We start from the raw sequence: 121,896 nt of genomic DNA on the forward strand, positions 1-121,896 counted from the left end.
AGCTTGTGATCGGTTCAATCCCCGCTCTGGCAGTGGATGTGGAAAGTAAACCAAGCTTGCCCTCACTCATTTACCACCACTGATGTGCCCTTGAGAAAGGCCCATAACCCCAACAGCTGCAGTGGAGCTGCTTAGTGTGAATGTGATCAGTGAGAGACTTCCTCTCAGTGAAGCTCCATGAATAAATAAAGGTAAAAAAAAATGTTTGTACTTTAAGTGTAGTATTTTCCTATGTGGAACAAACGATAGAGAACATACCAATAGTACACTTTACATTTAGACTATTTTATGCTATATTGTAAGTTATTATTTGCCAAAAAAAAAACCAAAACTCTGCCATGGAATTAAGATTATGTTTCCAATACACAACTTATTTTCTAGAATCATGTCTGATAATAAATAAAGATGAATAAATGCTTAATAAAGATGAATAAAAGCTTGATAAAGATATTGGTTTTGTTCTGTCTGGTTTAAATTAGAACAACAATTTACAAGGGGAAATGCTCTGGTAGCAATGGGGAATCACAATTATAACCCAAACCACCCCTCAACTTTTAATTTCTATTCTGCACAGCTACTTGTTCCTGATTCAGCAGTGTTTTATCACTCTCTGTTTGACTCTGTGATATTCCCACCATGTTTCACTGTGTGGCAGTACTGGTGGTCCTCTATCACAGTTTCCAACTCTTTCACACACCTTATTATTTTTATGAACTTTTAGTCCTTGAAGGTTATGTCCATTGTTTACCTGACCCACGGACGCATCAAGGTCAGACTAAGTCAGTCAGTCTTATGCAAAACTTAAGCAGCTCAGTAGCTCAGTTGAGTATAGGCAGTTGAAAAAGGCAGCTAGTGCCAACAAAACAATGCAACCAAGATTGTTATTATCAAAAATAATTGTACTGTTGTGTCATGTTTTTGCCCAGAATACAATCCTCATTCACACTGTTTGACAAAACTGGTCTGACCAGCAGAAACCAAGAGAGCAAACATGTTTTCCAAAAATGAAAAATGAACTTTTTAATAGTTGGGCTTGTAGTTTTGATTTGCTTTCAGGCTTTGTATGTTTTCAGTAGTTTACAGTGAGAAAAAAAAAATGGCGGTTCACTCTATACATTAGAAAATTATTCCTGCTTCTCTGTATTTTTTGTATTTCTTTCTACTTCATATTTATTATTACTTGTAATGTTTACTGTTACTAATATTTAAATTGTATTTGTGATTTTGTATTGTATCTTTACTGTATGTTGTGTTTTCTGGGTATGGTTATTCGCCATTATAGGCTTCTACCACACCCTCACATGTTTTTTTGTTTTCTTTTAAGATTTCCTTAATTGTTTTGGTATCTATGTGTGTGAAATTTTAATAAATAAATAAATAATGAATCAGTTGTAATGCCCTGGAAGTACCAGATGGATGCTGTAATTCAGATAGTGTCAAACTATTTGTCAAACAACATTTCACTTCTTTTCTTTCTTTCTTTCTTTCTTTCTTTCTTTCTTTCTTTCAAAACTGTTTCTTGAATACTCAAAAAGTACTTCAATACTCCATTTTAAGAATATGCCCATGGTTAATTCCTGTCAGTGTCATGTCCATATTCATTCAAACAACCAGTCAAACTGGATTCAATTAATTTACATTGACGTTTATGACAGAGGAACCAGGAAGCAGATGAAATATATGAGAAAGTGGGTGTCAGTTTCGTTTTACAGTGAGTAAGCAGCTTTGCTCAACAGATGACAGTTGACCGAAGAGACGTGACAATGATTAGATATGTAAGTAAATTATTTGCATGCTAAAAATAGTTGAAATGTAAAATGCTAAAATGCAAAACCTGATGATGAGCTTGTTGTTTAGAAAATAAGTAGTAACTACAGCAAACAGATTATCGCAGTGTAATAAAAAGATAGATATTTACCTCTGGGTATACTGACCTAGAAGTATAAAGAAATGTTGTATTCACACATAAGGAACAAGTTTATATATATTTTATCTTATCTGTCTTATTTTTGGCTTATCAATATCTCTACTGGATATAGCTCCAGGAAGTTGCTTTATAGAAATGCAGAACTCTTACAGCCCTCTGATTACGCAACCTCCTGTTTGCACAAACATGTTTCCAAAACCATAAGTGAAATTGTAATGCTACATATCATAATCCCTGATGGTGATGACAATAGTGCCAAATCTCCATTTAAAAAGTTAAGTTCCATATCGTGCCAATCATTTGTTGTGGCCGTCCTGGTCACCAGCTCTCGACCCAATTTAATGCTTTTGTGATTTTTGAGCGATGTAGAAGAAAGCTGTTCATCACTCCAGGAAAGTTCAGAGGCTTGTACAATCTATGCCAAGAAGCTTTGAAGCTCTCCTGTGGGCTTGTGGTTGCCCAAGACCTTACTGACACTTTACATCTCAAATTGTTAAGTGTAGACACAGTAACAAAGTAGACCCAAATGCAGACACTGTATGCAGAGCATTCATACACTTAACAGCAATTGAATATTTGGGCAGTCGAAAGAATAAATCAATCCAACAAAAAGGTACAAACAAATCCCCAGGGAGCACGAAAATCCAAAGGTAAATCCAATCCCGATAGAATAATCCACAAACAGGTAGAGACCCTCGACAAACATAAGTAAGCAACTCCGAAGAGAACAGGTAATAATCCAAAATCCAGATCCAGAAATACGGGTAACAGATAATCCAAACACAGAGGAAGGGCTGGGACGCTTGACAAACCCACAAAGACAATCTGACACAGACAGAGGAGACACAAAGACTGTACCACAGAAAGGGCAGGATGATTGGACACATGGGTGATACACATTCGGACAGGTGCAAACAATCCACCACAAAGACAGGAATTAAAATTCACAAGACATGCCAGGAGTGATCACTTTAAAATAAAACAAGAAATTATAAGCCTTAAAACACAAAACCATAAAACTTACATGGTTAGTGCCGTGTTACAGCTGTGTAATTTGTGAATAATAATAATAATAATCCTTATTTGTAGAGCACTTTTCAAAAACAAGTTACAAAGTGCTTTAACAAGTGTAAAGAATAATACAAAAAAACAAGATAAGAGCATGAAAACATTGAAAAGACTAAAATACCGATTAATATGAAATTAGTAAAATACAATAAAATAAAAGGGATAAAATAAAGTCAAATAAGATCGGGAAAGGCTCTCCTATAAAAGTATGTTTTAAGAAGGGACTTAAAAGAGTTCACTGACTCAGCCGACCTGATTTCCTCGGGCAGGCTGTTCCAGAGCCTCGGGGCCCTGACAGCAAACGCTCTGTCCCCTTTAGTTTTCAGTCGAGACTCTGGAACAGACAACAGACCTCTGCCCGAGGATCTCAAGGTACGTGCTGGTGTGTATGGGACTAAAAGGTCAGAAATATAACAAGGTGAGAGGTCATAAAGAGCTTTAAAAGTGATCAATAGAATTTTAAAGTCAAGTCTAAAACATACTGGGAGCCAGTGTAATGAAGCTAAAATAGGAGTAATGTGGTCATATTTCTTTGTTCTGGTTAAAAGCCTGGCAGCTGAGTTCTGGACAGTCTGGAGTCGATCAATAGATTTTTGGGTTAAACAGGTGAAAAGGCTGTTGCAATAATCCAGGCGTGATGAGATGAAGGCGTGTAAAATGGTCTCGGTGTCCTTAAAAGTTAACATAGATCGAATTGTTGCTATATTTCTAAGTTGATAAAAACATGATTGAACAAGCTTTGTGGTGTGCTGCTCGAAATTTAAATTACTATCAAACCAAACACCAAGGTTCTTTGCCACAGGCTTAATGTGATTTACTAGGGAACCAGCAGATGGCAGTATTTGATGCCATCTGCTGAGACCCGATGACCAGGATTTCTGTTTTGTCTGAGTTCAGCTGGAGGAAATTATTTGACATCCATTTTTTAACTTCACAAAGGCAGTTGTTAAGTGAACTCAGCATTCCAGGGTCTGTGGATCTGACGGGCAAGTATATTTGCGTGTCATCAGCATAAATATGAAAAGAAATGCCATGTTTATGGATAATATGTCCAAGGGGAAGCAGATACAAGGAAAACAAAATGGGTCCGAAGACCGACCCCTGAGGCACACCATATTTAACTGGACAGAATGAGGAGACATAGTTGTTTACAGACACGCAAAACTTCCTATTTGACAGGTAGGATGAAAACCATTCTAGGGCAGTACCAGAGATCCCCACCCAGTGCCTCAGTCTGTCTAACATGATGTTGTGATCAATGGTGTCAAAAGCAGCGCTAAGGTCCAGGAGTACCAGGACTGAGCACATACCTTCATCAGCAGACATTAAAAGGTCATTGGTGACTTTAAGCAGGGCAGTCTCAGTGCTGTGGTACTTCCTAAAACCAGACTGAAACTTTTCAAATAATTTGTTATTTTCCAGTACAGTGAGCAGCTGTTTGGACACAATTCTTTCTAGAATCTTTGCAATAAAAGGCAGTTTTGAAATTGGTCTAAAATTATGTGGGAGGGAGGGATCTAAACCAGGTTTCTTTAAAAGTGGGTTCACGCAAGCCGTTTTAAAATAATCAGGGACACAACCAGTAGATAGGGAGCTGTTGAAAACAGAGATCAAATGAATGATCTATATTATATACACTCACCTAAAGGATTATTAGGAACACCTGTTCAATTTCTCATTAATGCAATTATCTAATCAACCAATCACATGGCAGTTGCTTCAATGCATTTAGGGGTGTGGTGGTCAAGACAATCTCCTGAACTCCAAACTGAATGTCAGAATGGGAAAGAAAGGTGATTTAAGCAATTTTGAGCGTGACATGGTATTTCACAATCTGCTCAGTTATTGGGATTTTCACGCACAACCATTTCTAGGGTTTACAAAGAATGGTGTGAAGAGGGAAAAACATCCAGTATGCGGCAGTCCTGTGGGCGAAAATGCCTTGTTGATGCTAGAGGTCAGAGGAGAATGGGCCGACTAATTCAAGCTGATAGAAGAGAAACTTTGACTGAAATAACCACTCGTTACAACCGAGGTATGCAGCAAAGCATTTGTGAAGCCACAACACGCACAACCTTGAGGCGGATGGGCTACAACAGCAGAAGACCCCACCGGGTACCACTCATCTCCACTACAAATAGGAAAAAGAGGCTACAATTTGCAAGAGCTCACCAAAATTGGACAGTTGAAGACTGGAAAAATGTTGCCTGGTCTGATGAGTCTCGATTTCTGTTGAGACATTCAGATGGTAGAGTCAGAATTTGGCGTAAACAGAATGAGAACATGGATCCATCATGCCTTGTTACCACTGTGCAGGCTGGTGGTGGTGGTGTAATGATGTGGGGGATGTTTTCTTGGCACACTTTAGGCCCCTTAGTGCCAACTGGGCATCGTTTAAATGCCACGGCCTACCTGAGCATTGTTTCTGACCATGTCCATCCCTTTATGGCCACCATGTACCCATCCTCTGATGGCTACTTCCAGCAGGATAATGCACCATGTCACAAAGCTCGAATCATTTCAAATTGATTTCTTGAACATGACAATGAGTTCACTGTACTAAAATGGCCCCCACAGTCACCAGATCTCAACCCAATAGAGCATCTTTGGGATGTGGTGGAACGGGGGCTTCGTGCGCTGGATGTGCATCCCACAAATCAACTGCAAGATGCTATCCTATCAATATGGGCCAACATTTCTAAAGAATGCTTTCAGCACCTTGTTGAATCAATGCCACGTAGAATTAAGGCAGTTCTGAAGGTGAAAGGGGGTCAAACACAGTATTAGTATGGTGTTCCTAATAATCCTTTAGGTGAGTGTATAATGTCTATTATCTATGTAGCAGATAATAGTTGAGTTACTAGAGAACAAATTACATTAGGTAATAATTAGTTCATGAATATCTGTGAATTAATCATACTGACCACTTTCTTCATGAGCTGTTCCTGATTAACTCTAATATATTAGTAATTACTTAAACATTCTTTTTGTGTCCCTTCAAGCAAAGTGATACATAATACGTAATACATACATAATACGAGTGGTTACTGAGTACTGAACTGTTACTTCATCATTCAGAGTTAATCAAGAACATCTTGTGAAGAAAGTGGTTATAGTGTTCTCTGTCATGTATGGCTCCAGTGAGACGAACACAGTGATATAGTTTAATTCACGTTCCTCTTGTCCTCCAAGGTGGTAAATCTTATGTGCAACAGCACAACTCCTGGGCATGTCTCACTATATTACAGTGTTCACTGTGATCAATTCACAGATATTCACGAACTAATCATTACCTATGATTTGTTAATATAATGTCTCCCAGTCTGCTTTCTAGTAACTCATCATGAACTAGTATGCTATAGTCCTCCATTAAGACTTTAGGGTGTACTTATTAACAGCTCATCAATTATCAAGTCATTGCTCACTCTTTTCATGATTAACTCATCATTAATTATCACTAGCTACTCTATGAAATTAAATTAGGAGTAACTCATTAACTGATAGTTCAACAGCCCTTAGTTCCTCATCTGTTCCTCAGTTGTTCCCTGGTTACTACTTTTGTGTCCCCTGTTGTGAAGTGTTACCATTTAGCTTACTCTAAATTAAACTTTATACATGATGTTCTCATCACATGCAATATGCTGCTACAATTTTAATGAAACATGATATGCTATCAACTGGTAATTAATTTGTAGAAACAGGACTGCCGCCTGTACTTGTGATTCTAGTGATTATGTTTGATTGTTTCAGAGAACTGTCGTAAAATTTCTCTTCATTGTTGGGATCCTATTTCAAGGCTGTGATTCAGAAGTAAAATGCAGGAATGACAAAGGAAACGAGGTGGACTGGTTGGTGGAAATCTTGGGTTGTGGCAAATTATATTTTCACCTATTCTCGTTGTCAGCTGAATACATAATAGAAAATATTTATCTCTGTGTCACTAGGTATATTTTATACAAGTTGCCCAAAGGAGATGATGAGGGTTTGTCATATCTGTACATGGATGAGGGAACCAGAGGATGGGAACTCAGCAAAAAGACAATCAACAGTAAATCTGGCACTCTAGCGAACACCCTGAAACCTCTTCTTGACTTCTACGACAGAAAGGTGATGTATTAAAGAATGTGTGTCTCTCTTTCTCAGCACAGTGTTGAATCAGCACACTGATTCAGAGTTTCCTGTTGTTTGTTTTAGATTGAAGGCTTTGGATACATGCTTTATAACGATCAACCTCCAGATCCGTATGTTGCTCCTGCATCATTTGGCCACAGTAAAGGTGGGATGCAGGATTGTTCCACTTTTTTGCTTTTGACGTCAAAAAAATATCATCCTGTAACAAAGCTCTGTTTCTACTGTTTTCTACTGATTGTCTCCCTAAAGGAGTCGTGATGTTGGACAGACAAACTGGAGTTTGGCTCTCACACAGTACACCAAAATTTCCAACATATCGCAGCAAAGACATCTGGCCGAAAAGTGGAAGCATCAATGCTCAAACATTTATGTGTGTGACTTTTTCCTATGATAAATTCAAAGAAATAGGTAGGTTATATTGCTGTCTTATTTTGGTTGTAATGATGAAAATAATTTGCCAAAACAAATAACAGTGCAGTAAAAATTTCAATATGAATTCTCAGGACTGCAGCTCATGTACATCCATGTTTATTCATATGACTCTGACATCCCAAAAACCTTCCACAATGAGCTGCGATGTGTTGCACAAAGAAGCTGCTACCCAAAGATTGAACCCTGGTTTAGAGTGACGATGCTGACTTCAATGAAAGGACGTGGTTTCTCCAGCTTTGCGAAATACACACGTTTTGGGGATGGTGAGTGTTTGCAGATTGAACAAACATTTCAGGATTCAAGTGTTATAATTTCATGTTGGGTTGATGATAGTCACGACAAGCTTTTTAAAGCAAAATTAGGAACACACTTTTAATTCTCTTTGCAGAGACAGGCTGTCTGTCTTGTTGTCTAATGGAAACAACTAAATGCGGCCAATCTAGCACTGCCTTTTTGTTTAGTTTGCATTATTTATGACAGTATGTATTACGTGTATTTCTAAAGTGTTTTCCCCGATGTCTATTTGTACAAGGATTACTCTAAATTTCCAAAGTTAATAGTACTGTGGTTTGTTTTATTTTCTATACTATTGTAGATCTTTACTCCGGACTTATCGGAAACTATGTGAAGCAGAACCTGTATGTCAAGAGTTGGGGAAAGATGCGTCGCCCTCTGCCTTCTAATTGCAGCATCCCTCAGCATGTGTACAATGTAAAGGAAGTAAATCTCCTCAACATACAGTCCTTCAGTGATACTGTAGATCACTCCAAGTGGTGTGTGACACCTGATGGAGGATGGACCTGCATTGCTGATATGAACAGGGAAATGAGTCAGATGAACAGGGGTGGAGGAGCAATATGCACCAGTGACGATGCAGTTGGGAGGGCTTTCTACGGACTGATCACACACTACGAACCCTGTGAGCCTCCACGTTCTGACGCTCAACACAGAGAGCTTTAATGTAGATGAAACACCACTAAATTTCCAGACACCATGTTTTGGTGTATGGCCTATTAACCCCTGTCTTTTGTGTTCAGTATTATGCATTTTTATCAATGAAAAACTTCAATGTTTTTATTTTCAAAATCACATCTTAAGAATTAACTTCTACACAAATAGTCTATTAATAAAAATAATTCAATAATGGAAATGAAATAAATTGAAATGACACAAAATTAAAACAATTAAAGTCTCAAAACTAGATTTTGAAAGGAGGACCCTCTTCAAGACAGGGTATTAAGGCAGGCCCCACCCTAAGGCCTTTATCACATCAATTGATAATGTGCTTTAGTAGTGTATATTCCTGCACACGTTTTCAGCTAAATCTTCACAAACAAGCTGACACACACCATACCCAGAGCAGTTTGGGCCCCTGAAACTTTCATGTTAGTAATGACTAACTAGATAATTCATAGTTCCCAGGACTACTTTGTCCTGAGAGAAGCAAAAAAAAAGAACAACATAACAAATAAGACCATAATGGAGCCATCAAACTAGCACCTGAGAAGTTAAATCTGCTTTGTTCAACCAATCAAGAGCTCAGAGGCTCCAACTCCTGCACTATGTCCTTCCATATTCCTTAATTCTTAGCAGGTTTTGAGTATGTGTTCACATAAAATAACAAATACTCACAGAAGTCACTGTACATACTAAAATCATACTGATGCTAAAAACTCTTGATTTTTGAGTGTGCTGTTGATGGAGAGTATGGTCTCGCCATCTTAAGTACTGTGAAGAGGTTTTTAGTTCCTCCAGTGTGTTCATAAAAGCAATTAGCACAATCAAATAACAAACACTGATATTATGATTGTTATCACATAAAGTGACTGTATTGTTGTATCATGTTGTATCAAGGTCAGAATACAACCTTCATGAAATCTGAAAATTAGAACTTTTAATTTTTTGATTTGTAGTTTTGTTTGGCTTCTGAATGCTTTCTTTCGATGAGAAAGCATGTTTTAATTTGTTCTAAAGGCTTAAGAGAACCAGATGGGAGCGCTGATTCAGATTGTGTCAAGTGAATTGCCAAACTCAGAAAAATGCAAATACAATAGTAAACAACAACGCTTCAATTAAAGAATATATTCATGTTCTTTCCATTCCTTGCAGATGTTAAATGTGTACTGAAGATGTAGGCCTGAAACAAACATGCTGCAGACCTCAGTCATTTCTGTATCATGTCCTTATTTAAACTGAGTTCTACTGTGCGATGAAGGGAGATAAAGCTATACGCTGACCTGAGCTTTTACCAAGCAAGCAATGAATCATTGACGTTTTTGAGCGAGTAACAAGAAAGCAGATGATAATGTGAGGGGTGTGAGTTTTGGTTTTAACAGTGAGGTGGTACAGAATAAACTTGTTGCAAAAAGGGATGTACATTTCACTGTGAAAGATCTCACAGTAAGAGTAGAAAAATGGAGATGGCAAAATATGTAAGTGAAAGATTTACATGATTAAAATCAATGCTAAAATGCATTTAAACAAAAAAAGCAAGTGCTAAACTTTTATTGTTGTTTAGACTATCATCCGTTTGCTGAAATGCGTTATTCTTATTTGTTGTTTGTTTTTTAAGCTATTTTAATTCAGATATATAATGAATAGAAACAAGTCAATGTAATGCTCAGTAGAAATATGAAGAATATAAAAAGGTTTCATACCACAAAGGAAATAAAGCTAAATATTATTAGATTTTTTGAAAAGAATTTAACAAGGATACTTGAAATCCAATTCTTACCTTTGATCATTCACCAGGTTAAATTTGAGTTGATTCTGATTCATCATGAGTTCATACACGTCACTCTTTTCTTCTTTTGTTGTATAGTTATTGATTTTACTTCTTGTAGGTGTACATTTTTGTATTGTTTTGTTTTTGTGCCACGAAAAAGCATCATTAGGCTCTTGGTTGAGGTTGCGTATGGCTTAATGTTTGAGTATCTCTGTACAATGTAGTACAGCACTTATAAATAACTTGTGCAGAGTGTTACATTCAGCATAATGCATGTGTTAAATGCAGAACATATGACTTCAAATTTTACATGCAAATTTTTTAAATTGAAGCTACAGCCATACATGCAGTCAAAAATAAAAAATATTGCCCCTCTAAGTATATCAAAACTGTTCATTTTCATATAAAAATATTCAAGTATAAATTCTAGAGCCTCAGTGTTGTATTGAATGTAGTGTATTATTTGCCTGCTCTGTACACACATTATTGTTTTCATACTGTGCAAACATAATGTGCTTGGTGGAGTAATTTTGTGCTCAAATGCTGAGGTACTACTTGACTTGTTGTTACACTGGTTGGGTTGCACTATTCAGTGTTGAAGGTTCAGGAAGTGGCCACACCTTGTTCACACCACCACCATACCACCATCATACTTTAAAACCCAGTGTCCTGAGAGGGACTTGTAATATATCACAATCTTTGATGCTCATGCCATTCATAATAAACAGTTCATTTCAGAAATGCATTACCACAACAAACAGCTGAAACATATCCAGTTACTTTATCATTAAGACCATCAGCTGGATGCAAAATACTGTACTAGTGAATAAGTATGTATTTTGAAATTCTGATTTCCTCTGTCATTATAATTTTGTCATGATTATGTTATTATTGTTTCAGAGAACAATGATGACATTGCTCTTCAGCATTGGGATCTTTTCTCAAGTGTGTGATTCAGATGTGAAATGTAGGGATGACAGCGGAAACGAGGTGGACTGGTTGGTGGAAATGTATTCATACAAACATGCTCCTACTCAGCTGAAAATATAATAGAGAACATAGTAAGTACCGGTAGTTTTGTTTGTTTCTCCACAAACTACAAACGACAGGTATTTATCTCTGTGTCATTAGGTATATTTTTATACAAGTTGCCCAAAGGAGATGATGAGGGTTTGTCATATCTGTACATGGATGAGGGAACCAGAGGATGGGAACTCAGCAAAAAGACAATCAACAGTAAATCTGGCACTCTAGCGAACACCCTGAAACCTCTTCTTGACTTCTACGACAGAAAGGTGATGTATTAAAGAATGTGTGTCTCTCTTTCTCAGCACAGTGTTGAATCAGCACACTGATTCAGAGTTTCCTGTTGTTTGTTTTAGATTGAAGGCTTTGGATACATGCTTTATAACGATCAACCTCCAGATCCGTATGTTGCTCCTGCATCATTTGGCCACAGTAAAGGTGGGATGCAGGATTGTTCCACTTTTTTGCTTTTGACGTCAAAAAAATATCATCCTGTAACAAAGCTCTGTTTCTACTGTTTTCTACTGATTGTCTCCCTAAAGGAGTCGTGATGTTGGACAGACAAACTGGAGTTTGGCTCTCACACAGTACACCAAAATTTCCAACATATCGCAGCAAAGACATCTGGCCGAAAAGTGGAAGCATCAATGCTCAAACATTTATGTGTGTGACTTTTTCCTATGATAAATTCAAAGAAATAGGTAGGTTATATTGCTGTCTTATTTTGGTTGTAATGATGAAAATAATTTGCCAAAACAAATAACAGTGCAGTAAAAATATTTTTAATATTATTTAATATTATATTTTAATTCAATATGAATTCTCAGGACTGCAGCTCATGTACATCCATGTTTATTCATATGACTCTGACATCCCAAAAACCTTCCACAATGAGCTGCGATGTGTTGCACAAAGAAGCTGCTACCCAAAGATTGAACCCTGGTTTAGAGTGACGATGCTGACTTCAATGAAAGGACGTGGATTCTCCAGCTTTGCGAAATACACACGTTTTAGGGACGGTGAGTGTTTTCAGTTTCTTAAATGTTTCCCCCAATGTCTATTTGAACAGGGATTACTCCTTTTTTCTGTAGTTAATAGTATTGTGCTCTGTTTTATTTTCCATACTATTGTAGATCTTTACTCCGGCCTTATTGGAAACTATCTGAAGCAGAATCTGTATGTCAAGAGTTGGGGAAAGATGCATGACCCTCTGCCTTCTAACTGCAGTATCCCTTATTATGTGTACAATGTGAAGGAAGTAAGGCTGGAGGGGAAGCCCATCAGTGATACTGTAGATCACTCCAAGTGGTGTGTGACGCCTGTTGGTGGCTGGACCTGCATTGCTGATTTGAACAGAGAAGTTAGTCAGATGAAAAGAGGTGGCGGTGCAATATGCACTAAAGACTTTGCAGTTGCAAAAGTATTCAGTGTCATAATCACACGGTATGAACTATGTTAACTTGCACCTCCACTTAATCTCAAGGTGGTCAACACGATGAACAACCTTCATCCAAATGTAAACAAAAGGAAAGGTGAACTACCAAATGCAAATGCAAACACCAGCTCAAATCTCAGTGGCTTACAGCTGGGACATCAGCCTGCAATCGCAAAAAGATTGGCTCAACAAAAACTGCACTGCAACAGTGTTTGCGCCATGCTGACTGAAAAAGTTGTCATCATGTTTTAATAATCAATATATAATGTTCATGGGTGGAAAAATTGCATTCAATGGTAAATGCTTACAATTACAAATAAATAGAATTGACAGTTGGCTTTCATTTTTGCCTTGTTTTTTCCTGAAAGATGAATATAAATATACACATTCTGATAAAACTTTAATTTAACTCCATGTGTTTGTTCAACTGACAAATTATGATTTCCTGTTCATGAATTATTCGTCATCTCCAAGGGATAGAGATTAAAAACAGAGCTGAAAGGAGAGTGAATACTGGACTAACATTTATCAGGTAATTGATAATGTGGTATTCCCACATTTATATATACCCACTTTATTTAAGAAAGATCTATTTTGCAAGAAAGAGTGCAAAGCAACAAAGCCAGACACAACAACAGGTTATATAGCACCAGAGACAGAATGGATGTAGAGAAATAATGGCAAGAGTACAGCATTGAGTCATTAAGGGGTGGTAGACATATATGTATGCTATTTTAATCGCAATCAATCAATATTTTCTTGCAAAGCAACATATCTCAAAAAACATTACATCATTGTGGCACATTAATAAAACACTGAATACATCTAAAGGTGGGATTAGAAATCAATAAGTTGTTATTTTTCCAAATCGTCTTTTTTCACTGAACATAAGCCCATCACTTAACATGTAGCCAGAACAGTTTGTTAAATATACCGTTTGAAAGATTTAAAGTAATTATGTCAATGCAAGCTTTGTTTAAGGGTTTAAATAGACTCCTAGGTAGAGGCCTAGATATAAAGACGATACTCACATACTGTGTCACACTATTTAAAGTCAAGCTGTGCTGCAGTTACATTAAGTGGAATTAAATTGGGCGGCTGTTTGTCGCCGCTCTTTCTCCCCCTCACCACTAGGTGTCCCCATAATTTTCATCGACAGCCACAACTCGGTTACTTCCTGTCTCCGGACGTGAACACAAGAAGACACACGTGAAAACCAGAATTCAGCCAAAACAGACAGCTGACATAAGATGGATTTCACAGAGGTTCCCGTGAATGAGGGCAACAAAGGTAAGAAAAAGAAGAATAGGAAGCCGAAGAAGAAAAGACAGGAGGGAAATGGAGAAGGCGGCGAAGTTGAGAAGGAGGAGGTGGAGGAGGAGCAGAAGATGGAGAAGAGCGAGTCAGGAGCTGCCTTTCCCCCCACCTTCAGTGTGTCCGAAATCAAGAATAAACAACGAAGACACGTCATGTTCATGAAATTTAAGCAAGAGAAAAGAAAGGTAAAGAGTAAACACACCGGGTAGAGCTGTCATTCGCAAGTACACTGCACGTAGTTGCCAGTTTATTAGGTACACCCAGCTGAAACTAAACGGGCTATAACGTTAACACGCTGCCGTCGGGAAGGTTATTAAGTTCAGGTCTGGTTGAATTTGTTTTTTAGGGGTGTTGATTCAACTCGCGGGAGGCTTCGCTTGGGGTGCTGTAAAATGTTGTCTACCTCGTCAGTGGTGGAAGTTAACTAAATAATTTACTCAAGTACTGTACTATAGTGCAAATTTGAGATACTTGAACTGTAATATTATACTACTTTTATATATCTACTGCACTGCATTTCAGAGGGGAATATTGTACTTCTAACTCTGCAATATTTATGTAAAAGCAATAGTTGTTAGTGTCTTTGCAGGTTCTGCTTTTTACATGCATATAAAATCCGGTGAAATTGTTTAAGGGCTTCACTTAAAGATTATTTTCATTGTGTGTGAATAATTGCATAGTCCATAATACATCATAACATAACATAGTAAATAAATGCCTGTCACTATGTACCCGAACCCAAGGTGACATCTTCAAATTGTTTGGTTTATCAGCCCCAAAATGTAAAACACAAACAGATTGAATTTACAAAGATATTAAGAAAATCCTCACATTTGAGAAGCTTGAACCAAAGAATATATAGCACAACTACCCAACAGTGTATAAAGTATTTACAATCCGTTCCAGTTCAATTTGCTGTGACATTAAAATCCTGCCTCTGTGGTAATGCATTAGCAGTAATACTCCACTAATAGTACTGCTACTCTACCCAATTTGTAATGCCGGACTTTTCATAGTTTGTAGAGAGACCATTGCTATGTTTACTTAAGTAAGTACGCCTTCCACCAATTTTAGCTCTGGGAACCTGTGGTGGGCCTTTCTTCACTATTTGACATTTTATAGAATAAATATCTTATCCATTGTTTAAGAAAGTACTTTGAAGATTAATCGAATGAAATAATTAATAGTACTTACCCTTGTTGTGTCAGTGCCTCTGAAAGATGTAACCTTCATGAAGAGAGGACAGATTACAGGGCTGTTAGGTGCAGTAATAAACTGCAAACTTGGTGTATAAACTTTTCACTGAATCACTAATTATGCATTTACTACAGAACATGCCAAAACATAACAAATTTTTAAGTTTAAAGTTTAAACTGAAATCTCAAACCTCTTTTCTTGGTCTGAGCAGCAGGCCAATAATGCAAAGCATTCAATATAAATATAAATAGAACAAGAAAACCTTTTCTTACTTGTTAACCTGTAACCAGAAATAGTTGTGTACTTTTACTCTTTACATCACCGCTTATCCAGATCATTTTCTGACAAAAGAGTGATTTATTAATCAATTTTTCAGCTTTTGGCACTAAAGTAAATATAAGTTAACAAGTACACTCTTCCTGCAATTTCAGTTTTCAGATTTCTTCTGTCTTCACATTTCAGCAAAAGATGCAGCTGAAGAAAAAGAAGAAAAAAGAAAGAGAAGCTCTGGGTGACAAGGTGAGCCCCACCTGTTTTCTTTGTAGCCATTTTAAGTGAAAGACTAAATTATGTTATGTGATGGATGCACTTACGTTTCTTTTTTCTGTCCCTAATGTAGGCACCGCCAAAAGAGGTCCCAAAGACGATAGAAAACCAGAGGGTGTACGATGAGACAACAGTCGACCCAGAAGACGAAGAGGTTTGGACTGAGTTTGTTTAAGACACTGACACTTTTATCCAAAGCGACTTACAATTGCTATATATGTCAGAGGTCGCACGCCTCTGGAGCAACCAGGGGTTGCTCACGGACACATTGTTAGATGTGTCACAATGGGGAATTGAACCTGGGTCTCTCACACCAAAGGCATGTGTGTTATCCACTGCACCATCACCACCCATACAATTTCAGATTATATTTAGAATGACTTTACATTCTTGTGTGTGTGTGTGTGTGTGTGTGTGTTTTCTCCTGCCATCTACAGATTGCATTTGACGAGGGAACTGATGAATTTTCTGCCTACTTCAATGGGCTGACGAACCCCAAAGTTCTCATCACAACGTCAGACAGACCAAGAGGGGTGAGTAGCCGCTACTTGGCATAATATGTGATATTATTACTTTTTTTTGCCAGAATCTGTCATCAGATTATCAGATACCAGCAAATAGGCCCTTGATGAAATTGCTTTTCACCTTTTCAGATTAGGAAAATTAAACAGTCTGCCTTAGACTATTGGGGATGGGACTGTGTTTTTATTTCAGCCCCTCCTTTCTGGATTTAGACATAATTACTAGTTTTTGTCTTCGGCCGCTTTGTGTACCTGTATAAGGGTAGGAACTCAGCATAATGCAGAAGGTAATGAAACACTGAAGCTGTTTGACATTTAGTGTGTGTTATTGACTATTTTCTAGGCACTGTATGAATTGTCCTGAGGTGGTGAATTGTGGTCTGCTGGGGCTTCGTGGAAAACAATTTCTCATTCATTGTTTTCAAACACTGTCCTCTCAGCACATTGATCGTTCTCTGATGTGTGTCTTGTAGAGGACGGTGAGGTTTTGTGAGCAGCTGGCCACAGTCATCCCAAATGCCTACGTGTACTACAGAAGAGGCTTGGCCCTGAAGAGGGTCATTCCTCAGTGCATCGCCAGGAACTTCACCTACCTCATGGTCATCAATGAGGATCGCAAAGTGCCCAGTATCCTCAAAGGCAGCCGTGTCAGGAGAGGGGAGAATGATACAATAATGCTCTGTTCTGCTTTCTGTTATCCAGTATTTTAGAAACCACCCGATATGTGATTTTGTTAGACCAATACCGATTTTGATATTTGAGGATTTAAATTCCGATATATCGGCCAATATTCTCTTTTTTTCCCCCCTTTTTTTCAGAAATGCATAAAATAAACAAAGATTATCCCTAACAATTGTTGTGTAGTTGATATACCTCACCAAGATATGGTGACATAATATAGTTATAGTTATTATAAATGGTACTAAAACTATAACAAAACTATAACAAAAGTACAGCTGATTATGTTAGGTGATTGCTGTGTTTTGTGGTGGATTTCCAAACATGTTGTAAATAGGGGAGTTGCAGAGTGCCCTCTGGTGGAAACACCTACACTCATAATATAATTGAATGATTTTTTTCTCGATTATTATTATTTTTTAATATTTTTTTAATTGTCATTTTTTGGCTGTTATAAACACAAATATAGATTTATCTGCAATTAGCACCTATCTGCCAATAATATCAGCACGCCGATGTATTGGTTGGGCTCTACAGTATTAAGTACGTTGCTGTAGTTTGGATAATGAATGAGACTTCAAAGACAACTTTTATTAGAGGAAAGCTCAGTAATGAAAGTGTGAAAGTTGCTGTAAGTGACTAAATATGTGGAACGGCTCTACAAACTCTGACCAGGTGAGCTGTGAGTTTTTCTGACCTTAACCGTGACTTCAAGATGGTTTGGTTCTCTGTCATCTACCTGACGGGCCGACTGCACACTTCAAGGTCAGCAGTGTTCGACTACGTAAGGAGATGAAGGCAAGTTGATAAATCCAAACTAATTTTCTCCTGTTGCTGTTGTCTGCTTATTAAATGGGGTAAATGTAATGGTAAAAAAATGTGATCCCATCTTAACTGTATTATTTTCTCTCGGCAGAGAAGAGGCAAAGATCCAACTGAACACTCTCCAGAGGTGATCCTCAACAACTTCACCACACGTCTGGGCCACAGCATCGGCCGGATGCTTGCCGCCCTCTTTCCACAAGACCCTCAGTTTGTGGGTCGACAGGTCGCCACTTTCCACAACCAGAGAGACTTCATCTTTTTCAGATTCCACAGGTGAGGGATTTAACTGTGAATTCTGACTTGAGCTGGGCATGATGCCCTGTATTATACTCGTCCTTTTTCTCGTGCTGTTCAAGAAAGTTTATCTTAAATTTAATATAAGGCCAAATGAACAATTTTATTGGATCTCTTCAGGTACATCTTCAAGAATGAGAAGAAAGTTGGTATTCAAGAGCTGGGTCCCCGCTTCACCCTCAAACTGCGCTCTCTACAGAAAGGCACCTTTGACTCAAAGTTTGGGGAGTACGAGTGGGTCCTGAAGGTGAGTCTTTGCACTTAAAGAGCTGTAATGGTGGAACTAACGGAGTTAGTGTCAGCACTTTGTTTTGTGTCATGCCACTTGCACAGTGAATTAATGTTTGCTAAAAGTTCATACATGATGTAGACCTCTTTGCTGCAGGTTTGTCAGCTATTCATAAATAATTGCACTTCAGCAACAGTTCAGAGTTTTTAAATTGGTCTCAATAGTAGTAATGTCCCAGGCTTTTTTTGTAAAGCTAATAAATATACTTTTGTGTTTCCAGCGCCATGAGATGGATGCCTGCAGACGGAAGTTCCAACTTTGATTGCGAAAGAACAACCAGCTTAAATGGTCGGACAAAGAGGACCTCGTCTATTATCCAATATATTACTGCTGTTTGTGGCTTTGCACAAATGGACTTTGTAGTGGATATTAATTTTCTGTGGACAACCTGGCAACAGTTAAACACTTGTCCTCAACATAATTTGATGACTTTAATTTTTTACGAGATCCCCATTGCTGTACATTCACTCACCGAGAAAACGACTTCTATAAAAGCTGCTTCTGCAATCCTTTCTGGAGACCAAGTGTGGGACAGGAGCTATTACTTCATAGCAAGGACTTTTACCCTCTGTTAGTTGGGAGACAGAGGGGAGACATGCAGGCACTCCATATGAATTCTGAACTGCGAGTGTATTTAAAAGTTGTATTGGTAGATGTGCAGCTCCTATGAAATGTCCACATTACTGTATGAATGTGGACCAAAATGAATCAAAGTCATTGAACTTGCTCTGATCAGTTTGTTGTGCATCCAAAAGGTAGACCTGTTACATCTTGGTCTGTAAGTGCAACAGTAGCCAGTGTCTGGAAATTGGTAAGTGCTTGAAATTGTGAAGCTACTACAGTGCTGCTGCTTTTTATGTGACAGGCAAAAGAATTATGGATGACATGTTGAACACATTCAGATTTCTAAATGTGTATAACTAATTTTAATAAAACAAGTGGCTTCAAGTTTAAAATGTGGGAATACCATTTATTTATTCACAAAATCAGGCACAAAAAAAAAGTACAATTCAAAAGGCACGTGTGTTTAATATGGGTTAGTTACGTCAAAGTATGTAGGTTAAGACATTTATCGTGCCACTTAAGCACCATCAAATGTTTCTGAATACGATTTTACAAAAAGGTAAAAGTAAAAAAAACAAAACAACTTAAGTTAGTTGCTTGTCCCCAAACTCCCTAACACTCCTGAGATGATTCCAGTCCACAGCACAGGTCCTGTAGCCCAGGTCCACAAGGCACCACAAGTGTCCAAACCCTGCAGAAATCACATGCATTAGTTTAACCCTAACCCTAAAAAGCATTTTACCCAGTGTTAAAGAATATTCTTAGGGGGCTTAATTGATGTAACAGGGAAAGTTAAGACAGGTCTAGCCTGTAGTCATTAGATTCATTCTTCATTGTCCTCAGTGGAGAAAATTCATTTTCAGTCTGTACAATGAGCACCTTCAATATGAATTCTACACACAAACTACATATAGTACACATACAATGTACACATCTACACACAACACAGGAGTGACATTAACTTGTCTGTGAGTTTAATGCTGTTACACCAAAGGGTACAAAACTTTTTCCAAAGCATGCCTTTTTGTAGAACAGCTGTCTGAAGACCTATTATTTTGGAGGAAATGTTAGTGAATTTAAGAAAACTTATTCCTATTGCTGAGACAGCACAGTGAAGCACCGTACAACCCGTTCAATGATTACAGGAGAAGCAGTAGGTGTGGTTTGACAGAGTCCTGAGTTTTCGTATGACAAAAAGTCTTTGTTGACAGCATGTGTAGATGTCTGTGATGATCAAAATTCAGTTTATTGTCCATAGTGATGCCAAGGTACCTGAAGCTGTCAACAATTTCTACTGGCTGGCCATTTATGGAGATGGGGCAGTGAGTTTACAGCACGTGTCCAGGATAAGTTCCTTTGTCTTGGTGATGTTGAGGAGGGGGTGACTGTCTTTACACCATTGGGTGAAGTGGGCCATAGATTGGTGATATGCTGGAACTGATTCTGTGTTAGTGAGGAGGGCGAGTACGGCTGTGCCATCAGAGTATTTGAAGTATTTTGTAATGGGAAAGAGGCAGTCATTGATGTACAGAGTGTAGAGAAAGGGGGCTGAGGACTCAGCCTTGGGGGGCTCCGGTGTTGACAGTAATGGTGGTGGATGTGGTGCTTCCTACCCTCACTGCCTGTGGTCTGTCACTGAGGAAATCATGGATCCAGCGAATGAGGAGTGGTGGCACATGGAGGTGGTGGAGTTTAGTAATCATGGTGTGATGCTGAATTGTGTTGAAGGCAGAGCTAAAATCTACAAAGAGAATCCTGGTATAATGGCCAGGGGAGTCCAGATGTTGAAGTGGAGTGTGAAGGAGGCATGCTACAGCATCCTCTGTTCCTCTCTTGGCCTTGAAAGCAAAGTGGTAAGGGTCCAGCTGTGGTCAGACAGCCTGGAGAATGGTGTTCAGTACCAGTTTCTCAAGACATTTAGCTATTATGGAGATGAGTGCTACTGGTCTATAATTCAGTTCAGAGGGGCGGGGTTTCTTGGGGACAGGGATGATGGTGGCTGTTTTCCAGATGGTGGAGACAGTTGTCGGATCATTAGCTGACCTCAAAAGTGTCCACTGACCTTCCAGCTCTACTCATTTCCCTCATGTAACTGTTCTTGTTAGGGGGGCGACAGACTGATAAGGTTGAGAAAGCAGCTCAGGAGTCAGGCTAGCAGATGTGTTCTCTGCGAATCTGGCAGTGTTGAGTCTTACAAGAATGTTAACAACTCGCTGGCTCCACAGATTACAAGAGTACAATTTATGGATTGTAATAGACTCCAATGTGATGTAGCATTGGTGTCTAAACATCAGATAGATTTGTTCTAGGTTCAGGCCAGTTAAAGAGGACCCAAGAGGGAAAACCTACAGGCACTAGGGTGAAGACAGAAACATAAAAGGGAGTGCTATCCTTCAGATTTGGTGTTGGCATTTGATGTGTTCAAATGTTGATGCGGGTACTGTATCTGCTCGTCTGGCCTTGATAATCCATGCTATATGAAGTCTTCCATCAGGCCCTGAAACTCCTTCATACCTGAACCTAGCTCACAATAATTCGTCAACACCCAGAAGTTACTGCATAACTGCACACGTCATTCCTGAGTTCCAACAAGATTAAAATTTAATGTCGTTTTATGGAGTTCATTGCCGCTTGAGAGCAGAGCATAAAACCAACTTCAGAACTGAAATGTGTGAAAATGAAATCCATCTTGTTGGGTGCCTTAGTCCCCCCCCTATGTGGCTGTAAACTCTGTAGCTATGCACATGTTTTTATTTCCAATACCAACATCCAGTATCAATGACATGCTTATCTCCATAGAGAAAGCTTATAATGGGTTGTTAATTTGAGGGTCAAATGACCTGCCTGATCTTGACGAGAGGTGGTACTCACAGAGGCAGAGGGGTCGCTGCTATAGGAAGGAGCAGACTTTCTGCGGTCTGAACGGATTGTTGCTGGACGACATGCCGGTGAGCAGAGGGTCCTGCTGGGCGTTCTGGAGGCAGAACTGCTGCAGGTCCGCTGCGGCCTGGGACACCTGTGGGAAACAAGAGTCCAAAGTTAGCTGCTGTTATGTTACTAACAGTATTGGAAGTTACCGTAAACAAAAAACGAATCCCTATTGGGCAACCTCATGGGTTTACAACTACTGACACTAATAAGTGAACCAACACACGCCCTAAATATTAACGCAGCGATAAATCAACTGTTACCTTAACTCTGTTTATGCCAGCTTCAAGACGCAACTGTTGGACGATTTTCTTCATCGCTACGATGTTGCTTGATCCCGACATTTTTACGATTTTGAGGGACTGTAGTTTTAAGAATAAATAAAACTATTTCTATAAGGAAATCGTTGTTGGCAGCTAGCTTGCTAACTTACTTCTTCCTCATCACCGAGTTTCCGGTTTTCTTTTAAGGACAGGCCGCCGATGCTGCCTTCAAGGGATGTTCTTAAACTCAGCATTACATTTTTAATTTAATGTAAATGGTAATTACATCAAATGACAGCACAAACCTACGTGTTAATGAAAGTAGCCCCTATTTTAATTATGAAACTGACTGAATTATTTCTAAGATTCAGAGCAATGCAAGCGAAATATATAGTTTTCACATTATTTGCGCTTTGGTTCCTTTATTTACCAAAATTAGTCGTATACTTCAGCGTTTTCATCGAGTGTTGTGATGTTTGGTCGCTCTTAATCTGGCACTAAAAACATTGCTGGTCTTTCTTCGGGTACAATGTCTTGCTTAACTTAATATTTTGACAATTACGACAATGTCAAGTGCACGCGAGAGCAGCATCAAATCAATGTATATTGCGACCTCTTGTGGTGAAAATGCATCGTCACACTGATGTGACGTGATAACCAGGCATTCAGGAAAATCTCGGACAGCTCTAGACATAAAACACCGTTATCAATATAATATGTACCTTTTACGAAATTACAGGTCGTGTAAGCTGCTTCCTTCTGCAGCAGTTGTCTTCATCAGCACCAGAGCAACCACTGCTGGCACTCTCATAAAAGAAACTCCACTGAGTGTTCCTTGGCAGTCCACGCCTTCACAGCGCGACAAAAAAACACAACAAGGCTTCCTGCGAATAAACCTAACGGACATCTCCTTTTCTGCTGCTGCTCTTTATGCTGAGCTGGACTGACAATGGAGCTGTCTTGTGAGTCAGTGAGATATCTTGAGGACAGAAGACCGGCCAGTTGCAAGGTATGAGGGAATGAATGCATCATAAGTCATTATGCACAAGAATTTGAATATTTTAGAGTGAACTAAAATGGAGTTACTTATAGCCAATTTACTCTCACCGACTTAAAATTCCAATATGCACTCTGAATGTGATGTTTTTGTGTGTTTAGTTTTTGGAGCTCCATGTACTGTATGTGCCAGAAGACCAGTGGAATGTGAAGCTCAACAAAGTCCCTGCTGAAGCCATAGAGAGCTTCATATCTGCAGGCTTCATCAGGTGAAACTGCTGGAAATGCTGAATTTAATCAAACCCAGAAGAGGATAAGACTTTTTACTACTTGCATTGCAGTGTGGTTTCACACATGCAAAGGCTCTACATATGCTGTAAAGATATATATATATAAAAATACAGATCTCAGCATTGTTGCATTGATTAGAAATATTTGTTATCAGATAATCCAGTGGTGTGAAGTATTCCAGTTCCTCTTATGGAAAAAAATGGTATATCAAATTCAAAAATGTTCCTATGATTTAACATAAATTCATTGAGGTAAAGGAGTAATAAAATTAAACTCTTAGACTATAAAATCTCACAATAGGTGTAAGTATGTTAAAGTGACAGTACAGCACATGAGTAAATGCACTTTTGTTCTTTGTTACTTTCCACCTGTGTCATACTTGCTTTTAAAGCTTTAAAAATTTAATTTTTTTTATTCCCGCAAATACTAAATTTCCCCCCTTGATTTACTCACTCACACTGTGACAGGTAGCTAAAATCCACTGAAACCCAGACTAGAAACTGTTTTTATCTGGGTTTCCTCGTGTGTTGTCAAATCGCAAAAGTATTGTGATAAATATCCATTACAACCTCATACGTATGTTGTTCAGTTCTCTGAAAATCTACTTTTTCATCACTGTGATGCCAGGGTTTATCCTGATATCACCCTGAAAACTCTGAGGAGCGAGCTGGGAGCTCTTCTTGGCACAGAGAGGGGCATCGACAAATTCTCCTTCCTGAAATGTGTGGGCCGCAGTCTGGCACTGGTGAGTGCAGCTGGCTGTTAACTGTGGATTTCTATAGCTGGTTGTGTTTCACCGGACAGACAGTAGAGAGCAACAATGCTGACAGTTTGATTAACAAGTTCACTATTCAAGCTGCTGCACTAAAGGGTGTAAATTGTGTGTGTCTGTGTGAGCACACTGTTTTTACTGCCATACCTCTTACAACAACCAAATTCTTTCCTATTACAGGTTAAGAGCAAACAGGAGGGGGATCTGAAAGTGAAAACGTTCGCTCCACCGTATGTATGTAGAATCCATGTTCAATATTGGTGTTTAAGTTTTCTTCCCCCTTAAAATTGGTGACTTTTTTCTTTCGCGTACTTTCACTTAAGTCCAACAAAATAACATTTTCTTTATTTTTAGTGAGATTTTGCCTTTTCATGTTTTAAAAATATCCCAACATGCGCTTGTCCTCTCAGTCACAGAAGGTGGGTTACAAATAAATGTTGTTTCCATGTTTATCCTTTAAAAAAAGAAGATGAACTGTTTGATCTAGTCTAATTAGTGTCTCGTCCTGACGCTATGCATTATTTGGTGTTCTTCAGAGGTCAATACTACTTAATCTACTTCATTATGTACCAGTTAAGCTCCACTAATGTCTTGTCGTCACCTGTCGGCAGGCCCCACAGCCAGAGCTTTACCTGCTGCCCGCTGTGGAGACGGACAGCAGTGTTTGCTCCCAGTCTCTCAACCCAGACACCAGCAGCAGCTCCCCAGACCTACAGACCTATTACCACCCTCCCAAGACGTGCAGCCTGCCAGCAGGAACAAAGGAGCCTGTTAAATTCCCCCTCATCCCCCAGTGTTCCCATCAGCCACCTCCCACCCCCAGCCTGGAAGAGGAGGAGGAGGAGGAGGAGGAGGAGGAGGAGGAGGAGGAGAGCTATAGTTCTTCAGAGGTAGAAGAAGAAAATGAAGAGGAGGGTCTCTCTTCCAACAGGTTAGAGTGGGCGGAGCAGGAATGTTGTCAACGGCAGCCTCAGGATCCGAGGGCACAACAGCCAGTTTCACAGAATAAAGGTACAATATATAACAATTTGCTCTGCAACAAAGAATGAATGCAAAGAAAGCTGTACAAATGTGCAGCCTAACACTTTCATTTAAGGGGCTACCTACTGTGGAAATGGCATCTTGCCCAAAATCTGTTCTTGCGCAGTTATCCCATGTGATGAAAGTGCAGCTTTCTGTAACCTCAAACAAAGTGCTGCTGACGGATCTTGTCACTCATCTCTCCCATGTTTGCTGCCTAAATATCCTTTTGGCAATTGGAAAAATGGAAAGGGCAAATCAGCCATGTCTCATGCTACATAATATCCTCATCTTCACTGAAAAGCCCATTTCAGGCAAACAGACAAATAAGGAAGACAGAGAAAAAACATGATCTGTAACAAAGTTTTTATTTGCTAAATACGAAAAAATAAGTATATTGTAGCTTTGAAAATGACACGTTGGCATTTTAACTAGTCACTTTTTGCATTGAAGGTTTGTCCATTGACATTTTTAGCCCTTTTTGAAACTAATCTTCTGGATCTCACATCACTGTACTAAGCTATTCAGTTGCTATATATCTACAGTTCTACAACGGCGTGAGGCCGATTCAGCTCAGGTGAAGGGGTCGCCAGAGAAAGAGGAAACCTCAAGAAAGAAGAAAAAGACGCACAGACAGAGCAGAGCGGCCAGAGATTCAGCAGTGGCCCCATCTCCGGAGGACAGAGATTCAGGCTTCTCCGTCACAGATGGGTACTGTCAGAGACGTTTTATAGAGCCTATAAGGACTTTGGTACTGTGCAACTAGCACACCAAGCTGAAGCATTACTGAGTGCCACATTTGCACTCTGCACTGAATACTACTACTGCTGGTTGTTCTAACTGTGTGTCTGTTTGCAGGCTCGAGAAATCAAAAGATGCACATGCACTGAAGTCCATCAGGATTAAACCAACAAATGGCGTAATGTATAGTATTACATAATTTCCCTGCATGTTTTTGACAAAACCTTAACCTGTCTTTGTCAGTCTTTGTTCTTGAGTGTAAACCTGAGAAAGATTTTACAGGGCTTTTAAAACAAGCAGGTGTCCAGTTTATTAGGCGCAGTGATTAGTTCAAATTCCACTGCCAGCAGGTGGGTCTAGTGGCTTGCATGTGAGGAAGTGAAAAAAGAACTGTAACACAGAAAGTCCATGAAAATCCATTCAAATGAAGACTCACGTTGTCGTATTTATTGCTTGTTTTAAGGTGACAGAAAGTCCAGCGGAGTTGTCCCGGCCTGTTCGGTGTCCCTCTCCACCTCCAGGTCTAGACTTGGCCACGGTCACTCACAAAACAGCTGCCTCGCTCGTCTTTCATACAAACAGTAAGCCGTCCACTTAGCTCAAATACCAAGATTTAATTATCATTCTCTTTCTTTCTTTTTTTTATAACACAACTGATATGGTTCTTCTGTGTTAGGAGAGGAACTGATTGAGGAAATCAAGCTGGTGAGGGAGGAGAGAAAGCAGCTGGAGTGGATGAGGCAAGAGTTGCTAAGAAAGGGGAAAGATTTGTTGGCTCAAAACAGACATCGCAGGAACCAAGGTGAGCAGTTGTCAATAGAGGAAAAAGTTGTTAATTCCTATATTTTTTAATGGAAGTCAAATTTGTTGGAAGTAAATTCTGTTGCTGCTTTTCTTCCTCTTCAACGTAAAGCGCGGGATAGCTGGAAGAAGAAATATTTTGAAACCAAGAAGGCCACAGCGCCGTTGGAGGAAAACCTGAGAAACCTACGACAAGAGTTGGAGACATTTTACAACAAACTCTTGCACCAGCTCCAGGCCAGAGACAACAGAGGGAAGCCAAGACGACAGGGCAGATCGTCCATAAAGGTAAAAGTGAATTTATCTTGATTTTATGTGCTGAGTTGTCCGTTTTGTCTAATACTAAAATGTAGGCAAATTCTGTATTTGGGTCAATCATTTCTAAAGATTTATTAACTGTCTTAAGTAGATTAACTTCAAATCTCGTATAGTTTCAAAACAATCTGCATACACCGAGTGATATGTTGACTTGCCAATATAAGATTGCTGTAGCATATTGTTTTTTATTTTATTTAATTACTTTGAAGCACAATAGCAAAGCCCTGGAAGTGGAACACCTGTGCTTTCCCTTGTGCCCTCCTTTTTTTTTTTCTCAAGCTATAAAAGTCATGTGACAAGTGACTTAATGAAATTTCAGAATGAGCTCATCATTCAGATCATGACAGAGAGCCATGAGATTGATAACCTGAAGAGGAAGGTAGAGGATGCCAAGATGAAGCTGGTTACAGAGATAAAGGTAACTGATCTGGTATGAATCTCTCCCAACTGTTTCTAGAACATATAAACAAAAGTAGCTGTTGTACAACAAAGGATGTTGATAACTAGTTGGTCAAGAGACATATCTGGAAAAAATCTTGTACCACACATTTGTGTCCCTTTTCAACATCCTACAAATATTGATATTTGTGCTTACACACACACTGGAAAGTGCTATTTAATTTAAAACAAATTACATACTGTGCTTTAAGAACATTTGAAATCATCACTAGGGCTGGGCAATATGGCCAAAAATGTTATCATGATAAACAATTTCATATCATTCAATATTAATTATCACGATAAATGTCCAGTCATTATTTTTTTAAAGTTTAAAAGCTGATTTTTGCTCCTGAGTGAAAGTTGAAGAAACCAGATGGATAATTGTGGTTTTACACTTTTCTTTGTGGTCAGAATATGACAAACACTTGTTGCCAAACAGTGGATCACTTCACAAATCTGATGTAGAACATTCAAAACAATTATGATAAAAATCTTTTATCAACAAATATGCATGTGTAAAATTAACAAATAAAACAAATTAACAAAATAACTATCTTAATAGAAAAATTAAGTTCAAATTCATTTGTGACTTAAATTGAATCAAACATTTATTGAACATATACTATATTGTTAGTGAGGAAAATTATATTGCGATAATTATCAATGTTTTCTAATTGCCCAGCCCAGATCATCACTAGTGAGGACTAAAGAGCAATCCGCATATTTGAACAATAAATAAATAATTATTTGATTATTATTAAGCCCTATATCCATTTTGCTACTTACATGTCAAAATAGAATTTTTTTATATAGCCCAAAATTACACTGCACAATCTCATCTAATAAGCAGAGCTTAACACTGTCTACACAAATGCACATTTTATTTAAAGAAACCCTGCACCACTGTGATAATGCACAAATCTTTACTTTGAAAGTTAAATGAGTTCCATTGTTCTTGTTTGAAGGCCTTGTATTGAAAAAATTGTATTAACAACCCATGTTTTTTTTCATGAATGATGGCATAGTTGAGGAAACAAGCGGCCACAGAGCTGAGGGCCCTAAAGGCTGAGTTGGCACAGAAGAAGAGCCAGTCCTCTCATCCTGGTCTCACAGCCTCTCTAGGCTTTGGAAACACCACAAGGGACGGACCAAAGCACCGCCATCTAATTTAGCATACACAGAACTGTGAACAAGACTGTTGGCGGGCCTTAACTGTGCTGGGACAGATGGATTGTGTTAAATGTATGAGTAACTGAAAACGTATTAAAGTGTTGATTTTTTTATGTTTTGATTTTATGCCATTGGCTTTTCTACAAGGCTTACTATTTTATACCTGAGTTTTGTATATTTGTGGTGTTGCTTTACCGAATGTTATTATTACTCCATGTGCTGTTTGTATTCACAGTGTTAATTCTGTTGACTTCTCTTCTCAAGCGTACTTTTCTCAGGTGCTGTAAGCTCGTTGCTAAAGGAAGAAAGCTAATACTAAAATGTTTATGTAACTTCAATGATTTACAGATCCGAAAATGTTTTACTTATGAAAAATATAAAGTGCACAGATCTCAGTAAGCTCTATATCGGTCAATCAAAAACACTGTGATTGTGTGTGTGCCATATTTAAAAGATTGGTTCTTTTACAGAGAATTACAGTTATGTCAGTTAGCACAGAGGAATGTCTGAGATGTAACTACATTCAAAGACAACAGCAACACGAGGGTTATATTGACTTAGCAACAAACAGTGGGCTCAGAGGTGACTGGATTTCTGCAGCAGTGTTAAGTGTGTCCCAGCTAGCATCCTAAGAGAGCATTCCACATCATTGCGGTCTCCTGCCTGGCAACCAGTTCATCGCCGTAGTCCAAGATGTTGCCGTTCCACATGCCAATGCCCCTCAAACTTCTAGCTTTCACAAAGTCTGCCTTGGGACAAATACTCTGTGGGTCGTCATACCAAACCTGATGACTCAGTCCTCCCTGGTCCTGAGGGGGAAAAAATGCAGATAAGACAATAATGTGAGAAGTGATGATGGCACCATCTTATGGTGTGAGAAGACTTTTAGAACCAACAAGAAGGGATTCGGCGGGAATGTTTTATTGCCGTTCTGTTTTGTTTGGGAAGTGACACTGTGGTAGCTCGGGTGTGCACTATAGATAAACAGCCCTTGCCTAAAACGCCCGTTGAGTCGTAATTTATTATGAATGGAAGAGGTGAAGCAAGTCAAGCTCAAACTCCAAATTAAAGCAGAACTAAGACTTAAACTAGAAAATAAAGACAATGTACCTTGTAGTTGAAGTAAGGAGCCTGCTGCTCGTTGTCCCAGAGCCTGCCGGATATTGAGATGTTGACCTGTTTCATGATCCACTTGTATGTTTTCTGTTTTCCAGCTGCATCGCTGCACGGGGCTCCACGGAAAGGAACTTTGGCTATAGAACATATTCCCTCCTGGTATGAGAGAAGACATTATTAAGGGGTATCTGTGTTTGCAGACAAAACACTATATAACAACTGCAACAATAGTATAAACAAAGAAGAGCAGTTTCATGTTTTGCCTTCAAAAACATTTTCCAGGATGGTAAAAAAATATACTTAAAGAAAGACCATGAACCACAGGGAAAATGATAAGAGTTAAATACTTAAACTTGAGCTTTATAATTTCACTGTGAATATTTTAATCGTATCCATACATCCATCCATTCATCCTTATCCACTTATCCGGGGTCGGGTCGCGGACCCGTATCATTATCTGATATTTAAGGTAAGACAATTGAAAGTGATTTACATAATGCATTGAAGGCTGGTGTTATTTTGTTTCTTATTGTCAACAAAACCCATAAAAGTACCAACACAATGTTTAGTGTGTCTCTTTCTAACATCTCTGCACTGTAGTTGTAAGCCTTTTATTTCTACTGAAGGAATTAACTGGGCACTCATTCATGGTCAGCCTAACCCATCCTGAGGTGGACATGAATCACTGCACCAAATTTCACAGCAATCCATCCAATAGTAAGCGTTTCACTTAAACCCACAAAAGTCAAGCACATGGTGGCGCTAGAGGAAAAGTCAGGGGATCACCAAAATCAGTACGATTTCTTAAGGACCATTCCTAGAAACATGCCGCTAGCATGGCTTAAAATGTAGAATATTACCAGACTTATTTGTTCAAAACATTCAACAACCACCATTTCAACTGTGTAGCTTTTTAATGAACAATATCTTACCTGGGAGAGGTTTAGGCATGGGTAGTCATAGCCGTACCATGGCACCCCCATCACTAGCTTCTTCGGATCAATCTTCAGATTCAAATACTGGTCGTACGCTTGAAAAGAAAGACAACAGGCATTTCATTTGGTGGTGATGAGAAGTTATTAATTAACAAGAAATGAACAAGTTTTGATTTACTCTCATTCATTACTAAACAACGGGACAACAAACCATCCAGTGTTTGAGAGAGTGGGGCATTTGCCATTGCAATACAGTCCCCCACGATTTGGCTCTGTTCATCGTAGGACATCACAAACAGCAGATCGCAGGATTCAGCAATGGTGACATAATCGTAGCAGCGCTTGTCGATACATTTCGGTGACCAGGCAACGTCAAATGAGACCTAGAGATCAGGATAAGGCACATATGAGTGGGTTGAATTTGAGACCACGCAGGGTTAGGGAAGGCTTAAAGCACTTCATTCATTCATTTTCTTGCCTAGTTAATTCCTACTGAGGCCTTGCCAGAATTCATCAGGAAAAAGAAAAAGGCGGGGCTAGCCCAAGCTACATGTTTTTATTGGAGAACATTGTCAAAACATTGTCTTCACCTGGGAACCTGGGATCTCCCTGTGGAAGGCCTCAGTGGTCTCTGCGACCAGGTCTGTCAAAGCATGGTATTCTGGCGAGCCCTCCTCCACTGCTTGTTCAATGTCGATGTTGATCCCATCCATAAATTGACTCTTGGCCAAGTTGACCTTCTCTGTTATCCAAGCCGTCCTGTTTTCTTGGTCCACAATATGGGAGAGGGGAACGTCACCTTTCCCCACCAACAAGGAAAGATAGAGATGGACATAATTACAAGGACAATGGGTCGACGAACTGTTGACAGCAGGTGCGAGAAGTAGGGCCAAAATTGAAAAAATATGCCGGGAATTGGTTACAAAAATGAACCTCTACATGTACGGTAGGTACTGTAAGTCTAGCCTTTGACCTTTGTAAAACTTTGTAAAAAAAAAAAGACAGGACAAACGGACTAACTGAACCACATCAATTCATGCAGCAGTGAGGAGAGACATTTACTCTACCTTTAAGTACAACCCGCGCTCCCTTGGAGTGAGCGTAACACATGAGTTCAGCATCATATTTCCCAAACGTTGCCACAGTGGTCACCATGCTCCAGTTGTAGGACTTCCATGTCTTTCCACCCACGTCAAACACAAACACCTGAAAGAAACACAGAGACCGCACAGACACACGACTGTAAGATGAACTGCTCCTATCCCACTCATTTTGCTTTGAGCACCTCTCTTAATCCTACCCCAACAATTGTGTCCTTAACTCCAGATGATTAGGAACAAAGCAGGGCTGAGGTTAGACTTGTGTGACTGCAAAATATTTTTCCCCACTGGGAGCTCTGCTTACAATGGGGCTACAACTAAACATTTTCCTGTAACTTGTAAAGTGTAATGAAATGTGTGTACTGCAGATGTTTCATTTGTCTGCCATAAAAACTAAAGTAACATTTTTTTTTGATTTATCCATAACTTTATGTATGTCAGGCTACAATCAGTTCATAGGTGCAGATGCCAGTTTAAAGCATTACATTTTATAGACTTCCATCGTATTTTATTACAGCCATAGCCATTATGTAAGACGTTTGTGATATGTTTGTAAAATAATCCCCCCCCCCAACTTCCTTTAGTTTACAACAAACTGTAAATTGTAAGGAGGAAATACTTTCTTTTTTTTTTAGCCTGTATAAAATAATTACCGGTATTTATTAATTTGCAGGAGCTCTAAAAGGATGAGCAGTTTAAACACTAAACGATCAATAATGTGCTGGAGATGTCATGTGCTGCGGGTGGTGGAGGTTCAACGCCACCGTGTTGTTAAGTCGTGTTTTCAACAACAACAGTAACGTATTTGACGTTTACTACCTCAAAGTCTCTCTCCTCACGGATCTGTTGACAGAGCTCCGGTCTCTCGCACGGACAGACTGTAGCACTGCAGACCAGCGCTATCGACGACAAGAACAACAGGGAGAAAGAGGACATTTTTCTGGAATAGGAGGAAGTTTAACCTGAATGAAGTCTGTCCAGTCGGACTCTGAGCTGTCAGCAAATCAAAGTTCTCGCGTCACTTGTGTACGGAGGCTGAGGTGGTACAAACTTCATCAGGTTGGTGGCAGAGAGCCATTTTAGGGCGGTCCTGGATGTTGAGCGGACCTAAAGTTTCATGAATATGATGCAAGTGGTGACATAAACAAACAAAAGTGCTCTGATGCCAACAAGGCTATTTTGCTAACCTTAATAATTTTAATTTCACTAGCCTGTATTAATTCCACTTTTGCTGAGGTGGGATGGGCATCAACATTTTTGACTTCTGAAGGGTGGCGTGACAGAAAAAGTTTGAGAACCACTGTCTGACAACTATAGTTAGTAGTTACATACCCAAAACTGAGATCCACTTCAATCAACTCCAAGAGTAAAATGCTGCTTCAACATTAATGCATCAATAATGATATACTATATATTAGTGAATATAAAGTATAACTTTAGGTATCCTATATACACTCAAAGGGGCCATTTTACCTCATTTACTTCTTTAAGTGTTGATACATTTGCCTGAGAATACTTGCATACTTTTACTTAGGTAACATTTTCAATACAGGGCTTTAACTGGTAATGGGGTGTTTTCATAGTGTGTTATTGGTAGGCTACTTTTACTTCAGTAAATAATCTGAATAGCTGCTGACTGTTATTTAGTCATTCGTCACAGAGTTTTTAAAATCTCTGATTACACGTACATGGCACCTCGCTTTCTATAAAATCACGCACCTGCATATTGAATATAATGTTCAACTTTCCACTATTTTAACCAAAGCATCAGCATGTTTCATCAATCCAGACCATGCTGTGGCCAGTATGTTTTAAGACATATTTCTTACATACTGTACTGAAGGGATAGAAAAAGCTCTCATATGGAGGTTAAATCCTCCATCTGTTTTATAGCTTTTCAATTTCTCTACTTATATCGTAGATCTATTAAATATGCATACTTTCAGTAAAGTAAGAAAATACTTAGAACACTGCTGTGGGGATAACAATTCAGAAGATTACTGGTTAAATGCTTTAACCAGTCAGAATATTTGTATTTATAGATTAAAGAGTAAATGCTTTCAAAAAGCAGCAACAGCAACAATTTAACCATCTAACCATTTCACAGTGTGAGCAATTGCATTTAACTATTCTATATTTTAATTTCTCATCATATTTTGCTGGACATTTGGTAGGATCATTTGAAAATGTGTGTTTATGTAAATGTGTGATGTTGTGATGAATTTTCATTTGATTGACTTGATTTTAATACAAGTTTATTTTCTATTAGAAGATTTTGAAAAATTGTTACAAAGAAAGTTAAATAAACATATGTTGAATTGATTCAACAGTTCAAGTTGACAAAATTACAGGTCAGGACACAATGACATTTTATTGAAAGACTGGAACATTCAGCTGTTTTTGCAATTGAAGTCATTCTTTACTATCATTTTTGAAATTATTTTATTGCACTATAATGCTTTTTTCCTGTTAATAATTCATCATTAATAAGTCATTGGATCTTTTAAAACTATAACAGCTTAATTTTGGCCACTCATTTTAAGACATGTAAATTCCATTTTTTGATATTGTTGTGTAGTAAAATGTATATAGGTTAAATATTTATAGACATTTACATTTATTCATATAGCTGACACTTTTATCCAAAGCGACTTACAACTGCTATATATATCAGAGGTTGCACGCATCTGGAGCTACGATGGGTTAAGTGTCTTGCTCAGGGACACATTGGTGGGTGTCATGGTGGGGAAATGAACCTGGGTCTCTCACATCAAAGGCATGTGTCTTATCCACTGCGCCATCACCACTCCATTATAGGTAAATTATAAATGTGTAATATTGTAATATTGTATAATAGAGCATTGCATTTCATCTGTTTAGGACAGAAAACATCTGTGAATTTGGAACATCAGGTTGTTTGTGCCAGGAAAAAGTCAGGTTGAGACAACTTGTTGCATCTGTGACATTTTTCATTTGTGTTTTACTCTGTTTGTCTAATCTAGATGGTCAGGGCATGGTAACATCAATGATAATGAAAGCTAATATTTAGTTAATGATTCATTTTGATGGGCACACCATCAGCAAAAAGTGGCTTTATAAGGAAGCCCCTGGATGCAGTTGTTCACATTCACCAGCCATGAAGGTGCTTGTGCTAGTTCTCACCGTGGCCCTTGCGGGTGAGTACATCTTTATGCATTTTGAACTAAACAAACTTATTTATTTAACTTTATTTAACTTCATTAATTTTCTGAAAGTGTTGCTTGTTGTAAAATGAGATAATAGCACTGTTAGCATATAGATGAGTACTGGGTTGCAATTTGACAATGACATTGTGTTTTAACAGGATAAAATTAACAAAATATATCAAATGATGACTCAAAAGAACTGGGATTTAAAAGAACTACTACAGCACTTGCAGACATTGTAATGTAGTTGATATATAACCAAGAAAATTAGTTTTATTAATTCTTTAGTTATACAAACTACCAGTTAAATACATTTTGAAAAAAAATGGCACACATAGTATAAGTTTTTCCTTTTTCTTTATAAGTTCATAGTTCAAGTTTTTCACATATCTTGTTTGTCCTTTATAAATACCAAAATAATATTTTATTCCTATTTTGTAGCGGGGAGCCAAGTCAATTTAGGTAAGTTGTCTTTTACTTTAAAAATGGAATTTTACAGTTTAAAAACTATAGGAAGTGTAAATATAGGAAGTTTCTGTTTCTCTAATTTGTATTGAAATGCAAATGCATTCACTAGTTTGTTTTTTGACTATTTTTTGCAGCCCCTGAATTTGATAACGGAAAGACCTACATCTATAAATATGAAGCAGTGCTTTTGGGTGGCCTGCCTGAGAACGGTCTGGCACGGGCTGGAGTGAAAATCCGCAGCAAAGTCTGGATCAGTGCAGAGACTGCCAACACCTTCATGCTGAAGGTAAAGGATACAATTTATTTATGACTAATAACAAATGAAGTAGAACAACATTTTTTCTCTGTGGCTTACAAACAATCAAGTTTTCACAATTAATTCAAACTGTCACTCTTCCTTACAGCTTGTGAACCCTGAAATCTTTGAGTACAGTGGCATCTGGCCCAAAGATGCTTTTGTTCCAGCCACCAAGCTCACCGAGGCCCTGGCTGCTCAGCTCTCGACACCTGTGAAGTTTGAGTATTCCAGTGGTGTGGTTGGCAGAGTGTTTGCACCGGATCGCATCTCTGCAACTGTGCTGAATATCCACAGGGGAATCATCAACATCTTCCAGTTGAACATCAAGAAGACTCAGAATGTCTATGAGCTGCAAGAGGTACAAATAACTCATTTTCATTTAGTCCCATCCACAAAATGCCGCAATACTTACTGTAATACTGTATATTTGTATTTTTTTGTGAACTAGCCTGGAGCTCAAGGTGTGTGCAAGACCCAATACGTCATCAGTGAGGATGCAGAGGCTGACCGCATCATGCTGACTAAAACCAAAGACCTGAACAACTGCCACGAGAGAATTATTAAGGACATTGGCTTGGCTTACACAGAAAGATGTGCAGAGTGTGACGCTGTAAGTGCAAATTCTCTCTCACACTCTAATACAGTACAGTCCTGGAGGCTGCTGGTGTGATGATATATTGTGGGTCTCCTTTAATACAGAGAGGAAAGATCCTGAAGGGAGCGGCTGCTTATAATTACGTCATGAAGCCAGCAGCATCAGGTGCTCTGATTTTGGAGGCAACTGCTACTGAGCTCATCCAGTTCTCACCTTTAAACATCATGAACGGCGCTGCCCAGATGGAGTCTAAGTATGTGGATTCAAGTAAAAAGAAGAGAGCAATAATACTGGCGTAAGCACTAATCTCAGCACAAAATGTCACAATGCAGGTTGATGTAGTGCTTATGTATATTCACAGGCAAATCCTGACCTTTATGAATGTCGAGAAGACCCCAATTGAGCCCATCAGAGCGGAATATATTCACCGCAACTCGCTTCAGTATGAGTTTGGCAGCGAGATTTTCCAGACACCCGTTCAGCTTTTGAGGATCACCAATGCCAAGGCTCAGGTACTTCAGGGAAAATACCATCTCAAATCAGATTTTTGTTGAACTGATCCTGTAGCAGCAACACACTTTAACATGGGAAATCTTTTTGTTTCCTCCCAGATTGTTGAGATCCTGAACCACCTGGTGACCTTCAATGTGGCCAAGGTCCATGAAGACGCTCCTCTGAAGTTTATTGAGCTCATCCAGCTGCTGCGTGTGGCCAGATATGAGAGTATTAAGGCCCTGTGGGCTCAGTTCAAAGTTAGACCCGATCACAGGTAAGTGCAACTTACATTCAGAAAACAGCCATGAAAAGACTTGACATGTATAATATACTAATATAACATTTCTCTTTCCCAGGCACTGGATCCTGAATGCTGTCCCTGCCATTGGTAATCATGTTGCGCTGAGGTTCATCAAGGAGCACTTCCTCGCTGGTGAGCTATCTTTTGCTGAAACTGCTCAAGCCCTGCTGGCATCTGTTCACATGGTGACAGCCGACTTGGAGGCCATCAAGCACGCTGAGGCAAGTCAACGCTAAGAGATTTCTTGAGCAATTTGTAATAATGTGACAACTGCGACACATAATCAGTTCTTTATTTTCACCACTCCTCAGGCTCTGACTGTGCACAACAAGATCCAAGAAAACCCAGTGCTGCGTGAGATTGTTATGCTGGGCTATGGCACTCTGGTTGCTAAACACTGTGCAGAGAACCCAGCTTGCCCAGCTGAGCTTGTGAGGGTATGTATCGTTTGTATATGTGTATTATTTAACTAAAATTCAGTTATATGACATCAGTGACATAAATGTTCTTCTGTTCCTCCCACAGCCCATCCATGAACGTGCTGTCCAGGCTGTCTCCAGCCGTAACTATGAGGAGCTCATTGTCACTCTCAAAGTTCTGGGTAATGCTGGACATCCGGCCAGCCTTAAGCCAATCATGAAGTTGCTGCCCAGCTTCAGTAGTGCTGCTGCTGATATGCCAATCAGAGTTCACATTGATGCTGTTCTGGCTCTGAGGAACATTGCTAAGAAGGAGCCCAAGACTGTAAGCCTTAATTTTCTAATTCCTTCCATTACTAAGAGTGAATAAACTTAAGACGTATTTTCTTATGAGCAGTTTTATTTATAACATTCATATTTGTGAATTAGGTCCAGGAAGTGGCTGTTCAGCTATTCATGGACAAGGCTCTCCATCCAGAGCTCCGTATGGTTGCAGCTATCGTGCTGTTTGAGACCAGGTTGCCCATGGGTTTGGTGACTATTGTTGCCGATGCCATCTTGAGAGAAACAAACTTGCAGATTGCTAGCTTTGTGTACTCTTACATGAAGGCCATGACCAGGAACACCGCTCCCGACTTTGCCTCTGTGTAAGAACTTAATATTTCCTTTTCACATTCTTTTGTTATTTAAACATGTCAGCACTTATGATTCTCATATTATTTTAATGTTCTACGTTCAGTGCTGCTGCCTGTAATGTTGCTGTCAAGATCCTCAGCCCCAAATTCGACAGACTGAGCAACCGCTTCAGCAGAGCTTTCTATTTCAATGCCTACCACAGTAAGAGCATAACAGAATAATAATTTGGGATCAAGGATTTCAAATTAAAACATGTGGTTTGACGATTCTCGTATTTTGCCCTGCAGACCCCTGGATGATAGGTGCGGCTGCCAGCGCCTTCTATGTTAATGATGCTGCAACTGTTTTGCCAAGAGCCATCGTGGCCAAAGCTCGCACCTACATGGCAGGAGCTTATGCAGATGTATTGGAGGTATGACAGTCATGTCTTACACACTTGTGCATCCCATTCTTATACACCTTTGCACAATGGACAGTGTCATATCAACAAAAAGATGGAAATGCAGCTTGCCTTTGGAATTAAAATCTACACCTCAGACTGTTTATCAATGCCAAGAGAAGGCTACATGAACATTAGACATACTTTTTCAAAATGGTAATTCTGCTACAAACACGCTTGGTTATTATGGCTTTACAGACTTTGCATATTATGTTTTTAGTTTATTTTAAAAACACTTACCCATCCAATGCTTTGTTGTCTTTTTTTCCAGATTGGAGTGAGAAGTGAGGGAATCCAGGAGGCCCTTTTGAAAAACCGTGAAGCTCCTGAGAATGCTGACAGAATCACCAAGATGAGACAAGTTATGAAGGCTGTAAGTTTTTGGGATTGTACCGATGCTTAAATGAATTTTTAAGAATGATGTAGTGAAAGCACATTTTATTTATAGGACTGTGTTTAATTTACTGTTTTCTTTCTCGCACAGGTTTCTGAGTGGAGGGCTCATCCTTCAAGCCAGCCCCTGGCCTCTTTGCATGTGAAATTCTTTGGACAGGAAATAGCATTTGCCAACTTTGACAAAGCCATTGTTGATCAAATTATTGAGGTATAACATCTTCTACTGTACAAAAATAGAATGTAAAAATACCTTTATTATAAACTGAATATCTAATGTCTTTTTATTATTTTAATTTTAATTTTATGTTTATAGTTTGCCAGTGGACCAGCAATTCACACTTATGGCAAAGAGGTTTTGGATACTCTGTTGTCTGGTTTCACAATCAATTATGCTAAACCAATGCTGGTTGCTGAGATTCGTCGCATCTTTCCCACCACTGTTGGTCTGCCCATGGAGATCAGTTTATATACTTCTGCAGTGGCTGTTGCAGCTATTGAATGTAAGTTCCGTTGGTATAGCTTAACTATTGTTGATTTGAGAACATTAGTGATACATTATAGTGATACTGAAAATGTGTTGTTTTTCATAGTCCAAGCAACTGTGACACCACCTTTGCCCAAGAATTTCCAAGTTGCCCAGCTTCTGAAGTCTGATATCAACATTAGGGCTGCTATTGCACCAAGGTAATCCAGTTCTAGCTTACTTGAAAGCTCAAAAAATTTATTTGTGGAGATAACCCTTTTAAAGTTGATTTATTTCTGTCCCTTACAGTGTTGCCATGCATACCTACGCATTTATGGGAGTGAATACTGATTTCCTCCAGGCTGCACTGATGTCAAAAGCCAAAGTTTACACAATTGTTCCTGCAAAGATGGAAGCAAGAATTGATGTCATTAAGGGCAACTTCAAGCTTCAGTTCCTTCCTGTTCAAGGCATCGATAAGATTGGATCTGCACTGTATGTACTTTTCCTTGTCACCGAGTGACACCTATCACCCTGTTTTGTAATTTCGTTTTCTTAAAATAATTTTTCCTTTCTCCAGCAGTGTTGAGACTGTTGCTGTTGCAAGGAACGTAGAAAACCTCGCAGCTGCCAAATCCACACCAATTATTCCAGCTGAAGTTGCAGCGCGGGTGTCAAGCGAGACCTTTACTTCAAAGATTTCTAGGGTAGCATCCTCTCTGGGCATTGCCTCGGTGAGTTTGATTCACTGATCACCTTTTCGAATATCTACCCTGTTCCAAATGAATGTGGTGACCTCTGTTGTGGTTTTACAGTCAGAATCAGCTGAAATTCGAGCCGACCTGCCAAGCAACATTGCCAGGAAACTTAAAGTCCCCTATACCATCAAGGAGAAAATATGTGCTACAATTAAAACCTTTGGAATCAAGGCATGTACCAAGACTGAATCTCGCAACGCTGCCTTCATCAGGGACTGTCCACTCTACGCCATGATTGGAAAACATTCTGTCAATGTTGAGGTTGCTCCAGGCAAGTGAAATAAATGACATTAAATTAGTGATATAAGTCATTTTGTAAGAAATTGATAAAAATTTGCGTATCTATTAATTTATTTGGTTGCAGCTGCTGGACCAGTCATCGAGAAGATTGAAATTGAGATTCAGGTTGGAGATAAAGCAGCTGAAAAGATCATCAGAGTGATTAACATGAGCGGGGAAGACGACCAGCTCGAGGACAAGAATGTCCTGATGAAACTCAAGAAAATCCTGGTTCCTCGTGTGAAGAACAGCACAACATCTTCTTCCAGTTCCAGCAGCTCCAGCAGCTCCAGTTCAAGCAGCTCATCCTCCTCCTCATCTTCCACCCGCAAAGTTATTAGTCTCATCAAAAGGAGCTCCAGCAGCTCCTCCTCATCTTCTGGCAGCAAAGATATTACTCTCATCGACAGGAGCTCCAGCAGCTCCTCCTCATCTTCTGGCAGCAAAGATATTACTCTCATCGACAGGAGCTCCAGCAGCTCCTCCTCATCTTCCGGCCGCAAAGATATTACTCTCATCAACAGGAGATCCAGCAGCTCCTCCTCATCTTCCGGCAGCAAAGATATTACTCTCATCAACAGGAGATCCAGCTCCAGCCAGTCCAGCGCCTCCTCATCCAGCTCCAGCGAGGAGCAGTCAAAGGTGAGATAGCTCTTCCTCCGAACATGTAAAAAAATAAAATAAAATTGGTGTAGGAATGAATCTACTCCTGTTTGTGTTGCAGAAAAAACAGTATGAGATGAAGTTTATCAAGAGCCATGTCCACCAGGTAACTATCAGATTGTTTCATAAAGAGCAGCAGCCACATCATGTTCTCTTGAGCAGGCTAAATGTATGGTTTCTTGTTCGCAGCATGCCCTCTCCACAGGCCGTGTCAACAGCAAGAGCAGTGCCTACAGCTTTGAAGCCATCTACAATAAGGTCAGTCATTACACCAAGCCATTTACAGTCTCTTTTATTTAGTGGAAACAACTTTCATTAATATCAGTTTCTGGTTTGCATTTTAAGGCCAGGTACCTCGCTAATACCGTCACTCCTGCCATGACCATTCTCATCCGTGCTGTGAGAGCCGACCACAAGTTACAGGGATACCAGATTGCAGCTTACTTAGACAAAGCTACTGCAAGACTGCAGGTCATTTTTGCCAACCTGGCTGAGGATGACAATTGGAGACTCTGTGCCGATGGTGTGATGCTGAGCAACCACAAGCTGATGGTAAAAACTTTGATTTAGTGACATGAATTGAGATGGCAACAGTTGTGTGATGCTTGAGATTTCAATGATTTAATTTTATCTTAGGCCAAGATTGCCTGGGGCATTGAGTGCAAACAATATGAGACTGAGATCAGAGCTGAGACTGGTGTCGTGGGTCAAGAGCCGGCATTCCGCTTGAAGATTTCTTGGGACAAACTTCCAAAATGCATGAAGCGCTACGCTAAGGAGTAATGTCACAAACTGATATAGATTAAAAATTTTCATCTGTTTTATAAAAACCTGCAAAACAAAGTAATAAATTCCTACAAATATTCTCTTCAACTAGCTTTATGTGAAATTTCAGTAATAGACGTGTGTGGGAATTCATTACTTTCTTTTAATGAGATTTCCTTTTCAAACACACATACCTATCAGGTGCGCATTTGACAACACTCAGTTTGACATTTATCAAAACCTAGAACCCTAAAAATAACCTTAACTGTATGTTTGCCCAGGCTTTCTAGGTACATTTTGCGCAGTGCTACAGAGATGGGTGTAAGCCAGGCAAGGGACAGGAATGTTCGTAATCAGGTCATACTGACTGTGGCTGCTGCTTCTGAGACAAGCCTGAATGTTGTGCTGAAGACACCAAAGGTGTGGATTTATTGCCCATTATTTACACAATATCTGTGTCATACTTTGTCACCCTTACTTTGTTTATATGCAGTCTTCATAATCATTTTGATATAATACTACAGATGACCATTTACCAACTTGGTGTGGGTATCCCTGTTTCTCTGCCACTGGGAAACACGGCTTCTGAGCTGCAAGCCTACCAGAACAACTTGGCTGACAAGATCACCTACATGATCAGCAAGGCTAATGCAGGTGAAAACATTTTAAAAGAACAGGTTTTACTGAATAGTCAGGCTGATCAGTAAATGGCTAACTCACTGATACATTTTCCCACTCCAGCTGAGTGTGCCATGGTCAAAGACACACTGACCACATTCAACAACAGGAAATACAAGATGCAGCTGCCCCACTCTTGCTACCAGGTTTTGGCTCAGGATTGCACCCCAGAACTTAAATTCATAGTTTTGCTGAAGACAGACCAATCACAGGAGCAGAACCATATCAATGTGAAGATCGCAAACATGTAAATACAAATAGTATTTATCTGATAATTGTGAGAATTGACAGAGAAAAAGACTGGAGATCAAGAAATTAACTATAATTCATGTATTTCAATTGTTTTTCAACAGCGATGTTGACCTGTATCCCAGGGACAGTGAAATTGTGGTGAAGGTTAATGGAGTAGAAATCCCCACCAGCAACCTGCCATATCAGCATCCCGAAGGTTTTTTTTATCTTGTTAATTAAAATTTAACTGCCATGTTAAATCATTACATTTGTTGAATGTTAAAAACTCACATATTTACATGTCTGCATTCATTCTAGGCAAAATTCAGATCAGACAGAGTGAGATGGGCGTTGCTCTCCATGCTCCCAGCCTTGGTCTTCAGGAGGTCTACTTTGATATGAATACACTGAGGGTGATATAACAAATCCAATCTTTTCTATGACATCTTTTCTATGACTTCGATTAAAAGTTTTATTAATCTTCACAAACTTGGAACTGTTTGGGTTTATTTTCAGGTTAAAGTTGTGGACTGGATGAAAGGACAGACTTGTGGACTCTGTGGAAAGGCTGACGGCGAAATCAGACAGGAGTACCGCACACCCAACAAACGCCTGACCAAGAGTGCAGTCAGTCACGCCCATTCCTGGGTTCTGTCTGGAAAGAGCTGCCGTGATGCCTCTGGTAATACTTACAGTACCTGCATCACTTTTCTCTATAAGCATATCATTTATACTCAGGTATTTTAATAAATTACATCTGTCTAGAATCCATAAATATAAGATTATTATTTATAGTGCTTACCCAACTTTTTCCAGAATGTTACATGAAGCTTGAATCTGTGAAGTTGGAGAAGCAGATGAACCTCTATGGCCAGGAGTCCAAATGCTACTCTGTTGAGCCTGTGCTGCGCTGCCTGCCCGGCTGCATGCCAGTGAGGACAACCACCGTCACTGTTGGCTTCCACTGCCTGCCTGCTGGTGAGTCTGCAAGAAATCCCAGCCGGTCCACAAAACTGATAATATACTTCTATCTTGTTATCTTGTACAGTGCCTGACGGCTTTACCCTCTGTCCAATTTTTTGCAGATTCTAACCTGAACCGCTCTATGGGTCTGAGCAGAATCTATGAGAAGAGTCCTGAGGTGAGGGAATCAACAGAGGCCCACCTGGCCTGTCGCTGCACCGCTCAGTGCACTTAATCTCATTGCCTTAATACTTTTGTCCTTGTTTCATGCGAGTACTGTTGATTACTTTGTATGAACTGTAAATTTCAATAAATTGCTGAAGCATGTGAATGATGTGTTGTCTGAAATTCTTTACAAATGAATTGAACCCAGGTCTTGCACACCAAAGACATGTGTCTTATCCACTGCTCCACCATGCACCCCCTATGACTGTAAGAGTGTATGACTAACTCTTAAGTGGCAGTCTTAAAACTGATTCACGACGCTTTGGTGCCGCAAAAAGGATTTTGGATGACTACAAGGCAAGGACCAATCACTGAATAGATTTCCTTATTTAAGAATATTCTCAGATAAATTCACATTGAATGGCAAAATTCCTAACAGGTGTTTACATTCAACACAAAATTTCAAAAGAACACTATCCTTTATCTCCTATTAGATGGCACCCTTAGATGACGCCTTTCTGCTTTAGCCCACTTTCATTCATTATCCATGCCCCATCAACAGACCCAGAATATTTGGGTACCAAATCCAAAATGTTGTAGTCTGCATCAAACACATAATCGGAAGGTCGGCGGTTCAATCCCTGGCTAACCCTGGTTGCATGTGGAAGTGTCCTTGGGCAAGATACTGAACCCCGAATTGCGTGTATGAATGTGTGTGAATGTTAGTTTCCGTTTGAGCACTTAGGCTCAGTGTATGAATGTGTATGATGTAGTGTAAAAGCGCTTTGAGTAGTTGAAAAGACTAGAAAGGCGCTATACAAATACGGAGCATTTACATTCCTGTTCACATAAACATTCTCGTTTACGGAGCAATGATCTTTATATGAGCGCCATCAATTGCGCCTACTGTTCCCGGAAAGCTAGCTTTTTACATGAATTGTGTTTGCTTCTGTTGGAGTATGTGGGGTGTTGTTGGGAAGTCGATTAAACCTGTGACAATGTCTGGAGCTGTAAGTGCCATAATTGTTTTAATAATTTATTGAAGGTTGTGATGGCTTCAAATCCTCAGCATTGCATTGCTGCATTTTTCCTGTGGCAAGGAAATTAAGTGTCATCACCACATTTAATACAGCTGAAAACGCATTGCTGCTTACAGTCAGTGGTGAGATGATGTCCCTACCCAACTCGCTGACAAAACCAGCTCTGTCCAAATGATACTGTTTGATTAACTGTATAACATCGAACAATTCAAAAACATTTTTCCTCTCCTGGAAGATTCCCTCACATCTCTGTCTTCTTAGTGCCATCACAAGCCCAGCTACTTGCAACTCTTAACCACTTCAGAGACCCTTTCCAGCTTTCTTAAATAACTGGGAGAGTAAAGCTGATGATACACAGAGCAACTTTTAGAGCAATCATGCAGGGCAACGTTGCCTTTCAAAGAGCGTGGCTGACACAGTACAAAAGGTGTCTCTTCTGAGATATATATTCTTAGGTTTATTTATTAAAAAATTATATTTACTTAATTAATCAGTAAAACCATATGTTATTGCAACTTGACCACTGACATACAACATGGAAAATGTAAGCCAAGCGTGTGAAACTGGCACTGTTTCTGCACCACAGTCCATTATAATCCACACATTAGATAAACATTGACAAGGGAAACCCATTAATTCTCTCTGTGATTATGGATCCTCGCCAAAACTGCCCGCCAGCAATATCTGGCCCGCGGCCAGATTTTGGTGCTTTGATATCGTAAGTATTTATTTATGTATATAAAAAAGTAAAGTAAATACTTTGATAGCGGTGCTGAAATAGATCTCAGTCATGACAGCAACAGTTACTCACATAATCACTTCCACTTTAGTGGTTTTTCCCACAAAATAAAAGCGTGAGAAACTTGTTTACTGTAAAGCAGTATTTGGAGTTGAACTGAGCTTTTACTTAAATTCTGAACGACATTAAAAGAGTCCATAGCCTGCTTGACACACCACTGAAAGAGCAGTCAGAAAACGCGATTCCCCTAAATGTCCTCTGCCTGGAGATCCTGGGGAATTGATCCTGGGGAATTGCAAAAGTGTCTGTAGGTTGCTGGATCAAACACTGAAAAAAAAACAGTGCAGCACAAGCAGTGATCTGACAAACATTCGCTGCAGAATCCATTTGTTGAAGAGAGAGAAAAAAAAAAGTTATCCCAAGGTGGGATCGAACACTCAACCCTTGTCAATATTGTTTTATAGTCTCATCCACCACCATCCATCCCCATCTAATGGTTGAAAATATTGCTCCGATGTAAAACTAATTTGCCGACCCCTGCAGTATATTATTACTACTTCTTATTCTAACGTACATATTCAACACAGTGATGAGTGTCTGCACTGCCTGAATTCTACCAGAAATAGAACAAGAACGTAGTGGCGAAACGCGCTCTGTAGCGCTGTTTGTCTATTTTCAGCTACTATTATGTTATGTAGATATAAATGGCTCATTCTAAGGTAATAAAAACATAATGGTTTATTATGTAAGGTCTTTACACACCACTGAAAACATAGCTATGGCTCGTACATTGCATTTCTGTTGATAGAAATATTACACACTGAACCCTTAAGTGATGTCCCTTCATCCTCATAATATTTGACAGTACATTGGGAGTGGAGGCACTATCAATGCTGATTTATGTGATTATTTTGAGCGTATGTGCTACTGATATGTAAATTCATTGTTTGTGTTCTATTTTGTATGCTGTTTGTTTTGTAGTAGAAGTTGTAGAAGTACTCATTTCAGTTGTTCTTCAAAAGATATAATATATAGGGCTACACACTTAACGTTATTAACGCATTGATTAATTAACTCACGTTAATTTCTCATGTTAACATAGTTTTATTATAATTTTTTATTATTATTATTTTGAAAGTCCGTTGCTCGCCGGCTCTTAATACACATACAGTCAAACCAGGGTCACAGGAGAGGTGGGATGTTGATCAGCCTGCGAATCACCCACCCAAACAAGCAGCGGAAGGAGCCACTGGAAGCAATGTGTGGGAGAAGTAGATAAACAATCAAGCAAGACAAGCGATCAAATGCCATAGCAAAGTGGATAGCTACACACTGCATGCTGAATAGTATTGGGGAAGATGTTCATCTTAGGAACATTCTTAAAATCATAACGTAGTCGCTTGGCCCAGAAGGGTTGCTCTGCGCTCTGCTGAACAGAAAGGGAGACAAACGCTCTGTGAGTAAATGGCAGGCATGGAGAGTAACCATGGCAACAGCTTCTGGGCGCTACACAGCTGTAGCCTATTTAATTTAAGTAAAAATTATAGGCTTCTCAATAGGTCATGGGTTTACCCATTTTCCATTAACTCATTATGTCTGCAGATGCCATTGGAGGTGACTTCTTGATGAATGAAATGACAAAGATGTTGTGAGAGGGGACAGAACGGACCCAAACACAACGCTCCGAGGGATGGAGGTTTATTGAGGGTTTATGGAGGGGGCTAGGGAAGAGGTGAGGGAGGAGAGGTGGACGCCGGGGGACGTGGACACGGAGGGCCAAGGAGCAGGCGAGGCGCAGGTGGTGAGGCGAGGAGCTGGGGGAGCCGGGAGGATGCCGTGGAGGCAGCCCGAGAGGAGAGGACTGGAGGATGAACCCAGCCAACAGAACGGAGGACGAGGGTGAGTGAACCTGTGAGGAAAGCAGACAAAGAGACAGGGTTAGTGACAGAAGCGAAAAAGCACAGGGAAATTGAGAGAAATCAAAAGCATGAGAGCCTGAATGCAGAGGTGGCACCAGGTATGAAGCAACGACGATCAAGCGAGGACAGTGTGGAGAACCGGGGTTGAAATACAGGCAGGGATGAGGTTGATAACCGGGTGTGGCAGGCTGACACGGTGGCTGATGAGGTGCAGGTGCGGGTTGTTGGCTGGGCTCAGGAGCGGAGGGAGAGGGAGAGAGGAGGAGAACACAGGGAGGGAGGCAGAGCAAAACAATGGGAGAAATAAAGCAAAAAAAGGAAACCAGGACACTCACCGTCAGCCGGGCTGTCCCCACAACATAAGAAAGTTATGCTGGGAGAGGATTTATATATGAAATGTTCTTAGTAATGGATTTTAATGGATTGTAAAGACATTTTTCCCCTCTCTCAGTTAATTACTCCGTGATATATGGCAGGTTAGTAGTTATAAAATACAGTGCACGTCTCAACAGCCTATACTGTGGTTATCTGACTAGACTGTCCGATAATGTTTTGTGTATTTTCCTCTGTTTTTTGTTTGACTGTCTCTTTCTTTTGTTAATGTTGCTCTTCCTCCGCCGTTTACAGGTCGATCAGCTGCCCAATTTTCATACTGTTTAATTCACAAACAGTCGGGAACACCGCTAGCATACACACGCAGGCGCATACAACATGAACACATAGACACACACATATAGGCGCATACAACACACACAATGATACAACACGCACACTGAACACACTAGCCTACACCACATTACTTAGTTGAATGATGACCACACTTAACCTCTTGGAATGTACGCGGAGTTGGTTCAAGGGAAAAGAGATTAAAATTTTTTAACCATCTAAATAATCTGCAAACAGACATTATCCTACTACAGGAGACTCATTTACCCAAGACAGCAGATAAACTAACCTCACCACAGTTTCCTCACTCGTACTCAGCCTGTTATAACTCCAAAGAAAGGGGTGTCACCATTATGATATTTCCAACACTCAGATTCACCCTATCACTATAAGTGATCATGCACCGGTTTCTATCACTCTTACTAGAAAAAGGGTCACACGGCCAACTAGAAGTTGGAGATTTAATGCATCATTGCTTAAAGACCTAGATTTTATAAGTTACTTCAAAAAGGAGTGGGCAATATATATGGAAACTAATGACCTTCCAGGAACCTCGCCATGTCTTCTTTGGGAGGCAGCAAAAGCAGTCATGAGAGGTAAAATAATCTCCTATTCATCATACAAAAAAAAAGAAAGAGATATCTTCTGAATTAGAGCTAGCACAAAAAAGAAAAACATTAGAAACTACCCTAGCTGCCTCCCCACAGGAACACATGCTGAATGATCTGAGAAAATCAAAACTTGAATTAAATGAAATTATTAATAAAAAGACCCAATTTCAGTTGCAAAGACTACGCTTGGAGAACTTTGAACATGGCAATAAATCCAGCAGATTCTTAGCCAGCCAATTGAAATTGAATAAAGAAAAAATAACAATTTCCTCATTAAAGGACGATTGGAATCTGACTTATAACCCAGACGAAATCAACAATGCATTCAGAGATTATTATAAAAACTTATATACATCACAAATTGACCCATCTAGCTCTAACATCGATGCATTTCTGAACAATATAGATTTGCCAAGGTTAGATGATGAACAGATCAGGGCTCTGGATTCACCTGTTTCAATGGCTGAACTCCAGGAAGCTCTCCTACATATGCCGAATAATAAAGCCCCTGGGCCAGATGGTTTTCCCGCTGAATTCTATAAGGAATTCTGGGAAATACTTGCGCCCACATTCTACAGGATGGTTATGCAAACTAGGGGTACTTGCATGTTGCCTCCAACAATGAACTCTGCTAATATCAGCCTACTCCTTAAACCAGACAAAGACCCCACACTCCCGTCCAGTTATCGCCCAATATCACTTATTAACGCAGATCTTAAAATCATCTGCAAAACCCTAGCAAGAAGGCTAGAGAAGGTCACTGGTATAATACACTCTGACCAAACAGGATTTATTAAGGGCAGGCACTCCACCAACAATACACGCAGGCTACTTAACGTAATAGACTATGCCACTATTCATAACCTGGAAACTACAGTTGTTTCTTTAGGTGCAGAGAAAGCATTTGACAGAGTAAATTGGAAATTTCTATTCACTACTTTATATAAATTTGGATTTGGAAACTCTTTCATAGATTGGATTCAAATCTAATACAGTTCCCCCGAGAGCTTTCAAAACAAATGATCATACTTCTCCATGCTTTAGTCTCCAGAGGGGTACCAGACAGCGTTGCCCACTCTCTCCCTCGCTATTTTTATAGAATATACACCACAAGATAAGCCTTTATGCAGATGATGTATTACTTTTCCTCCTAAACTCACAAACTTCGCTTTCTGAGACACTTATAGATAAATTCTCATCCATCTCAGACTACTCCATTAACTGGAGTAAATCCATAGTTTTACCTGTAAAGTGTGATTTCCAGAGTATATCTACCACACCGCTAAAGTCTGGGAATATTAAATATCTGGGTGTCAATATTTCCTCCAGGCTGCCAGAACTGACATGGCTAAACTACACGTCTTTACTTAAATCAAAAGAGGATGACCCTGTACGGTGGACATCATTACCTACCACCATGGGAAGAGTCTCCACCATAAAAATGATGGTCCTGCCTAAAATCAATTACCTGTTTTCAATGTTACCCACCAAACCCTCTGCTGTCTGGTTTAAATCACTGGACTCAAACATCTCAAAATTTTTGTGTAAAAATAAACCCCCACGCATCAGTTTAAAAGCTATGCAAAAAGCAAAAGACTGTGGTAGTTTAGAACTGCCAAATTTTTATCATTACTTCCTGTCCAATAGACTACAATATATCTCAAAATGGATCAATCAGAGCCCCCCTGGACGACTCATGGATGGACATAGAACAAACATTCTGTAAGGAAATTAAAATTTCCGATATGCCATTCATCAGTTCCAGCATCAAACGTCATACCTGCTTTAAAAGCATTAACATAAGCACTTCCTTGGCAGCTTGGTGGGAACTTCTCAAAATATCTTGGTCTTCACCTATCCCATGCAGATTTACCCCAATCTGTAATAATTCTGACATCCTGCAAAATAAGAAAACACTAAATTCCCCACTGTGGTATGACAAAGGGATAAGACATCTAGAGCATGTTATGCATCACCAAGAAAACTAACCTCATGAACTGGAAGGCCAAAAAGAATATAAGTATCACCCAATATCGGAATCACCTTATAGATCACATTAGCATGGAGAAAAACAAATTGACACATTTCCAATCTCTCTGGTTCCCCTTGATCAACTTTATCACTTAATGAGGGTGGGGGTTGGCGGGGGGGGGGGGGGGAATACTTGTGGTGGGTTTCGGTCCGGTGGTGAACGTGCAGGGTGGGTCACGGTGTAGCCGTGGGTGGGGGTCTGTGGTCTCCCTGGCTGCGGGGGGGATGGGGGCGGTTTGCGCCGGCTGGCATCTCTCCTGTGCAGCGCATTACTTGGCTGTTGTGTGCCACTAGTTAGATTGGTAGCGGGGTAGTGTTGGTTGGCTCACCTGTAGGTCGTGATTGGCTTGCATGCTTGTCGGGGGTTGGGGGCATCTGGTGCGGGCCTGGACTGGGCTGGTGTGCGGCTCTGTCCTGTGTGCATGCTGTGCATCCTGATAATTGTATTTCGGTTCTCTGAGGGGTCTGGCGACTGGTTGTTGGAGGGGTGGGGGACCGGGAAGAAGGGGTTGACGGGATGGGTTGGGGGTGCGGGCTGGTCCGTTTTGAACTGGCTGGGGGTGTCTCCTCTGGATTTTAGTGCCCGGACTGGATGCTTGGTGGTTGTGCGGAGATCCTGTGTGGGGAGGGGTTGTGCTGTGCAGTGGTGCCCCACTGCCAGTTGTTGGACCCCTCTGGATACTGAGGATTGTTGGACTTTGGGTTGGGGCTGCACTGATCTGCCTCGGGGGGGTCTGGGGGTCTGGGGCTCGGGGCTTTGGAGCTTCTAAGTCTGGGGCGGGTCTGCGTGCTGGGGGGGTTGGGCCCCCCCTGGACCCGTCCGGGGGTTGGGCGGGGTTGTCGCTGACTCTGGGGTCATCCCGGTGCTAGACGGGCTCTTGCTATAAGCCCTGGGCTGGAGGGACCTGGCGTCCTCCTGCTTAGGGGGGTGGGGGACGGGACTGAATAAATGATGGGGCCAGTCAGGAATCTGGTCCCAGTGAGGAGGACCATTCTAGCCTCCCTATGACCTCCTTCACCTTTCCGCCTTTGGTCATGTCTCACAACATACACCCTTAAGACTCTGGGGGGCGGGCAGGCTGCAGGGCGTTTGGTGAGTGGGGCTGCTTTATTGCTTTATCCTCACCCTTCTTCCTCCCCCACTGGCCGCCCCTCAATTTTAATTACACATTAGACACAGAGGGCTTGGGGGGTGGGAGAGGCACGATGGGAGGCTCCACTACCTGACAGTTGTGGGGTGCCTGTGTCAAAATTACCCTCCAATTTTAACTGCACCTTAGTTAGCGGGGCAGGGCTGTGCTCCGGTTTGTTCTGGGCTTGTGCCTGGAGTTCTCTGCCCTTGACGGGTGGGTGGGTTGGTGGTGGCATGCAGCTGAGCTGGTTGATTTTGCTTCGTTGCTGGTTTGGCTGGTGTTGCACGGCGGCCGGGGGGTGTGCTGAGCATGGGGAATGTGCGGCGCGTTTGCTGCCGTGCTGGGACTTGCTGCTGGTGTTTCTCTCCGCTGGCTTTCGCTGTCGTGTTATTCCACTTGCTCTCTCTCGTTTGCCCGACCTCACACGTGGGATTCGTGGGGGGCTGCTGGGCATTGGGTGTCGCCATGCTCACGCAGTGTGCGCATTGGGCTCGTCACTTGTGCATTGGTGTTGATGATTGCGTGGCATTTGGGCGTTTTGGTTGTTCACTGCGCGGCAGTGGGGTGCTGGAGGGGGCACTTGTCTATGTTGTGTGCGCGCCGCGGTCGGTCTGGGCGCTGCTCTTCTGCGGGTTACGCTTCTTGCGTTCCGTCGGCATTACGTTGTCAACTGCCATTTGGGTCAGGGTCTTCCGCGTTTGCATCGCGGTGCATCTGGGAGTCTTTGTTTTTTTGAATTATTTTTAATTTTTTTTCTTTCTCCCACCCCTATTGGCTACTGGGGTTCTTGCCTGCCTGTTGCTGGGGTAAGTGTAACACAGTCATGGCATCCCACTCTCACTAACAACTACATTCTTTCACAGGCTTATGCGCACACACATGTACATACACACACACACATACAGAAACATTCACCCACACGCACACAGACACACACAGTCTCATACATAGACACAAACAAATTTAGGTTGTCCCTGGTAGAATTATTCCTGATGCTTTTCTTTCAGTTACTTATTTAAATTAATTGTTATTATTCCAGCTCTCGTGGCTGTGCTTTGTTGCTTATTTAGTGTGCTGGACTGTTTCTTGTTTTAATTTTTCTCTTAGTTGTCATACTATGTCAGCTGTTTATTGCTGCTGTTTGGCTGGTTGTCTTTTACTATTATTATTATTTTTATTGTTTGTTTGTTGTTGTTGTTCTCCTCCCCAATTGCTTTCTGCAATTGGTGTTTCCCACTGCTTTTCCCTGTTGTCCCCACCTTCCATCCCCCTTGTCCTGTCTGTCTGTTTGTGCCCCCCTGTCCGGCCCGGTGACAAATCAATACATAATTAATTAAATAATAAAACAGACAAAGGAGTATATTAATACTCTCTTGTTAAAGTAAAATCTGTCTGGCACAATATGGTATCCAGGTCATCATACTCTATACCAGGCTGCTGGGCAGGACATGTTAAAAAAAACAAAATTATACAGTATTGTTTGGACCAGTGTGCAAAGTATACCATAGCTTTCGGGGGAGCTGACTTCGGGGGATTTTCAGGGAGGGGGCAGACTGTGATTCCTACTGCTGAATCATTAATAGCTGCAGCATGTTTGTATTATTTTGTCTTATTATATTACTATCATATGTAGCCATTTTACTACAATTACGCTTCACAGAACAGCTGCGGCTGTGTGTGCGACCTGACCTTTCTATATCCCATGAGAGGAAAGAATTTAGAAAGTTGCGTTGCGCTGTGGAGAGCCCCCAGCTACAGTAGTGCATGGATCATGTGTAATATTCATCCAGCCAGAGGGAATGACCATGTACCATTGCTGTCACTTTGAAGTGAAATGAAGTTTCCTTTTTACGTCAATTTGAATCTTGGCGAATAGTGAAAATATTAGACACTTTCAAGGGCTGTAACTTTACAAAAACTACATCAGATTGCTCTGATATTGACAGAGGGTCACCCTGAGGTGGTCTGCTATCACTGTGAAGTGAAATAAGTCCGTGGAAACAGGAAGTTTCCTTTTTACATCAATTTGAATCTTGGCGAAGAGTGAAAATATTACACACTTTCAAGGGCTGTAACTTTACAAAAACTACATCAGATTGCTCTGATATTGACAGAGGGTCACCCTGAGGTGGTCTGCTATCACTGTGAAGTGAAATAAGTCAGTGGAAACAGGAAGTTTCCTTTTTACGTCAATTTGAATCTTGGCGAAGAGTGAAAATATTACACACTTTCAAGGGCTGTAACTTTAAAAAACTACATCAGATTGCTCTGATATTGACAGAGGGTCTCCCTGAGGTGGTCTGCTGTCGCTTGAAATGAGTTAGTGGAAACAGAAGGTTTTCTTTTTACATGAGTTCGAATCAGCAGAAGCTCACTTTTATTTTGAAATGTGCTGCGACACCATGTTACCATAATGCCTAGGAAAAAACACGCATCGCAAAACAGCGCGAGGGCTGGCTTGACTGTCGTTTTCGAAGTGGAGGCTGGCTTGACTTCAGTTGGCTACCCCGTATTTCGCACAATGGTTTGGAAAGAGCCGGCTGTGTCAGCGAGTTGATGAGGGACGTCATCTCACTACTGACATTACGCAGAAATGCGTTTTCCGCTGAATTGAAGGTGGTACACACAGGACAAATGCAGCAAGGCAATGCTGATCATTTGAGGACATCACAACAATCAATATGCCGAACTGTCCACACATTGTCATGTGTTTCATTGACTTCCCAACAACATCCCTCCTAATCCAAACACAATTCATGCAAATAACCAGCTTCCACGGAGTAGTAGACACAATTAATGGCAGTCTTATGAAGATCAACTTTTTTATCTTTCATTTCCTATGTGTACATCATAATGTATTCTCTTACAAATTCTTTACTGTCAAATGTCTGTTGAATGTAAACTCCTCTAAGGAATTTCACCATTCAATATGAATTTATCTGTGAATATTATTAAATCTATTCAGTGATTGGTCCTTGGCTACATCGTCATCCAAAATCCTGTTTGCGGCACAGCAAAGTGTCGTGAATCTGACACTTAAGATGTAGTCCTACACTTCACTCAAATTAGGACTTTGATGCTTGATAACTAACTTTTAAGCACAGCTTTGAGCCAAGAATTCTTTTACTCTTAAGTCAGTTCTTAGCAGTGTTCTTATGAGTATTCTGAGAACCTTGATAAATACGGGCCCTGGATTTTATCTAGGACTCCTATAACTAAAAGACACAGAGAGCAGAGAAATAACTTTGCTCTGTAGAATCAATTAACCAACCATGTAAAGAGAATATGCAGTTTCAAACATGCTGATCTGGATGCAGGAGAAACAAACCCTGAAATAACAAGGACTGTTTCTTTACATGAAGAACTGTGTATGATACTTCTACAAAGTAGGAGAGACCAGGTATGGTTGTAACACTTTTTGCTTCAGCAAATATAATTCAATGAATTTTGCAGCTTGAGTTCTCAAACATTTATTCAAACTAGCCTACCCACATTTGTTCACTAAAAATGGCACTAATTCAATCCTCTACAAGAATATCGCAGACCTCGTGAGTTGATGTCAAATGCATTGTGATCCCTTGTTACAACCTACCCCAATACCAGGGTAGTTTATAACACATGCAAGGGTACGTTGTAATAATAAGAAAAGAAGCAAAAATAGATGCCACACCATATGATATGCTTCAAAATAGGTAGTTATATAAAAGATGTTTCTCTCTCACTGTAACAGACAGTCTGGTGACTCGCGCGCATGTACAGTAGGCCTATGTTTATGTAAATTTATAATAAACTTACTTAACAGTATACTTAATAAATACAACTAAAATGTACTTAATTAAAGAAGATCTTTGTACATATTTTAAGAAAAAAGAAGGGTGTGTCTGTGTGTGTCAACCTTGGTGTCAATGTGTGTATATTCTTAATCAGGGTCATAGTCAGTGCTTGAATTGGGCCCGACCTCCCTGGTGAGCAAGACCATCACTTCTATATTTTACTATGTACCGGGAGTTTTTATGCGCACTGGAATTTCTCACAAGCTGCCTGTACACTTCTCTGTCCTCTCCACCGGCAGAGACAGAGTAGGGAAAAGATCGAGTGCCGATATATATGCCAACATGTGACTGTGAAATAATGGTCACAGTGCTGACAAATGAATGCTGGTAACCCTGGACTGCAGGCTTGGTAGGCCCAGACTGCAGAGCATTAGAAGTATTACAACCCACCCCACCCCTGTCAGCCAAAGTTTAGCTAGCTGTATTAGCATAGTGGTTTGAAATTAGAAAGGAAAAAATGCATCACATGTTGGCTAAGAAACTACATTTCAATCTAATATAAGTCAAACAATTCTATGTGCAATTTAGAATAGATACTAAACAAAATATAGTCTTAGTTAAAAACTGTACTCTCTTACCTCAAAATCTGTTTTTTCTCTATATATTCTGAATGTACCCATTTCCAGACTTGATAACCGCCATGCCTGATCAGGGTGGAAGTAGATAAATACTGAAATGATCACCTAACTTCTATCTTATCACTAAATGGTGGAATTGGTGTTGTTACAACTCTCCCCATGTTACAACCATACCCGGTCTCCCCTATGTCTCACCATTGAATGGCATGACGCCTAACAATTTCTCAGCAGCATGTTTAATAATGTGGTACACGCAGTTTCATTAGTGTAGGCCCTTGCTTTCAATTACATATTTAAAAGAAAGAAAACTAATTTCTTGTTGTCTTAGCCTTAATGTGAATCAATTAAACAGGCCTAAGGTTACTTGATTTTACGTATTTCTGTCCTCACTGCAGTTGTTACAGCCTGCAGTTGTGTTTAGACTCTTTGAATAGCAAACGAAACAGGGAAAGTCAATATGCATTTACACAAGAAATGAATTATTCAGAGCTTACAAGAAGACAAAAGTGTAGGTTAGAAGGCTAAATCTCCATCCCCCACACCCCTCTCAGGAAGGAGACGAGGCAGACAAAGGAAATTTCTGTGATCCAAAGAATACAGACATCTCTGACATATACTGAATCGTGTACTGGCATACAATTCTGTACCAACTCATTCCTCAGTGTGGAAGTTATCCGCTAAGAGCTCCTAAATCACTGCGACCAGATTAAAGAAGTTGCTCTATTCTACTGCAGTACCTGTAATTCCTAATAATCTCCAACTGGTCTTCCTTTGACTCCAAAACTTCTTAATTGCTGAAAGATGTTTAAAGGTGATTTCACTGCTAATTATTAAAGTTTGTCTGAATAGTGGTTATCTGTGTTTACACAACTTAATACGGCTTGCCAAAATAATAAATAAACTGCATCATCTGGTCTCAGATGGTTCTCACTACAGTTTTTGTTCAATGCTGTGTTCATATTGTTCACTCATGGCTGCCATTATCTGTTGATTTCTGTGTGTCTAGTAGTTATTAATTTATGTAGTAAGTGGATTATTGTTTTTGTAGTTAGTACTTTAATAACATTTCATTTACCAAGCAACTTGGTTGTATGTGATTTGGATGTATGGAATATGCAGGTCACTGTACACGAGACAAGAACTCTAAATTGATTAATGGGCTATTGAGTTTCCCTTTTGTGAAGGGAAGGTGCCCAGAGGTGAATTTAGTTATTTAATGTAAATATTGATTTATTCTGAAAGTCTTACTCTTACTCAAATTAAAGGCTACTTACTATTACCAGTTTAATGCATTGAAGCCTTAATTCACTACACTGTTAATAATTAATATTGTGTATTATTTAATTTGCTAATGATAAATTCAATTCAATTTTATTCATATGGCATCTATTCATAACAGAAGTTATGTCATTGCACTTCTCATATAGAGAAGGTCTAGACTGATCATTTACATCGTGAATGGTTGACATGAAAAATGCGGAGTTTCTATGAAACACACATCAACTATGCTTAGACTCTGTAGCTTAAGTGGATATTTTCATGAAACAGACAGAGCCACACTAACACTTTAACAACAAATTAACAAAGTAAACTTTTTTTTTCAACTCCCATTTTCCAGTTGATTTGCTGTCAAACAGAAATGACATGACATCAGTGGTCACCCTGGCAAAAACAAATAAGGTAAGAAAACAGCCATAGTCACGGTGCCCTCTTGTGCAAACTTTGAAATGGAAACTAGTTCAATAATATGATAAAGAGACAGCATTAACATTCACTTTCTTCACAAAATTAATAAATAGCCTTGTTACAAATATGGGAAGACAAAAATTATCCAAAACCTACAGTAGATTCTATCTAAGTATGGAGCATGACAGAAATGAATCAGTTTTCTCTCTAAGCTAAATAAAAATCTTACGATTATTTTAACGTTTGAAGTCTCTAATGTCTCTGAATTCCTGAAGGTTTTTAACAACATGTTTCATTTTGATAAATTTTTTGTCTCTTTCTTTTATATGTGAAATAATACCTACATATTTGCAAATAAGAGTACATAGAGCAACTGCCAAAAAAAGGTAACATTTTCAAGCAAAGTAAGGCTTATAGTAGGAGTTTCCACCTAATGTATTACTGCATAATAAATTATGAGACACAGCAAACATTTTGAAACACACTGATTAACTTTCACTTGACATATTTGTGGAGAACAAGGTCAGGTGACCCTAACTTATCATCCACTGATACACATCTTGTCACCCTAACCTACAAAACCAAAGTTTGTTCAAATCTAACTCTAACAGAGTGTATTGGTCAAACATGCCAGGGATCATATAATGTCTTTGTGACATCCTTGTTGGACTTTGTCAGCAGAAATGTCCCTATAAAATGGTTGCCTGTGACTGCAGACACTCACAGCCCCATCAGCCATGAGAGCGGTTGTGCTTTTCCTGACTCTGGCCCTTGTGGGTGAGTATGATTTCTGTTCTCTTCAAAGGTGTGACTTGTAATTGAATGCATTTGAAATGGTATTTTTCTTATTCATACAGTAACCTAAGCGTGTATTTAGTAACTTCTCTTATCCAATTTTCATACTTCAAAACAATTAACCATACCTCTCGGTATAACTTTTTACAACATAATTACATATATATTATTTGATACTGCCAGTAAAGTAAAATAAATAAAACATTTGTTTTAAATCTAAATACCAGCTAGGAAAGAGGAGTATACTTTTATGAAATATAATGGAAATGTATTTTGTTCACTCTTAATTAGGCACCTGTAGCAAACTCCATACTGTAGACTGTATATTTTATGCTTTTAAGTTCAGTGCAGGCTAACTGGTAGATGTTTTTCTTAATTTAACGTAAAACTTCAACTGCTTTAATACAAAGGTTTAGGCCTTTGGAGGAACAGAAACAAAAACAGAGAAGGCAATCTATCATTACTAGAGGTATGAGGAGTAAGAGATAAACAGTATAACAGTAACTGTAGCTGTATACCGTACACAGTATCTTGCATGCTCTATGTATGTGTTTGATTAGGGAGAAAGATCTCGACCTTTTCGATTTAGATCTAGTTCATTTACATTAAAAACAAAATCAACCATTTGTCATGTTAGCTCCACCTATTCATTATTTAGTGTTTTAATTTTTTTAATATTTACAATAGAATACACAAATGCTAAAATGTTTAAAAGTAGATTTAATAGTTAACAGTATCATTTACTTGCTGGATAATTTATTTATTTCTAATTTCATTCCAGCTGGTCAATCCCATGACTTTGGTAAGGACAGTTTCCATTTTTTTATAAATAATAAATTGAAACATAATAATAATAAATCATTAGATAAACAATGCATTGCAACCACAGTTAAGTTACATGATAGTGAATTATTCTGGTAAAATAAATTTCATTATGTATGGTTCAAAAGATGTGATATACAACTCAAATACTTTGGTGGATGTTCTTATAGCTCCTGATTTTGCTGCCGGTAAGACTTATGTGTACAAGTATGAGGCATTGCTCCTGGGTGGTCTGCCGGAGGAAGGTTTGGCAAAAGCCGGGCTCAAAGTCAGCAGCAAAGTTTTAATCAGTGCTGTAACCCAAAAAGTATACATGCTGAAGGTAAGGATCACAATCATGTTCAAGCAACAATCTTTTTACTTTTAAACTGCAACCTGCCCTCTAATAAATCTTTTTTTACACTCTAGCTTGTGGACCCTGAGCTCTATGAGTACAGTGGCATATGGCCTAGGGATCCTTTAAAACCAGCAACCAAGCTAACTTCAGCCCTGGCAGCACAGTTCACGATTCCCATCAAGTTTGAGTATGACAATGGTGTTGTGGGAAAAATGTTCGCCCCTGAGGAAATGTCAACAACAGTGATGAATGTATTCAGAGGTATCCTGAATATCCTTCAGCTCAACATCAAGAAGACACAGAACATCTACGAGTTACAGGAGGTTTGTCAAAGATCAGTCAGTAGTGATTATAAATCCATTACGGGAAGTTGAATCTCCATAGTAACCATATGCTTTTCTCATTAGGCCGGAGCTCAGGGTGTGTGCAAGACCTTCTATGCCCTCACTGAAGACGAAAAGGCTGATCGCATCCTTTTGACAAAGACCAGGGATCTGAACAATTGTCAGGAGAGGATCATGAAGGACATAGGAACGGCATACACTGAGAACTGTGCAAAGTGCCAGCAGGTTGAAACCCATTTTGTGTCACACATACACCTACAAAAGTACAAAATGTTGCATGATTAAGCAACTATGTGGTTTGGCTTCACAGAATTCAAAGAACCTGAGAGGAGCTACTGCATACAGCTACATCTTGAAGCCAGTTGCTCGTGGAATCATGATCCTGGAGGCAGCTGTCAATGAGTTGATTCAGTTCTCACCTTTCTCTGAGAGGAATGGAGCTGCTCAGATGCAGACCAAGTATGTCAACAGATACTGGAAATGTAATAATGGATGGAAGAGTTTGAATTTAATGGTGCTGCACATTAACCTTTTTCGCATTACTTTCAAGGCAATCGCTGGTCTACCTTAAGATTCAGAAAGCCCCTATTGAACCCATGGAGGCTCAGTATCTTCACCGTGGATCTCTAAAGTATGAGTTTTCCACTGAGCTTCTTCAGACACCCATTCAGCTCATCAGGATCAACAATGCACAGGCCCAGGTATCGTTTTAGACAGCTTTAAAAGATCAGTGAAGTCAGGAGCGAAGATATGTGAATCTCTGTCATATTAATTGACTTCCCCTTCAATCCTGTGTTCTTAGATTGTGGAGATTCTGAATCATCTGGTAGCCAACAACATGGAGAGAGTCCACGAGGATGCCCCTCTGAAGTTTTTGGAACTCATTCAGGTCGCCCGTGCAGCCAGCTCTGAAGACTTGGAAATGCTCTGGAGCCAATACAGAACCAAACCTGCCTATAGGTGACCTAAGAGTATTTAAACATTTGAAGGAGATGAATATATATACATATATATATAGTAAAGTAAAAATTTTAAGTAAGAATAGACATGTTAATAGACCGAACTTATTAATTAACAAAATGCAATGTGAATGAACAGAAACAATCTAAATCAAATCAATATTTGCTGTTACTGCCATTCAAAACAGCATCAATTCTTTAAGGTACACTTTTTCACATTAGTGTATTTTGTGGAGGGATTTTCCTTACTTAAGGGTAATATTACACAAGGTTTCCCATGGTCACAAAACGGTCATTTGCAGATATATGTATGCAGGTTCACTCACTCTGTTTTTATCTTTCAGACAGTGGCTCTTGGATACAGTCCCTGCCATTGGAACTCCTGTTGCTCTAAGATTCATCAGGGAGAAATTCCTGAACGATGACCTGTCTGTTGCTGAAGCGGCTCAGGCCTTAATTGCATCTATTAACATGGTGACAGCAGACACTGAGGCCATCAGGCAGGTTGAGGTGGGTAAATAACAAAGCAAGTTACTTTGTCAGTAATAAGAATGAAAAAGAAATCAGAATAAAAAAAATTGTGATGATTGGTCTCTTCTAGGCCCTGGCAGCTGACAGCAAAATAGTGAAAAGCCCAGTTCTGCGCAAGATCGTCCTCCTTGGCTATGGTACCATGGTTTCAAAACACTGTGTTGAGAAGACCGTCTGCCCTGCTGAACTTATAAAGGTGATACAATTTATTTCTCTTCACATTAGTTCAAACTTACTTTACTTACACACAATTCTGGAGTAGAAGAAGAAATCATAATTTCTCATTTCCCCCAACAGCCCATCCAGGATCTCCTTGCAGAGGCTGTCGCTAAAGATAATGTCCAGGATATCATCATGATTCTCAAGGTTTTGGGTAACGCTGGCCATCCCGCTAGCCTTAAGCCGATCACAAAAATCCTGCCCATACATGGCACTGCAGCTGCATCTCTGCCCATGCGGGTCCATGTTGGCGCCATCATGGCCTTGAGGAACATTGCAAAGAAGGAACCCAGAATGGTGAATTCTTAAGACCAAAGAGTAGTTCAACCTTTTCTACTTTTCGCACACAAGTTCATCCTGAGTTTGCTTTCTCTTGTAAATTAGATCCAGGAATTGGCTCTTCAACTTTACATGGACAAGTCTCTTCACCCAGAGCTTCGTATGCTTGCATGCATCGTGCTGTTTGAGACAAGGCCTGCAATTGGTTTGGTGATATCTCTTGCCAACATTGTGAAGACAGAGAAGAATCTGCAGGTAGCAAGCTTCACTTATGCTCACATGAAGTCCCTGATCAGGAGCATCGCCGTTATCCATGCCTCAGAGTAAGAGCCCTCTCTGATCTCCATTTATCCTCAAGTCTGTCTCCATTTACGAATGTCTGCTTATTCTTCTCTTTTATGTTATCACTGCAGTGCTGCAGCTTGCAATGTCGCTATCAAAATTTTGAGCCCAAGGCTGGACAGACCAAGCTTACGTTACAGCAAAGCCTTCTACATGGACATTTATAACAGTAAGGCCAATGTCACATCTGGTTTACGTTACTTCGTGTTTCTTTTTTTCTGTAGCATCTACTAACTGCATCTCATGAAACTCTTACAGGTCCCTTGATGCTTGGTGCTGCTGCCAGCGCTTTCTACATCAATGATGCTGCCACCATTCTGCCCAGATCTCTTGTGGCTAAGACCAGTGCCTACTTTGCTGGAGCTGCTGCTGATGTTCTAGAGGTAAAAGGAAAAATAAAGGCCTACGGTATTCATAGAGTAATTTAAAATTATGTTTTCAACATTATGAATCATTCCTAGGTTGGAGTAAGGACTGAGGGACTTCAAGAGGCTCTTCTGAAAAACCCTGCAATTATTGACGATGCTGACAGGATGACCAAGATGAAACGTGTCATTAAGGCTGTAAGCAATTAAACACCAGAAATTTGCAAATACAATGTGGTTATGTTCAGGGTTTCCTGGCTGTATTTCTTTCCATAGCTTTACATATAAAGCTATAAATTGAAGAAGATTTATACTATAGTCTTAGTCAAAACTTTGTAGGGGGGCATGTCACGGAACCCTCGCGGCAGGACTAGGACCTCATTATTACAAAAAATGTGGCTATGGGCCCACATACAATAGCATATGATAAAACACAGCAGTTTATTGCTGAGTTGGATTGTGTGTATTTTTCCATAGCTCTCTGAGTGGAGGTCTCAACCTACCAGCACACCACTGGCCTCTGCTTATGTCAAACTCTTCGGACAAGAAATTGCCTTCGCCAACATTGACAAAGTCTGGATCGACCAGGCCATTGCGGTATGATTAACGATCTGTCAACCTCAAGACCAATTTCATAACAAATTGTTAAATCACCATTTTTTGTAAGACACAAATAGTTACAATCAACTTTTCCTTACAGCTCATCACTGGACCCTCTGCTCAGGCATTAGGTAACAATGCCGTCAAGGCTCTGCTGTCTGGGGTTTCCTTCCACTTAGCTAAGTCTCTGCTGGCCTCTGAGGTGAGGCGTATCCTGCCTACTGCTGCTGGTCTTCCAATAGAGCTCAGTCTGTACACTGCTGCTGTGGCTGCTGCAGATGTTCAAGGTAGGAAGAAGCTAGAAAACACCCACAATTTAGCATTTTACAGGCCACAAAATTTACCTTGTGTTAATCAAAAAAGGTGCTGACTTACTCTTGTTTTATCATCTATCCCAAATCCTTTCTTTGCAAATTTACAAAAGCTATCACGTCACATTGCCTTTCCAAAGAAAAAAGGAAAATATGTGCTTCGCTTTAATAAAAACAACATTGAAGCAGTGATAGGACATCCTGCTAAGTGGTGATGAATGTGTTTATTTGTTTTCTTAGTCAAAGCCACCGCAACACCAGCTTTGCCAGAAAACTTCCATCTTGCTCACCTTCTGAAGGCAAACATTCAAATTGAGAGTGACATCAGACCAAGGTCGGTGCAAGGTCTGATACTAAAATAAAGATGACCACACAATATATCGTATTATGGAACGTAACATCAAAATGTCCTCTGATTCTAGTGTTGCTGTGAATACATTTGCTGTGATGGGAGTAAACACCGCCATAGTCCAGGCTGCTGTGTTAGCAAGAGCTAAATTCAACTCTGTTATGCCAGCCAAAATCGCTGCAAGACTTCACATCAGTGAGGGCCACTTTAGGATCGAAGCTCTGCCTGTTTCTGTGCCTGAACACGTTGCAGCTGTGCAGTAAGCCTGACATTATGAGTAGAATTTCAGTACACTGAAACATGACACTTCTAAGATGTATTTATCTTTAAAGCCTACGTGATTAAGTTCTTGTTCTTTGACCAGGGTTGAGACTTTTGCTGTGGTAAGAAATATTGAGGATCTTGCTGGTGCAAGAATCACTCCCATGATCCCTGCCAAAGTCTTGGAGCACGTCTCACGTGAGACTGCGTCATCTGCTGCTAGTTCAGTGAGTTTTAAACATTGTCTTTTAACATAGCTACAATATCTACATTTACAATATAATTAATATGTCTTTCTTTTCATAGTCAATATCCTCAGGGATCACTCACCAAGATGCAGCAGCTGCCAGGCCCATCATACAACGCAGAGTAGCTAAATTTGAGAAGAAGTTCTGTGCTAAAGCTGTTGCCATTGGAGTTAGGGGTTGTTTCATGGTTACCACTGAAAACGCTAATTTCATCAGGGACATTGCACTGTACAAACTGGCTGGAAGGCACTCTGTTGCTCTTTCTATCAAACAAAGTAAGTATTGAGAACACAATATATATGCATTTTGTAGAAGCAGTGTGCACAAAGCAATTAGTAATGGCCTTATTTAATGATACTTTCAGTTGAAGATGATGCCATTGAAAGACTCCAGGTGGAGGTTCAAGTTGGACCAAAGGCTGCAGAGAAGCTCATCAAACAGATTAACCTAAACGAAGAAGTTGTTGAGGGAAGACCAGTCTTGATGAAGCTCAAGAAAATCCTGGCTCCTCGTTTGAAGAATGCCACCTCCTCCTCCTCCTCCTCTAGCTCAAGACAGAGTTCCAGTTCCTCTTCTTCCTCGTCCAGCTCCTCGTCTTCCTCTTCCAAATCCTCTTCCTCCTCTTCCCGCTCCAGCTCTGCATCTAACCTTGAGTTGCTCTTCAGAGCTAGCTCAAGTTCCTCTAGCTCTGAAGAGAAACTCAAGTTGCTCTTCAGAGCTAGCTCAAGTTCCTCTAGCTCTACTGCTCGTCAGGTAAACACCTCAAAATTGTTTTCTGATCTGTGTCTCCATTTCATGGTAAGCGTGGAATCTGACAAAAAAATCTCTTTTGAACAGCAAGTGCTTCATAGCCACAGGTTCCAGAAGAACAATAGGAAGCAGGTACATTTAGATGGGGCTTCAAACAATGACAATGTAGTACCAGCATTTTCAAGGTGGTCTTTAACCTCCTTACATTATTGTTTTAGCCTCACACCTCCCGATCCACCGCAACAGCCGTTTCCAGAAGCAGAAGCAGTGACTCAAGCTTTGAAGCCATCTACAGAAAGGTGAATCTTGGTCTTCTTTAATAAATTAATAAAAATTCATATCTTTTCACTGACGAGTTTGTTAGCATACTCACATGAATTAAACCCGACTGTTCCCACAGAACATATTCCTTGGCAATGAAGTTGACCCTAACATTGCCATCATCTTCAGCGCTATCAGAGCTGACAAAAAGATGCAGGGATACCAAATGGGAGTCTACTTGGACAAAGCGACTGCCAGACTTCAGATTATAATGGCTGCCTTGGCCGCTGATGACAACTGGAAGTTATGCGCTGATGGAGTTCTGCTTAGCATGCAAAAAGTCACAGTAAGACACTGCCTTGCTGATATGTGGATATTAGCACATAATATAAAAGGGCTACCATTAAGACTAGCTGCCTACTGTCTCTCAATAGGCTAAAGTCGCCTGGGGAGCAAAATGTAAGCAGTACAACACCATGATCACAGCCGAGACTGGTCTTGTTGGTCCGAGCCCTGCAGCTCGCCTCAAAGTGACCTGGGATAAAGTACCCTCTTCCTTCAGACGCTATGCACACAGGTATGAAACTTCATACACACTGACTTTAACTATTTACGTGTAAAAGGACTATGTAAAATGTCTGACACTTGGAAATTCTTTTACAGGGCGTATAATTACATTCCTGCTTCCGTGATGGCTGGCTTGATTAAAGGAAAGGATGAAAACAGAGCCAAGCAGCTTTCACTTACAGTGGTTGCCATATCGGACAGGACCCTTGACGTCATTTTGAAAATTCCAGTAGTATGTTTAATTAAATAGTTCTCCCAAAATATGAAGTCATTTTTGTTTTAATTCCGGCCAATAATAATTGTGAATCATTCTGTTCACAGAATACTGTGTATAAGATGGCTTTGCATCTTCCCATTGCTCTGCCACTTGATGGAATCACAGGTCTCACCCCCTTCGATGACATTGCTGATAAAGTCCATTACTTGTTTGCAAAGGCTGGCGCAGGTAATGGATGACCTTATTGTTTAAAGTGAAGTGCATTGGCAGTAAAATTTGGCTGTGTGCCTAATACTATAACTTTTTTTCTTCAGCTGAATGTAGCTTCAACAAAAACATACTGACCACATTCAACGGCAGGAAGTACAAGAACGAGATGCCGTTGTCTTGCTACCAAGTTCTGGCACAGGATTGCACAGATGAGCTGAAATTCATGGTTCTGCTGAAGAATGATCACATTGAACAAAACCAAATCAATGTGAAACTTGCTAATATGTGAGTTTCCATAACAACAAAAAAATAAACTGCAGTTTTCATCCATCCACATCTTGATAAATCTACATTTCTGCACTTGCAGAGATATTGATCTGTACCCGAAGAATAGTGACGTGATGGTGAAAGTCAATGGAATGGACATACCCATCAACAACCTGCCATACCAGCACCCCACAGGTTTCTATACACATTTATCCCACCCTTAAAATAGGAACATGTAATTTTATGCTGCAAACTACACATTATGGTCTCAAATGTGTTACATGATTTGCATGTAATGCCTCTTAATGAAAGTAAATGATTATGAAACAGTTATTTTTTTCTTACAGCTAACATCCAGATCAGGCAAAATGGTGCAGGCATCTCTGTGTACGCTCCCAGCCATGGTCTTGTTGAGGTCTACTTAGACAGGAACTCATTTATGGTAAATGCAACATTAACTCTTACGATAAATATGATTGTTATAGCATAAATTAAATCCAGGCTTTAAACAGTGACCTCTGAGAAAAGAGATAAACGTCAAATTTCAAGAGCTATGACACTGTTGATCAATTTGACAGACTCTGTATATTTGAAAGTCTATGTCTCATTTGATCTTGCCATGCAGGTTAAAGTTGTGGACTGGATGAAGGGACAGACCTGTGGACTCTGTGGAAGGGCTGATGGGGAATTCAGACAGGAGTACCGCACACCCAACGGACGAGTGACCAAGAGTGCAGTCAGCTACGCTCATTCCTGGGTTCTGCCAGCTGAGAGCTGCAGGGACTCCACTGGTGAGACAAAGTTCATTGTGGAATTACTTTTACTTTACTTTTTTTTTAAATGATCCTCCTGCTCTTGGGTCCTGCTCACTGCATATGGCTAAAGGAAGTATTTTAAACATGTAATGATGCACTGAATCCATCAGAAATTATTATCAGCAACATCTTCTTACAGAGTGCCGTATGAAGCATGAAACTGTGAAACTGGAGAAGCAGGTTAACGTCCATGGCCAGGACTCCATATGCCACTCTGTCGAGCCGGTGCTGCGCTGCCTGCCCGGCTGCTTCCCTGTGAAGACCACCTCCGTCACTGTTGGCTTCCACTGCCTGCCTGCTGGTGAGTCTGCAAGATATCATAGCTGGTTCAAGAGACAGAATATGAAATGTAGATAAAAAATACAGAGTTCCTAATTGCTCTGCTCCCTTCACATGTGCAGGTTCTGCCCTGAATCGCCTCAACAGTCAGAGCAGCACCTACGATAACAGCGTGGACATGAGGGATGCAGCAGAAGCCCACCTAGCCTGCAGCTGCACCACTCAGTGCGCTTAATGACACTCACATCATGTGTACTTGTTGAACGTAATTTTGAATACAAACAAATTCATAAAGTTATTTTCAATTATGGCAACTTCATAAAGAATTACTTAAAGGAAAAATGCACAACATTATGATAAATGTCCCTCGATCCTGAGCTTGGCTGAATTTTGGTGATGTGAGAATGGTCAGACCACATTATAATAATGTTGAGATGTTGCTTTTGTGAACAACTGAAACTGTTGCTTTTTGCTTTTAATGTAACTGTTTTATACCATTATTGCTAAATAAATAAAAATGTCAATGTTGCAAAGAATTCAATCAATTGGATTATTTCTTCCAATTTCAATACATTTCAGTATTTCCAAATACTACTAGAGTTGATTGTGGTAAAAAATAAGGAGTTTCCGTCACAATATCCCATGACCACTGTGTTGAGTACATTTCCTTCATAATGTACTTTCCAGCTCCATAACATCACCCATACTTGCAGAGATATTAATAGCAATGTTTGCCAATACTGCAACACAGTTTCAGCTCCAAAACATGCAAGAGCAAGACTGTTTGAAAATGACAAAGCCATTTATTACAGTACTCACCTCTTTGCTGGACAGTCCTGTTGAACTGCCACTCCACTGTGTGGTTTACCTCAGTGGTCTCCATTTTTATAAGTTGACACCAGTGCATTGGAGGGGACAGGTGAAGCAGTTCTGTTGACGAGTAACTCATTTTCCACGAGAGGCCAATAAAGGTCAAATGACAAGATATTTGTGTTTCGAGAATGTATAATGAGTGTTTCAAGAGCATAAGATTGTCTAGAATACATCATGTCACATTCCTGTGTTAAGAATTATTCTCATCTGTCAATATGAAGCCACTAAAATAAACACATTCACTTAAAAAAGAAATGGAGAGAGGAATTTACATTCACATTGACACCAGAGTCGTCTAACCTGGTGTCAGCGTTCTACTACACATTATGCTATTTGTGTTCAACTTTACAGCCTTTCTTCCCTCTTAACTGCAACATCATACATCACCCACTACTAATGTAACTGCAACAGTTACTAGAAGACAATGTTATCAACTACATTTCTATTTTAATATATGATATGATATTTAATCCAGTTTCTTATTGCATTCAGTGAAACAGCAGCATTAAATCTACATTCTAAAACATTGTGCCAGTTCCCAAGTTCAACATGATAAAATAAGCTGAAAAGCTGTGATATAAATGGCAACATTTAGGCAGGTTTAGGTGCAACAGTGACCAGTAAAAAGGGTCAAGCAACATCTCATTACCGAGACACATGATCTTTTGTGGCACAACTGCATTGCCAAAAAATACTAGCTTCAGACCTAGATTTAAGATATGACTACACGATTAACAGTGCTAAATAAATAAATAAATACATTTATCACATAGTTAAATTAATAAAACAGTAAGATAATAAAAAAACAACTACATTGATCATTTTCTTTCAGTCACACCGAGCACACAACACAAGCAGCTAACCAGAACTCTTGTTTGGCTTTGACTGTTGCCATTTAATCATTTGACAGTCTATCGGCAAGTGTTTGTCATTCACAAGCCAGGTGTATTTCTGAAGTATCACATATTCGTCCATAATAAATGGACATTAACTTTATTTCTGATTCACATGATGAAGGTTTTTTGCTTCATATAGAGCTGTTCTTTTCCTTTGTGAGTGTGTGGCGGCTGAGGTCTTCACTGTCGTTCCACTGTTTGTGCTGAACTGGAACATTTCCATTAAGAAACATGGATTCCTCAACATGTTCAGTCGTTGTCTTTGGTTTGGTTGAGCTGGAAATCAAATATGGACAACCAGTTAGGTATACACAATAGCAGCATTCATTTACAGGTACATTCTTTCATGATTTTCATTATGTCATAAATTGCTGCACAAATAATGACACCGTACCTGTTTTCTGGGTTAAGGCAAAGTGTGCGATATAGGTCGGCTGTTGATGGCGATGTGAGTGGCACACATCTGGGTGAGGCTGTGTCAGGCGGGCATTTGATGAGCTTTTCTGGACCTGATGCACTACTCACTTTTGTTTCAGCTGTAAAGACAAGATGAAACCTTGTTGATCCTGGTCAGGAAATTGATTTAGTTATAATTTAATAATAAAAGCAGAAAAAAGCAGTATAATATAAACCCAAACTGTAACTCAAGTAGAAAAGTACAAAAATAATGATAATTCAGTGAAATAAAGCTGCATCAGAGTTGTGGTATAGAAGAATATTGTTCAGTTGTTCATTTATAACCTATAGTATATAGTACAGAGTATCATTATCATTCAGTTTATTAAATACAGTTATTATTCAACAATCCATTTTGGAAGATCAAAAAAAAAACAAAAAAAAACTACACAGTATGTATGTGAACTGGGCCAGTACAACACAAAGGACAGACACTCACATATTAAAAAGGCACTTTTAGACTTTGAAATCTGGGGTTTCTTTGAGTCAGCAAATGGACTCAAGTTTAAAAACTGGTGTTTGAGCCACGTCGCTCGATCCTCCTCAAAGGCCTTCCTCTGCAAGTTAACCAGATACAAGTCATCTCAAAAACAGTCCCACTTTTGTGGTGAGCACACAGATATCAGTAATCTCTGCACACAGAGAAAAAATTTCTGTATTCCCTATTTTGGAAACAATATGTTTTATAAATCACCTCGTGGCTAAGTCTTATAGCTGCTTCAGTGAAGTTCCTTCTCTCCCTCTCAAAGATCTTTCTCTGTTCCTCTAGAGTCGTCCACTCTTCTCGGAGGCGCTCCTTCTCCTGCAGCATGTAGCAGTCGCTCAGCAGGGATGCCGTCTCCTCATCACATGGAGAGCTCAGCTGCTGCTACAAGAAAAAGAACGGACATTGTTTGTTCAGCCATGATTTAATAAAAGGAGTGTTACACACTGCAACAAACAAAATACAGTATCTTCCTCCAACATTTAAGTGCTCAGTTAGTGTAAAGTAAAACTACAATGGTCAAGCATGATAGACAATGTTAAAGGTCAACTAATGTTTAAAACTAGCAGTTTAAAATCTGCAACTCTTACTCAAAATTGATTGATTGTCTTAGCAATGTGACACTCTTGCCAGTGAATTAATGAACTCTCCAGGAAGCTTAATGGCAGAAATATCAGGGTAAATTCAGTCTTACCTGCAGGAGCTGCTGTTGTGTTTGAATAAAGTCTCTGCACTGCTGGATCTCCTGCTTCAGTCTTTCCATCTCCTCCTCATGAGTCTCTCTGGAAACTGCATCAGTGTTTTTACTCTCGCCAAAATGAGCTAAAGAAGCTGAACAAACAACCCAAAAAAAATGTAATTTAACAATTAAGTTTACATGCATCTTCTACGTATTGATTTTAACGGAAGGCACGAATCCAGTATGGAATGTCATTGGAAAATTTAGTCAGTGGTTGAATTGTTGCTTCAATACAAATCCTGATGTTTCTTGAGTTTTAACAGAAACAACTCACAAAATTTTAATACAGCATTTTACCAGTTATCAGACAAGTGGATTCATAACAGAACGTAAGCATGCTTCAGTTGCTCTAAGCTTGAACAAAGTTCCATGTTTGATGACTTATGACTATATTTTGTCACATCAATGGTACAAAAACACAGCCAATTTTAAGACACTTTGTTTGGTTAGAGAGGAATCCAATTCCACATGACACAAAGTTAAATTCCTTCATGTATCAAACAGCGACAGTATGCTGCATGAGGACTACCTTGGCTGTCCAATCGTTCAACGTGGCTCTTGAGTCTCCTCCACTGGAGGCGAATACTGTTGGTCAGCTTCTCCCGGGCGTGAACACAGTACAGCTCCACGCTTTCTTTAGTGGAATCAAACACTTCCTCTTCCTCCTCCGAGTCAGCCTGACCATGCCGATGAAAATATTTTTCAATCTACTGGTGGCACATCTGGCAAATCATTGTTTTTAGGAATATTTCCACCTAACATGGTTGATAAAATACTGGCAGCAAAGTTGGACAAAGTGTTTTGAGTTTAATAATCCTTGGTAAAAGATCTACTGTATAATGTCTACATGCAGTCCAACACTGCATATATTCAACTTGAGAAATAAATGGGGAATGAAGTGTGACCAGTCACTTGGAATGAGAGAAAACAGAAGTCATCTTATCCTACCTGTATGCCATCATCTTGTTGATGTTTGTCGCCTTTATAAGTTGGTTTCCTTGAACTTAGAATGGACACAATGTCTTTTTTCATCTGCTGCAACACTTTCTTTAACTCTGCATTTTCCAGCAGCAGCTCCCTTTGTCTGGTGTCATAGTCACTGAGCAGAGTCTTATACATCTCCCCCTCATGCCTTGGGGATGAGAAAGACAATCATTTATGTTACACACGCACACGTTATAAACTCATGTACATAACACATCTACAGAGGAAATTCTTTAAAGCTACAGTAACTTGCAGGATTCAGCAGCACGACAATGTCTGAAGCCTATGTTCCTAAAATAAATCTGTGTCACCTAGAAAACTGACAAAGGAGCTGATGTGCAACTTGCTTGAGATGGACAAAAGTAGTATGAGTAGTACTTTCTCGGATGATGCTGTTTATTCCTTATTTCTGTTTATTTACAAATACAAAACACAAATCTTCATAGATACTGCAAAATGACTAGACAAAAAAGCCATACAGTAAGAAGTGAACTTACTTTGCCTCTGTCTTTTCAGTTTTCCAAAGGCTTCTCTTCCCATCAGCTCTTCCAATGTTGTTCAATACATCAATGGCTGGAAGCAAGAACAACAAATGAAAAAAGAAATTAACAGAAATTAAAGAGTCTCAAATGTAATGTAAATTTTAATCTTGTGTTTAAAGAGGTTGGTTTCATTTTAAAATGTTAAAGGTTGGGGAAAAGACTGAGGCTAAATGGGGTTTTCATAAACCTTGTTTCCTCTCCTTTTTGTCAACCAGAAGTTGATTCAAGCGCTCCTTCAGCTTGTTAAATTCTCTTTCTTTCCTTTTCATCTCATGATTGTACTGGCTGGCCCGGCTGGCAATTATGTTCTGAAGTTTTTGAACCTGGCAGGGGGGAAATAAAGTGTTTTCTAAGAGAACATGCCTGTGGATTCACTCAGTATTGTCTGGAGGCAGTAATCCCAAAGAAAGTACCTCTTCTTTTTCATTTTTCAGGCAGTTTTGCAAACTCTTCACTTTCAGCTGTAGCTGTCGTTCTCTCTCAAGCAGTCCCGTGTTCTCTCTTTTGGACAGTTCAAGCTGCTCCTATGATAACAGAACAACATTGGCATGGACATTTAATATGAGAGGTAATTTTTTCAGTACTGACAAGCAACTATTGAGGTGCTTAAAGTGTGGTTACACATCTGTTATATTTTTATTTGAATACAATATTAATATGGAGAAATCACTGGTTTTCGATGTTACTGTACTTTTAGTTTGGTGCTGGTGAGCTGCAGGGAGTCCACATTGCTGCTGGACTTAAGCTGCTCCAATTCCATGTTTTCCAGGGTTCGGAGGTCTCTGCGGTGCAGCTGAATCAGGTCGTACATGCAGTTCAGCACAGCCACGACATTCATCTCTGAGCTGCCGCCTGACTCTGTCCAAACTGGTGGCAGGCCAAGAGATGACACCTCCTGTAAAAAGGTGGGTAAAGGGAGAAAAAAAATATAGAGCAACGGATGTTTAAGACCAGCCAGACTGAAACCCATGACACTGCAATCATAACTTAGCCATCATAGATGATTAGACACAAGCATTTACATATCAATAACTGTGCAAATAATATATCAAAGACACATGCAAGGTTACCAACCTGATTGATGTGTGATAGACATTCTTGCACGTTGTTCTCTGTGCAGAAGGTACTGAGCATGAAGGACTTTCTGTGTAGTGACAGCGATGATTGGCTAAACTGTCTCAAGGGGGATGTTCTACATTCAAGAGAGCTCCTGCGAATATCCGTGACTTCGGGAGGAAAGAAATGTACAATAAATATACAGTAAAATAAAATACAATATGTCCAATGCTAATTTGTTAATGCAAATAAAAAAGGACAACACTTCAAATACAGTAAATGTTACATACATTGAGGTTACTTTTGACACAAAAACTAAGAATAGCATTCATCTGCCATTTGTGTTAGTTTAACCTCTTCCCAACTCACAAGGTTTGATACAAAGCACAAGAAAGAGATCAACATTACACAATAACCTACACACACAACTGCTGAAGGCAAAACACTGCAGTACTGTACTTCAGTTCAACTAGCTCATGAGGATGCCAACATAAAGTTAAAATCTGCAAAAAATCATTGTACAGTTTTTGAGACAAGGTGTTGATGTTGAATATTTTTTTTGTTTGTTTTCTAAACAACTGCTGAGTACAACAACCAACTGTTCATTCACAGTGCATATTCACTGGTCTTCAAAGACATCAAAATCTAAACTCACCCAGGGAGGACTCGGGCATTGTTGCAGTGCAGCCTTCAGGCTATGTGACTGGATCATCTGCTACATGTGCAGGATACACAAAGCTCACCACAAGATCCACCTACGCACTCTGGTCCTGAAATAGAGGATCAGATTAGCAATGCCAATTCAACACAGTCTGGAGTGTGCTCACAGCCATCCTATAGATTATAAACAATCTTCAAATAGAAAATGTGTTTACACTGTCTTTTATGAAGCTTATTATGATTGTTATGTTGATCTTGTTGTTGCTGTTGTTTAGTATTACACAATTGACACTGCAGGAGTATTTAACAGGTTACAGGATGGGACAAGGCCAGGATCTTATCTCAATGCTCTTATCATCAGCTGATCACACTAATCCCAGACAGACAGTGTGGGGATTTGTCTGCAGAACCACACAATCAGAAACATGATGAAAACATTTTTCGTCCTGTGGGAATAATGCCTGTTTTCAACAAAAAGACAATATACATATATTACTGAAAACGTATAGTCTCGCGTACGACAACTCATCCTGGAACAGCACACGAGCAAAAGTTGCATTTAAAAAGAATATTTATTTTATGTAGAACATTTTTTAATTTTTCATTCCTTTCCATCACAGGAACACTGTGACTCTTCATTAACTCAGGGGACCTACCCTTTGGTTTCAGTGATACTTAATCAGTCTGGTGGGACAGATGGCGAGCCAACAGCCACACAGCTTAACAAGCTGAGACCCTGCTTAGACTGACTACTCAACAAGTGTTAACCTTTAACTCAATCGTCAAACTTCTTTACAGAATAAAATCTACAAAGGGAAAACTCCAAGTAAGCATTTAAAAAATGAACTTCAAGGTTTGTGGTGATTATGAAAAATATGTACTGGGAATCGGATCACAGGCTAAACTGCCCACACTCAGTTTCTAGGTAGACCTACAGTAGCTAAAACTAATGCAGTCTAATACAACAGCCATGCAATAAATCCTACCTTAATAAAGGTTATAACGTTCAGTTTTTCACCCTCATTGATGCAAATGGGGTGAGCAATAAAATTTACACACCTCTCAGTACAATGTTAATGCAGTACAGTTCACCTGCACCACAAATTACAGCCTCCAAAATGACCATGAAGCTGAACCCCTATCTAAAGGAAGGAGCAAAACTAAACATTATACACTTTCATGAAGGTAGGATTTATTGCAGACTGTTGTATTAGATTGCATTGTTTTTGGCTAGGAGTACCTAATAAACTGAATAAATAATAACAATATATATGTATATATATATATATTCAAATAATTGGTTTTATAAAATTAACTTTTTTGTCCACCAGCTAATGGCTAGTGAATGTTCAAAGAGTACCAGACACTCAATAGATTACCATTGTTTTATGGCTGGTGAATGAAGTAAATCTAATGTTACCAGCCATTTGTAGATTTTACCAGCATTTGGCTGGTGACTGGTGCTAATTTTGCACTCTGAATGTAACGTTAACGTTATGAAATGTAACTTTAATGTAAATCTAAGCAACTCTCTCATTGCTGGGACTGGTCAGAAAAGGTTGTAAATACACTGAGAATATTTACTACGTTACCTTACTTGCTAGTTACTCTACATGCTAAACAAATGCTAGCTTGGGTCACATTAACGTTACAGTTAACATGAAGTGGACTGCGAGTTAAGCTAATTACATACAGACAACCGTGGAAAAACCGTGGAACAAATTTAACGTTAGCTAGAAGTTATGTTGATGATGTGAGTAATAACGTGTAACCTAGTACTCACTCAATAAATCGTGTTTTGTTCATAACGTTCATAAGCAAGGCAAAGATCCACAGCAGACAGTGTTAAAGTAACCACACGTCCCACCGACTGCCCCACCTCCTCACAACAACATGGCACGGAAGCCGAACGACTGGCTATTTTCTCAGCAAAACAAGTTGACTAGTTATGAAAAATTGGCGTTGAAAAAGAAATGAACAGCAAAATGTTTCGGGTACTTACTTAACGTTTTAATTTGTAATTTAGTTCCCAAATGCTGCTTGTTTCTCGACGCAGCAGCTCCTTAATCCATGGGTCCAAATGACAGTACACACCACTGCACGCAAACCAAACAGCACGCTAATTGGCCGACTCGTTGTCTAGCAACCGAGCACGGCTCAATGTGATTGGCCCTTTACTGTACGGCCGTTCAACTGCAATTGATTTTTTAAAGTGCCGTTTTAATTATGCCGGTGTTATTGTTTAAAACACTCTCATGGAGAAGGTGTAGAATATTTTTACTTTTGGTACCATGACCTGATACTTGGGACTGTGGTTACTATTAAATAAGCTACTGTAATTATGGGGCTATTTTCAGAAATGCCAGCCAAAGTCATGGGGAAGGAGCAAGCCTTCAAAAATGTTTTATGTTTCTGATATAATGCAGTGAACGTTATGCACTGTATTTCTCTTCTATTCAGCATTTGTACCCACATATAAAGGAGACTTTATTCAAAAGTATAACTTCAAAGTAACTTTAATGACATTTATACAATCACAGAACATAACACAATACCAATAACAATAATAATATAGCTCATTAAACTGCATGTCTTACACAGACTACTACATACTATATTCTTATTTTACAAAAGTAATGACTTTATTTGGCTACATCTGTGAGTATAAGATCTATTCTGCATCAACAAGGCATGCAACATTTTGAAAATTCAAGGCAAACAACATTATTTGGAAAACGTAAGTAGCTTTAATGGAAGAGTTTGTTTCCAAAGTAGGCCTACTTGTACACCCAGTTTGAGGACAATTTTTTTTTCTCCACATGGCTTTGTTTTAATTTCCAAAGAAGCAATGCCAGTGAGAAATCATGTGCAATACTGGGGCCCTAATTGGCAAAAATAAATGGAAAAAAGCAAATATCAAGTACAATAATTACACCTGTGCTTCTCCTGCTTAGACATACATGTAACGTCTGCTGTGTAAAAGGCAACTCTATCAGATGCCAGTTCTTTGTCAAAATATTTGAATGTAAGGAATCAGACAGAGTTTATCTTTGACTCTGATGAAGACACAGCAGCATTAAAACATTAGTATGTTTGCACAATTAAATGCTGCAAATGAATCAGTGTGCTGAAGTCTCTGTTTTTCCCTTGGGAGTTCTTTGAAAAGTTTTTGTTTTACTTATAAGAGAGGGTTCTTTTCATTTTCAAGCAGTAAATATCTCCTTTACTTTTAATTTATCAGAAAAGTCACAAAAATGCCTCACATTGCAAAAATACAAACAAAGCTATGAAAGCTATGAAAATAACCTATAAAAAATAATTTGTGATTACCTCAACTCTGGCATGTTTCGGTGCATATTTTTTTACATTCTTCCCAACTACAAATACATACACAATTGTAGTAAAAAACATATTTTTGTAAATATTTTGCATTTATTTCTACAAATTATTATCAGAGGTGTTTGCTTGATGACAAACACTTTTGAACACTGGTAACATCTATTGGATTTACAGTTCAGTATGACATTTAAATGAATGATCAACTATTTGTTCATCCTATCATGGTATCTGGGCATTTAACCCCAAAATAGCTCAGTGTAAAACAATTCAATTGCACGACACAAAGCCTGACCAGTTTTCATACAGTTGTTTTCCCATTTAAGCCTCCATAAACCCAGATCTAGTCACTAACTGGCACTGGGATTCCTCTGAATCGAGGTGTTCTAAGCAGTGGGTCTGTATGATCATCTCTCTTTGCTTCAAGCCACCATGTTGTCATATCCCCCTTTCCCTGTTGGGTCAAGAAAAATGAGATACAGGGTGCATGAGAGAGAGAAGAGTCGTATTGCACAGCATGTGTGTGTCCCTTTGAATTTTAAATAAAGCCATTAGGGTCTGAGGGGGGCACAGAGCAGCAGCTGAGGCCACGTCTTAGCAAGACATCACATGTGTCAGCAATGCATGCCTTCTACCTTGGGACTAAGAAGTAAACCCCTCCCCCATAATTACACTTGCACCATCCAAAAAGAAGTCTTAGGTTACAATGCAAATAGAAGCCAGTAGAACTGGATAATATAAAACTTTTCTGGAAAAGAAAGCAAATGCCAGACACACCCAGTCTCTTTTCACTCAGAGGGAAGTCTTAAATTTCCTGTGATCTTTTCGAATCTCAGCCTCATAAATCCTTTGTCACTTTCAGTCACTTGGATTTGATTATCGTTGCAGCTGGAATTTGCTGAACCCAACCTTCTCTTCAGTGTTTTGTGTCGAGAAGTATGTTTTCCAAGTACAAACTAAGCTACAGAACTGCTACAGGAAGTTCAACACACGATTGTTCTGCAGATGGTTCTGGATTTGCCACTACAGCCTGTGTAATATCTCAACTTTCTTAGACACAGGTTATATATAACATATATTTGAATATATGAATATAATGTTACCTTCACAGAAAGTGTTCCTCTGCATGTCAGAATGTAACCTCTGAGTGTGTGAAGCAGGTTAGCTGTGGCACCACTCACCTGGATCTTCAGTGCTAAAAAAACACACAGCATGTGATATCACATGATAATATGAATAATGTGTGCCGTGTAGCATTTCTGTCTTTTTGCGTTATCTTGGTGCGTCATCATGTGCAAAATGTACTGCACGTTTGTACTCAACATGTACTCAGTTTTTAAAACTTTGTTAAAAGAAATCAACATTATTTGTATGACACATTTTGCTGCACAAATATTACATTTCAAACCAAGTTGGCCTATTTGACCTAGTATGAAAAAGATTAATTAAAATTAGTATGTGTTGTAAAGTGTGAAACAAAGTATCATCATATATAATTTACAGTATATTGTTATATTATTGATTGATTGTGTCACATCATTGTAGTCACTTTAATACAGATTGCATGCAATATTTATAATATACAATATGATTGGTATCTATAGCTTAGTACCCCACATGTTACAGCATGACAGTCATGTACTAAAAATTTTGTGCTATACTAACTTTCATAATACATAATACAAAAAATACAAGGCGGGATAATATCTGTAAGGTATGTCTGTAGTGTAAGACAAACTGCATATACATGTTTATATACCTACCAAGTATGTATTTGGCATATTTTAAAACATGACCCTTATAATTATTTGCATAGTGACTTGCAAAATGTACTGTACTGCGTGCACAAACCTCACTCTAAAATTGGGATGACTTAGCTTTAGCTTCATCTCATATTTAGTTTAAAATTACATTTATCGCCTACAATATGGGCCTACAGTCACTCAGTGCTTTTGCTTTTCCATTATCCCACAAGCTTAATGCAGAGGATCAGGTGCTTGGTGAGCACATTCTCCAGTCCAGGTGAGCAAACACAGAGACAATCCTGTTTGGCACAATAGGAGCAGCGGCAGCACAGGCCAAAGGCTGATTCTGAACTGCCATTGAAGCCAGTTACAAGAATACTGCAGATGAACTCTTGAATCAGTGCAGTAATACAGAATACACAAGTAATGTTGGAAGGTAAAAATTAAATTAACCTAAGATTTTCTGAGACCAACTGTTCCACTTTGAGACATTAATTGGATGACAGGCAGTGTGTCTAATCCTTCATTACCTTCACTTGTTGATTCCATGCGTGACGCTGTGTTGACAGTGTCTCCAAATAGGCAGTAGCGAGGCATTTTCGTGCCAACCACACCAGCCACAACAGGACCTGGCAGAATAAACAGCAGTGATTGTGAGTAATAGCCTACTTGTGGTTGATAACATTGTATACCGTAAAAATGTCAATTGAAAGCAGAGTCCCAATTAGACGCCTGTCCCTTTTACTGGCCTGGTGTGGCTACACATTGTGACAAAAAAATGCAGGTTTCAATTAGACGCCTGGTCTTTTATAGTTATATATATGTTCTTTGGATGTCTAAAACCTCTTGAAGCCCACCAGGTCGCCCACTGGAGCTGGTCCTAAGCTGCTACATAGCATATACAAATATGAATGTTACTTATGTCCATATGGAGATGCTACACATCGTTAGATGGAATGAATGCGCCACAATTCAGTTGTTCAGTTCATTATAGGGGAACCATGAGCACCAAAGTACAATTCATTCAGATTTACTGGCATGATATGCTGAACAAGAAAGACGAAAAAGAAGTGGTGGTTCCCTTTGAAGAGGTCATAAAGTCAAAATGCGTCCATATCATGTTTATTTATATTATATTATATTATTATTATATATTTATAAAAAATAATCCATGTTGAAATAACTACAGTAACCTTTGTTTTTTCCTCCTTACCTAGGTAGTCCGGTATTATGATATAAGGCTGTCTCTCTGAGCAAAATCAAATGACTCATCAGTCATTTGATGATAATTGAATTGTTATTTGTTTGCCTAATTTTTATTAAGTAAGTAATTAAGTAATATTCATATTGGTCTAAATAAACAATTTGATAGTATCCTTTTTCCCAGCTTTGCTGAGCAAGATTTTTGTGGTAAAGGAATTAAAGGCCTGTCCCATAAAGACACCTGTCCCAAATATAGGCAGGGTGAGATCACTGATTAAAGCAAATAAAAGCCTGGGCTATTAATTTAAGTTTTATGGCATATGACATTGCAGAAACATGATAATGTATCTGCGGAAGAGCCAAGTGCAATATTCAAATCGCAGAAGCTGCAATTTTAAGGTAAAATGTGTGACAAACCAGCATTATAATGAAGTATTGTAATGCTGCAGAGATGCTCCGGGCTACAAATCCTGTTCTCCAGATGTAAGTAATATGTTTGTTTGGTACAGATTCCAACAAATGTCACATCATCATGATTGTAATAGTTCTTTCAGTGAAAATGAAAATGGTGATCCAAATACGATGTGATCCACTAATTGCGAATCACAAACCCCTGTTAAATCTGTCAAAATTATCAAAAAATTGGTTTTGTACAGAGGTCAGGCTGGACATGTGTTCAGACACCTTTTTGAACCAAGCCATTTTTTTTACTTTATCAAGTATGTCAGTTTTTTACTTACAATACATATAATTGATATTGTCAAACTTTAGTGATGCAGGGGTGGTGGACTGCCCTCTTTTATCATGACCAGACCTTATTGAAAGTATTGTATTAGCTATGGTCCTGCGTGTGAAATAGTACACATTTTTGAAAGTTTAAATTCTTATAACAAATTATTACCTATATATGCTTACAGGTTGTTCCCTCTGTCACATTCTGCAACATGTAACCTTTTTTTTTAACTGGAGCACTCTTTGACTGGGACATGGTATGTAGTCGGATAAACTAATAAATTGATGCTGGATACAGATTAGATGTCTACAGTACCTGAGTGGATGCCAGCTCTTATCTTTAGCTGTGTGTTGGGTTTGTGGGGGATCTTAAAAGTGTGGCAGACACTGACCAGATCAAGAGCCATGCTGGCTATCTCTCCAGCATGATTGATGCCATTTTCTTGAGGGACCCCAGAGACTACCATGTCTGGATGGTTAGGCATTATTTCATGAAAAGAGACAGGAAGAAGGAACAGGAAGAGGACGAGAGAGATGAACAGATAAAATGTCAGAACACAACCAGATACTCCTCCGACAGTAAATCAGTTATGGTTTTGGCTTTTGTATCATCAATTGCAGTTGTTTATGTGCCTATCTTTCTTTTTTTTTTTATCCCTCTACTGTTTTGTCATTATTTTCAAGATGAGAAAGAGTTTTTTTATGGTTCTTCATCAAAATAATGTATCACTTTGAGTTTATTATCCTTACTTACAAGCATCGCCTATTGTCTCCACTTTGTAGACATCGTAATTGTCAATAATGTCATCAAAGGTGGTGTAGAGCTGGTTGAGGAAGTTCACAACCTGGTGGGGAGTGCTGGCACTAGACAGCTGAGTAAAGCCGACAATATCACTGTCACAGGGGAGTAATACAGTGTTAGTCATCTATAGTTCTACAAATGATCTTTAAAAAAAAGTAAAGTAAATTGCATGAGACATAAAAACATGCAAAGGGGAACAAATTATGAAAATTAAATCTAAATATATCCCTGTTAGTGAAACGCATTTATGTTATACTGCAGAGAATCTAAAAATGAGCAAATGTCCATTAAAAAACAAAACTGTATTTAATGAACATGCTGTACACAACACAAACCTGAAGTAGACAGTAGCGTTGGAATAGCTCTGTGCCTGCGCTGTCCGACCTTGACGAAGGTCATCAGCCACCGGTTTTGGTAACATACCTGCACAGGGATTTCATGACTTGAAATAAAAATGCCCTGTCTATGGGACATAGAAATGATGATGGTGCTACTTCTGTAGCACTAGATGGCAGTGTGCACATTTTACTGTGTTCTTTAATACTTCCAAGATTTACACTTCAAGTGTAAGTAACTCATATGAATGATTTACTGACATTAAGAGTAACAATCCTTGAGCAACTTTTCATGTGCTGCACTAAGGCATGCAGATATTGTAGATAATAAATGTATTAGTACCCATTTTATAGTTTACTTCTCATCACCCCTTTCATAATGAGCTTCATTTCTAGTCCTGCTTGTACTACATATTTCAGTGATATCTCTGCAACACCACAAAGACAAATTCCTAAAAGCTGTACTTCAATTATTATTCAAGGATCAATAATTAGAGCCATACAACCCTTTCACTCCACACTGTTATCCTGACTTACTGTATAACAGCCGATCGGTCCTCTGCTTCTCTTGAAGAAGGTCTTGTGTTCTCTCAGCAACTATGGCTTCCAGATGTTTGCTGTACTTCTCCATCTGTAGTTAAAGAAACCCTGTTTGTGCCTGGTTTTTGTTTTTCTTAGCATTTGTCTTTGAAACACTGCCCTGTTTGGGAATCGTAGGTTTTCATTTCAAAAAACGTTACATCATATTTATTATATTTCTTGTATCATTCATGATACATTTAATGCATACTATGCAACTTCACCCAAATGTTTTCCACATTATTTTATGTTTTCCACATTATTTTACCATATTTCTGTGGGTTATTACCAGGTTCATCATCATGTCCACAGGGCTGACTTTGTGTGGGTTCATTTTGTTGAGCGTCTTCTTCACCTGCTCAAACGTGGGCCTCATGGTGGCATTATGAGACCAGCACTTCTTAATAAGCTGTTCAAGTGTTCCAGAAAAGAGAGCAGCAAATCATTGTCTAATATGTTTATACACTAATATGACATATAATACTAATCTAACATTTCCAAGGTTTTGCGTTTATTCAAGATCCAATTCAACAAGAGAGTAATTAGTTCCACTATCACATTTCTCACTATACAGATCTAGCAACATTTATAACATTTGCACATGTGGCAGACCTCATAGTAGTCTCCTTGACTGGGACAGTCAGTATCTGCCTTCCCTGCTTTGAGTTCAGGCAGAGGGGGGCGCCACATGAGATCCATTCTCACTCCCTCAGGCTGGTCCTGTAAGAGAGGACTGCTGGTTACAAAGCAAAGATCAAAAAGAAGCCGAAAGGTTGTAATCTACAGAGAAGGCTCTTACTGAAATGAGGTCAGTGCGAGTTGCAATCTCAAGCAGAATCATAGAGTAGCTGAGGAGAGGAGGGAAAAGCAGAGAAAGGATATTATTTTCCTTGCATTTTCCAGTGCAGTTACTAAAATTCAACAGCAACACTTTTTATATGTATGAATAAGCTTGCCTGTCCACCATAAAAAAATTCCACATCTTTAATTTAACTTTATTTAATTTAACTATAATTAACTGCATATATGGTGTCACGCAAACACACCTGTAGACATCTGCCGCTGGTGTCATATTGGAGCTGCATCCCTGCAGGACTTCTGGGGCACAGTATATGCGATTTACATCCAAAAAATTGAAGCCACTGCTGACGGCCTCAAAATCCTCCTTCCTGTAAGCTGTGAGCCCATAATCTGAAGCCAAACACGAAAAAATACAGAGTACAGTGACACAGGATGTTGTTTTCACTGTAATAATAACATTGCTGATGGTGTAGGATGTGGCTGTGTAGTGAAATGACTCCTTTAGTGTCATATAAACTGTGTATAAGTGACTTGTCACATGTGTAATTGCTGACAACAGAATATAATAAGACAAAAACGATTAGACTTGACTTGGCAGGTCACAAACTTAAACTGTGGACAGGATGGTATTTTGTCACCTGAGATTTTGCACACCCAGCGGTCATCAATAACACAGTTTCTGGAGTGAAGTCTTCCATGAAACATCTTGTGCTGGTGGAGGTAAGACATTCCGCGGGTGATGTCAGTCGCAAAGGACAATCTGCACGAGGAAGAAACACTACTGTTATTGTTTTAAATCAAAGGTAAAGGTCTTGGCACATAACAAAAAGTACACTGGGTCATGCTACAATTTGGTCTAAAATTAGTATTTTAGTCTTTTCTGTGACAGATTTTAGTGTGATTGTTGAACTGTGGTATAAAATATTGGCTCTGGAAAGGAGGTCTTCCAAAATCTGACATTTCCAGCTCACATTTCCTCAGCATAATACATTTTGCATTTCATCCCATCATCTGTGGGCCAGATATCTGTGGAATTTAAGAAACACACACCACAAAATCTCTCATCTAACCAGCAGCGAGCGGTTAGATGCGACTATACCATGATCTTTAGCTCCTAGGTGTGAGTATGAACTGCACAAAAAGCTAAAATAGGCAAATAAACGGCCATTTACACAATGCACACAACCAGTAATGACAGATCTATTGGTGCTACAACTGCTACTAAGATCAAGAAAAAGAAAAACAACGTACAGATCAGAAAAAAATTAAGCTACATGGGATTTTTCACACCTGAAGCCCCAGTTGATAGGGATGTCATCATTCAGCAGGACATCAGACAGGCTTCCTTTGGGGCAGAACTCTGTTATGATGCTGACGTAAGGGACTTCAATGGATCCACCAATGAACTTGCATAAATTGGGGTGGTCCAGTTGCCTAACCAATTTGAAAAATGACACAAGCTGCAGGAGTTGTTCTTTCCTTTGGGAGACAAGACTTTATCATGTCAGCAAAATACACGCTGTGCTCTTCCTCTGCAGGCTGTTCCTCACCTTACTTCTTTCACCTCCTTCCTGATGGTTTTAGAGAGGGTGAAATGTTTATTCTGGATGTGTTTCACTCCCACTGTCCTTCCATCGCTGCAAGACAGTTAACATCATCAAGTCAACTTAATCACCTAAATACAGAATACAGATTTATTTATATAGGGAATTGTATTTTACTGCATTGTACAGTACATAAAGTAAATTTTACACTGCCACTACGGTGCATGTGGATCCATATAGCCTTGTCTATAATTTACTGATCCATAAAGCAAATTTTTAAAAAGTGTTTTCGAAATGAAACAGTGAAAAATTATGATTCATGAGCATTTATATGAACTAAAAATAACATTTCTCACTAGATGCCTCGCTGGATAAAGCCTTGTTTAAAGGTGGTGTTGACTCTGGTACAAACGGTCACATTAGTAGTTTGACTGATGGTGGAGTTATTGCTCTTGATGTGCTGCAGGCTGGTGGTGCTGCCCAGGCCCACGTGGCACACTTTACCTGCAGACACCAGACAGTTAGGTACTCATGACAAACAGTTTACTGTCAATTCAAGAATAGTGTTGAGAAATTCTATTATGGTGAGTTATAAAAATAGTAAAATCCAGTAATTTACATAGGAATGAAATGTTTTTTAATTGGAGGGAGTAGAGAGGATAAAACATCCTTCAGGCCTGACCCCTTCTTACTTACATAAAAATGATGGATCTGGGACAACAGCCACACCCTTTTTGTTTTAAAGTAAAAATTAAAGTGATCCATTCCTGAATCACACTGAAGTCTTGAACGAAAGAGCTAGTCTAGAGCGTTAATGTAAGTAAAGCTTTTTGTTGAAATATAGTATCTGTAAACAGGATCTATTAACAACTTCAACGTGAGAAATTTTACCAAATATTATGCTCTTGTAGTTTATGATCCAGCTTTCATCCCAAAACATCCTCTGTTTCTGGTACTGGAGCCACTGCCAGGAGGAAATAAAGATAAACATCAGTGTGTGTGTGTGTGTGTGTGTGTGTGTGTGTGTGTGTGTTTTGCACAGACTGACCACCATGGTTAGGATGAAGCCGCTGCTGAAGAGAGCAACTGGAAGCCCGATGGCCACCTTAATAGTGATGGACATCGGGCAGATACCACAGTCTGCGGGACAGTTGAGACAGTTCTCGTCCACCTCACAGATGTCATCCCCACACACTGAAACACAATCACACAGTTTACGTTTTTCAGTGAATGAATGAATTCAGTGGGCGGAAGAAGGGGTCATTTACTTCAGCAAAAGTACCACACCCTAAGTAAAAGTCTCGCAGTAAGAATTCATCAAAGTAAAATTCCAGAAGTTTTAGCATCAAAATGTATTAAGCAGATTGGTTTATTTCAGATTATATTACAGTGTACATTAGTTTAATGTTGCAGCTCATAAAGATCGGGCTAACTTGAACTAGTTTATATTGCTGGGTAGCATGTGAAGTTCCCCCCGGGGATCAAAAAAGTCTTATTTTATCTTAACTTTACCTAACACATAATGTATTTCATGATTACATTTTGTGTTAATCTGAATCTGCAAAGTAACTTGTAACTAAAGTTATCAAACAAAAATAGTGGAGGAAAAGTATTAACTAGCCAACAATAGAAACATTCAAGTAAAGTGCAAGTACTTGAAATGTTTACTTAAATACAGTCTAAGTAAATGTACTTAGTAAGTAAAAGTGTAAAATTGAGTTTATTATTGCAACTCAGCTGATAGTGTAGCCCTTGTTTTGAAATGATGGCTATTCTACCACAAGGTCACACACAATTTCACCTTTCCACTATTGTTTATGTACAGGTTCATGATGTAAATAAGCTTGTGCTAGTAGTCTTGTTGCCTGCACCAACTTATTTACCTAGTGCATACTGCTAAACACCTCAATGATGGTAATGTTGTACACATATAGTTTTACCATGGCTGAGCATCAGACGCACTACTCAGCATATTCTGTAGGATTCAGCACATCAGCCAATGGAAACCCTATGAGTGTTAGCATACTGACCTTGAGCACTGACAACAAGCACTTTGGACTCCAGTGCGGCGTGCATCTGTCCTATTTTGATATGAGCAATGACTGAGGTGACGCCCACATGGATCAGCACCACCTGTATGAGAAGACACAGTGAGAGAAGTTAAAATGCACTTTACTGTGAGGTTTCATATTATATAGTATTATTAGTCTCAGCCAACAATTATTTCTTATTTTTTGGTTTAGTAGTGTGTGTGTGTGTGTGTGTGTGTGTGTGTGTGTGTGTGTCAGTCATATAAGGAATTGTTTGTTCTCTTACATCTTTTTAGGATTGTATAAGAGAATATTCTGTCAGTTTTTCACCACAATAACACACATATACATGAACACATTTTTGTTTTGTACTTATAAATTAACATTCATTTCATTTGATAAGCTGCGACCCAAAGTATGGCTTTCTATACTTGTGTAATTTCCTACTAACTGACAAGTAATTACAACCTGCTGCCATGTTGTTTTGTGAACCACCATCATAACAGACCACAGGCTTCACTTTGATCAAACACATCACTTTTGTGTTTTGCCTGGGTGCAATACGAATTATATTCAGACAACAAAGTTAAAGTTGAACATCTGACAAAAAAATTGTTTTAACAGTAGTGGATGATTGATTTATTTTTATAATACTTTTGGTCTGGGTGTGTAAATAACGCATAATGGAAAAACGTACAACGTATTGTTGTAACAGGATATGGGATACTACAAATGTTCTCCAAAACTCAACATGTGTTAAAGATTACCCACTCTTTTGACGAGTTTTGTTTGGGTTGGCTCACCTTTGAAGTCCAGTATTTCTGAGGCATCTTGCCTGCTTTAGACACAGTGTGCGTCACTATTTTACCATCGTCAGGAATCCATGGGCCACAGATCCCATCTTGTTTCTGTGAAGAGACAAAACAACAGTTTGGAGAGGTTTTACTCCTCAATGTGCCCTCTAGACGGTTCATTCATGTGATAGTAAGTGCTGATATTTGAATTACCCTCATTTTTTCAAGTTGTGCGCTGACTCAATTAAAATTGACCTTGATGTACTGTAATTTATCATTCTAACAATAATTATATGTCTTTCAGGCAGTGATTTGTTGATGGGTAATGTTTTGGACATTAATACAACAACCATACACTGAAAAACACATTCATTTTCATTTCTTCACAAAGGTTGCAGCTTCACCTTGATTGATTTCAAAGTCATTGTGCCTTGAGAGCAAATCTGGAAGAAGCAAATTAAATAAAAAGCAAACAAAATAATGACATTATCCTAAATGATAGATATCAATATGCAGTATAATGCACTCCTAAAAAATACATGTCCCTTAATATTAAAGATTTAAAGATATATTTGCCCACTTTAGTTTTCTTATTATGAGGAGAAGGTGATGATAATGTGGACTGTGTTTGGTGAGATGAAACCAGTGTTGTGGAACTTACTAGTACTGGGTACTCACCATGAGGCCGAGAGGACAGGAGTGGATGTTGGCGTGATACACACAGCAGTTCATTTCATTGGCATTGTTCCAGTTTTCCGGGCAGTCATGTTCATGACAGAACGTCTTTGCCTCTGATGCAGTACTAGAAGGGAACAAGGGTGGGAAGACAAATACTTGAAATACTTAACTCAACACCCCATGAGCCTATTCACAAAGGGAGATAAAACAAAAGCCTGATGATCAGCTGACCTTTCTTAGAGCCATTAGCCTAAATTAAGATAAAAAATCATATTTAGTTCTGGTGATGGATCGCTCAGCAATAGGTAATTGATTAAATGTAATGTCTAATTAATTGTAGGCTAATAGTCGTTTTTCTTTTTGTCGTGTAAGTGTATTGAGACACTTTGTGATGGAACTGTACACTCAAAAAAAAATCACTTACTTACAATTACTCACTTAAAAATGTTTACATTTTGAAGCTGTTTGCCAGTGTGTGTGCGTGAGTGCATCCTGCATTGCCGACATTTAGAATTCCAGGAGTTTATGTAACACTCTTACCTGAACTGGAAAATCTTGTTCCTGACTGCGTATTCATAGAAAGAATCTGAGGCCGTCACTGTGTACGAGACATTGAACTCTTCCCCATTGGTTACTTTTTCTGGAGGACGCTGCACCCAGGCCATTTCCAGACCTGTGTCAGCAAACATGCACAGCGCCAAAACATATAGCTACTTTCAAACAGTGCACATATGCGTGTAAGGGATACTGTGTATTGTATGATTCTGTTGGGCCGCACCTACTAAGTAACTGTAATTAATTCTGGACTAATGCTGTAAACGTTGTCTCATGCCTTTTCAGCCACAAGAGGAAGACCATCTGATTTTACAGTAAATCTACAGATGAATCACTCAAAACAACTGCCATGAAACACTCAAACAAACAGAGACCCAGACAGACAAATAAATGTATAAAAACTCACCACCACAGCTTATCATGTTGAAATCATTTGGACTGTTGATCGGCCAACAGTCATACTCTGTGTTGTCCAGATCATGCCAGCAATTTACTCCCTGCAGGTGAGACAGGAAGCTTCTTTTATGTAAAGGCATTTCTTTTTGGTATGTGTAAACAAATTTGAAAAAACCTAATGTGTGTAAAGTGTTAAGTCAAGGTCTGGTCATGTGAGTTAATGAATTAAATACACAGTTCCACCCTGTAAAGCCTGGATGGATTTCAGCCAAGATGATAAAGAGTCAAATCAAACAGCAGCCGACATCAACTTCACTAGCAAAAGAACTGTGGATAAATGTAAGTAAGAATCACAGTATAGATTGATTCTAGGTTGTTTTATAAACTCGGAAATCAGCCCCACATGAAGCTGGAAAATAGCCTGCAGAAATAAGCCTGTGACCACATGCCCTGCAGCAACAAGTGTTTCTGACAAGGCAACAAAAGCAAGGGGTGTTCCTCAGCAATAAATGAAAATGTGAATATGATACACGCAGTTTACACAAAAGTTTATATTCCTTCCTCTGTGTAGTACAATCACAGGAAAATGCATCTATCCCTGTCAACATTTCACATAATTATGCAGTTCATCAAGAGGTTAACCTTAAACATCTGTGGCTATTAGTCCACATTTCCACTCTGAAATTAAACATGTTGTTGTGTTATATTTGAAAATCCTCTACTAAGTGAGAACTTACCAGCAGGAAACACAGGTAAAGGGATGCCACTGTCTGTAGAGCCATGAGGAGGTTTGCTGCTGTGGCTGGACACGCTCTGAACTAACTAGCTGAGTGAACGACCAAATCTGTGCGTGCATGTGTGTGTGTGCGTGTGTGTGTGTGCGTCTATGTAAGGGTTTCTGCGCAGTCACCTCAACACAACCAAAGTAACCTTCCCCAAATGTGTTTCTTTCTGAGGCCCAGCCACACCCTTGTCCCTAATTGTCCAATCAGCAGAAGAGGCTCTTCAATCACAGTTTGATCACTTATTTGTTCTTTCGCTCACCTTCACTGTCCTACAGGTCATAATCACCCAGAAGTCTCTGCTGCACCTGAACTGACCACCAGGGCACCTTTTTCTACTGTTTAGGTCTTCTGCATCATCTAACTCCATCTGTACTATCTTAAATTAGGGGTATTTATAGGGGAAACTGTATCAACTTCACAATTAATTTGAACATTCAATTTATTCTTCCTCAAAAACGTGTCAACAGGAAGCAGTTGTTGAGGTTACAGGTGCCTGACAAGTAGCCTAACCTTTTTCTTGGGTACATTGGCAACACAATACGTTTGTTTTACAAAAAAAAAATTGCTTTTTCCAGAGCTTTCAGATTTTTTTCTTCCTTAGCATTTTACTCAACTATGATTGCTCAGAAGTCCAAAGCGACTTAAAATTAAGTACATCTGGCAGAAGAAAGTGAAAAGGCAATAGACGGCTGTCGGTAGAGTAAGGATGTCACTAGAGCAACTTTCAAGCACTGATAATTGCTAGGGGTTAGCCTGCTGGTAGACAGCAAAGATAGCTAGGCTAAGGTGCTACACAGTGCTAAGTAAGCCTACTATTTTTGATAGCCGGAATTTACAAACATACAAGTGCGTTTTTTGGGAGGTGGGGGGGTGAAGTAGGGAGGCAGAGTCCAGGTAAACTCTTAACAAGTGAGTCTTGAGTCTCTTGTGGAAGCAGGTGAGTGTCTCCATTCTCTCTCCCATTGCCCGTGAGCTTGTTTTACCACTGTGGCGAGCCAGTGGCAGTCATGGAAGAGGGTGGTCACATGACAGCTGATCAAAGAATAAGTAAACAAAACAATAAATATGAGCAGGCATGTTATGCCGTCTTTTTATGTAGTTTTCCTGTGTATTGAGGTTTGATACCCACCACCACATTACACTCTGATCACTGGAGAAACACCACCTGATTCTGTTCAACAGTGTAATATAAATATAAAAGCTTATGCAATGATTAAGTTGTAACCATCAGATAGCCTGTATTGTGTATAATATGGCCAGCACCTTGCATGACAGCTCCCAGCCATTGTTAAAATGAGTGTGTGTTATTGGGTGAATGAGAGGCACATTGTAAACACTTTGGATAAAAGCTATATACAAGTTCAGTCCATTTCTGATTTACAAATGTAATAATTTGTAATATGAATTCATTCATTATGACAATGTTTTGTCAGCATGTGCAGTGAAACTTCTTTGCCCCCATTTATCAGGTATACTATTGTGTTTATCACGGTGTTCTGCTGAAATCCTATACACTGGATAACCATGTATCCTGTAACCTTGTAGAAACCAGTCAATTCTGTAAATTATACACAAATTAATGTTGAACTTCGCCTCCATGAGTCCTTGCCTTTATGGCACAACGGATATTTATATTGCACCATGCCTTCTGTACTGGTGGACATTTTCCATCTCTGCCCACATCTGTTTTCCCTGAGATTAAGACCCAACCAAAATACAGCATTTTGAACATCTGTAAAATTTTATTGGCTTTTCAAGAATGCATAATTACAGCACAGCTGTAGAAAAAGGCCTGCAACACCACACAGTTTACAGTTTATGTTTTTGGGAATGCAAAACCAGGGTGGCACGCAGCAGTCACGACAGGTCTACTGAGGACATACAGCACTTGCTACAATAAAACATGTTCTTAATGGAGACCACATGACTTTAATCAAGTCGAACCTTAACCTGAAACAAAAAACTGAATGTCATTTACACCCTGAGTAGTTTTCTATGAGCAAAATGTACAGTGCTGAACCTTTTTTTTTTTCTACTGTCTAATGAGGCTGATTGTGTGTAGGGGAGGACATGATGTTGTAAAAGCAGGTTACTAGAATATGAGGGGAAAATAAGAATTGCTGTGGGTTTGTGGTTGCAAAGAGTTAAAGATTATGAACAATGGGCTTGTATTTCAAGCAGGTCGACGAGAGTAAATTAGAGGTGAGATTTCAAATTTCAACAAGATTCAAAGCCTCTTTAGATAAAACAGAGGAACTACAGTATGTAGTATTAAACAGCACACAAATTAATAGATGCACACAATATGCAGTTGATAACCAGTGGTGGAATGTAACTAAGTATATTTTGCACAGATCTCAAGTACTGATACAAATCCTAGGTACTTTTACTTTACAAAGAGTAGAGTATTTCCAATTTACACAGCTTTATAATTCTACTCAACTACAATTCAGAGGCAAATATTGTACTTTTTACTCCACTACAGTTACTTTTCAGATTACAGTTGTTATCCTTTCTGTCCAGTGGAAACCATGTATTTCCAAATTTGGTGATTTTGAATTTGATTCTTTTTCTGACAAACTTTAGTCTGTCTTTATGTGTTGAAAATTCTCCTACTTCTTAAGATAAACAAACTATTTAAAATTAATTAGCTGGAAAATGCATCGTGACAGAGCTGAAAACAAGGCTGCATTTCAGAACATTTTAGAGATACATCGTTCTCACAGGACAGCGCTGATGATTTTACAGAAGATGATACATTGCTGTAGATTATACTACCCAACAACAAAAAGTAGTTAAAATTAGCACAACTATAAACATTTACAGCAGTAAAATGCAACATATACATTAATGAAGCAGTAATATTATTTAATAGTAACACCAACAGGGACCATTTTCTTTACTTAAAGTACATTTAGCTAATACTTACATACTTTTACTTAAGTAAGGTTTTGAATGAAGAACATCCACTTATAGTAGAGTATTCAGATAGTGGTATTTACTTAAGTAAAAGAATCCACCGCTGTTCATAAAATACATAATGTAAGTTTCACTGTTTCTTTAACCTACAACATTTTACTTTTTTCCATTTTTCCAGATGTTGATGAAGAGTTTCAGATAGGTGACATTTACAGGAAATTTCAAATAGTGTCAGGTTACTGTTAATCACAGAAAGCTGTACAAAATTAAAATACTGTTGTGTGGACATTTTTACTGATGCAAGTGCTTTGCTGTCTAATTCAGAGGTGTTTCTTGTTCCCCCCACTTAAGAGCCAGTGCTGTTTTTCTCCAGCTTTTTGGCCAATAATGAAACTGACTGAATGGAAACTAAAGGTTACCCACTAATTGGCCTGAACAGAGGAAATCATCCTGAAGTGGCAGCTCTTGAGCAGCAGAAATCTCAAGCGTGGTACTTCATCAACTATTGACTGCAGTAGGCTACAAGTCACGTAATCAAGAGTGTCAGATAATCCTTGCAGGGGGGTTGCTAAGATCTATCATCAAGGGTATTTAGACTCCCCATTACAAGCTAGTACCAGTTAGTTCAAATCAGGAGACATTCTGACTTATCATAAATCAAAGTATTGGACAGATTAAAACCTGATATTGCTGGAATCACATTCTGGGTACTATAGATTTTTTAAATAAATATATTTGATCCATTTTTGGTAGGCTACTTTGAGAGAATCATATCCAACCTGATATATGTAGCTATAAAGGCTTTTGTGAAAATAACCTCTACTGCTAGCAGTCTCTGTATCATATCATGTCATCAGGAAAAAAACAACAAAAAAAACAGAGTACATGTAATTATGTTTGACAAAAAAACATGCAACACCAAAAGCTGTTAATTTTAACAATGTGAGTTAATTCTTATGGTTTTAAAAGTCCAATAGTTTGAAAGTCACACTACACAGGAATGACTATGAATAATCTCAGTTCAATAATGAAACACTCTTCACTGGAGCTGTAAACTTTTCCACTCCCCACTCGCATTCCTACACTCCGAAGATATAAACAGCATTAGACATGTCATGTCCTTTACAGCAAGACTGGCATAAATTCTGGACAGCTGGGTGAAGAAAAGTCATCTGAACACTGTCAGTTATTTAGTAATGGAGGGAGGGGTGTGTGTGTGCGCGCGTGTGTGTGTGTGTGTGTGTGTAAGTAACTACCCCCTAGTTACAGTATATTCAGTCAGATCCTCTTCGGTTCCAGCCAGTACTCAGTGTATACTGAACTCCAGCAGGAATTCAGTGTGTCGCAACATCATTTTTCAACCACTGCACTCTTTGTTTCGTCAGAGCAACAGCAGTCATTCAATGAGTTGAAGCAGATTTGTTAAAATGCTACAGGCAGAACAAGTTTGCCTCCATGACATGCTGCAGGTGGGAGTTTATATGTTTGTTTAGACAAACTGATAAATGATGAAAGACGTGACAAGAAAGGAACGACTCTAGTCTATTTCACACAGGCAAACATTCTTTACAGAAGAAAATGCGGTGTGAACTAACTTAAAATGAAAATAATGGCCAAAGCAATCTGGGCATGCTGAGTACGCTAGCTGTCATACAGTTTAAATTACTTCACCTCTTCTTGAGAGCATCTAACAGGAAGTACAAATATAGTACAGCAGTTAACAGTATTTTGCTGGGTGTGTTTAAAAATAAGAAATAATCTTTAAAGTGGTTTCCTACCCAAGCAAACGTACAGTTTTATAGTACCTGACTAAACAAGTCATTTACAATTTCTTACAATACTACAATTTCCATAAACAATTTCTTAGCTAGATCACCCACTACAGTATTGATTCCTCATAAGCTACAGAAAAAGTAAATCTACCCATCAGGTGTACACAAATTTATGTTAGGGACCTTTCGCATGATTTTTTATTTTTTTACCCTTTTTGGAGGTAAAAGTAGAAATGTGCCAATAAGTGTACTTCATACTAGTTTCTGTCTTCAGCCATTGGAGCGCAGTATAAGATCATATAACCGATAGGGAGTGTGATGAGGATGTCAAATACAGTTGAGAACAGCAATATTAATCTCCCATAGCACACAAATGGGAGTTGCGTGTCCAAAAACCGTATAATCCTACAGAAAAACTGAAAAAGCTCATCTTTGCATCCATTTGGAAAATAAGAAGTGCACCAAATTCTCTTTTCTCCATCTCACCACAACCTCAGCTCTGCAGCAGCTGGCCTGCAGTGTCTCTTCATGAAAGTACTTTTAATCTGAGGACAACAACGACCCCCCTGAGATGATGGTGCCATTTCTCTTTCAAGTCAACTTCTATCTGTATCTTTGCAAGGTCCTTCCAGTCAGAGCTGGACAGAAGTTCCATTTTCAGGTCTTGAGTATGCTCTGATCGTCATTTTTTGTCTCCTCTGAGGGAGGCTGACTGTTGCCCATGTCCTGACCAGAGCTGAGCGGCCTGGCATTGGCCTTTGTCGACCGCTGCCGTCGCGTGCCGTTGCCAATGCAGCACAGGAGGTTCTTGATAGTTGTCCACATTTCCTCGTCCTTATAGGAGTAGATGCAGGGATTCATGACGGAGTTGAGTACAGCCAGGAGCAGCAGCCAGCGTTTTAATTTCATGACGTTACAACTCGTACAGTTGAGACCGTCCAACAGCAGAACCACCAGGCCAGGAGTCCAGCAGATCACAAAAGCCCCTTCAGGAGAAAATACATCAAATCACACACAGTTATGTTGTGTTAACACATGGATTGTATTTCATATATGGATCCTTTTTGGCAGGGGAGGCACTATGAATAAATGTCACCCTGTAAAAAGGTCAAGTTCCAATTTACAAAAAGGGTATGAGCATAGTTTTTCGTTTTAAAGGGCTGTGTCTTGGCTGGTTGCAGTAACTTTCTGGAGTCTTGTTATTGCCATAAGGTTGCCAGGCAAACAGCAGAGGCTCTGACTGTACCCAGCCAAGAAATAGTCTCCAGAAAACCACAACGTGACAATTTTGCACAAATCAAAGACAAAGACTTTTAAATCAACTTAATTGTCACAGTACAACATATGCAAAATTCATTCTCTCTGCATTTAACCCTACCTAATTAGGAGCAGTGCAGCGCACGAGGACCAACGCCAGACCAGATCTAGGCCAGTACTTTGGTCAAGGGCACCGACTGGAGAAATTAACCTAACCACCTTACTGGTGGGAAAAATCGGAGCACCCGCAGGGAATCCACACAAACACAGGGAGAACATGCAAACACCACAGTATTTGTGGCCGGTGGGATTTTATCTTTAGACAGAGCCAGGTTTGCTGTTCCCACTCTTCATGCTATGCTAAGCTAAGTGACTTCTGGATACACCCACATATTTACTGCACAGATGTGAAAGGGTTATCGATCTACTCATCCAACTCTCATCAAAAAAGCCTACAAGCTTATGTCAAACTTAAGTTTGTAAGTAAGTCAAAATGTATTTACTGCTAATAAATGATTATACTTTGTTTATTAATCCTTCGCAAATCTGTGTTAACAAATGTTTTATAAATGATTTGGGTTTTCAGGTTCACAGTCCACATTTTGACCACTGGCTAAAGGCATATTGTAAAGAGGAAATCCCCAGTTTATAATAAGTAACAACACAAAATCTCTTTACAAGAAATCCTTATTTGGTTCCAAATTTCAATAAACTCTTGCACACTGCACTCTTACATTGATAGTGAAAACGTAACTGCCAGGTAGAAACACACTTGTCTATAGTGAGCTGTTTAGCATAAGTGCAGCGGTGGGGGAGAGTATATACCTTATGCAAGTTTTAATTAGGGCTGCAACTTATTATGATTTTCATTATCAATGAATCTGTTAATTATGTTTTTGTTTAATGGATTAATCATGTAGTGTATAAAATTTCAGAACATAGCAAATCAGAATTTTCCAGAATCCAAATTGAATCAAATTTGAAAACCCGGAAACTGAGAATGTTCGGAATTTTAAACTTGATAAATGACAGTAACTGAAAAGAAGATTAATCGACTATCAGTATTGTTGAATACATTTCTGTTGATTTATTGCTTCAGCATACAGTGACTACACAAACCAAGGAAGGTTAAAATCAAGGGCAGCTGGACTGGTTAAAGATACTTGAAGTTTCGCCTCTTATCCGAGTTAGGGAATCACATCCATTTAACCTGTATGCGGTCGTTATCAAGGTGATTGATACCGCTTGGTTCATTAGTGAGCCTGTCGTTGGCGTCACATAAGGCCAAGTCTGAACAGCTGTCATTGGCAAATGTGAATATTTGTTCAATCTCCTGAGAAGAGATGAAAGGATGAGGTCCTCATACAGGGAAGAAGTACAAAGCAGAGCTCTGAACTCCTTCAGAGGAACAGCACTGAGTTATTGGTACAGATATGTCGGCCACACAAATTAAAACCCAGGAAGTGCAAGTCTTCACAGAACACATAAATTCTGTGGACAGGAAAATCCAGTTCACACGAGAGGATGTCAGCAACAACAGTTCGGCCCTCTTGGACTGAGCCGTATACATTAAAGAGGGCAGGAGCCAAACTGGAGTGTAGAGGAAACCCACACAGACCAATATTTACTCTTTGACTCTCACCACCCACTGAAGCATAAACTAGGTGTAATCAGAACCCTGCATCGCTGAGCTGACAACATTCCAACAAGTGCCCAAACCCAAGAAAAGGAGCATAAACACCTGAAGGGGACACTTGATGTGTGTGGATACCCAAACTGGAACCTTTGTGAAAACAGCCATAATGTCCAGGAATAACACCAACAATACAGGGGATAAGGAAAAGAAGAGTAAACGCAACAACACTGTGATTCCATACATGTCAGGAGTATCAGAGAAACTCAGGAGGATTTTCAGCAAACACACATCCCTGTGTTTTTTTTTTAAAACCCAAGAACACGTTAAGAACACTGGTCCACCCGAAAGACTAGAGTACGCTGTCCAATGCAGTGAGGAACGCACACACCTGTATATTGGAGAAACCAAACAACCACTACACAAATGCATGGCTTTACACAGAAGGGCCAAAACACCACTGGTCACGACTGAGCAGTTTGCTTACATTTGAAGGACAATGGACATCACCTCGATACCAACCCCACAGAGGTTAAATGGCTGGGACTCCATACCAGTCAGTCAGACATTATCAGACATTATCAAGTAAGTCTTCAGCCAGTCCTGTTGCCCTTGATTTTAACCCTGGATAACTGCCACCTGGATGACTGAGAATCTTCACAGACCGTGACTACACAATGTTCACAGTTTTCTGAGCTGGCCAACGGATTTACTCCTACAGTCTCCTGAGTCCTGATTGTTCACAAGGATGTTGAAAAAGCAAATATATAAACTAATCAAAAGCTAAAGCAGAAATGCATTTGTTGGTTTCATGTACTTCCCTTAATGAAGCTAAAGCACAGAAAGTGCTGTGTGCTATTTAAAAAAAATACGGGTGTCACAGGGCTACTGAAGCAGGCAATTAGCCATCTATTTGAAACATGTTTGGGCACAAAACTGAGCTACCAAGAAATTTCTGGAACTGAAAGGAAGCCACAAGCAGCAACTTGTCTATCGGCAGTGATGTTGACACAATCAGGATCTCTACGGCTTCAATACATCTGCAGAACAAAAACAAGTACTGTTCTATACAGCGCTCTCTCTCTCTTTGTCTGACTGACACACACACACACACACACACACACACACACACAGTGTGTCTGGTAGGAGTGTTGATCTCAGTTTTTATGCTCTTCACTGACAGAAAGTCAAAAAGTCTATTGAAATGTTTCTATTTTTATACTTATTCTTCTTCCATTTGTCTTTTATGGCCCACATGTGAAAATAAAGTGAGCTGAATTGATATTGTATGAGACCCGGTTTAATGGTTTTCCATTGGCAGTTTTTGACATATTGGAGTTTAAAAGTGGACTTTCTTCCCCTTTAATCTCTGACAAAGAAAAAAAAACAACAGGGTTTTAGGGACATGTTTCAAGCATCTGTGTTTCTCAGCTGGTATTCATTTGACAATGTTGGTTGGGCGTAATGAATGAAAACAAAATCTCAGGCCCCAACGCTCTCAGATTTACTACAAAAAAAATTGGCTCTCGGCCACTAAACTACAAGAATGATATTTTACCAAACTAGTGCCACGAAGAGAACAATATAGAAGTAATTCCTGTAGTACTCATATACAGGAATCATATAAATTTGTTCTGTACTTTTGAGGTATTTGATTGCCAGCACAGGCAACCTACAACGACAATGTCCAACGGTATCGCTATCCAACGCTTATGCACGCTCATTCACTTCACTCTATTTATAACAAAGGATACATGGATTATGCGTCTCCGAACTGGTTTGTCTCGTTGAGATTTCCATGTGAGCAGACAACAAAAGTTAACTGTTTTGTTTTTCTGAATCATGTAGATTTTGGCACCACCCAAACCAAGACACTTGGTTTGCATTTTACCCCAAAGTCTCAACAATCTTAAGAGGAAATTTAACAATGACACTTGGGTAGTAAAACTTCCGCAAGCTCAATCGAACTCTGCAAAGCATGTGAAAGCAATTGAAAAAGTCCTGAAGTTCTTCTTCCACTTCCTTTCTGTATTTTTTTTTTTTTTTTTTGGATGGTGGGGAGGAGGGGACGTTCATTGAATGCCAGTGTGGTGTGGTGTGTGGACGGTACGCCACACATGCTAAGGAGCAGTGTCCTTGCAGGGAGCAATAATTACACAGCAGTTTGAAATAAAGTGTGTACAGAGGCAGAAAGCTCCTACACTACATACTGTATCAAGCCATCTGGCCGGGCAAGCCGACTGCTCATAGAGACAAAGAACAATGACGGACTATTATCCTGCAGGGCAACAGAGCAGTTATCACAACAACTATCCCATGCATGTTTATATCTGGGCGACTTTATGAAGAACTGAGTGCATTCATCTGACCTGATCTGAAACGCATCATCCACACCAGAATCTGGCAACTTACTTTGCACATTGTGTAATTCTTGCGTGAGAATATGCATTCAACACAATGTTGTAATGCTCCAGCAGAATAAGCTTGTGCAGTGCTATTGTAGTATTGCATTCTTATATTATACTCCTCAAGGGAAATGGCTGGGAGGAGAACAATTTGTAGATGGTGCCTCTATTGCAAAGTATCTTGTTCCAACAGCTAAACAAAGAGAGCCAGACCAGGACATCTGATGGCCTCATGATGAAAATACATGAGAAGAGAAAGAAACTTTTTGTGCTTTATTACTCTGGGAAAAGAACAGAGTAGTGCTGCAACTATTTACATTTACTTTGTCTAGAGACTTACAATTGCTATATGTCAGAGGTCACACGCCTCTGAAGCAACTAAGGATCAAGTGCTCAGGGACACATTGGATGTGTCGCAGTGGGAATCAAACCCTACAAGGCACGTGTCTTATCCGCTGCGCCATCGCCACCCCCACAACTATAAGTAAATTAATCGGTAAGCTTATCACCAGAAAATGCCTCCAACTTCATAATCAATTAGTCATCAATGAATTAACTGTTCAGGGAATTTATAGTGCAAAAACTCCTGAGGCTGCGTTTCTTTTACCTGCTTTACATCCTCTAAACAGAATCTTCAATTAAAGTTTAACATTTTATAGACTGAATGATTCAGTCAGTCAAGCAAATAATTACAAAGACAGAATAAGCGATAATGGGTCAATGAGTGTTTAAGCCACTGGACAGAAAAACTCAAAAGAATCAGACTGTAAAGTAGCAAATAACACACAGTTACAGAGAAAGAAATGATTGATTTCATTTACAACTCCTCCAGATCACAGACAAGCACTTGGCAAGTTTACTGAAAGTGTTTGTTTTATCACGCTCAAGGTTTTCCCTCATATCAGGAAAACATTGATTATAATCCAGCGTGTTCAGCAGCAACTCTGCAAACTTCCTGGACTTTGTGACTGGTTTAAACCTTGGCGAAAGAAACACAGCCGTATACCACAATCTGACTAATGTGGGAAATGCTCTGACTCACTGCTGTATCATCAATGATGCTGCACAGACCAAAGATTTATGATTAGCACCTACCAAGTACAACCATGACCGTCTTGATGAGCTTGATGGGAGTCCTCTTGCGATTGATGGAGCCGCTGGTGTGTGGCATGAGCATTGACGTCTTCTTCTTGACGTAGGCGTAGATCCTCATGTAGATGGCCACCATCACCAGGAACACCACCAGGTTAGACGCAGACCAGAAGATCACATAGCTCCTGCTGAAAATTGGAGCCAGCTGGGAGCAGTCGCTCAGGTTGCAGATGCAGTTCCAGCCCAGACTCGGCACAGCGCCCATAAAGATGGAGATGGCCCACACCAGTACGATCAGCAGCGTCACCCTCCTCTTCGTCAGGTTGCTGTGGACTTTCCAGTTCATGACTGAGATGTAGCGCTCTAGAGCTATTACCAGCAGGTTAGACAGCGAGGCTGAGAGACTAACATCCAGGAGACCTTGACGGATGAAGTATTCTTTTACTGTAAGTTTCCGTGACACCTCACCTGTGTTAAACATGAGGTACACGTACGCTATGCCTGCCAGGAAGTCCGAGGCGGCGAGGTTGGCAAGAAGATAGTAGAAAGGGTAGTGAAACCGCTTATTGGTGATGACAGCAGCTATGACCATGGCATTGGAGAAAAGGATGAAACAGCAGAAGAGAGAGCCTACCACCTGCACAAGGATGAGTTGCGCTTTGTCCCATTTATCGTCAGCGCCGCTGTTGTTGTAGAAGAAGAACATGGACTCTTTATAATGACAGCTGTGGTTCTGTTGGGCCATTTTAAAGGCGGATCTGCGAAATGAGAAAGCATCAATCATTTATCAATTGAACAAGAGCTGAAACAATTGGGCGGTTAATTGGTTAGTCTATCTACAGAAAACTTTAAATCAAGCTTCAAATAATATTTAAATATGTTTAGATTTTTCTTCTATTCATATGCATACATACACACACACACACACACACACACACACACACAGTACTGCGCATGAATGAATAAACCAACAGATGAAAAATCAAAATCAAATCATTATCTGGTGTGACAACCCTTTGCCTTCAAACCGCATCAATTCTACACTTGCACAAAGTTTTTGAAGGAACTCAGCAGGTAGGCTGGCCCAAACATCTTGGAGAACTCCCAACAGTTCTTCTGTGGATACAGGAAACCTGAGTTGCTTCTCTCTCTTCATTTAATCCCAGACAGACTTGCCTTCTGCTGCAGCCAAATATTTCTAATTTCGACTCATCAGTCCAGAGAACCTGCTGCCATTTCTCTGCATCCCAGTTCCTGTGTTTTCATACTTAGTTTAGACCCTTAGCCTTGTTTTCTTGTCGGAGGTATGCCTTTTTGGCCACAAGTCTTCCATGAAGGCCACTTCTGACTAGACTTTTCTGGACAGTAGATGGGTATACCAGAGTCCTGCTGTTTTACGCCAGTTCTGAGCTGATGGCACTGCTGGACATCTTCCAATTGTGTAGGGAAGCATGCATGATGTTTCTTTCATCTGCAGCAAGTTTCTTTGGCTAACAATTGCATCTACGGTCCTCAACGCTGACTGTTTCTTTGTGCTTCTTCAAAAGAGTTCAGCTGTTCCTTGCTCAGTTGTATTCCTCCTACACAGGTGTCTCATTTTCAGTTAATGATCGTTTTTCAACCTACATATTGAATTTATGATCATTAGCACCTATGGTATAATTGTTTAATCATACACCTGACGATATGCCTACAAAATCCCTGACTTTGTGCAAGTGAATATAGAATCACTGATGCTGTTTTGAAGGCAAAGGGTGGCCACACCAAATATTGATTTGATTTAGATTTATCTTCTGTTCGTTCACTTTGTATTTTATTAATTGCTAAATATAATCTATTAACATGTCTATTTATGAAAGCATTCGCACCCCCCCCACACACACACACACACACACTTTTTCTATTGTAGACATTTCAAATCCATGATGATTATAAGAGTGTTGAAAAGTCTAAATGAAATGCTTTAATATGTGTAACAGTGCATATTGCCAATTTCCTGAGGCCAACAGAGATTTAGTGACTTGCGGTGGTGGAAAGTAAAATGTCCCCCATGACCGATATGCTAATATCTCATTAGATTCTTATTACTCATGCATTAATGTAAAATCATTTTTCTGTTGTAGTAGGTGGAGCTCATTTTTAAATACTATAGGACTGCAACTATGATGAGTATTTTTATTATGGATTAATCTACACATTACTTTCTCTACTGATTGTTCCAAAACATAGTGAGAAATGCTGTCACAATCACAGAGAGACCAAAGTTTCACTTTCGCAATGCTTGTTTTGCCCAACCAACAGTCCAAAACCTCAAAAGTATTAGGCTTAAATATAAATTAACATGATTGAAATAGTAATTAAAAGGGGGAAAGCAGCAAATCCTCACATTTGTGAAGCTGGAACCATGAAATGTTTGTCAGGAAAAAATTTAAATAAAATAGTTGACAATTTTTGATCAGTCCATTAATCCTCTCAGCTGTACTTGTTTAAACTTTTGGGTAGTTTAAATGACAACAAAAACATAATATTTTCTAAGCTTTGTGTGTTTTGTATGCAAATATCTTAATTTGTAAAGGTACTAGTAACTTAAGATGTAACTATCTCATTCTGAAATGTAGAAGAGTACAAGTAAAAAGTGGCATAAAAGAAAAGTTTAAATAAAATAAAGGCACTTCAAATTTGTATGGTAAGGACTTTACTTGAGTTAATGCACTTATTTACATTCCACCACTGGTGACTTGACTCCAAAGTGCACCTGAAGGTGATTTGATTGATTTAAGTTTTCAAGATAGTGACTATAGTAACATTAAAACAATACGCTCAGTGAAGTGACATGAGAAGGGTCCATAGTTTTCCATCTATGGAAACCTCCCTACAAACACTACAGATATGCTGTAAAAGAAGACGTCCACGTAATGCAGTCTAAAGGACAGTTTCCTCCATTAAAAAACCCGAGACGCCTTCCTTTATTATGGAACTAACTTTACAACTAGGCTTACCTGTTCGACCTGGCTGAGTAACAACAGCACAGAAGGGATGAGAAATTCCAACAGAGGCACTGACTAAGAGGAAGACGAACTCGCAGAAAACTAAATATAAAGCCGACAAATATTTTTCCTTACAGAATCCACAGTGTAAATCCAAAAGAAGAACGAAGAGCTACCTAGAACAATCAGCCAGGTGAATTTACCTGTGGCGAAGGGCTGCCCGTCCGGTGCGTCAGCAGACTACAACTTGCGAAACATTCCGTGCCGAGTTATGATCATGTTTGCCTTCCAGCTTCGCGCCTCCGTATGCAGCTGTGGAGGGGGGGGGAGGGAGGAGGGACGGGACAGTAGCGAGCTCCAGGACTGAGTGAAGGCAGCAAAGTTGAGCGTCTCCACTTTGAGGCTTCAGGTCGGTGACGTAGAGGGCGTGGGCCACCCAGTCTTGTAGACAGGGAAGTGAAGAAAAACACGACTGTTTCATCTGCTTCATGATGGACTGGATTTAGTTTTGTCTCGAAAGTGACAGTTATGCTGGAAATCCCTTTATTCTCCATTCATAGAACTGCAAAACTAACCATTTTGTGCTACACGACCACTCCACTGGCATTTCAGAGGGCACTTGGGCTTTTTACTTCAGTAATTTTACTTTGTGCTGGAATTACTTAACTTGTAATGGTTGTAGGGTCGCTTTACAGATGTCAATGACTTGTTAGCATTGCAATCAAACAGACATTTGCCCTCTAGACTTCCCACCTCATTTCAACGACTGTTCGAGGAAGAAAGAGGTAACATTTTTTAGAAAAGCCCAAAATAATAATTTCGGTAATAGAACATTTCTTTAATATATTTTTCCAATTTCTTTTTTACCCCATTAATCATCTTGTGACCCTTTTAAAACTTAGTTGAAATTAGCTCCACCTCAACAGTAAAATCCTACTTCGTATTAATAAAAATATATCACATGGGCCATTTTTAGTGCATGAGTAATTTCAGTACTGCTGATAATAAATGAACGCAGGATTTTTACTCATAATGGAGAATTTTATGTCGTTGTACTGCTGCTTTTACTCCAGTAAAGGATATGGTTCCTGTGTATTGGAGTAGGTCTTCCCCCACTGAGAAAAGTATGGCAATAGTTGTCCCCTATGCCCACTCTGCATGGTGTTTATGTACATATGTATGACACCAAATCAAACTCCTGTTCTTTAAATACTGCACTCACTCCTATTTACTTTTTGAGACAGCCACTCTGCTGACGTTATTCTATTGTTTTGGAAACCAAGTGATGATTGTCGACTTAAACTAAACACATACATAAAATGGAAATCCTTGTCAATATCCTGCTATTTTATTTGCTCTGGTCTTTCTTTTGACTTAAACTTTTCTCTGTCTGAAACCAAATATTACTAATATAAGGGAGATATAGCCGCATAGGAAATATTCTCTATTTAACAACACATTTTCTCATTAATCGGTGTCATAACAAACTGTGTTCATTTTGTCACATCGAAGCTGAAATGAGTCAATTTGGATGACATTAAAATGAAGTGGCCCAGTGGCTATAGATATAACTCCTTGAACTTGATCTGGCATGTTGTTACAGTTTAAGAAAACCATAACAACATGACTTTATAGTTAAAAGCAGAGTCGTCCCACTCCCAAGTGAGAAGTCGTGCTCCAGCCTTGCTGCTAGATTTGATGATAAAACTGACTCATATTGCAGTTCTGTCATCATTCAATACTCCCTTCTTACTTAATCTCAGCCCAGCTCTGAATGGGTTGTTCTGAGCACAGAAGAGATTTGTTGTACTGTAGAGTAGTTAACATTTTATATCAAGTCTCCACCACAGTGGATACAATATTGACCATGTAAATTAGTCTGCAGCTTTGACTGCGTGATTTGCTGTCTGACTCAAACTTTGAGAGAAAAGCTTAATGTGCACACAGGAATTATTATCTTACAATGGACAAATGAATATATTAGCTTTACTACAACACTTGACAAATAAATCACATCTAGCACTGCATGATGTCACATAACACCAGTGTTTGCAGCAACAGTCCAATGCAGAAAACACAGAATCCAGTTCAATTAAATGCACATGCAGACCTTAAAAAGGCCCATTAAACTTCAACAGTATCCTGAACTCCCAACAGCTACTGTTATGAAACCTTATGTTTCCAGTCCCATCTTTTTAGATCAAGCCCCAGTTTCATGTTCGAGAGAGGAAATTTCTTTGGCATTTCATATCGCACCTCACAGAATTTCTCTCCTGGAATGGTAAATCTACCCTTTCTAGAATTTTGGAAAATCAAGTCTGAATCAGACGTGTGAAGTCCCGTTCCCCGCATCGTCCTCTTCCCAGAACCGTCTCATCTGGAGGTGGGAGAGCTGTCAGCTGATCAGTATGACGTCATCATTCTCAGGAACTCTGAAAATATGATCGAATAAGATGCATGAGACACCCAGTGTCTCACCAACACCACCATACAAAGATAAACGTACATGCTTTCTACTTTGTCATTAATAAATGGTGGTTGAGGCGTCAGCAAATCTCTCACAATATCTCAGTGGTTTTGTCAAGTCCAAATAGGGGAAGCTTCATGTTTCACAAATGATTAATTTATCTTCTATTTGTGAGCAATAGTTTGGTCCACTTGGTTCTTGAATGCTTATGTATTAGTCATTGGCATGCCATTTGTTTTGATTAGTGAAACATCAACATTAATGTGAAAGAAAACAGGCCCCTGCTTCATTAGGACAGTCTGGGTGTGATTTGATTGACAGATTTTAGTAAATTATTGCTAAATATGTGAAATTTTTCCATCCAAGCCTGGTTCAGTGTGAAACTACTTTCAGTCATTTGTTTTGAGATGTTGCATCCAATATGTCACAAAGGTCACAGGAGTTTCACTTAAGCGGCTGCTTGTTCAGACTGGTAAGGTTGCTCTAGACTCTGATTGTAAGACTGCTGGGTTTGAGATAATCCCCTACACAAACCATTAGAGACAGTACCTTGAATTCAAACCTGCACATGCATGCCTCTATTCTCTGGGCACCTGCATGCAGGTTTGGCCCTGACACAGAGAGATAACAAAGGGATGCAGGATTAGGTCTGATATCTGGACTGCACACCCATTCTGAGGATAAATCTCGCAAACAAGCACGTTGAAAATCATAGCCTTGTCACCATGCGTGAACGTTTTCTTGTGTTTGCGCTCGAGAAACAGCTAATTATGTTCCTGCTGCATCAAATCTGTAAACAATTATGGACGTTTTCCCATTCATCTTTATGATCTGCCATAAGCAGCACATTTTACTGCTGGGTTGAGTCTCAGACTCACTGTTCCACAAACTGCTGCAGTCGTTTGAGGATGTGAATCCATTTCACAGAGAGCAAGGAAGTGGTGTCCAATCATTCTCTTGGAAAGCAAAACCTCAACTTTAGGTTTTATCGTTTTTATGCACAGTTTTGCACTCCCTTTGTCAAACAATATCCACTTTTCAGCTAAGCTGCTTTATTATACTGTGAGGAGAAGAGAAAAAAAAACAAAACAAATCACACTGTTTATGAATTGTAGAAGATGCATTCAAGTCTTAAGACATCACCATTTCATTGTAGGGATCTTAATAGCTATTTCAGTGACATTTACAATGTCCATACGAGTTCATTAAATATTTAATCTCATTAACAAGACTCTTAAGCCATAACACGTTATCTCAACGGCAAACTTGATACATTAGTTCCAAATAACAAGTTTTAAATCCAAACGAAGGGCAACTCTTGCTCCTCAACTTGCTTAGAGGAAGACAACAGCAGGAAGAGGCAGAGTGTATACAGATGAAATTTCATCCACTAAGACATTAACATGTTTGCTGAGAACACTGATCTAATTTTTGGGAGAGCAGCGAGACAAAAGATACTTGTAATAATTACATTTGGTCAGGTCAGAGGCTGCAAATGACTGCAATTACAGAATATGTGCAACTTGACAAGAGTGCCCCTAATGACAAAAAGTCAGCCAACTCTAAAAAAAAAAAAAAAAAAAAAAAGAAAGGCCACCAGCAGTTTCACACTCATCTTCACAGAGAAGATGCTTATTCAATAGTCAGTCTTGCATTACTTTACACTATTACACATCACATAATGGCTCTGTAACAGAGACTGAACTTCCGTAAACAGTCAGGTTTCCAGAGCAGGAAAACCGTATGGCTCTGCGATAGAAAATTACTGTAGCGCAAGTAGGAAAGCCCACAGAGTGTTAATGTCTGGTAAAACAATAACGATGAGAGAGCCCTGAAAAAAGGAAAAACTGATACTTGCATAATGTCAGAAAAAGCAAGAAAACTTTTCCCCATCTTATCCCCACTGATTACATGACTCAAAATTATTTTATACAGTGTGTACAAACATTTTGGGCCCTTGCTTGCATTAAATAATAGTTGAATGCCAAACACTGCAAAATTCTATACAAATACTGCAGCAGCCCACTCCCCCAGTCTTAAAAAAGGGACTCGTGCTTTAAGTGGAAGGATGGTGATGGCTACAGAAACCAAGCCTGGTGTTTGTTACAGCAAACAAGAAAGGGAAATTTAATTATATATCAAAAGGTTTAGGAATCTTTAAGAATGCAGAAGCAAAAGCCAACATGAGACACCACAGACAGGTGAAGTGCTGCTTTGGTAGAAACTGAGCTCAAACAAAACAGAAAAGATACAGACCGTTAAAGAGGAAGCAGGGACTTTTCAACAAGCACCAAGTTGTGCATAAACTCTACACTGTAGCTTCAAAATAGATGGTGAAATTAAAAACGTGCAACTCATCATACGATACGCATACGATGTAAATCCTTCTACAAAACCAGAGTTACTTTCAGCCATCACATTTGAGTCAGATAACTCTTCCCAAGTAAGCACTGCCTCAATTGGCTTTACTGAGTGTTGACTGTAGGCTGTTTATTTGGAAGGCAACACAGCAAAGAGGGAGAGATGGCAGGCAGTTAGAGGAGGGGGGTCTGGGTTCTTCCCAGCGTACAGCCTCAGTTTCTCTGTAATCAGCCCATCACTGGGTGTGTCTGCATAGCTCCCACCACTAATTTCATTGCTCTTTAGGCCATGTAAGAGTGAGCCAAACCACAGCGTGGAGGAAACTCCACTCCAGTCTGCTGCATGCTGATGATAGAGATTGGCTCATAGAAAAGGAATGAGCAGAAAACGGGGGACGTATAGAGAAATATGAAATCTTGCTGTAGCAACAAGGTGTAAGCAAAGCACACAGAGTTTTCTGCACAGAAAAGATGTGTTACTAGCTTTGAGTAAGGCATTCAAACCACAACGTGGCTCATGTTTCAGTGATGTTTGTACAGTGCAGCTTCCAGGTGTGACTGTGTGCAGCAGGGTCTGAATATTATCAAAGCAACAAAATAACTGTAAACACCGTCATACCGTTGGCAGCAGCAGAACACAGAGTGTTTGTGGGGGAGGTCTGTCTGACTACTTTCTTCTGCAACAAAAACATCTTTCTGCACTCTGAGGAACTTCTGCAGGTCCGTCAATGGGAATCCTTCCTTTTGGTAGTTCTGTTGGTGCAAACAAAGAAATGCAACAGTGATAACAAAAAATACTCGACTTTAGAGATCAAGACTAATTCAACAGTGGATAATCTAGACGTCTTCTTGAAGGACAACAGAACAAACTTAAAACTACTACTTAAAGGAGCCCTTAGAGTACATACATGTCACCAAAATTTGCTTGCCATCATTCCTTAATCATTAGCATGACCTAATAGCTGCCAAGTTTGCATTAGGGCTGTAACAGTTATTTCATTATTTAGTGATCTGCCGATTCCCTTTTGATTAGTTCATTAATTCTTTTGTCTATAAAATAAATTAATGACAATTACAATTTCCCCAAAGCAGCATCTAAACATCAGTCCAAAACCCAAAGATATTCAGTTTACTACCATATGACAGACTAGCAGCGGATCACATGTCACATCTGGTTGCTGGAACCAGAGAGTGATTATCAAAATTGTCCCACCCCCCCTGTCTGTCAGTTGACTAATTGATCAATCTACTAATCGTTTCAGCTCTGCATTTGCATTCCTGTAAAGCGGCAATTAGTAGTCACTGATATGTTCATAGCAGCTGTGCCACAGCTTTCACCTCACTAAAATCAAACCACAGATTAAGTACCTTGATGGTCTCGTAGGCGTCTGTGATGAGGGCGATGAAGAGCGAGAGCACCATGTAGATGAACAGGGAGATGAAGGAGTAGAGGTAGGCCCGGCTGAAGAGCCAGACCAAAGTGTTTTTGTCCTTTAGCTGGGCGAAGGTGGTGAACATGTCATCGCCGTTCAACAGGGAAAATAGGCACTCTGCTACACGACTCAGGCCCTCAAACTAGAGAGATGGAAGTGCGGACAGTTAATAGTTAACACAAGGGCAGTGAGTCAACTAATTGATTAATTTAATTATTTCTGATAAAAGTAACAATCCAAAAAGGTTGGGAACCACAAGATGAGGGATGGAGGGAGGCTAAAAACTGGAAAGAGAGTTATTTCAGATTACTAGTATTAATATACAAGACATGAAAAAGTATTCAGGATGTGCGTTCAAGTGAACAACATGTACATCCAGTTTAAATTCTATATTGTGCCTTTATACTGTACATTTTCCAAGCAGCATCTTTGGAATGTAGATAGACTTTCACAAAACAGAAGCATCCTTACAGAGAAAGGATTTACAAAGAAGGAGGAGGTGCAAGAGACTGACAGAAACGTGATGGTTGATAGATGTGGAACGATAAAGACAGAAAGGCAAACAAAGAGACAGATGGCCATGTTCCCCCAGAATGTGATAGTATCTAAAAACAACATCCCACTGCAACAGTATGGATCCAGGGCACAGCACTTGAAGACGTGTGGGATGGCAAGTCCCAGAACATCCTCTGTTTACTCCTAGAGTAAATAGACAGAGGAGCCTGGAAGGGCTGTCAGCACACTAGAGGGGACTCCCCGCACGCCCGCATTGTAAATATCATGACCACGTACCAGTTCACTGTGGCGGTTGACACAGAACTGAAACTGCGCTGCAGGTGAAGCGATTCTCACTTCCACCAACTTGTGAAAATGAAGCTGCAATTAACGTAATACAAATATACTTTTGACTGACCTCATGAGTGTCAGTCAAGTTCTAGTTCATGTATCATGAGTATCCTCAAGTAAGCTGACCTGAGGGTCCCACTTCAAAGAATAAAATAATAATTCAGCCCACGACTTATTTACACCAGTTACTCCTCTTCAGTTTAAGATGACAAACAGATTTCCATTTGGTCAGTGAGACGTCACTTAGCCCGGGGCAGCTGATCTCAGTCTATCTCACATCTGTCTCTCCTACAGTACGAGCACTGCCTTGTTTAGACGCCTACTGCATGTTCGGACATCCGTAAATAATTTATGTTAACGGGCGAGGACCACTAAACACGTTTTTCCTGATGGCACTTTGTGTCCAAGGTGATGGTCCACCATGTCGAAATGTCTCGATTGCAGTTAAAAATATGAAGAAAAAACAAAGAAAAAAAAAACCACACCATTTGACTTTGTGTTTTCAGAGTATAACCCCCCGCCACCACCATGTTATGTTCCGTTTCTTACTGCTTAAAATTACATGTTATCTATTGTAGCCTGTATAGTTTTTGCTGTGATGTGTGAAGTTAATGGCATTAAACTTTGAAAATTGTGGTTATTTCATGGTGATCGATTTAAGATGCTGATCATGTAATCACACAGTCCCCAGTTTGAGTCCTGCAGGGTAGCTTTGTTGGAGGTCAACCTTCCCCAATTCTAACCAGTTATTTCATGTCACGTCTTCACTGTCTAATAGAAGAGGGAAATAACTTTTTTTAAAATTTGGTCTGGACAGAAAGCTGCTCTCATTGAAGGTTGAGCTTGAGTATTCAATTAACCTATACTGACACCTAGTGGTAGAGTAGAGTCTTCAAAAAAAAAAAAAAAAAAAAAAGGAGGCCAATGACCTGAAGGTTCTCCTGGACAAGGAAGCCAAAAAAGGTAATTTTGGGGTAGTTCTCTCACTTAGCAGGACTTAATGTTGAAACAGCAACTCAAAAGTTAACTGTCCAGTTGCAGTGAAACAATTTTGAGAAAACCTAAGGATCATAGAATTCATCACCTGCAAAAGGAGTTATTTATTTAAAAAAAACTAAACAACCCACCACCCACACCCCCCAGGGCAGACCTGGTACAGAACACCTATATTCATTAACACTTTGTACACAGTAAATGTAATATTCATCCAATAGGATATATCCCCACACTTAATCTAAAACATCTAAATGATTACCATACATACGAGTCAGCCGGCATAGTTTGTGTTCAACCAAAGCATGATGTTTCAGCCAATTTAAAGATGTACACACATACACATTTGGGCAATCCCAAATGCAACCTTATTCTAGTGGTCTCAGCAGTTCTGCAGGAATAAACAGGGGTCAAGTCTCTGAAAAGAACCTAGATAGTTCCTCTATCCCCCCCCCCCCATCCCTGTGAAGAAGAACCAGTGCAGTGATTCAGACCTGCAATTGACCCATCATAAACTCACTTCTCTAATCTCTGACCCTCAGCATCCTCTGCTCTCTTCAAACCAGTTAAGAGAGTTACCTTCTCATGGTATGGCCCCAGTACAATCCACCCACAGAAGGTGTAGCCGAGGTAGATCATGCCTGCACAGCAGCAGAAACGCAGGACCTTGGGGAAGGCCGCTTTCATGGTTAAAATCAACACCTACAAACACGAGAAGTATGGAGGCATGAAGTAACTTATTGTTAAACCACAACATGAAAGAATAGTTCAAGATATTTGATTTTAAAACCTGCAATCCGACTTTATGCATCTTAAATTTCCAACTAAAACGTAAAAAGTTAAATGTCACAATTATTCTAATATACTGAGCATCCACTGTAGTTAGTAGCACTGGCTTAAATTTTTCTCTGCACACAGTTGATTAATGTTGCTCATCCAGAGATTTAAATACATTTTACTACAAGAGACCTTACAGGATTCCCCCGAAACTGGCTTGATAGTCATCTTGAGTGCAGGGAAAGACCCTGTACAATGAGGGACAACGGGTTACGAGACTCACGTTGTATTTCTGGAAGTATCCCAGATACCTGATCACACCGACCCACACCATTAATGTAGACGTTCCCAGGAAGATACTGCACACATCGTAACTGGTTAGGCTCTACAGGAGAGAAGGAGAAAAGAAAAAAAAAGTGCATCAAGTTGGTTTAAATCTTAAAGCTACTCAACTGTAAGTATGACTTTATTGTAACCGGTGGTAAACTGTGCCATGATCTGTGTGGATTTTCTTATTTTATTAGGGCTTAAAGTACAATGAGGAACTGCATCAGAGGAGCATCCTATCAATTGTTAACCAATTAGGTGATCCAGTTCCAGGAATCTGGTATTGTGCATGCTCACTCGCAAATGCTGTTTACTGGAATACTTGAAGCCATTGTTAATGTTATCATTTACACCTGTGCTTTTACAAGTTAAGTTGTCTGCCATGAAAAATGTCTAATCAAGAATGGCATTTCCAAATCAAGGTAAAAAATTATCCTTAACAGGAAGTTAACAACTCACAAGAGAAGACGAGCAGTGCTTTCCTCTAAAAAAAAAAAAAAAAAAAAAAAAACAAAAAAAAACCAAAAGAAGAGCCTTGGTCGGGGAGGAGGGGGCATTGTGTATAAGGGAAACATTTATTCTATTTCTGTCAAGTTTGTTTTAAACACTTATCGTGGTGGCTATAAAAAAGGACACAGGACAAAAGGTTAAAATAAACACATCTTTACAGGGTTGAGCCTTTTCACTCCAAAGTCCACCGGCACTGAGACACTCCTAGAATTTTATTTCTCAGTTGCTTAATATATAACGAGATGTAAACTCGAAAAGTGATGCCATGCAGTTAGGGCCACATAATCGCGATACTGACTGCTAAAAAAAAAAAAAAAAAAAAACACTTTGTTTACAGCGTGGGGAGAGGTAGATTCATACATACACGTTACACAAGGGGTTTTTTTTGCCTCTCCTTTCACATTTGCCATGTAGTAACCCAAGGCATCTTCTCTCTAAAAACAGTGGTACACCATTGATTTACCTTTGCTTGTATTTCCATCTTTAGTATGGATCCAATTATGGCCAGGAGGTCGCTGACAATAACCAGCACATACCAGCCATTCAGGAACTCCCCCTGGTCATCCTCACACACCTTACGATTGTAGTTCTCATGCAAGAATCTGGAGAATCTCTAAACAAAAAAAAACACAGACACCACACCAATGCAAGTGTCCACAACACAATATCAGATCAATTGATGACTAAATGTAAATTCTATATTGATATCCTCATCATAGCAGCAACACAATGCCTGCAGTTTGTGTACCAAATATTTTTTTTGTGTGTGTTGTGTTATTTTTTTTTTTCACTCTCTCTCTCTCACACACACACACACACACACACACACCTCTCTCTCTCAAAACGCAGATCTAAGACTAAATACAGGAAAGACTGAGTCCCTGTATGATACTGTACAGTGTGAGCAGTGACTGAACAGCTGACCTGGAGCAACCTGACAGCCAGTACGATGGAGCGAGTGCACAGCACGGCTGACGTGAGGCAAACAAGAATGACGAAGCCATCAAACACCAGAAGATAGTGTGTGTTCTTCTGAGCTGAAACAGAAACAAAGTGTGGGGGTGTGTTTATCTCTTAAATAACTGCCCTCACGCTAATTACTGATAAGTGTACAGGAAAACACCTCCGTAACAGTAAAAAGGCATCTGCATTTTTGGGCCAAATGGTATAGTTTAGTAAAGTTTATCTGTTTAAAACTACACAAGATGTGGGATTTAGTTAACATGCGGTACAAAAAAACAAAACCTTATCACTGTGGTATGTAAACATTTGTAAATACTTCTTGGCAGTTATAACATTTTCTAAATTTAGTGACAGGACACACACTTATTGCTCTGTTAACTTTTCCTCATGTAGGTGCTTTATAGTACTTCAGCACAAGACAAATAAAAATATACTTTTGACACTTGAAACTTTATAACAATACGTAAATATTATAAATATGCATTTGTATGTTAACCTCTGTCCCTCTAGAATAGCCACAATGTACAAACATCTATTAATCCCATAAATCTGTCATGTTTTATTTTATGTTTATTATTCTCTCCCCGCCCCCTCCCTTACTTTCTCTCAGGTAGACAACTACACCTTACCCGTCCCAGATATCTTCCAGTCTCGGCATGCATAGCTCTGAGCATCGATGTCCAGGAGAATTTTCACTTTTCCACTGTGACATTGGTTGTCAAATGTTATCTAGGGACAAGACGAAGGCAAAGTAGAACAGTAAAACAATCAGAAAAGTAGTTGTATCATCATGAAATTCAGTGGTCACAAGGCTTCAACACGGTTTAAAATCGGTTTGTACAAAAGTGAACCATACCGTAACGTAGAACGAGTAGCAGTCGGGTAACTCCCGTGAACTCACTGTCTGAAGGTTGATTCCTTTCAGCTGGAAAGTTAATTTGATGTCAACTAGCCTGAAAGCAAAAATGAATGTACATTAGATAACGACTAATTGATGTGCGTTAGCTGCAGCCATATGCAGTAAAGTGATTGGTGATGTATACCTGTAAAAGTCCAGATCAAAAAAGGATGAATTCTGGGTTTTCCACTGGTTTGCAGTCTTTGGTTCATGTGACATGCAAACTGAGAGCAGGGATGCAAATGCAGTGAGAAAATAGACACTGACACTCACATGTTTCTACAATTATCCAATGAGAAAACCAACCACCACCATCCATAAAAAAAATAAATAAATAAAAAAAAAACACCATCTCTTAAAGTAACTTTTGATTGGCCTTCAAATTACTGGTTGACTTGTAATATTGTTTCTATAATACTGGTGATTTAGTCATTCAGGTTCTACCATTACAATGATTGTAAACAGAATTCTTGAATGCATTGTGCGTCTATAATTTTTTGGTTGTTTTAAACATGCAAATCGGAAACACCCAATCAGGTTTGCAGTTCGTCATGTACTGTGACAACAATTTTGCAATTGTGATTGAGATCTTGGCAGCCTAAATAAGCAGTCAGTGAGTTCACTGGTAAGCTGATCATTTTACAAAAACATTAAAAAAAAAAATTTCCTCTCACCCGTCTCCAGCTGAGCGTCAATGTCATAGGCCTCGTTTGAGGGCTCCACGCTGCCTCTCTTGTAGTACTCTTTACAGATGGTGAGAGGCAGCAGCTTGCCTTCTTCATCCTCAGCATAACTGATGGCCCCCACGGAAAGCCGGTCCAACTGGCTGTACTATAAATACCAAGTACCTCAGGTAAAACATTTTACATAATATTGATGAGATGCTGCAAACTGCATTGACACACACATACACACAAAACACAAAACACAAACTGGGAAAACATTAAGTGACGTAGCAGTTTCCAGATAAATATGGAATATTTTAAATTCCATCAAGTATGTTTAAATGAACATTAGCGTCCCAGTTTTAAGTATCATCCTGGTTTGGCATTTACATGGAACATGAGAAACATGAGAAACATGGTTTATATCCCCATTTACATGATCATAAACAGTATGTCTTGATTCCGCAAGGATAAGGATGTATCCATGTTTTCTGAGACCGTGACAAATGTTTACATGTGTTATACATAACCAGGATACTTCCCCCACCAATCTCCACCATCCATCCCATATGTCATGAACACCACATTACAATGGTTACTTTTCTTATTTTACCCAGTAGTGGTAAAAGGGGGGTGTTAAGTGTGTAAGGGGTTGAACTTGCCTGATCCAGGACATAAAACAGACTTTCATAGACACCATGTTGCGTGTAGACAGCAACACTGTAGTCGTCCTCATCCACCCCACTGTAGTCCTTCAGGAAAAGGTTTTTGAGGGCCATCATGTTCTCCTCCTTGTAGGACACCACTAGCTGGTTGTTGAGGCCGAACAGGATGAGCTACGGAGAAAACAGGGGACATTTATTTTTCCAAGTTGATGCTTGCAGCAATAATCAAGAGTGAAGGTAACTAAGATTTATTCTTGTTTAGTGTTCTACTTTTTTTTTTAAAATAATTTGCTTAAGCTATTTATCACTTTATTTTGTAATTTCCAATTTCAAAATTTACAATATTGTTTAGGACTTTGCCCATTTTAAAGATCACATACAACCACGGACTTGAAGTAGTCATTTTACTTCATGAGCAAAATATCAATGAAGTTATTGAGTCGTTTCCGTTTTGTTTTTGCAGCACTTTGTCCCACTACCAGAATAATTTGTTTGTGCAACTTAACTCCAGATTCCTTCATTATCAGCTTTACCAGCCAGCAGCAAGATGAGCAAGTTTCAGATATAAGGGTGGAGTTCACTTATTTCATCATCTTCCATTTGAAAACACTAAGTAGGACCCTGTGTGTCTCCCCACTGTGAGGCTCAAAGTTGTCATAATAACACTAACTCATATACATTTACTGCACTAGACTACATGCCTTAGACAGAATACACTTCCATGAGGCATTTTTCTGGGTGGACCTTCTTGCCAGGTCATTTTACTAATCTACACGATTAAATCTTACTTGTGTGGTGATCATGGCAATTTTCAGGATCTGCACCCCAAGCTTCCAGGGTATGTGTCGTCGGGCCCGGTACTTCTCACACGGGCTCATGAAGTAATACCTCAGGTCATCTCTCAGGTTCTCATCTTTGACAATATCTTGAGTCATGACAGAGCTGAAACCAACAAAAAGTTACAACAAAACGTGATATCATACAAGAACTGAGAGACTAAATGCGAAACATTTTCCATTTCACTGAGTAGTTGCTCTCCTAGTATGAAGAGACCAGAATGCATCACTCAGGATTGGGGGGGGGAAACAGAAGTGAACCTGCAGAGAAAGCAATTATTTCATGAGAATTTACTTGAGCAATAGTTGTGTTTTTCAGTGCACCAGAATGGTCATCTTTCACAGGAAGAACCCCATGTACTGAGTACACTGCATGCATTCATGGTGCTGCCTGGGTTTAAGTCCAAGGTTAGCTCAGTGAGTGCACTTTCAATATTTTCTTAACAGTATGTCGCCCACAGGCTCTCCCTGACATAGTATTCACATTTACTGTTGTTGGAAATTAATCATAAGGAGTGTGGTTAAATTACACATTTTATTTTCAGCTTAATGTGCATAACTGTGCTAACTGTGCAATGTTGCATTAAGTTTCCTACTGGCCCTGTCGTGGAAGGGTTACATGACTGGTGCAATTTTAATGTAAGACAACACCATTATCTAAATAAGCTTCAGGTTCATTTTGGCCGCTAACGGGTTACACATTATTATTTCAGAAACATACTTCACCCCCCTTTTTAAAAAAACTATTTCACATTTTAGAAACATTCCGAAAACATTTCCCAAAGCTACTTTTGAACGGCAGTCATTAAATGAAAAAAAAAACCTTACCTTATAGAATTTCTCCTGTCAAGATATCGAACCAATAATTCCATGATTGATCATCCACGTGGACGCACTAGTTAATCGTGCTTGTCAAAAGGCTTCGAGACAGACAAACATTCACAACAGAGACGCCAGTTTAGCTGGGTTTTCTGTCACCACGCACCTTCCAGTCAGCCAATCAGGAAATGAGTTTCAGGCGGTGCGCAGGTTCCCAAACTACGGCCCCGGGGGCAACCAGGGGTCGCCGAGAGGATACAAACGGATCCGCGGAAAAAAGATAATAGTCTATAAGAAACTTTATCTCTATTGCTCTTTTCAATCATTGTTGAGATTACAAGAGAATGACTCAATAAACTCAGAAAATATTGACCTGACACAAAAAATTTATTCTCTTTCCTGATTGTTATTATTTTGCTTTTTATATTTTATTTATTTGAGGATTTTTCTGATGGGGAAATGCTTTAATTTTGTTTACCCAAAGTGATGTTTAGTTTAAATAAAAAAAATACCGAAATCAGTCTGCAATATATCCACCAAGGGCTTGTTTGTAAATTGTGGAATGTAAACTCCCCCAAGTTAGAAAAGATTCCCAGATCCACAAAATACCAAGGAAACGGTCACCCTTCTGCAAAGTAAAAGAACAAAAAAACACAAGAGCATTCATTTTCTAATTAAATTTAAAACCTTCATGATAATTAATTCCCTCAGTAACAGAACAAATTATCCCTTTCTTACACAAATCATCCTGGTCAGCAGATGGCCAGCAGAGCCCACAAGGGCTATTTCTTGTTGACTCTGCCTATGTGTGCCTCTATGCCTTTGTGTGCACACATGTGGCTGTGCAATGTAGTGCCAAATTAACACTGAAAGTTGTCACTGACTGTCTAAATAGCACACTTGGATTTAATACGGTTTTAATTTTGGTATGAGATTTGTGGATATTCTTTGGGTTGTGACTGTGAAAAATGCAGTAATATTAGACATCACACCCTTTTTAAAGGGTTTCATATATGCTGTGTCCTACTGGTGTTCACAGGGGTGTGCTGACACATGAGTGTGAAAGATCAGGTGAGAGGAAAATGTATTCTGCATGAATCCAAAAGCTACTATACTATACTTTCATGATATCTGCTGCAGCTTTGCTACAAGGAATAAGGTATCCAAGATCCAATGTAACACGTGTCCCAATGCAAATAATCAGGATGGATGTTTGATTTTATTAATCCCAAAAATGCCTCATTCTAAAGTAAGTAGTTTTCATCCCAATTAAAAAAACAAAATTACAAATTTATTTTTCACCTTCAAAAAGAATTTCAATTCACCATGATTCCTGTCCACGAGTAAGACACACAAACACCAGATCAAGTAAATAATGTTTTTATCCATTTACGGTTTCCCTGAGATCCTGTTTAATCTGGCTGCTGTGTGGTTTATTGAATATTTTGCTCTAACTGAGGAAACCGCTGAAGTGGAGCTGCAATCATGAAATATTGAGCAGAGTCACCAAACAGTATTAGTGACTCTGCTCAGGGAAAGGCACATTCAGTTGCCTGCACAGCAGACCAAGTCAGATGGCAACACTGCGGTGGTTCCTTGGGTAAACTTCAAAATGCTGTACATCCACATTAAAACAATCACCATCTGTAAATCAGTTAGTCAAGGACATTAACTCTCCACAGTCCAGCAAAAAGCACTAAACATTGATAGCACTAATCTTCCTGTTTTGACTGACGTACGTAGAAGCGGTCTACTCCACTGATATGAAGGACCTCTGACAGTTTCAACTTGTGTCAGTGAGACAGACGAGTCCCTGTCTTCTGCTGACGCTTGCTGGTC

The 121,896-nt window shown here is 39.5% G+C and overlaps 13 protein-coding genes across 22 annotated transcripts in view; 7 read left to right on the top strand and 6 right to left on the bottom strand.

Moving 5' to 3' along the window:
- Window positions 1-450, top strand: part of dnase2b (deoxyribonuclease II beta) — a 7,566-nt gene extending 7,116 nt beyond the window's left edge. The window contains exon 9 of the mRNA XM_038715758.1: window positions 1-450. This exon is cut by the window's left edge and continues 888 nt beyond it. The gene's annotated coding sequence lies outside the window, so the exon portion shown is untranslated.
- A 1,244-nt stretch (window positions 451-1,694) lies between these two features.
- LOC119900635 (deoxyribonuclease-2-alpha-like) lies at window positions 1,695-10,661 on the top strand. 2 transcript variants are annotated; one of them, XM_038715768.1, is made up of 7 exons: window positions 1,699-1,775; window positions 6,746-6,843; window positions 6,940-7,102; window positions 7,190-7,271; window positions 7,376-7,534; window positions 7,630-7,821; window positions 8,154-10,661. In XM_038715768.1, the coding sequence occupies exons 1-7, from the start codon at window positions 1,737-1,739 to the stop codon at window positions 8,516-8,518; spliced, it is 1,098 nt and encodes a 365-aa protein (XP_038571696.1). In that variant the 5' UTR covers window positions 1,699-1,736; the 3' UTR covers window positions 8,519-10,661. The 2 variants fall into 2 exon arrangements, with proteins under 2 accessions (XP_038571697.1, XP_038571696.1); XM_038715769.1 differs by lacking the exon at window positions 6,746-6,843 and having other exon boundaries at window positions 1,695-1,775.
- On the top strand, window positions 9,932-13,063 carry LOC119900636 (deoxyribonuclease-2-alpha-like). 2 transcript variants are annotated; one of them, XM_038715771.1, is made up of 7 exons: window positions 9,932-9,990; window positions 11,184-11,281; window positions 11,415-11,578; window positions 11,666-11,747; window positions 11,852-12,010; window positions 12,137-12,328; window positions 12,443-13,060. In XM_038715771.1, the coding sequence occupies exons 2-7, from the start codon at window positions 11,257-11,259 to the stop codon at window positions 12,766-12,768; spliced, it is 948 nt and encodes a 315-aa protein (XP_038571699.1). In that variant the 5' UTR covers window positions 9,932-9,990; window positions 11,184-11,256; the 3' UTR covers window positions 12,769-13,060. The 2 variants fall into 2 exon arrangements, with proteins under 2 accessions (XP_038571699.1, XP_038571700.1); XM_038715772.1 differs by having other exon boundaries at window positions 9,973-9,990; window positions 11,184-11,285; window positions 11,393-11,578; window positions 12,443-13,063.
- Window positions 13,064-13,907: 844 nt separating this feature from the next.
- On the top strand, window positions 13,908-19,367 carry rpf1 (ribosome production factor 1 homolog). Its single transcript, XM_038715776.1, has 9 exons — window positions 13,908-14,246; window positions 15,721-15,777; window positions 15,878-15,958; window positions 16,242-16,337; window positions 16,799-16,952; window positions 17,719-17,801; window positions 17,920-18,101; window positions 18,243-18,369; window positions 18,632-19,367. Exons 1-9 carry the CDS (start codon window positions 13,995-13,997, stop codon window positions 18,671-18,673), a joined length of 1,074 nt encoding a protein of 357 aa, XP_038571704.1. The 5' UTR covers window positions 13,908-13,994; the 3' UTR covers window positions 18,674-19,367.
- Window positions 19,361-22,357, bottom strand: LOC119900640 (guanine nucleotide-binding protein G(I)/G(S)/G(O) subunit gamma-5). Of its 2 annotated transcripts, none has more exons than XM_038715778.1 (3): window positions 22,167-22,357; window positions 21,820-21,991; window positions 19,361-19,666 (listed from the first exon to the last, which is right to left on the bottom strand). In XM_038715778.1, the coding sequence occupies exons 1-2, from the start codon at window positions 22,245-22,247 to the stop codon at window positions 21,866-21,868; spliced, it is 207 nt and encodes a 68-aa protein (XP_038571706.1). In that variant the 5' UTR covers window positions 22,248-22,357; the 3' UTR covers window positions 19,361-19,666; window positions 21,820-21,865. The 2 variants fall into 2 exon arrangements, with proteins under 2 accessions (XP_038571706.1, XP_038571705.1); XM_038715777.1 differs by having other exon boundaries at window positions 21,847-21,991; window positions 22,167-22,350.
- Window positions 22,358-22,816: 459 nt separating this feature from the next.
- Window positions 22,817-28,837, top strand: spata1 (spermatogenesis associated 1). Its single transcript, XM_038715780.1, has 12 exons — window positions 22,817-23,175; window positions 23,325-23,431; window positions 24,081-24,198; window positions 24,406-24,459; window positions 24,837-25,236; window positions 25,791-25,956; window positions 26,104-26,164; window positions 26,450-26,567; window positions 26,663-26,788; window positions 26,900-27,075; window positions 27,425-27,523; window positions 28,572-28,837. Exons 1-12 carry the CDS (start codon window positions 23,116-23,118, stop codon window positions 28,716-28,718), a joined length of 1,632 nt encoding a protein of 543 aa, XP_038571708.1. The 5' UTR covers window positions 22,817-23,115; the 3' UTR covers window positions 28,719-28,837.
- Window positions 27,282-32,876, bottom strand: ctbs (chitobiase, di-N-acetyl-). Its single transcript, XM_038715775.1, has 7 exons — window positions 32,687-32,876; window positions 31,835-31,973; window positions 31,358-31,566; window positions 30,979-31,150; window positions 30,765-30,862; window positions 29,827-29,988; window positions 27,282-29,525 (listed from the first exon to the last, which is right to left on the bottom strand). The coding sequence occupies exons 1-7, from the start codon at window positions 32,801-32,803 to the stop codon at window positions 29,337-29,339; spliced, it is 1,086 nt and encodes a 361-aa protein (XP_038571703.1). The 5' UTR covers window positions 32,804-32,876; the 3' UTR covers window positions 27,282-29,336.
- A 2,040-nt stretch (window positions 32,877-34,916) lies between these two features.
- Window positions 34,917-44,230, top strand: LOC119900637 (vitellogenin-2-like). 2 transcript variants are annotated; one of them, XM_038715773.1, is made up of 34 exons: window positions 34,917-35,043; window positions 35,494-35,514; window positions 35,655-35,806; window positions 35,925-36,176; window positions 36,267-36,428; window positions 36,518-36,666; window positions 36,775-36,925; window positions 37,025-37,182; window positions 37,265-37,430; window positions 37,521-37,646; window positions 37,735-37,953; window positions 38,058-38,275; window positions 38,368-38,465; window positions 38,552-38,676; window positions 38,975-39,076; window positions 39,188-39,307; window positions 39,413-39,599; window positions 39,690-39,783; window positions 39,872-40,057; window positions 40,143-40,296; window positions 40,378-40,591; window positions 40,685-41,241; window positions 41,324-41,368; window positions 41,452-41,520; window positions 41,608-41,814; window positions 41,899-42,041; window positions 42,309-42,447; window positions 42,552-42,681; window positions 42,769-42,952; window positions 43,059-43,153; window positions 43,255-43,349; window positions 43,453-43,618; window positions 43,753-43,914; window positions 44,022-44,230. In XM_038715773.1, the coding sequence occupies exons 1-34, from the start codon at window positions 34,920-34,922 to the stop codon at window positions 44,132-44,134; spliced, it is 5,283 nt and encodes a 1,760-aa protein (XP_038571701.1). In that variant the 5' UTR covers window positions 34,917-34,919; the 3' UTR covers window positions 44,135-44,230. The 2 variants fall into 2 exon arrangements, with proteins under 2 accessions (XP_038571701.1, XP_038571702.1); XM_038715774.1 differs by having other exon boundaries at window positions 40,146-40,296.
- Window positions 44,231-58,947: 14,717 nt separating this feature from the next.
- LOC119900642 (vitellogenin-like) lies at window positions 58,948-68,964 on the top strand. 2 transcript variants are annotated; one of them, XM_038715782.1, is made up of 34 exons: window positions 58,948-59,077; window positions 59,877-59,897; window positions 60,088-60,239; window positions 60,326-60,577; window positions 60,662-60,823; window positions 60,909-61,057; window positions 61,149-61,299; window positions 61,401-61,558; window positions 61,902-62,067; window positions 62,159-62,284; window positions 62,386-62,604; window positions 62,692-62,909; window positions 63,000-63,097; window positions 63,187-63,311; window positions 63,390-63,491; window positions 63,771-63,890; window positions 63,994-64,180; window positions 64,445-64,538; window positions 64,627-64,812; window positions 64,918-65,041; window positions 65,121-65,337; window positions 65,427-65,815; window positions 65,900-65,944; window positions 66,031-66,111; window positions 66,213-66,419; window positions 66,508-66,650; window positions 66,737-66,872; window positions 66,962-67,085; window positions 67,172-67,352; window positions 67,435-67,529; window positions 67,682-67,776; window positions 67,960-68,125; window positions 68,289-68,450; window positions 68,551-68,964. In XM_038715782.1, the coding sequence occupies exons 1-34, from the start codon at window positions 59,038-59,040 to the stop codon at window positions 68,661-68,663; spliced, it is 5,004 nt and encodes a 1,667-aa protein (XP_038571710.1). In that variant the 5' UTR covers window positions 58,948-59,037; the 3' UTR covers window positions 68,664-68,964. The 2 variants fall into 2 exon arrangements, with proteins under 2 accessions (XP_038571710.1, XP_038571709.1); XM_038715781.1 differs by having other exon boundaries at window positions 65,427-65,944.
- On the bottom strand, window positions 68,733-77,239 carry LOC119900643 (afadin- and alpha-actinin-binding protein-like). Of its 3 annotated transcripts, none has more exons than XM_038715785.1 (14): window positions 77,121-77,239; window positions 75,114-75,228; window positions 74,477-74,628; window positions 74,094-74,297; window positions 73,816-73,926; window positions 73,590-73,725; window positions 73,358-73,433; window positions 72,825-73,008; window positions 72,406-72,553; window positions 71,832-71,968; window positions 71,348-71,518; window positions 71,093-71,210; window positions 70,592-70,733; window positions 68,733-70,473 (listed from the first exon to the last, which is right to left on the bottom strand). In XM_038715785.1, the coding sequence occupies exons 2-14, from the start codon at window positions 75,130-75,132 to the stop codon at window positions 70,329-70,331; spliced, it is 1,743 nt and encodes a 580-aa protein (XP_038571713.1). In that variant the 5' UTR covers window positions 75,133-75,228; window positions 77,121-77,239; the 3' UTR covers window positions 68,733-70,328. The 3 variants fall into 3 exon arrangements, with proteins under 3 accessions (XP_038571713.1, XP_038571711.1, XP_038571712.1); XM_038715783.1 differs by having other exon boundaries at window positions 71,348-71,521; XM_038715784.1 differs by lacking the exon at window positions 77,121-77,239 and adding an exon at window positions 76,902-76,984 and having other exon boundaries at window positions 71,348-71,521.
- A 379-nt stretch (window positions 77,240-77,618) lies between these two features.
- On the bottom strand, window positions 77,619-90,779 carry LOC119900644 (atrial natriuretic peptide receptor 2-like). Its single transcript, XM_038715786.1, has 22 exons — window positions 90,659-90,779; window positions 90,238-90,370; window positions 89,698-89,821; window positions 89,029-89,133; window positions 88,226-88,328; window positions 87,244-87,389; window positions 87,087-87,159; window positions 86,552-86,699; window positions 86,202-86,288; window positions 85,942-86,085; window positions 85,290-85,411; window positions 84,897-85,041; window positions 84,650-84,698; window positions 84,463-84,570; window positions 84,140-84,259; window positions 83,809-83,902; window positions 83,272-83,359; window positions 82,889-83,028; window positions 82,451-82,603; window positions 80,730-80,828; window positions 79,558-79,649; window positions 77,619-78,908 (listed from the first exon to the last, which is right to left on the bottom strand). Exons 1-22 carry the CDS (start codon window positions 90,672-90,674, stop codon window positions 78,798-78,800), a joined length of 2,400 nt encoding a protein of 799 aa, XP_038571714.1. The 5' UTR covers window positions 90,675-90,779; the 3' UTR covers window positions 77,619-78,797.
- A 2,376-nt stretch (window positions 90,780-93,155) lies between these two features.
- On the bottom strand, window positions 93,156-105,953 carry lpar3 (lysophosphatidic acid receptor 3). Of its 2 annotated transcripts, none has more exons than XM_038715791.1 (3): window positions 105,702-105,953; window positions 102,515-103,269; window positions 93,156-97,110 (listed from the first exon to the last, which is right to left on the bottom strand). In XM_038715791.1, the coding sequence occupies exons 2-3, from the start codon at window positions 103,254-103,256 to the stop codon at window positions 96,782-96,784; spliced, it is 1,071 nt and encodes a 356-aa protein (XP_038571719.1). In that variant the 5' UTR covers window positions 103,257-103,269; window positions 105,702-105,953; the 3' UTR covers window positions 93,156-96,781. The 2 variants fall into 2 exon arrangements, with proteins under 2 accessions (XP_038571719.1, XP_038571720.1); XM_038715792.1 differs by lacking the exon at window positions 105,702-105,953 and adding an exon at window positions 105,511-105,695.
- A 1,509-nt stretch (window positions 105,954-107,462) lies between these two features.
- On the bottom strand, window positions 107,463-120,223 carry mcoln2 (mucolipin TRP cation channel 2). Of its 2 annotated transcripts, XM_038715787.1 has the most exons (14): window positions 120,067-120,223; window positions 119,191-119,344; window positions 118,400-118,573; window positions 117,747-117,903; window positions 117,218-117,296; window positions 117,031-117,127; window positions 116,804-116,903; window positions 116,136-116,248; window positions 115,675-115,824; window positions 114,658-114,759; window positions 114,177-114,299; window positions 111,694-111,900; window positions 110,945-111,078; window positions 107,463-107,930 (listed from the first exon to the last, which is right to left on the bottom strand). In XM_038715787.1, exons 1-14 carry the CDS (start codon window positions 120,108-120,110, stop codon window positions 107,894-107,896), a joined length of 1,671 nt encoding a protein of 556 aa, XP_038571715.1. In that variant the 5' UTR covers window positions 120,111-120,223; the 3' UTR covers window positions 107,463-107,893. The 2 variants fall into 2 exon arrangements, with proteins under 2 accessions (XP_038571715.1, XP_038571718.1); XM_038715790.1 differs by lacking the exons at window positions 119,191-119,344; window positions 120,067-120,223 and having other exon boundaries at window positions 117,747-117,898; window positions 118,400-118,532.
- Between the last annotated feature and the right edge of the window lie 1,673 nt (window positions 120,224-121,896).

This window comes from Micropterus salmoides, unplaced genomic scaffold (genome assembly GCF_014851395.1).
Source record: "Micropterus salmoides isolate LMB-PRFRI ecotype aquatic unplaced genomic scaffold, ASM1485139v1 Ms_hic_scaffold_13, whole genome shotgun sequence".
Classification (NCBI taxonomy): Eukaryota; Metazoa; Chordata; class Actinopteri; order Centrarchiformes; family Centrarchidae; genus Micropterus; species Micropterus salmoides.

What these genes read in the sequence shown, in the direction of transcription:
- LOC119900635 (XM_038715768.1), top strand. Translation starts at nt 1,737, where the DNA reads ATGACAGTTGACCGAAGAGACGTGACAATGATTAGATAT. An exon ending in ATCATTTGGCCACAGTAAAG is followed by an intron (nt 7,272 to 7,375) that starts GTGGGATGCAGG and finishes GTCTCCCTAAAG; the next exon opens with GAGTCGTGATGTTGGACAGA. An exon ending in TGATAAATTCAAAGAAATAG is followed by an intron (nt 7,535 to 7,629) that starts GTAGGTTATATT and finishes ATGAATTCTCAG; the next exon opens with GACTGCAGCTCATGTACATC.
- lpar3 (XM_038715791.1), bottom strand. Translation starts at nt 103,256, where the DNA reads ATGGCCCAACAGAACCACAGCTGTCATTATAAAGAGTCCATGTTCTTC. An exon ending in GACGGTCATGGTTGTACTTG is followed by an intron (nt 97,111 to 102,514) that starts GTAGGTGCTAAT and finishes TTTCTCCTGAAG; the next exon opens with GGGCTTTTGTGATCTGCTGG.
- LOC119900644 (XM_038715786.1), bottom strand. An exon ending in GCTTCATCCTAACCATGGTG is followed by an intron (nt 87,160 to 87,243) that starts GTCAGTCTGTGC and finishes TCCTCCTGGCAG; the next exon opens with TGGCTCCAGTACCAGAAACA. An exon ending in AAGAGCTGGCATCCACTCAG is followed by an intron (nt 80,829 to 82,450) that starts GTACTGTAGACA and finishes TTATTCTGCCAG; the next exon opens with GTCCTGTTGTGGCTGGTGTG.
- LOC119900640 (XM_038715778.1), bottom strand. Translation starts at nt 22,247, where the DNA reads ATGTCGGGATCAAGCAACATCGTAGCGATGAAGAAAATCGTCCAACAG. An exon ending in CTGGCATAAACAGAGTTAAG is followed by an intron (nt 21,992 to 22,166) that starts GTAACAGTTGAT and finishes TGTTTCCCACAG; the next exon opens with GTGTCCCAGGCCGCAGCGGA.
- LOC119900636 (XM_038715772.1), top strand. An exon ending in TTGACTTCTACGACAGAAAG is followed by an intron (nt 11,579 to 11,665) that starts GTGATGTATTAA and finishes TGTTTGTTTTAG; the next exon opens with ATTGAAGGCTTTGGATACAT. An exon ending in ATCATTTGGCCACAGTAAAG is followed by an intron (nt 11,748 to 11,851) that starts GTGGGATGCAGG and finishes GTCTCCCTAAAG; the next exon opens with GAGTCGTGATGTTGGACAGA.
- ctbs (XM_038715775.1), bottom strand. Translation starts at nt 32,803, where the DNA reads ATGTCCTCTTTCTCCCTGTTGTTCTTGTCGTCGATAGCGCTGGTCTGC. An exon ending in CATGCCTAAACCTCTCCCAG is followed by an intron (nt 29,989 to 30,764) that starts GTAAGATATTGT and finishes CTCTCATACCAG; the next exon opens with GAGGGAATATGTTCTATAGC. An exon ending in CTCCTTACTTCAACTACAAG is followed by an intron (nt 29,526 to 29,826) that starts GTACATTGTCTT and finishes TTTCCCCCTCAG; the next exon opens with GACCAGGGAGGACTGAGTCA.
- rpf1 (XM_038715776.1), top strand. Translation starts at nt 13,995, where the DNA reads ATGGATTTCACAGAGGTTCCCGTGAATGAGGGCAACAAAGGTAAGAAA. An exon ending in GAGAAGCTCTGGGTGACAAG is followed by an intron (nt 15,778 to 15,877) that starts GTGAGCCCCACC and finishes TCCCTAATGTAG; the next exon opens with GCACCGCCAAAAGAGGTCCC. An exon ending in TGAGGATCGCAAAGTGCCCA is followed by an intron (nt 16,953 to 17,718) that starts GTATCCTCAAAG and finishes CGTGACTTCAAG; the next exon opens with ATGGTTTGGTTCTCTGTCAT.
- mcoln2 (XM_038715787.1), bottom strand. Translation starts at nt 120,110, where the DNA reads ATGGAATTATTGGTTCGATATCTTGACAGGAGAAATTCTATAAG. An exon ending in CTGGAAGATATCTGGGACGG is followed by an intron (nt 116,249 to 116,803) that starts GTAAGGTGTAGT and finishes TTTCTGTTTCAG; the next exon opens with CTCAGAAGAACACACACTAT. An exon ending in GATACTTCCAGAAATACAAC is followed by an intron (nt 114,300 to 114,657) that starts GTGAGTCTCGTA and finishes TCGTGTTTGTAG; the next exon opens with GTGTTGATTTTAACCATGAA.
- LOC119900643 (XM_038715783.1), bottom strand. An exon ending in GTCTATCACACATCAATCAG is followed by an intron (nt 74,298 to 74,476) that starts GTTGGTAACCTT and finishes ACCTTTTTACAG; the next exon opens with GAGGTGTCATCTCTTGGCCT. An exon ending in TCACCAGCACCAAACTAAAA is followed by an intron (nt 73,927 to 74,093) that starts GTACAGTAACAT and finishes CTGTTATCATAG; the next exon opens with GAGCAGCTTGAACTGTCCAA.
- spata1 (XM_038715780.1), top strand. Translation starts at nt 23,116, where the DNA reads ATGGAGCTGTCTTGTGAGTCAGTGAGATATCTTGAGGACAGAAGACCG. An exon ending in AAACGTTCGCTCCACCGTAT is followed by an intron (nt 24,460 to 24,836) that starts GTATGTAGAATC and finishes ACCTGTCGGCAG; the next exon opens with GCCCCACAGCCAGAGCTTTA. An exon ending in GCCAGTTTCACAGAATAAAG is followed by an intron (nt 25,237 to 25,790) that starts GTACAATATATA and finishes ATATATCTACAG; the next exon opens with TTCTACAACGGCGTGAGGCC.
- LOC119900642 (XM_038715781.1), top strand. Translation starts at nt 59,038, where the DNA reads ATGAGAGCGGTTGTGCTTTTCCTGACTCTGGCCCTTGTGG. An exon ending in CTACATGGACATTTATAACA is followed by an intron (nt 63,098 to 63,186) that starts GTAAGGCCAATG and finishes AAACTCTTACAG; the next exon opens with GTCCCTTGATGCTTGGTGCT. An exon ending in GCCATACCAGCACCCCACAG is followed by an intron (nt 67,530 to 67,681) that starts GTTTCTATACAC and finishes TTTTTCTTACAG; the next exon opens with CTAACATCCAGATCAGGCAA.
- LOC119900637 (XM_038715773.1), top strand. Translation starts at nt 34,920, where the DNA reads ATGATTCATTTTGATGGGCACACCATCAGCAAAAAGTGGCTTTATAAG. An exon ending in TCAAGAGCCATGTCCACCAG is followed by an intron (nt 41,369 to 41,451) that starts GTAACTATCAGA and finishes TCTTGTTCGCAG; the next exon opens with CATGCCCTCTCCACAGGCCG. An exon ending in GAGCTGCCGTGATGCCTCTG is followed by an intron (nt 43,619 to 43,752) that starts GTAATACTTACA and finishes AACTTTTTCCAG; the next exon opens with AATGTTACATGAAGCTTGAA.